Source organism: Thalassophryne amazonica, chromosome 9 (genome assembly GCF_902500255.1).
Source record: "Thalassophryne amazonica chromosome 9, fThaAma1.1, whole genome shotgun sequence".
Taxonomy (NCBI): Eukaryota; Metazoa; Chordata; class Actinopteri; order Batrachoidiformes; family Batrachoididae; genus Thalassophryne; species Thalassophryne amazonica.
Genome location: NC_047111.1, coordinates 107213400 through 107357578, shown reverse-complemented (window position 1 = coordinate 107357578; position 144179 = coordinate 107213400). Strand labels below are relative to the sequence as shown.

Here is a 144179-nt window from a genome sequence, read left to right as displayed (position 1 = left end):
ACTACAGGTTGTGCATTTTTTATCAGTCCTACGTCTGAAGGACCTGTTGTCCACAATCCTGATGGTACCGAAGAGAGAAGATCATCTTCTTCAGGACTCAACTGAAACACTCAGGATTGTGAAGTGGACACATCAATGTGTGTTCCAGCTGTCAGCACCAATGAGACATTAACTGGCACTTTATACAATTTAGTTGATGGACTGAACTCTGTTCGTGGTCCAACTCTGCTCCAATCAGTGGCTGACAAAGCTGTTATGACTGTCAGTCCCAATTCTTGCCATTCTGTCAAATATGGCTTACAAAGTGACACATGTAATGGCATACCTGTGAATCTCAATTTTAAAACATCTTCAGTGGCACCTGTTACTGTTATGACAGCTGTTGAGTTGCCATCATGAATCAAATCGGTCATTGTCAGCTTCACAGGTGAAATATTTTTCAATTTGTTTTCATACACTGGTGTTCCTGGCAATATGCCACTATGGACTCTAAATACACTCTCAAATCTGCATCTAAACTCTGTCCATGGCTCTCCTTCTTTCTGAGTTGTCCTGGTAATTTCAGTATAATTTATCTTTGGTCCTAACACACCTTTTGCACGTGTAATCATAGCTTCCACTCTTGTTTTCAAGACTGGATCATCATGTGGCAATGGTACGCCATCCTGGTCTGCAGGATTCCAGTCTCCGCGTATCTGACTCCATTTAGGGCCACATGCTTTCATCCACACCTGTTGGACTTCAGGTCCACTAAGGTGGTAAGAACTTCTAATGTTTTCTATATCCTGCATAAATCCCTCAATGTCGACATGTGGCGATGGTATCATGTCGACTGCTGCTTTGATATCATCAGCATTCCATGTTCGATATACGAGCATGGTTGATCGCTGTCCTGCTGTTCCTGCACGAGGATTTGGTACTTCTATCATAGGATAGGCACCTCCCTGGTCACTGTGTTCCACCATGGGAGGGGCTGTAGGCACTTTCGCTTGACTGCTTCTGTATACTGATCAGGTTCAGTCGTCCGTCAAAGTCATGTTTATTTATCCAGGTCTCCAATTTCTTTGTTGCTTTTGGATTTTTTTTTGCTTCCATAAATTTCCAGTCGTCAGTTGATAAATTTTCCTTATTTTTAGACGTCTTACCCCCCATTTTTATTATCCCTTGTCATAATTTGGACTTCAGACGGGGGCACACCTAGGGTGTTCTAAATCTGAAGTTTTCACACTTTCTTTGGACGTGACAATTAATTTGCCGTCCTGTGGTTGATTCCTTTCACCTCCCCGTAGGAAGCGGAATCACTTGCCTCTGCTTCCACACGCACGGTTGTCACTAACGTTGTCCAAAGTATTACACTTTCACACAGTTATTTACACTTACACAAAACACTATTTACACATAGAAACACTTTTAATAATCGTACGCGTATTCTTAGCCCAGGGGAGCTCGCCCTCCCGTGAAATTTAACTAATGTCCTGCATTAGGGGACTCCGCCGTCCCTGCCAAATTTAACTGCTTTTTTACAGTGCACGTATTTCTACCCGGGATTTCCTTTACGTATTAAAACAGAGGAGTCCGTATCCTCCTTCCGGAATTTAACTACGTGCGTCCCTCGCAACCGTAGAGGAGTCCGCCCTCCTTACAGAGTTTAACTGTGTTTCATTAACAGACGATTCTGTATCATCGCTTACGGAGTTTAACTGTTTTATGTGATCACTTTTATCCCCTACCGGTACGCGTATATAAACAGAGGAGTCCGCACCCTCCTTACAGAGTTTAACTGCTTTGCATTAACAGACGATTCTGTATCATCGCTTGCGGAATTTAACTGTTTTTGTGATCTGATCACCACTCACTCAGTACTGTTTACAAAGAAATTTTACTCACTGACTCGACTTCCTGTCTGTCTTCTTCGGGAAAATCTCGTCAACCAGACGATGCCAACGGTGGTCGACAATTGCAGACACGATCAATCGATCGGACCTTGGCCAAGGATTTACGTCTGGACTTGACGACCTCCGCTGGACACCTCCGGTATTGTTGAAATCCCGGACGAGCCCCCAGTCAATGTTGGGTATTTTCTCCTCCAAACATTCTTAAAACCTTTGATAAGACAAACAGAGTCAAGAAACACCAGTGAGACAGAAAGTCAAATTAATCACGCGCGGAGTGCGGCCAGGCTGTACACCAAGGCTACACTCAAGTCTGGCCTGTTCGCCCGCTCTTTTTATTAGAGAAGCCCTCATTACATCATGAAACTTGTCCTAAGGGGGGGGGGGGACAACGCGAGACAAGTTTCTTCCCGTAACATAAACACATACGTCAATAAGTGCAGCTGTAAGGAAAAACAGTTTCTTTCTTTTACTCTTATCGTCGAAGGTCAGCACATCCCGTTCGTCTGTTGCAGTTATCAGCTGTTGTGCATCTGCCTGGAGTGTCCTGGTCTTCACCCTAAGCATCACATCACAACAGTCAAATCAACCTTCAGTTCTTTTACTCCCAGTTTAGCCTGACCCCGTCATGCTTCACTCCCAGTCGTTAGCGGCTACGAAAACAAGTTGTATAATAATAATAATAAGTACATCCAGCTCTTCATTCCCAGTTCAGATTGACCCCAGCATGCTAAAACAAGGTTGAATAACACATACATTCTCGGGGTTAGGTGCAAACAGCACAACACCGTTTTCATAAGAAAGAAGACGAAGGTACAAATGTTTAACAGTGATAACATATATATATATATATATAAAATCCTTAACAGAAAGAACCAGGAAAAAGAGATCGATCACTAATGATTAAATGCAGAGTGATGCATACGGAGCAAAAAGAGAAAGAAACAGTGCATCATGGGAACCCCCCCCACAGTCTACGTCTAAAGCAACATAACCAAGGGATGGTCCAGGGTCACCCGATCCAGCCCTAACTATAAGCCTTAGCGAAAAGGAAAGTTTTAAGCCTAATCTTAAAAGTAGAGAGGGTATCTGTCTCCCTGATCTGAATTGGGAGCTGGTTCCACAGGAGAGGAGCCTGAAAGCTGAAGGCTCTGCCTCCCATTCTACTCTTACAAACCCTAGGAACTACAAGTAAGCCCGCAGTCTGAGAGCGAAGCGCTCTAATGGGGTAATATGGTACTACGAGGTCCCTAAGATAAGATGGGACCTGATTATTCAAAACCTTATAAGTAAGAAGAAGAATTTTAAATTCTATTCTAGCATTAACAGGAAGCCAATGAAGGGAGGCCAACACGGGTGAGATATGCTCTCTCCTGCTAGTCCCCGTCAGTACTCTAGCTGCAGCATTCTGAACCAACTGAAGGCTTTTTAGGGAACTTTTAGGACAACCTGATAATAATGAATTACAATAGTCCAGCCTAGAGGAAATAAATGCATGAATTAGTTTTTCAGCATCACTCTGAGACAAGACCTTTCTGATTTTAGAGATATTGCGTAAATGCAAAAAGGCAGTCCTACATATTTGTTTAATATGCGCTTTGAATGACATATCCTGATCAAAAATAACTCCAAGATTTCTCACAGTATTACTAGAGATCAGGGAAATGCCATCCAGAGTAACGATCTGGTTAGACACCATGCTTCTAAGATTTGTGGGGCCAAGTACAATAACTTCAGTTTTATCTGAGTTTAAAAGCAGGAAATTAGAGGTCATCCATGTCTTTATGTCTGTAAGACAATCCTGCAGTTTAGCTAATTGGTGTGTATCCTCTGGCTTCATGGATAGATAAAGCTGGGTATCATCTGCGTAACAATGAAAATTTAAGCAATACCGTCTAATAATACTGCCCAAGGGAAGCATGTATAAAGTGAATAAAATTGGTCCTAGCACAGAACCTTGTGGAACTCCATAATTAACTTTAGTCTGTGAAGAAGATTCCCCATTTACATGAACAAACTGTAATCTATTAGACAAATATGATTCAAACCACCGCAGCGCAATGCCTTTAATACCTATGACATGCTCTAATCTCTGTAATAAAATTTTATGGTCAACAGTATCAAAAGCAGCACTGAGGTCCAACAGAACAAGCACAGAGATAAGTCCACTGTCCGAAGCCATAAGAAGATCATTTGTAACCTTCACTAATGCTGTTTCTGTACTATGATGAATTCTAAAACCTGACTGAAACTCTTCAAATAGACCATTCCTCTGCAGGTGATCAGTTAGCTGTTTTACAACTACCCTCTCAAGAATCTTTGAGAGAAAAGGAAGGTTGGAGATTGGCCTATAATTAGCTAAGATAGCTGGGTCAAGTGATGGCTTTTTAAGTAATGGTTTAATTACTGCCACCTTAAAGGCCTGTGGTACATAACCAACTAACAAAGATAGATTGATCATATTTAAGATTGAAGCATTAAATAATGGTAGGACTTCCTTGAGCAGCCTGGCAGGAATGGGGTCTAATAAGCATGTTGATGGTTTGGATGAAGTAACTAATGAAAATAACTCAGACAGAACAATCGGAGAGAAAGAGTCTAACCAAATACCGGCATCACTGAAAGCAGCCAAAGATAACGATACATCTTTGGGATGGTTATGAGTAATTTTTTCTCTAATAGTCAAAATTTTGTTAGCAAAGAAAGTCATGAAGTCATTACTAGTTAAAGTTAATGGAATACTCAGCTCAATAGAGCTCTGACTCTTTGTCAGCCTGGCTACAGTGCTGAAAAGAAACCTGGGGTTGTTCTTATTTTCTTCAATTAGTGATGAGTAGAAAGATGTCCTAGCTTCACGAAGGGCTTTCTTATAGAGCAACAAACTCTTTTTCCAGGCTAAGTGAAGATCTTCTAAATTAGTGAGACGCCATTTCCTCTCCAACTTACGGGTTATCTGCTTTAAGCTGCGAGTTTGTGAGTTATACCACGGAGTCAGACACTTCTGATTTAAAGCTCTCTTTTTCAGAGGAGCTACAGCATCCAAAGTTGTCTTCAATGAGGATGTAAAACTATTGACAAGATACTCTAACTCCCTTACAGAGTTTAGGTAGCTACTCTGCTCTGTGTTGGTATATGACATTAGAGAACATAAAGAAGGAATCATATCCTTAAACCTAGTTACAGCGCTTTCTGAAAGACTTCTAGTGTAATGAAACTTATTCCCCACTGCAGGGTAGTCCATCAGGGTAAATGTAAATGTTATTAAAAAATGATCAGACAAAAGGGAGTTTTCAGGGAATACTGTTAAGTTTTCTATTTCCATACCATAAGTCAGAACAAGATCTAAAATATGATTAAAGTGGTGGGTGGACTCATTTACTTTTTGAGCAAAGCCGATAGAGTCTAATAATAGATTAAATGCAGTGTTGAGGCTGTCATTCTCAGCATCTGTGTGGATGTTAAAATCGCCCACTATAATTATCTTATCTGAGCTAAGCACTAAGTCAGACAAAAGGTCTGAAAATTCACAGAGAAACTCACAGTAACGACCAGGTGGACGATAGATAATAACAAATAAAACTGGTTTTTGGGACTTCCAATTTGGATGGACAAGACTAAGAGACAAGCTTTCAAATGAATTAAAGCTCTGTCTAGGTTTTTGATTAATTAATAAGCTGGAATGGAAGATTGCTGCTAATCCTCCGCCCCGGCCCGTGCTACGAGCATTCTGACAGTTAGTGTGACTCGGGGGTGTTGACTCATTTAAACTAACATATTCATCCTGCTGTAACCAAGTTTCTGTTAGGCAGAATAAATCAATACATTGATCAATTATTATATCATTTACCAACAGGGACTTAGAAGAAAGAGACCTAATGTTTAATAGACCACATTTAACTGTTTTAGTCTGTGGTGCAATTGAAGGTGCTATATTATTTTTTCTTTTTGAATTTTTATGCTTAAATAGATTTTTGCTAGTTATTGGTGGTCTGGGAGCAGGCACCGTCTCTACGGGGATGGGGTAATAAGGGGATGGCAGGGGGAGAGAAGCTGCAGAGAGGTGTATAAGACCACAGCTCTGCCTCCTGGTCCCAACGCTAGACAGTCACAGGAAAACAGTCACAAACAGGAAAATAAAATAATTGCAAAGTGTTGCCTGGTAATAAGTTAAATAAAATGTTCTCAAATAAACAATAAATGTATGAAATATTATTTAAAAAATACATTCCTAGTAAACAGCTTTTAAGAAAACCTTTCCACAAGTAAAGCAGAGCACAGCGGTTCCACCATGAAGCCCTGTTCAGTTTTATTCAACTTTCATATTCTTTGCCAGAACTGTCAGACTCTATAAGGGATTTTTTAAAAAGAGAATTAATGTTAAAGAATACCTTTACTTTTGTACAATTTATTTTATTTTCTATCTCTTTCTATTAACTGTTCCTTTAATGTTTGTTAATATGTCTTTTTAAATAAAGTTTTGAAAACAAAAACATTGTGGGAGAGGCAAAAAGTGAATAAAACCATCTTAAAAATATTTAGAACCACAAATAAACTTGATTCTTGGTTTGTTTTTTGCCATTAAAATTGGCCATCACTTATTAAAATAAAATAACTTCTCAAGGCCAGGGCTTCTCAAAGTCTGGGGACTATTTAATCACAGCGCAGTAAACGAGGTCAGTAGGCTGAGCGAGTCCGAGTGAGGAGGGTTGTAGATATCCCTCTGCTCAGCGCTTTCAGGCTGCTGCAGGCAGCGGAGGAGGAGGGAGAGACCCGCTGCCACTTGGTGAAAACAGAGACGTTCAGTCGCAAAACATTAGAAAAGTCTCTGGTAAGACCAGGAAAAGCAGCTAGATTTGTCACGAGTTGCTTTTGAGAAAATAAGTCGTCAAGAGGGTTTGTAAAGTCGCCAGATTTAGCGAGAAAGTCGCTAAGTTAGCAACACTAAATGTAAACACACACAACACGAACTCACCTGTGCACAGCCCTGTGCCGAACCGCATGTCCCGTACCGAAACGGTTCAATACAAATACATGTACCATTACATCCTTAACATGTACTCAGTTTTATTCCTACTGAGTTTCATTCCCCTTCTCTCCAGAGCATATCACCACTTCTCCAGGCCACTACCAAGCTGTTCCATACTCTCACTACAGAACATAATGAAATCTGCAAATATCTCTCACACACACACATACATACATACATACAGAGAGAGAGAGAGAGAGAGAGAGAGCACATAGTTTGGGTCACTAACAATGTTGCACTCTTTAATTTAGTCATGAACAGAACATCATTCAGCACTTGTCTTAGTGATTTATACCTTGTAGTAAACCATGCAAATCTGTCAGCACTGATGTCAGAACATGTCTAACAGTTTGTTCCACACAGAAATGTCCGCACACTTCCTCCGCTGGCCTGCATACTTGAATCATTATGTGAATTACTCATCTGTACAGGATAATGTTGGATCATGCAAACAGCACCAAAGGCATTGCTCCAAACCCCTGCACAGGGCAAAGAGCTGGTGGAAAGATGTGCACTTTACCCATATATCACTCTCTGCCATTAATGCTCTGAAGTTTGTACACACAAAAAGAAATGCCGTGTAAAATCTAAAAAGGCAAAGCTAAATGCTCATAGTGCATTCCTTGTGAAGAGAAGTCAGTCATTACTGTGGGTTATCATTACAAAGTCTTTTTGGAGCTTTGGAACATGTGGTCAAGGTTAACTGTCTGGAGGTGAGTTCCCACACAACCACAGAAAGAAAACACACAACTGCAGTGTGTAAAATTAATGCTGTCGAATACATTTCTAAAAGGAGATACATAAATAAACAATTCACATTGTCTTAAAGAACCATAAGAGAATGAAGTCTGTTCTCTGTTTCTCAGCAGCACAACAACCCCAAAAAATCATTAGGTGGAATTTCTTGGAGGCATATAACAAATTTGAGGGGGGTGGCAAGGGGGGGGGGGGGAGTCCCCACACTCATTACTGAGTGTCATGGTGTCAAAATCCAACCCCTGGTCCACATTGTGACACCTGGGTAACGGATCAAGTAGGGGATTGCCTGTTAGGGTGAAATACGGTGGTGACCTTGTGTGTCCCATGGCCACTACGGTAACCATGAAGGCCCAACAGTAACTTTGAAAACTAACGAGGCTCTGGTCAAATAAGAAAACCTCAATGACGGCTCAGGCGGAGGAGGTGATGGCTTGTCACCCAACGGCTATGAAGGCAGATGAAGGCTGCAGTAAATCCTCAGAACCTGATCATCTGGGATTTCCCAGCCACCGGACCAGACTAAGGATCTGTCAGACTTTTGTCAGGTATTTTGGCAGGAGGGGGCAACAACCCAGTCACATGCCAAGTTCATGATGGCATCACAAAAAGTTATGTAATGTATGAGTTTGTGATACATCATATAGTAGGTTTTCTTGATGGTATCATGAAATTTGGGGTGACAGTGGGGGGGGGGAGCATTTGTACTGAATGAAAGGAAAGCATGCGCACGTTTTATTAATTCCAGGGCTCAATTAAAGGAAAATGTGCGCACTAATTATCACAGCCAGGAAAATGTGCGCATGTTTTATTAATTTACGAGCACATTTTATTAATTCGTGGGCTCAATTAAAGCAAAACGCGTGCACAAATTATCATGGCCAGAAAAATTAGCACTTTAAGTGACCTCTCCCGGGTTCCATAACCCACTGCCCCCCAGCCCAGTCACACATTTTAATTAATTTTTTTTTTTTGTCATTATACAGACACAAAATGTATTACATTTTGTGGGTGCCAGTCCCACCTGGAACTCGTACCAGCAACCCTCTGCTTCAACCACTGACCCAGCATGCCCCAGGAGGCAAAATGACTTACACATTGGACTAAAACCCATTTATTGTGTGTCCGAGCGCACTTTACTGTTTAAACAATACAAAAGGTAACCGGAGAACTTGGATCACTGGTATTTCGGTTTAATATAATTTTGTACTTTTCTTGTAGTATCTGAAATTAGGATCACTTGTAAAATTTTGTATTTTGAAATTCTGATAGAAAACTGATAACAATCATTGACACTTTAAGGCTTGTTTAGCCTCCTTAAAAAAATAGAATTTAGTGAATTTGTGTTTAATAACAACCCTACATAGCAGTGCACTGACTATATTGACTCTTATTTTACTCATGTAAAGTTATTATCAGTAATAATCAGTAATAAGAACACATTTTAACTTTAATCACTGTGATTTTTAATTGTGTATGCACATCAGAAGAGGAATTTGTATAGTGTGTGCTGTTTTCCAATAGTGGGGGAGGTGATGGTCTAGTGGTTAAGGTGTTGGGCTTGAGACCAGAAGATCCTCAGTTCAAATCCCTGCCTGACTGGAAAATCACTAAGGGCCCTTGAGCATGGTCTTTAATCCCCTATTGCTCCCGGTGTATAGTGAGCGCCTTGTATGGCAGCACCCTGACATTGGGGTGAATGTGAGGCATAATTGTAAAGCGCTTTGAGCAGTCCATTTACCATTTGGATAAAATGTGTTTAATAACACCAACTTCACACGCTTCTCAAAAGTAAATGTAGTTAATCAAACCACCAAAAATATGATGGTATTTGGTCAAATATGACGGTATTTCCAGTAGGCCCAGTTCTCAGAGGAGCCGAGTTCTCTTGTACTTGTGGGAAATAATGGTGCAAAGCCATCCGCTGTGTTTACGTAAGGTGTGTTGACTTTACGACGTTCATTACTGATGGATGTTCTTTAGTCTGAACATGGAGCAGCTTGGTGGCCAAGCGGTTCAAAGCCAAGAACATCTTCTTGTAAATCACTTCAGAGGTGTCATCTGGTTAAAAACAGCATTTTTAGATTTAGAAGTGTTTATTTCTCTATAACCTTTACAAAATATAGGAGAAACATATTACATTTATAAAGAAATACGCTGTTTCTGAGCGTTTGGGATGATTTTGTTTGACCAAACATCCAGCTGATGTTACGCTGCCTGTTGTCTCGGCTTGGCGGTCGCCATGTCGTGTTGCTCTGCATTTGTATAAAATATACGTCTGGTGTATTTTGGACCTGCTGAGCTGGCCGCTCTCTTACCAATACAAAAGACTCACTCTGATTGAAAATGAATGGCAAGTTGTCACTTTGCCTCTGTTTCTTGGTGCCACTTGTAGTTAACATGACCGTAGGGTTACTGTAGTCTGAACATGAGCTCAGGCAATCAGAGTGAGGGGGTGTGTCTTACATAATGAGCCCCTCACCATTAGTCGATTTGTAATGACTCAAGCTACATCTAAATATACGTACTAGTTTTGTAGTCTTAAAAGGTTTTATACAGACTTCCGGTATCCACCCTTTTCAGGTTTCAAATTCCGCAAAACCTCGGAGAGGTTGTTTTAGCAAGTTTTCAGGGTATCATGCATGCGGTTTCTTTTTAACATGATGAAAAGCATAAAAAATGACATTTTGTAGTATAATATTAATTTACAATTGTCATCATGTGGATTCTCTATGTTGTTTTGACTGCAGCGACTCTCTGGCGTGCAAGGGATTATGGGATACGTGAAAACCCTGGATGGCATTTGGTGTTGTGTTTCAGCTGTGTGCCTCACTCCCCCTCCCCTCCTGTGTCTCTGGGCTGCGTCAAGGAGCTAATTGAACACACCTGCCAGCAATCATCCTCACCTGCATTCAAACCTCGGCTCTTCTCCCACTCAGACGCTGGGAACTCAATTATGGGGTATCTGGCCTCAGTTCTGCGTCCTCTAGTCTCTTGTTGCCTACGTTTGGTTCTTTACTAACTTTGGTCTCCATGTTCACAGCAATTTCAATTATTACCATTTATATAGTGCCAAATTGCAACAAAGTTGCCTCAAGACGCTTCACACAAGTAAGGTCTAACCTTACCAACCCCTAGAGCAAGCACACAGGTGACAGTGATAAGGAACAACGCCCTCTGATGATTTCAGGAAGAAACCTCAAGCAGACCAGACTCAAAGGGGCCTCTGGATTCATTCAGCTCTGTCGCAGTCACTTTGTCCTGCTCTGGTTCTAAACTCCATGCTGCTGCTACCTGCTCTGGTAATCCGCTTTTCACACCAACCACTCTGGCGAGTCTCTCCCTCCTCCAGTGCTTGGTTCTGTTATATTTTTTGGAACATAAGGTTTATTTACTCCATTTGAGTGAGTCCTGATCTTTGCTTTTGGGTGTTTTTGCACCATAACAGCAGTTTCTGGCACAATATGGACTCGGCGGGAACAGACCAGATCTGTAAGGCCCTCAGCTCGTAAGGGGCCTTACTTGGTCAACAACAGCTCACAGCTCTATCAGACCAACAGCTTGCCCTCGCTACACAGGTATCCAAACTATGCACTCAGCTATCCACACTTACAGACCGTTTGCCTGTTAGCACCACACCCCCTACAGCAGCAGCCGCTCAAGTAGCTCCCTCGCTAGCCTCTGCATCCCCAGTAGCCTTAGGTAAGGAGCGGGTTTGTTAATGGTCTGTACGAGACGCTTAAGGATGAACTGGTGTACCGGCATCAACCCACTTCCCTTGACAAGCTCATTTCCTTAGCTATTAAAATAGATAACAGATTAAGGGAAAGACAGCGGGAAAGAAGCCAAAGGGCCGAACGTGCGTCTTCTCCTGGCTTCCCCCTGAGTGCTGATTCCAATTCTTCTTACTCACGCTCCACCGGGAGTACACTCCCTGTGCCTTCAGCGCCCCCTGCCGAGGAACCAGTGCAGCTCGGCAGGGTTTGATTGACTCCTAAGGAGCACAGTATCTGTCATCCGGGGAGGGTTTATACTACAGTACCTGGGGGCACATCATTCGCGAACGCCGGTTCGGCCAAAAAAGAACACTTGCCGATAGACCCTGGGCTATTGATGAGCCGTACTCAATTCATGGGTAACTGATACTCCGGGCGAAGCTTAGCTCTTAAACCGGCTCCCAGAGGAAAACCCTGACCAGTTATCTTGCACTTTCATCATTAGCAAATGAAAGATCTGGTGATTTGTGAGGCACGTAAGAGGGGTGACCTGACCTACAATGGACAAAAAATTCAGCTCTACAAAGACTGTAGCCCCGAAGTGGCGCGACAGTGTGCGGAGTTCAAGAGCACTATGTCAGAACTCTACAAATGGGGACTCAGGCCTGCGCTCCTGTACCCAGCCAAAGTGTGTCACTGACAAATTTGTGCAGGACATGCGCAAAGACTAGAGGTGTTTGTCTTCTTTTCATTCTTCATATCAATAACTATTTGCACTGTTACACGTAAAATTGACTGGGCGTCCATTTTCATGGCCGTTGCTGTTTCTGCCTTTTCGTTGGTCAGAGACACTTTGTTTTGTGTTCAGTCCCTTCTCATAATAACTTCTAATATCATTCAGTGTTAACTTTGTTGATTGAGCACAATGACTACCTCTGCCAAAAATGTTCCTGTGATTGTTGAGGAATGGGGGAGGGCACTTTATCTCAGCTGGAACAGTGCTAAAGGACCCCAATTTATACTGTGTACCTATACAATGCCTGTCTTCACATGCTTGGACAATACCACCCTCTTGTGGGTACTCAGTGAAACTACAACTATTGTAAATTTGTGCAAAGGTTTAATATAATTTCTTGTATATTTTGTTCCAACTCAATCTCACGTCATTTTGTGATGCTATTGTGCTATTATTATGAGCATTTTTAGATGCCTACGGTGACTATCTCAACCACTGACAACATATTACAGCAAGAGTCCACAAAAGTATTTTAAAGGCCTGACTAAAGTGTAAATTGTGATCGTTAATAAGATATTTTCATGAAAAAAGACACAAATGTGCAGTTTACTGCATTTTTTTGTGTGTGTGTGTGTGTGTGTGTAAAAACAAAGCTTAGATAAATGGTGTGTCTTTGTAGTCCCAGGAACCGGGGGACAGATAGAAGATGACTATACAAACTATATAATATTACAGAGAATTACAAAGTATACAGAAAAGGAATGGGGCTATAATGGTATGAATGTAGAGAGTATATAATATGAATTAACTGTTGTGTGGGCCGCCAGAAGAGGAGGTACTGCTGGCCCACCACCAGAGGGCGCCCTGCCTGAAGTGCGGGCTTCAGGCACGAGAGGGCGCTGCCGCCACGGACACAGCCGGTGGTGACAGCTGTCACTCATTATCTCTTGACAGCTGTCACCCATCTACACCTCATCATCCCACTCCATAAAGACCGGATGTCAACTCCACCTCGTTGCCGAGATATCGTCTACCTTAGGAGGTAATTTGTTCTCAGCCATTGTTTTGTCTACCACAGACAGTGTTTGCTTGTGTTATTTTTGCAGTAGGTTTTGTGAGTGCTTGCAGCTGGAGGCTGGGTTTGGACTGACGTCTTCACGCCAAACCTTTGATAAGTACACATACTACTGCACGTGCCAGCTTTCTGTATGAGAGGTGGAGGTGGAATTTCCACCATTGTTGTTACTGGGTGTTCACACACCCACATCTGATTGTCTCTGCTCCTCGCCAGCAGTACCAGATCCGACAGGCGGAGACGGTGGCCACCTGGGGTTTTCGGGACTTGGCGGCTCCAGTATTCTCCAGGTTAGGTGGCGGAGGAAATCGTGTGGTTCCGGTTCTTCTCAGAACAGACGTCCTCTATCCTCGAGCCTGCCCACACGTCACCTTTGTTAATTGACTATTGTACACATTCTGTAATCTGCTGTGTTTGGTTGTGCTTTTCACAACAGTAAAGTGTTCATATTTGACTCTTTCATTGTCCGTTCATTTACGCCCCCTGTTGTGGGTCCGTGTCACTACACTTTCACAACATTAACATTTTTTCTTATTTTTTAACAAACACAAATATACTGCATTGATTTATTCAGTCTAATATTGTTAAAAAATAACAGGAGTTACCTTCTTTTTTCAAATACAGGGTTATAAAATATATAATTTTTATTATGGCATTATATTACCTCATAAGACAGTACAGTACTCCCTTAACCTACAACTTGTAGGTTAAGGGAGTAATATTCTGAAAGTCTGTTTGTTATGAATATAGACTGAGTTTACTGAATGACATTGACTATAAGATGGGTAATCCGTTCTTTAATGTTTTGATTGTAGAATATTGTATTATGTTTTTTTTTTTTCTTCACAAAGAGAATTACACACTGTTAAGCAATGAATTACACTTACTTTTATTTAATTACTTATTTTGGAAAATTGTGTTAAATTAGATATTTTGCTGTGACTGTAGATCTTATATCCCAAACCCTAATTTGTAGTCAAGTTAACATTGGGGTATATGTCTGTTGAAATGCATGGGAAGGCACCAAACTGCACAATTTTTCTAGAAATGGCGCAATTTGGTCCTCAGACCCCCCAACTCAATATTGCTCCCCCAACTTTAAAAAGGGTTCTGACTCCCAGGTGTGATCTAAGGTATACAAAATTTAGACCTGGCTTGACTACGTATTAGAAATTTGATGCTCAACAAATAACAAATACACAAAACAGGAAAAAAAAATGTTGTAATGGTTACTAAATTTCAATTACATTTTAGTTAAATCATTTGCTTGTAAAGTGGCTCCATAAACTCACCTTCAATAACATCCTCATTGTTGCTTGTGTTCTTTTATGGTTTTATCTTTTTATTGCTTTTAAATTTTTAATTCAATTTTCTCTGTTTTTATTATGCTTTGTGAAGTGCCTTGAGGTGATCTCATCGCAAATTGGCGCTATATAAATTAATAAATTTGATTTGATTTGACAAGATGAAGGACCAGCACCTGGACCAGCACCTGCTGCTTTGTCTGAAACTAAAGGCCATGGGGTTCATAATGTTAATATTACATTCTGATAATACATTTTTTATTGTAAAATGTTTAACCTATTTGTGTGTGTGCATGTGTTTTTGTAGGCAGGTGTGTGTGCAACTGGACTGTGGTTATATTATTATTAGATTAATATTATATTATATCCCACAGAAGACAGGCAGGCTAATGCATGTTTTTTTCTGTCCTAGTAATGAAACAGACTTTTCCACATCTGCACATATATAATGAAAGGTACAGCACTAAATGCACGCAGTTATTTTAGCATTGGATAATCAATAATTAATTAATAATTTGCCATAAATGCGCTAACAACCACTGGCAAGTCAGGGGAGATTGGGTCAAGACTTTTGATTTTCTTGCAGCAGAAGCGAGCATTGTGATCGAACACAAAGTGTGGATTTTCCCCTAAGGTGTTCCTGGATGACGGGGCCCCGAGACTGACATGCACCCGTTGAGGTGTCGGCAGGGCTGTGGTAGGGAAAGCTGGGAGTCTGGGGGGGGCAACTTGACCTATTTGTAAACGATGACGGTGCACTGTGATCGAACACAAAGTGTGGATTATCCCCTAACGTGTTCCTGGAGGAATGCAAAACATAAGACCATGAATCATGAATAGGTGCAACCTCGCTCATGGTACAGTACCAAACAGGAACTCCCAAATTTCGAGTCCACAGTGAAACAGAAAATGTCAAATGTTGAACACTTCCTGGATTGACAATAGACGAGATCTTGTGGGATCTCGCAGAAATTCACTGGCACGTTGACACTGAAACAGGAAGTGCCAAATTTTGAAGCCACAGTGAAACAAGAAATGTCAAATGTTGAACACTTCCTGGATTGATAATAGAGGCATTCTCTTGGGATCTTGAGGGAATTCAGTGGCACGTTGCTAAGTGCTAATGCTGCCCGGAAGTATTTGTTGAAAATAAAGTGTGAAGGACCTAAATGACATGGTGAGGACTTTCCAGGCATATCAGAGGTAAATAAAGAAAAATGCTTAAAATAATGGGGGGTTGAGAGGGCCGTAGTTGGGGGTGAAAGTTTTTAGCCATGCTAATGCTCCCCAGAAGCAATTACTGAAAAAAGTCAAAAGGACCTAAATGACATGCTGAGATGCTGAAGAGCTTTGCTCGTTCATGTCTGCAACATATACATATTAATCTCCTTGAAGTGCAGAAAAAACCATTTGATAGAGTGGAATGGGAGTACCTTTTCGCAGCCCTGAAGAAATTTGCTTTTGGCGACAGATTTATTTCTTTGATTCATCTCTTGTAGAGTGCAAGAGTTAGGTCTTGAGTTCTGGAAGGTTTCTTGGATAAGGCTGTAGACAGAATTCGTATGTCATCATCTTGTGCAAGACATTCCCTAATTTAATTTAAAGTGATACACAGGCTGCATTTATCAAAGTCCAAATTATCCAAATTTATCCCAATGTTTCTGATCTGTGTGATAGATGTAACTCCTCTCCCTGTGATTTAAGTCATATGGTTGTTTTCTTTGCCCCAAATTTCAACCATATTGGATTTCATATTATGATGTTATCTCCCATGTTCTTGGAGTCGCCTTGTCCACTTATCACTACTTTTGGAGTTCCTGGAGTCCCCACTGTGTTCTTTCCTAACTCAGAGGTCACCTCATTGCTAGCATGACACAGAATATTATTATCCTAGAAAGCTTGTAAGAGCTCATGTTTGTTTGTTTGTTTTGTTTTTGTTTTACTTCATAAAATCAAGTTTAGACTCAGTGGGAGGGCTGATGGGTTTCTAAAACTGTGGTAACCTTGTATCAATTATGTTGGATCAATCAATCAATCAATCAACTTTTTTTTTATATAGCGCCAAATCACAACAAACAGTTGCCCCAAGGCGCTTTATATTGTAAGGCAAGGCCATACAATAATTATGAAAAACCCCAACGGTCAAAACGACCCCCTGTGAGCAAGCACTTGGCAACAGTGGGAAGGAAAAACTCCCTCTTAACAGGAAGAAACCTCCAGCAGAACCAGGCTCAGGGAGGGGCAGTCTTCTGCTGAGACTGGTTGGGGCTGAGGGAAAGAACCAGGAAAAAGACATGCTGTGGAGGGGGGCAGAGATCGATCACTAATGATTAAATGCGGAGTGATGCATACAGAGCAAAAAGAGAAAGAAACAGTGCATCATGGGAACCCCCCCACAGTCTACGTCTAAAGCAGCATAACCAAGGGATAGTCCAGGGTCACCCGATCCAGCCCTAACTATAAGCCTTAGCGAAAAGGAAAGTTTTAAGCCTAATCTTAAAAGTAGAGAGGGTATCTGTCTCCCTGATCTGAATTGGGAGCTGGCTCCACAGGAGAGGAGCCTGAAAGCTGAAGGCTCTGCCTCCCATTCTACTCTTACAAACCCTAGGAACTACAAGTAAGCCTGCAGTCTGAGAGCGAAGCGCTCTATTGGGGTGATATGGTACTACGAGGTCCCTAAGATAAGATGGGACCTGATTATTCAAAACCTTATAAGTAAGAAGAAGAATTTTAAATTCTATTCTAGAATTAACAGGAAGCCAATGAAGAGAGGCCAACACGGGTGAGATATGCTCTCTCCTGCTAGTCCCCGTCAGTACTCTAGCTGCAGCATTTTGAATTAACTGAAGGCTTTTTAGGGAACTTTTAGGACAACCTGATAATAAAGAATTACAATAGTCCAGCCTAGAGGAAATAAATGCATGAATTAGTTTTTCAGCATCACTCTGAGACAAGACCTTTCTGATTTTAGAGATATTGCGTAAATGCAAAAAGGCAGTCCTACATATTTGTTTAATATGCGCTTTGAATGACATATCCTGATCAAAAATGACTCCAAGATTTCTCACAGTATTACTAGAGGTCAGGGAAATGCCATCCAGAGTAAAGATCTGGTTAGACACCATGCTTCTAAGATTTGTGGGGCCAAGTACAATAACTTCAGTTTTATCTGAGTTTAAAAGCAGGAAATTAGAGGTCATCCATGTCTTTATGTCTGTAAGACAATCCTGCAGTTTAGCTAATTGGTGTGTGTCCTCTGGCTTCATGGATAGATAAAGCTGGGTATCATCTGCGTAACAATGAAAATTTAAGCAATACCGTCTAATAATACTGCCTAAGGGAAGCATGTATAAAGTGAATAAAATTGGTCCTAGCACAGAACCTTGTGGAACTCCATAATTAACTTTAGTCTGTGAAGAAGATTCCCCATTTACATGAACAAACTGTAATCTATTAGACAAATATGATTCAAACCACCGCAGCGCAGTGCCTTTAATACCTATGACATGCTCTAATCTCTGTAATAAAATTTTATGGTCAACAGTATCAAAAGCAGCACTGAGGTCCAACAGAACAAGCACAGAGATAAGTCCACTGTCCGAAGCCATAAGAAGATCATTTGTAACCTTCACTAATGCTGTTTCTGTACTATGATGAATTCTAAAACCTGACTGAACCTCTTCAAATAGACCATTCCTCTGCAGGTAATCAGTTAGCTGTTTTACAACTACCCTCTCAAGAATCTTTGAGAGAAAAGGAAGGTTGGAGATTGGCCTATAATTAGCTAAAATAGCTGGGTCAAGTGATGGCTTTTTAAGTAATGGTTTAATTACTGCCACCTTAAAAGCCTGTGGTACATAGCCAACTAACAAAGATAAGTTGATCATATTTAAGATTGAAGCATTAAATAATGGTAGGACTTCCTTGAGCAGCCTGGCAGGAATGGGGTCTAATAAACATGTTGATGGTTTGGATGAAGTAACTAATGAAAATAACTCAGAACAATCGGAGAGAAAGAGTCTAACCAAATACCGGCATCACTGAAAGCAGCCAAAGATAACGATACATCTTTGGGATGGTTATGAGTAATTTTTTCTCTAATAGTCAAAATTTTGTTAGCAAAGAAAGTCATGAAGTCATTACTAGTTAAAGTTAATGGAATACTCAGCTCAATAGAGCTCTGACTCTTTGTCAGCCTGGCTACAGTGCTGAAAAGAAACCTGGGGTTGTTCTTATTTTCTTCAATTAGTGATGAGTAGAAAGATGTCCTAGCTTTACGGAGGGCTTTTTTATAGAGCAACAAACTCTTTTTCCAGGCTAAGTGAAGATCTTCTAAATTAGTGAGACGCCATTTCCTCTCCAACTTACGGGTTATCTGCTTTAAGCTACGAGTTTGTGAGTTATACCACGGAGTCAGACACTTCTGATTTAAAGCTCTCTTTTTCAGAGGAGCTACAGCATCCAAAGTTGTCTTCAATGAGGATGTAAAACTATTGACGAGATACTCTAACTCCCTTACAGAGTTTAGGTAGCTACTCTGCTCTGTGTTGGTATATGTCAATAGAGAACATAAAGAAGGAATCATATCCTTAAACCTAGTTACAGCGCTTTCTGAAAGACTTCTAGTGTAATGAAACTTATTCCCCACTGCAGGGTAGTCCATCAGGGTAAATGTAAATGTTATTAAAAAATGATCAGACAGAAGGGAGTTTTCAGGGAATACTGTTAAGTCTTCTATTTCCATACCATAAGTCAAAACAAGATCTAAGATATGATTAAAGTGGTGGGTGGACTCATTTACTTTTTGAGCAAAGCCAATAGAGTCTAATAATAGATTAAATGCAGTGTTGAGGCTGTCATTCTCAGCATCTGTGTGGATGTTAAAATCGCCCACTATAAGTATCTTATCTGAGCTAAGCACTAAGTCAGACAGAAGGTCTGAAAATTCACAGAGAAACTCACAGTAACGACCAGGTGGACGATAGATAATAACAAATAAAACTGGTTTTTGGGACTTCCAATTTGGATGGAAAAGACTAAGAGACAAGCTTTCAAATGAATTAAAGCTCTGTCTAGGTTTTTGATTAATTAATAAGCTGGAATGGAAGATTGCTGCTAATCCTCCGCCCCGGCCCGTACTACGAGCATTCTGACAGTTAGTGTGACTCGGGGGTGTTGACTCATTTAAACTAACATATTCATCCTGCTGTAACCAGGTTTCTGTTAGGCAGAATAAATCAATACGTTGATCAATTATTATATCATTTACCAACAGGGACTTAGAAGAGAGAGACCTAATGTTTAATAGACCACATTTAACTGTTTTAGTCTGTGGTGCAGTTGAAGGTGCTATATTATTTTTTCTTTTTGAATTTTTTTGCTTAAATAGATTTTTGCTGGTTATTGGTGGTCTGGAAGCAGGCACCGTCTCTACGGGGATGGGGTAATGAGGGGATGGCAGGGGGAGAGAAGCTGCAGAGAGGTGTATAAGACCACAGCTCTGCCTCCTGGTCCCAACGCTAGACAGTCACAGTTTGGAGGATCCAAGAAAATTGGCCAGATTTCTAGAAATGAGAGCTGCTCCATCTAAAGTGGGATGGATGCCGTCTCTCCTAACAAGACCAGGTTTTCCCCAGAAGCTTTGCCAATTATCAATGAAGCCCACCTCATTTTTTGTACACCACTCAGACAGCCAGCAATTCAAGGAGAACATGCGGCTAAACATGTCACTCCCGGTCTGATTGGGGAGGGGCCCAGAGAAAACAACAGAGTCCGACATTGTTTTTGCAAAGTTACACACCGATTTAATGTTAATTTTAGTGACCTCCGATTGGCGTAACCGGGTGTCATTACTGCCGACGTGAATTACAATCTTACCAAATTTACGCTTAGCCTTAGCCAGCAATTTCAAATTTCCTTCAATGTCGCCTGCTCTGGCCCCCGGAAGACAATTGACAATGGTTGCTGGTGTCGCTAACTTCACATTTCTCAAAACAGAGTCGCCAATAACCAGAGTTTGATCCTCGGCGAGTGTATCGTCGAGTGGGGAAAAACGGTTAGAGATGTGCACGGGTTGACGGTGTACACGGGGCTTCTGTTTAGGGCTACGCTTCCTCCTCACAGTCACCCAGTCAGCCTGCTTTCCCGACTGCCCGGGATCCGCCAGGGGGGAACTAACGGTGGCTAAGCCACCTTGGTCCGCACCGACTACAGGGGCCTGGTTAGCTGTAGAATTTTCCACGGTGCGGAGCCGAGTCTCCAATTCGCCCAGCCTGGCCTCCAAAGCTACGAATAAGCTGCACTTATTACAAGTACCGTTACTGCTAAAGGAGGCCGAGGAACAACTAAACATTTCACAACCAGAGCAGAAAAGTGCGGGAGAGACAGGAGAAGCCGCCATGCTAAATCGGCTAAAAGCTAGTAGCTACGCAACCTAGTGGATTCCTAAAAACACGCAAAGTGAATAATGTGTAAATAATTTAGAGGTGATTCAGCAGAAGGAGTGCCCCAGTCAAGGCACCAGACAGGCCATGAAGCAGCACAAGCAACGCACGGCAACAGCGAACGCACGACAACGGTGCAAAAACAAAATAAAAATCCACTAGACAGGCTGTGGAGCAGCACAGGTAACGCACGACAACGGTGGTAAAAAAAATAAAATAAAAATCCACTAGACAGGCCGCGGAACAGCACAGGCAACGCACGACAACAGTGGCAAAAAATAAAACAAAAATCCACCAGACAGGCTGTGGAGCAGCACAGGCAACGCACGACAACAGTGGCAGAAAATAAAACAAAAATCCACCAGACAGGCTGCGGAGCAGCACAGGTAACGCACGACAACGGTGGTAAAAAAAATAAAATAAAAATCCACTAGACAGGCCGCGGAACAGCACAGGCAACGCACGACAACAGTGGCAAAAAATAAAATAAAAATCCACTAGACAGGCCGCGGAACAGCACAGGCAACGCACGACAACAGTGGCAAAAAATAAAATAAAAATCCACTAGACAGGCTGTGGAGCAGCACAGGTAACGCACGACAACGGCGGCAAAAAATAAAATAAAAATCCACTGGACAGGCTGTGGAGCAGCACAGGTACGACAACAGTGCTAAAAAATAAAATAAAAATCCACTGGGCAGGCTGTGGAGCAGCACAGGTAACGCACGACAACAGCGCTAAAATAAAATAAAAATCCACTGGACAGGCTGTGGAGCAGCACAGGTAACACACGACAACAGCGCTAAAATAAAATAAAAATCCACTAGACAGGCTGTGGAGCAGCACAGGTAACGCACGACAACAGTGCTAAAATAAAATAAAAATCCACTAGGCAGGCTGTGGAGCAGCACAGGTAACGCACGACAACAGCGCTAAAATAAAATAAAAATCCACTAGACAGGCTGTGGAGCAGCACGACAACAGTGCTAAAAAATAAAATAATAAAAACGAAAGCGTTAGCAAGCTAGTTAGCTTGCCAACGCTGATGAAAGTTAGCTGATAAAAGTGCTCCGTCGCGATGTTTCGACCGTTAGAGGTCTTCTTTAGGCGTTGGAGCACGGTGAAAAAGTAAAAAAAAAAAAAAAGTAAAAAAGTAAAAAAGTCTTGAAAAAGACTGTTAATTCAAAGAACTCAAACAGCTCAGTTCAAACAGCTAACAGATACAGCAGAACACCGCTGCTACAAGGCCACCCCAAAAATGTTCTGAAAAAACATTTCATGGATCATTGAAATATTTTGGTCTTGATTGAACTGATTGTTGTGTGTGTGTGTGTGTGTGTGTGTGTGTGTGTGTGTGTGTGTGTGTGTGTGTGTGTGTGTGTGTGTGTGTGTGTGTGTGTGTGTGTGTGTGTGTGTGTGTGTGTGTGTGTGTGTGTGTGTTTGTTTTTGTTTATTATTATTATTATTATCATCATCATCATTTGGTAGGATCTATGGTTAGTATGTTGGGATTAGATGTTCATGAATGTTCAGGTTGTACCACATGCTTGATTTTACTTTAATTATGCTTGTACTTTTAAAATGGTGCACTAGTGTTTTGTTTCTTGTTGGAAAAAATTTTATAAATGTTTAAAAAAAAAAGATTTAATCACATTTTTGCTTCTTCAGTGGAGATATGTTGCACCATATCACCATAGAAGGAGAGAGCATATCTCACCCATATTGGCCTCTCTTCATTGGCTTCCTGTTAATTCTAGAATAGAATTTAAAATTCTTCTTCTTACTTATAAGGTTTTGAATAATCAGGTCCCATCTTATCTTAGGGACCTCGTAGTACCATATCACCCCAATAGAGCGCTTCGCTCTCAGACTGCAGGCTTACTTGTAGTTCCTAGGGTTTGTAAGAGTAGAATGGGAGGCAGAGCCTTCAGCTTTCAGGCTCCTCTCCTGTGGAACCAGCTCCCAATTCAGATCAGGGAGACAGACACCCTCTCTACTTTTAAGATTAGGCTTAAAACTTTCCTTTTTGCTAAAGCTTATAGTTAGGGCTGGATCAGGTGACCCTGAACCATCCCTTAGTTATGCTGCTATAGACGTAGACTGCTGGGGGGTTCCCATGATGCACTGTTTCTTTCTCTTTTTGCTCTGTATGCACCACTCTGCATTTAATCATTAGTGATCGATCTCTGCTCCCCTCCACAGCATGTCTTTTTCTTGGTTCTCTCCCTCAGCCCCAACCAGTCCCAGCAGAAGACTGCCCCTCCCTGAGCCTGGTTCTGCTGGAGGTTTCTTCCTGTTAAAAGGGAGTTTTTCCTTCCCACTGTAGCCAAGTGCTTGCTCACAGGGGGTCGTTTTGACCGTTGGGGTTTTACATAATTGTTGTATGGCCTTGCCTTACAATATAAGGCGCCTTGGGGCAACTGTTTGTTGTGATTTGGCGCTATATTAAAAAATTGATTGATTGATTGATTGACCATCCAAAAACATTATACAGCCGATTAGTCCATTATGGTCTTTGCATTCTAAGTCAACTTTAAACATAAACATTCATTCATTCATTCATTCATCTTCTACCGCTTAGTCCAAATAAGGGTTGCGGGGGGCTGGAGCCTATCCCAGCAGTCATAGAGCGCGAGGCGGGGTACACCCAGGACAGGACGCCAGTCTGTCGCAGGGCCATAAACAGATAAACAAACACAGACACACCCACACACGCACCTACGGACAATTTTTTAAAGAGTCCTAACCCTAACCCACGTCTTTAGATGTGGGAGGAAACCGGAGCACCCGGAGGAAACCCACGCAAACACGGGGAGAACATGCAAACTCCACACAGAAAGGCCACGGGAATTGAACCCACGACCTTCTCGCTGTAAGGCAACAGTGCTAACCACCAAGCCACTGTGCTGCCACTGATAAACATATAACGCAAAATTTAACGCAATGCTAAAATACCCTTGGTCATAGGAGCATAAAAATAGGAAACAAAATGTGACTTTTTGACCTCTTAAAAAAGGTCAAGGTTAGCCATCTTTGAACTTGTCCAAGTTCTGTGTCCCAAGAATGTTCTCTGTGAATTTGAAGACTCTGGCAGTAACAGGACTGGACTTATGCTGATCACAGACAGATGGACGGACGCAAGGCCCTCGCAATACCTGATGGCCATATTTTGGAAAAGCCATAGTTCCTCACTACTTTTAATGTGTACAAACAAAGTTTAGCCAGCTGAGAGCAGAACGCCTCTGAACATTCTGGATAGATCCCATGAAATGCACGTGAATGTGCCACAAATGTCACTAAAAATCTACCTTCACAGTCAGCAATGTTTCAACTTTTCTCTCCTTTGTGGATCATTTGAGTTTTTATGAGTTGTAAAAAGAACCTCAGTGTAAATATCTTTGGATGAGACCATCATGGTTTTTACAGGGCACACAGAAATTTTGTCATTATTAAAGAGGTAATTTAAAATTCTAAGAGTAAAATATTGATCAGGACTCAATCGTCCAAGACTTAGCTGCAAATGTAAGCTTATATTTGTTTTATTGGGGGGGGGGGGGGGGGGGGGGGATACCAGTCAGTATCTGGTGTGATCACCATTTGCCTCATGCAGTGCAACACATCTCCTTTGCATAGAGTTGATCAGGTTGTCAATTGTGGCCTGTGGAATGTTGGTCCACTCCTCTTCAATGGCTGTGTGAAGTTGCTGGATATTGGCAGGAACTGGTACACGCTGTCGTATACGCCGGTCCAGAGCATCCCAAACATGCTCAATGGGTGACATGTCCGGTGAGTATGCCGGCCATGCAAGAACTGGGACATTTTCAGCTTCCAAGAATTGTGTACAGATCCTTGCAACATGGGGCCGTGCATTATCCTGCTGCAACATGAGGTGATGTTCTTGGATGTATGGCACAACAATGGGCCTCAGGATCTCGTCACGGTATCTCTGTGCATTCAAAATGCCATCAATAAAATGCACCTGTGTTCTTCGTCCATAACAGACGCCTGCCCATACCATAACCCCACCGCCACCATGGGCCACTCGATCCACAACATTGACATCAGAAAACCGCTCACCCACACGACGCCACACATGCTGTCTGCCATCTGCCCTGAACAGTGTGAACTGGGATTCATCTGTGAAGAGAACACCTCTCCAACGTGCCAAACGCCAGCGAATGTGAGCATTTGCCCACTCAAGTCGGTTACGATGACAAACTGGAGTCAGGTCGAGACCCCAATGAGGACGACGAGCATGCAGATGAGCTTCCCTGAGACGGTTTCTGACAGTTTGCATAATTATTGTATGGCCTTGCCTTACAATATAAAGCGCCTTGGGGCAACTGTTTGTTGTGATTTGGCGCTATATAAAAAAATTGATTGATTGATTGATTGAGTTTGTGCAGCTGCTGTCCGAGTGGCTGGTCTCAGACGATCTTGGAGGTGAACATGCTGGATGTGGAGGTCCTGGGCTGGTGTGGTTACACGTGGTCTGCGGTTGTGAGGCTGGTTGGATGTACTGCCAAATTCTCTGAAACGCCTTTGGAGACGGCTTATGGTAGAGAAATGAACATTCAATACACGAGCAACAGCTCTGGTTGACATTCCTGCTGTCAGCATGCCAATTGCACGCTCCCTCAAATCTTGCGACATCTGTGGCATTGTGCTGTGTGATAAAACTGCACCTTTCAGAGTGGCCTTTTATTGTGGTCAGTCTAAGGCACACCTGTGCACTAATCATGGTGTCTAATCAGCATCTTGATATGGCACACCTGTGAGGTGGGATGGATTATCTCAGCAAAGGAGAAGTGCTCACTATCACAGATTTAGACTGGTTTGTGAACAATATTTGAGGGAAATGGTGATATTGTGTATGTGGAAAAAGTTTTAGATCTTTGAGTTAATCTCATACAAAATGGGAGCAAAACCAAAAGTGTTGCGTTTATATTTTTGTTGAGTGGTGTTGCGTTTATATTTTTGTTGAGTATATATATATATATATATATATATATATATATATATATATATATATATATATATATATATATATATATATATATATATAAATAACTAAGTATAAAATATCTAAATATAAGTTGGGGGGGGGGATGAAATAACATAAAATAAGCATGCTGGTAAGAACAATAGAATATAACAAGCAGTGTAATAAAAATGCAATAATGTAATAAAACGAAATATACACTGTAAGAAGGGAAATAAAAAATACGCTTGTGTAATGGCCTACATGATATGTACATGATAGTGAATGTTGCACACTGATGCACTGTTTTGTGCACCATTCAGCAGTAAATGGTTTCGTGCAATTAGTGCAATTGAGCCAATGGATTCAAGTTAACAGGTATTGTAGTGCAATAGAATAAAGTGTCCGTAATATAGCAAAGTGTCCAATAGAAGATAAAGTGACCAGTGATGGGGGGGTTCAGCTGTTTAACAGTCTAATGGCTGTGGGAAAGGAGTTCTTGAACCTGGTGGTTCTGCATCTCGCAGTCCTGAACCTGCGGCCTGAGGGGAGGAGTGTGAATAGTCCATGTTGGGGGTGAGTGGGGTCTTTGATGATGGACACAGCTCTCCTGTGGACTCTGCGGTGGTAGATGCTCTGCAGAGAGGGTTGTGGGGTTCTGGTGATCTAGACGCAGTCCTTATCACTCTCAGCAGGCGTTTGCAGTCCCACACAGTAGAGCTGCCGTACCACACAGTGATGCAGGTGATCAGGACCGACAAAATGATGCAGCTGTAAAAGTTGCTGAGGATCTTGGGTGCCATCCCAAATTTCCTCAGCCTCCTCAGGAAATACAGCCGCTGCTGAGCCTTCTTCACCACCTGTGTGGTGTTGAATGTCCAGGTGAGGTCATCACTGATGTGGACCCCCAGGTACTTGAAGTTCCTCACCCTCTCCACCTCAAGACCTCGAATGAACAGTGGCTGGTGAGGCCTCCTCTCCTTCCTCATGTCCACTATCATCTCCTTGGTCTTGTCTGTGTTGAGGGTGCGGTTGTTGTCTCCACACCACGTCACCAGACTGTCCACCTCCCTCCTGTAGGCCGCCTCGTCTCTGCCAGTGATGCGTCCTATCACGGCGGTGTCGTCGGAAACTTGATGATGGTGTTGTTGGGATGGGAAGCGAGTGTAGAGGATGGGGCTCAGAACACAGCCCTGTGGGGTCCCCATGTTGGTAGTGATGGTAGCTTTATCTGCATGAAACTAGAATTAAACACACATACACAGTAGTGTTCAGAATAATAGTAGTGCTATGTGACTAAAAAGATTAATCCAGGTTTTGAGTATATTTCTTATTGTTACATGTGAAACAAGGTACCAGTAGATTCAGTAGATTCTCACAAATCCAACAAGACCAAGCATTCATGATATGCACACTCTTAAGGCTATGAAATTGGGCTATTAGTAAAAAAAAGTAGAAAAGGGGGTGTTCACAATAATAGTAGTGTGGCATTCAGTCAGTGAGTTTGTCAATTTTGGAAGGCTCTCCCAATATCTTTTCTAGGCCGAATTAATCTTATAAAAATGGTTATTCTACCTAAAATATTATATCCTATATGCATGCTGTTTGTTATTTTAAAATCTGAGGACATAAAAATCATCAATAAAGCCATGGTGGACTTTATATGGGCAGGAAGAAAACCAAAAATCAAACTGGAGACACTTCAATTGCCTAAAGAACAAGGCGGTTGGAACCTACCCAATATGGAGTATTACGTTCTTTCAGTACAAGCCAGGATTTTAAGTGCGTGGATACATGAAAACTCAGATTCACCGTGGTTTAATATTAAATTAGTGTTGTGTAATCCATCATTGCCTATCAACTTAATAGGTGCTAAATTGAACACACTATCAAGCAGAGTTAAAAATAACCCTTTACTATGTAATGTATTATGGACCTGGGATAAACTTCGAAAACTTTTTAAATGCAGCCAATCATTTCCAATTTTGTCCACACTGGTGGGTAACCCAAATCTCTGTCCGCAAATTTTAGGAGCAAATTTTGCAAATTGGCACCTGGCTGGGATCCATAGGTTTTTTTGACCTGTTCAAACAAGGAGAGTTCAAATCCTTTGAATCTCTCAAAGCTCAATATTTTCTACTGAATAAGGACTTTTACTGTATAAATATTTACAACTAAGGCATTATGTACAACAAAAGATTAAATTTCTTAAGTTTATGCCAGATACATATCACTTAGAGATTTTCCTGATTAATAATAAAGAACATAAACATTTTATTTCTAAATTTTACTCAGAAATATATTCCCTTAGTGTGGACAAACTTTCTTGGCGGAGAAAGTCATGGGGAGTCCTGTTTAAATGTGAGATAAGTTTACAGGTATGGGACAAGATTCTTACTTTGCCATCAAAAGTTTCAATTTGTAATAGGTTTAAATAATTGCAGTACAACATCTTGCACAATGTATACATTTCTCCAAATATTTTTAGTAAATATAATGTGGGTATGTCACCAAATTGTTTAAAGTGTAAAATTCATGTGGGTACAAGGTATCACTACTTATGGGAATGTATTTATATTCAGAAATTTTGGAACAAGGTCTGCTCTAATATAAGTAAAGCTATAGGACAACAGGTAATTGAAAATCCAATGATGTGTTTGCTCGGTCATGTCCCTGTTTCAAATACAAAAAATGAGAGTGTTGTTCAGTCACTATTGATGCTGGCTAAAAAAAGTATTATGATGAAGTGGGTGGGGGATGACCCTCCATCTATCTCTTAATGGAAATCCTTGATTGTAGACCTTATGACTATGCTTAAACTTGGACATTTCAAACTTGGACATGGCAAAACACAGTCATTCATAAACACATGGAGGAAACCCCTGGAAGCAATGGGACTCAGATGTCAAAGAGACCTAAATGGGCAGCCACTTTGGACTTGATCAGCCCTGAATGTCTTCGGACTCTGTATTGTCAAATACCAATACATGTCTAACCAGTCTGTACTGTTTTTGTTATTGTTAGAACTATAAAAGTTATAAATAAAATATTTTTTAAAAAAAAAGTTCATTGGAGAGGGGAAAACTTTACGCAGGTGCAAAAAAATTATAGGCTGTTCATCTACAATGATCTCCAATGCTTTAAAATGGATTAAAAAAAACAGATATGCATAGAAGAAAATGGAAAATAATCATCAAAATGGATAGAAGAATAACCAGAATGGCAAAGGCTCACCCATTGATCAGCTCCAGGATGATCAAAGACTGTCTGGAGTTACCTGTAAGTGCTGTGACAGTTAGAAGACGCCTGTGTGAAGCTAATTTATTTAAAAGAATCCCCCACAAAGTCCCTCTGTTAAATAAAAGACATGTGCAGAAGAGGTTACAATTTGCCAAAGAACACATCAACTGGCCTAAAGAGAATTGGAGGAATATTTTGTGGACTGATGAGAGTAAAATTGTTCTTTTTGGGTCCAAGGGCCACAGACAGTCTGAGAGATGACCCCCAAACTCTGAATTCAAGCCACAGTTCACAATGAAGACAGTGAAGCATGGTGGTGCAAGCATCTTGATATGGGCATGTTTCTCCTACTATGGTGTTGGGCCTATATATCGCATACCAGGTATCATGGATCAGTTTGGATATGTTAAAATACTTGAAGAGGTCATGTTACCTTATGCTGAAGAGGACATGCCCTTGAAATGGGTGTTTCAACAAGACAATGACCCCAAGCACACTAGCAAACGAGCAACTATTATTGTGAACACCCCCTTTTCTACTTTTTTTTTACTAATAGCCCAATTTCATAGCCTTAAGAGTGTGCATATCATGAATGCTTGGTCTTGTTGGATTTGTGAGAATCTACTGAATCTACTTTTACCTTGTTTCCCATGTAACAATAAGAAATATACTCAAAACCTGGATTAATCTTTTTAGTCACATAGCACTACTATTATTCTGAACACTACTGTGTGTGTATATATATATATATATATATATATAGAGAGAGAGAGAGAGAGAGAGAGAGAGAGAGAGAGAGAGAGAGAGAGAATCCTACCATCATGTATTATCTACTGTGCCTATGTATAAAGTTATGTGATTATTACAGTTTTATAGCACTTAAAATTAAACTCACTTATTCCACTTTATACCATTGAATTTTTTGACTGCCATAATTAAATTACTCAGATTGATATCCAAAATAAATTTTCTCTTCTATGAGCTTTTATATTATTATTATGAGTAGTAGTAGTAGTAGTAGTAGTAGTAGTAGTAGTAGTAGTAGTAGTAGTAGAAGCAGCAGTAGTAGTATACATACATTTTGGTGAAATTATTTTGTCTAAACAGAAAAACCTTTGATTAACCTTCCCTCTGTTAAAAATCTTTTTCTGCTTGACAGACAATTACTAGAAGTGTCATGGGAGCAAATACGTGTGTCAACACTTAAGTACATCTTTTAACTCCAGATTCATAAAGAGAAATCTGTGGAATAAGAAAAATATTGGAATCTCCTCATGCTGTACTTCCCTCAGCATTAAAAAACACAGATCTGAAAGCTGCCTTCCTCACTTATACTGGATGAGTCTACGTTATCTATTAGGGCAAACCTGTAATTACATTTTTTTTTTAACATATTCTTTAAGCATATAAACATCATTGTAAACTTTTTTAATGTTGTTTGTACAGTTTGTTACTTACACTCATCTAAATATAAATGTACCGCCTTAAAGTTCATATTTTGATCCATAAAATTCAGATCTTTATAGGGAAGTGGACCAAATTAAATATATTGTTGAAATGTCTCATACTGTGAACATCTGATTTTTATTTATTTATTCATGTATTTAATGGTGGTGTAGTATTTATTTCCAAAAACTGAACAGAAATCCGATCTTGCAATCTTAAAGATGAAAAAAAAAATAAATTCTAAATCCACCCCCTGAATCAGATCTGCTCCAAAAGTTATTAGTTTCCTCCTTGGCCCCTGCTCCGCCCTCCCACCAGGTTTGAAGAAAATCTGTTCCGTAGTTTTTGTGTAATCCTTTTCAGAGATAAAAATAGTATCTGTGGTGGAGGGGGGGAAAAAATGCTTTTGTTGCTGCAGCATCGACGCAAGCTCAAAAATAGAACTCGGCTCAAATTTCTGAAAAATTTCTAAATTTGCTCTGAGGAGACATCCATCGTCTGCAGCCCGGCTGCACTCAGTCAGCTGCACAGTGGTTCTGCATGTGCATCCTTCCCTCTCATTCACCTGGTTTAAGATGACCCCCCACCAACCACACACCTTCCCAAATCCTGCTGCTGCTGCTGCTGCTCCGAGTGCAGTCATTTCTAGTGCAGAGAAATGTCTCTGGTGACCCTGAGGCATGACGCAGGCTCTCTGTTACACTGACTCCCCCTACTGGCACCATCTTCCCCCGCTTTCACCCACTCCCCCGTTCTCTTTCGCTCCGGCTCTCCCCAAATCTCCATTTCTTGTGTGTGCGTGTGTGTGTGTCTCATCTTTCTATCCCCCTTTCCCCTCCTTCTAGCTCTCTCTCACTCTCTCTCCGTGCTCTGGCACTGCAGTGCTGCTTGTGGCGACACACACACACATACACACACACACTCACACACACACAACACACACATACAGACATGCATGCACAGAGGAGCTTGGCTGAGAAGACTGCAACTGCATGCACCAACCGCCGCTGAGCTGTTCGGGGCACGAGGGACGGAAGCTGAGCAGCGGTTGCAGACACCGGTCTGCCTGAACATCTTTGGAAAGGATGCATTTCAGGAGCGGATAGCTTATGTTATCCGGCCTCCGCATCGCTTTCTCCCTGCTCCTCCCACTCCAAGTCTACCTCCTCCTCCTCCTCCTCCTCCTCCTGCCTACAGCATCATTAGGCAGGACTACAGCCTGACAGGGACCGGCGGCTGGTGGTGGCGGATGGTCCGGTTTGCTGAGAGATTCTTCTGTGGCTGCTTCGATACCCTCCGGCTGGATTGTAATCGGCGTTCATACCGACCAGATAACCCGCAACGCGTATCTTGGATGTGTGTGTCGCTGCTCACCAGTGGTGTCACTGGCGCATTTCCTCTATTTCACCGGTTGTTTTTGCCTTCTGTGAGACTGGCTAGCAGGCACTGCAGCATCAGGACCGCAACACTCATGATGCAGTAGGGCATGAGGACCAAGAGCCGAGCCAAAGGAAGGGCCTGAGTGCTGCCACTGCTGCTGAGGTGCTTACAGTATATATATATATTTTTTCCTCCACAACAGGGTGTCTGGTGGGGATTGAGGTGGGTGGTGACAGCACAAGTACCCAGGTCCCTGCGGAAGAGAGCAGGTGGCTTCTACGTAGAGGAGGAGGAGGAGGCCAGGCAGGACATCCTGCGGGGCTGGCTCGTGTGTTGGGCTCCTGATGGTGGCTATTTTTGTCTCCCCTAGCTGAGTGATTGGGACAGCGGGTGCCAGAGAAGATGCTTATGGCCCGAGACACAGCGCGGGACGAGGCTCAGAAGCTCCACCGAAAGTGGCTGAAGCACCAGGCCTTTATGGCCGAACTGGCTCGCAATAAAGAATGGCTGGCCAAGATAGAGCAGGTGAGCAAAGGTGACCATGAGGGCGGGATGGGGAGGTCAGATAAGCAGAGCAGGTGAGAAGGCCTCACATGCTCTGGCTGGGTGTGGTGACAGACAATTCAAATATGTGAAAGTGGGTGTGATGTCATCATGTGGCGTGCACACCATCAGCTGCTTTCTCAAGGTTATGATTGTTTCCAGCCTTACAGGTGGCCCTCTTTTTCAAAGCTGGACCATCTGGATCCCAAAGTATATTTCAGAACATTGCAGAGAATTAGGGAGCGTTCACTTCTTTGTACTACTGAACAGGCTGAATGTAATTCTTATTCTATCATCACTGCATGAAAATATCCTGTTTTGGCGTGTTAGCAGCCCTCCAGTCAAATCTCAGGTGCACGGCGAGTGGGCAGAAACGTTCTGGCTCATCATAAATGTCCTGTCAAACACTTCAGTGGTGATAAGAATTGTTCACTTTCCAGAGCTGACTTTTTGGGATCCATTCACTTTGTAAAGTTATTTTCATTGTTTGCATTTGTCAGGTTATTTGTAATTTGCAGGTTTGCATGTCAACTCATTCACAAGTATTTCCTGAAAGAACGAGATGCACCTCAACTCTCATTTCGTGCACCAGGTTCATGGAGATTCAGAGAATATACTCCTGAACCAGTTCAAGGATTTCAATGAAATGTCACACAGTGGAAGCGCACCACATGAACATGTGCATGAAGGAAAACTATTCTGGTTTGACATCTTCATGGGGAGATAACTGGGCTTATTTGATGCATCGTATGATAGTGACTTTGTAAGAGAAACTCCTCCTAAACCGGTTTATGGATTTTCACGCAGTGCTAGCACACCATGTGAAGATCTGTAGAAAGGAAAATGATTCTCATCTGATGTTCTGAAGGGGAGGCAACTGAACGTTTTGTTTAAAAAATACAGTGACAAGAAAAAAAAAGTATGTGAATCTTTTAGGTATTATATATCTGAATGTTGGAATGACACCAAAGGCCTCCGTCAAAAAAAAAAAAAACTAACTAAAATAACGCCCTTTAAATTCACAGTTAAAACTAATCTCTACAACATGACATTAATGACATAGAAATAAAAATATAAAAGCCAAAGTGATGGGTTACAATCGCTGTTTTGCAGTTGTGAATCTCGCGCCGTCTCGCGGTAGTATGGACAGCAAGACAACATCGGGGCACAGCAGAAGTCCATCACAGGTGCTACACCTACTCCAGATAACCTTCTCAACTTGGGAGAACGTATCATCATCATAATTGCCAGTGAACTCGCTGAATCAACGCCGTCCACATCTTTGCTAACCATTGTTTACAAGGCTTTGAAACACCAGAACTCTGCTAGCGCCGCAGTGCATTCTGGGATGTGCAGGGGCCCACCACGGGCATTGTGGGAAACTTTAAAGCAGTGAATAGACAATTGGGAGCTAAAAATTAATTTTTTAAAAAAGGCCCGATCAGTACCGCATAATAATGCCAAATAGTACCACCAGATCAACTGAATTCTAAATAAAGTGTTGTGAAATACCATCACCAGAATGCAGCACTTTCAAATCCCACCAGCTGTCATATAAATAATAAAAATCATAACCAGTGAATATACCTGTACAGTATTTAGCACAGTGCTTTAATTTCCCCTCAAAATATTTTATTTTACAAACTACATCTCATCATTTTTGAATGGTTTATCTATTGAAGAGTAAAAACTGAATGAAATCAATTGTAAGGCCTGAAATAAGTTTTATATAGGAAGTATTTTAGCCATAAGGTCAAGTGACAGAGGGAAGGGTTGGCTTTTTAAATACTTGAAAGACACTGGACTCAAAGAGAGGATTTCGTACTGCTACAACGGACTGATGCAGAAGGTGGCAGCAATGCAACAATAAAGATGCCGTTATTTGCCATAGAAGAAGAAATGATGCACTTGAACATGGAAACCAAGTTTGATGGAAATCCATATAGAAACAGAGATTTTGCAGCACAAAGATGCCACAGAGGGCACCATCTTGGAAGTAGTAATGTTACAATGTCAAAATAAAGGTTAAACATCAAAATAAAGGTTTTGAAAAAAATTTTCATAATAAAGGATGCACATCATCATGCTATGTGCAAGCCATATCCAAAAGAGCAGAGGTCCATCTGACAAACAGTCAGAGATATGCGAGCCACATACACACAGACATTTCTTGCTTTCTAGACAGATATATTTTAGTCTATATATATGTATATATATATATATATATATATATATATATATATATATATATATATATATATATATATATATGCCTGTATATAGAGGGGGTTCAACCAACCCCCCCCCCCCCCCCCCAGAATTCTGCTGATTTTTTTTTCTGCTGATTTTTTTCTGATCTGGATATCAACGTTATGTGTTTTCTTTTCATTGATAATAAGCAACAAGCACTAACTGTTACACAGCTATTATCACACACCCTCAAGTTTGGATTTCCTCTGCCAGAGTAATCCCTTAAATGATGAAAGGGGATACTGCTAGATAAACTTTTCCCATGGGGATTGAGAATTTTTGCTCCCTGGTCCCTATCCTCCTCTGATATCAAACAGATTAGTAGGCTTGTAAATACCCATGTAGACACACAATTACACTTGTCTGGTTTGTAAAAACATGTTTGTATGTATAAGCTGAGAAATAAAGGGAGCTTCTCCTTCCTGTTGCAAATACTGTAAAGGTGCAAATATTCACATGGGATTTATTATGCGAATTTCGTGAGTTAAACAAGGTCGCCAAATTAAATACCGCTATTTTAATACATAACGTACATATACGTACATATTCATAATGTAAACGCGAATATTAATACCACTAAATACGAGGTCTGTTAGAAAACTACCCGACCTTTTTATTTTTTGCAAAAACTATATGGATTTGAATCATGTGCGCTTGCATCAGCCAAGCTTGAACCTTCATGCGCATGCGTGAGTTTTTTCACGCAACCGACAAGCAGGTATAAAGTTTGCATTAATGTTATCTTGGTTCTTCCTGGGTGGTTCTTATGGCATGTTCTCCTTGAATTGCTGGCTGTCTGAGTGGTGTCCAAAAAATGAGGTGGGCTTCATAGATAATTGGCAAAGCTTCTGGGGAAAACCTGGTCTTGTTAGGAGAGACGGCATCCATCCCACTTTGGATGGAGCAGCTCTCATTTCTAGAAATCTGGCCAATTTTCTTAAATCCTCCAAACCGTGACTATCCAGGGTTGGGACCAGGAAGCAGAGTTGTAGTCTTACACACCTCTCTGCAGCTTCTCTCCCCCTGCCATCCCCTCATTACCCCATCCCCGTAGAGACGGTGCCTGCTCCCAGACCACCAATAACCAGCAAAAATCTATTTAAGCATAAAAATTCAAAAAGAAAAAATAATATAGCACCTTCAACTGCACTACAGACTAAAACAGTTAAATGTGGTCTATTAAACATTAGGTCTCTCTCTTCTAAGTCCCTGTTGGTAAATGATATAATAATTGATCAACATATTGATTTATTCTGCCTAACAGAAACCTGGTTACAGCAGGATGAATATGTTAGTTTAAATGAGTCAACACCCCCGAGTCACACTAACTGCCAGAACGCTCGTAGCACGGGCCGAGGCGGAGGATTAGCAGCAATCTTCCATTCCAGCTTATTAATTAATCAAAAACCCAGACAGAGCTTGAATTTATTTGAAAGCTTGACTCTTAGTCTTGTCCATCCAAATTGGAAGTCCCAAAAACCAGTTTTATTTGTTATTATCTATCGTCCTCCTGGTCGTTACTGTGAGTTTCTCTGTGAATTTTCAGACCTTTTGTCTGACTTAGTGCTTAGCTCAGATAAGATAATTATAGTGGGTGATTTTAACATCCACACAGATGCTGAGAATGACAGCCTCAACACTGCATTTAATCTATTGTTAGACTCAATTGGCTTTGCTCAAAATGTAAATGAGTCCACCCACCACTTTAATCATATCTTAGATCTTGTTCTGACTTATGGTATGGAAATTGAAGACTTAACAGTATTCCCTGAAAACTCCCTTCTGTCTGATCATTTCTTAATAACATTTACATTTACTCTGATGGACTACCCAGCAGTGGGGAATAAGTTTCATTACACTAGACGTCTTTCAGAAAGCGCTGTAACTAGGTTTAAGGATATGATTCCTTCTTTATGTTCTCTAATGCCATATACCAACACGGTGCAGAGTAGCTACCTAAACTCTGTGAGTGAGATAGAGTATCTCGTCAGTAGTTTTACATCCTCATTGAAGACAACTTTGGATGCTGTAGCTCCTCTGAAAAAGAGAGCTTTAAATCAGAAGTGCCTGACTCCATGGTATAACTCACAAACTCGCAGCTTAAAGCAGATAACCCGTAAGTTGCTTTTTTGCATTTACGCAATATCTCTAAGTCTAGTTAGGGCTGGATCAGGTGACCCTGAACCATCCCTTAGCTATGCTGCTATAGACTTAGACTGCTGGGGGGTTCCCATGATGCACTGAGTGTTTCTTTCTCTTTTTGCTCTGTATGCACCACTCTGCATTTAATCATTAGTGATTGATCTCTGCTCCCCTCCACAGCATGTCTTTTTCCTGGTTCTCTCCCTCAGCCCCAACCAGTCCCAGCAGAAGACTGCCCCTCCCTGAGCCTGGTTCTGCTGGAGGTTTCTTCCTGTTAAAAGGAAGTTTTTCCTTCCCACTGTCGCCAAGTGCTTGCTCACAGGGGGTCGTTTTGACCGTTGGGGTTTTTCCATAATTATTGTATGGCCTTGCCTTACAATATAAAGCGCCTTGGGGCAACTGTTTGTTGTGATTTGGCACTATATAAATAAAATTGATTGATTGATTGAACTGATCCAATCCCAAGCAAGGACTATTTGTATATAAAAATGTATTTCCTAAAATTATACATTTTGGGTTTCAAATGAAATTTATGTAGCTTTTTACCCCTCGAAATCCTCAAAAAGCTTCTGCTTCGGGGGTCTTCGCCCCTCTGAGCCCCTCACAAGGGCGTTGCCCTTTGACCCCACCGGGGGCCCTGCGTCCCACTGGACCCCCAACTCAAGGATTTGAACCCCCCCTTTCACATTCCTATATACGGCCCTGTATATATACTATACTATACAATGCTGTACTATACTATACATTGCTATACTATACTGTATGGTAAGTCTGTGTGGAGGAGGCAATTCTGAAAAACTGAGTGACCATGCAAAAAAAAAAAATCATATAAATATATATACTCGTATATATGACAAAATAGATCAAATGAAGGTTTGCAAATTTCAAATCTTTTTAACTGCAAAATGCCAAACTTGCACGAAGCACAGTTTCTCCATCACAGCCACAGACGCCTCTCTTCACTGTTGTCTGGGTGTCCTAGTGGCTTTCCTCACTAAACTCCTCCTTGCTTGAGAACTCCCTCCTTCAGACAGATCTAAGAGTTTTGTTTTGTTTTTGCAGAGTTTGAAGGTTCAGTTAGTCACTTATAACACATTACTTGTTCACTGATACTCCACAGGCCTGGTGATTAGTTGTTTTCAACAATTCTCAAGATGATAAGTAATATATTTTTACCAGTTATTGCAAGGTCCAAAACCTTAAATGCACAAGTGACAGACAACACAACCACTACTTTATAATAACGTTGCATTTTTGAGATAATGATGCTCAATTACATTATCTGTTCATGAATGCTGTATTGACATTGTTGGGAGCATATTGGTATATCAGGTGGATCCACGTTGTTTTCTTCCATTTATTTCACGTTTTTAACCACGAGAACAATAACCTGCCTCAGCGGAACTAATTACATTTCTTGGATTGTAAACCAGCTGATCAAGCACTGAGGGTTTTTAGTACTCTGGAAAATATGATAGTGACATAAAAAATAACAAAAGCACAAGTATTTTAGTTTTTTGCATGAATAATGAAGCAAACACATGAGCCATGAAGACATGCAAAAGATTTAATTGACTGGTGAATGTTGATAAATGTGGCCAGTCTTCATTATGAAATAACTATCAGTACATATATCATAAGACAAAATACAGCCATGTAAAATAAATTTAAATGATAAAAGTATATAAATTGTAGAATAAAAAAACAGACAATGCAATGTCTGACATTTAAGACAATCTGAACAAAGTATTCCTGACTTTTTCAAGCATCTGCTTGGCTGCCAAAATAAGGCATAAAATAGGTCTAATTTTACTTAAAATCCAGGAGCTCCTACAGTGGACCCTGTCAATTAATTTGTTACTCCAATATTGGAATTATTTTAAACCACTTTGGCTAAATTTTATTGGTCTAATCTTTTGTAAAATGTAATTATTCATTCTAACATATAGAATTAAAAAAAATAACATCTGACAAATAAATGGAAAAAACAACGGAACTCATCATTTGTACAGCAAGTAAAGTGTATACAGTATGTGAATGGGAACAAACTGAATTATTTATTTATTTTGGCACTCCCAAAACTGATTGTCATTTCTGGAAGGGTGCTGCACACGCTATGAACCTGTTGTCTCAGCTGCTTAGCAAGCTTGCACGTTACTTTATCTTAAATGGTTTAGGATTGTTTTTGGGATTAGGATAAATTTTCTGAAATGCATAAAAAGTTAGGAATAATGAACAATATTCCACTTCTGGACCACAGCTTTGTGCACTTCAAGACGTCTTGTGCAATCACAGGATTCTGATGTGGTCCAGGTCCAATTCCGCAATATTTCCGATTTGCATGCTGCAGAGAATACATACAAAGATAAATATGAGGTGCATTCAAAAATATCCAACCTCTGGCAGCAAAAAATACAATTCCCTCAGGGTCTGAAATCCTAATCCCCTTCAAAGTAGTCTCCTTGCAACTGCACACACTTCTCCCTTCGGTTCTGCCATTCTTGGAAGCATTTTTGAAAGACCTCTTTAGGACTGGTGTCCAGCTGGGCCATCACATTCAGCAGGATGTCTTCTTGTAACTCAAATTGAGTTCCTTTTCAGAATCAGAATTTTAATGTTGTTTTGATCTTGGGGAACAGCCAAAAATCATAGGAAGCCATGTCAAGAGAGTAGGGAGCCTGACAGATCACAGGAGTGTTGTGTTTGGCCAGGAAGGCCTGAATCAGCTGAGGAGAATAGAATGGCTAGGTGCATTGTCATGACAGAGCTGACAACTTTACTCTGCCCACAGAGTCGGTTGTTTATGGTGCACAGCCATACTAAGGTGACGTAGGTCCTCCTGATAATACTTTTTAGTAATATTTTGGCCTTCTGGTAAGTACTCATGATGCACCACTCCATGGGAGTCAAAGAAAACGGTCAACATGACTTTGACCTTGGTGTCTGCCTGCCTTGCTGTCTTTGGCCTCGGTGATGATGGATGTTTCTATTGTGTGGACTTAAATTTTATTTCCTGGTCACACTCATAAACCTATGTCTCATCACTAGTGATGACAGTGTTCAGGAAGTCAGGATCACTGTTTGCACTTTCAAGCATGAACTGTGAGACTTCCAGATGCAGTTGCTTCTGGGCCCTTTGGCACAGCTTTTGCTGACACTGTGTACATGCCAAAATCCTCAGTCAAAATGGAATGCACCGAACCTGTGCTTGTCCACACCTTGTCTGCAAGTTCTTGGATGGTGACACGATGGTCATCCATGACCAAAGTCCGTTTTTTGTCAATCACTTGGCCATTGATTGATTGACTGAGTGATTGGTTTGTTGGTTGACTGATTATTTTCATCAAAAGAGCAACAATGATGAACAGAAGTAAAATTTGCACTTAAGTACTTTTTAAATGCACATAAAAGTTATCTTCTACAAAGAACATTTTGTATTATATAGTTTCTTAATTAAATTTGATTAAGGCTGAATAGTAGGAGGGAAAAGGAGGGAAAAGTACAGTATCCTCAATACCAACAAAGGTGTCCATTTTGATCCTCATCTTCAAAGAACTAATTTTAAAAGAATGATCTTATATTGGTATAAATTAAAACAGAAATGAGCTTTTCACTTATCTCTTTGTAGAACATCAACTAAAATACACCAGGTACTTAAGCCTCTAGACTGTTTTGGTATTTTTCAGGTAAATACATAATATTAAACATATAATATAGATACAGGACTTGATTCAGGTTAATAGCAGCTTTAAAAAAAATCTGTCTAAAATAGTAAATGCTCTTTTATGTTTGGCCTCCAGGCCAAACATAAAATTAGAAAAATGCATATTAGCAAAATGTCACATCCATTTCTGCAGTTACAGCCCTACAATTCCTCCTTTTTTATATAAGTATTGGAATCATTATTTTCTCATTAAGGCACATTAATGAGCAGATTACTTATTTACTTCCATGGATTTCAGGAGCTAAAAGCTGCACTTACAAACAATCTATTATCACGTTATGTTTATTATACAAAATAGTAAGATCAATTTTAGATTGTAGTTGCTTTTTTCAACTCTATGATGGTCATAAATGAGCATCAAATCAGCACTTACTAAAAGATGTCACTAAATGTACATATTTATACAAATATAAGAAACAACATTGGTGATTTTAAAATGAATCTATAGAATATTGTATTTATATCTTTGGAGATAGTCAAAGAGACTGTTCAGTTTTCCTTGTTTGATTTATTAATTTATTTATTAATAAATACATTAAATATTTTATTAGGCTGTGTATATCTGTAAATGTTATTTTGTATAGTATACATTATTAAACATTCATTAGACCACATGTAAGTAATAAGGACCACTGACCATGAAAAGTACAGCTATGTTGAGGTATTTTACGTGATGAGGAAGTCCTCGTTAGCCTTGGCTGTCCCTGTCATTATGTATGGTGTAGTAACCACATCATAATATACCATACCATACCAGGTAGACTAAACCAGGTCATGGCTACTTGGCCAAATCCAGCCTGGAAGCATTTGTAGCCCCAACACAAAATGTCTGCAGGAGTTCTGTTATATAACTCTGGAGTTTCTATGTTGCAGCCTCCATATTGCTATAATTAAATGCATTTATGTAGTTATCCAAACATACAGATGCAGTTCTCCAACATAGGTCAGCTCAAAGTGTTAGACAAGAGTACAGCAAAGACCTTACCTGTCCCATGAACAAGGACAGTGGTAAAGAAAAATTCCCTTTTGTTGTTGCTGCTGTTTTACAGGAAGGAACCTCAAGCAGACCACACTGTGTGAGGTGGCCATCTGGTATGAGACCAGTTTATTAAGACAGAATAAAAGGCACAAAACAAGCACTGACAGAACAAACATTAGGGATAGGGCTAGTCAGCCGAGACAACTAAATGTTCCCTTTGATAAGCAGAGTAAGTGTTGGGAAAGTGTAGTGACACGGACCCACAACAGGGGGCGCAAATGAACGGTCAATAGATGAGCCAAAAAGTAACAATTTAATGTTGTGAATGTGCACAACGAACATACAGACAATCACAGAATATCATAACAGTCAATACACAGAGGTGACGTGTGGGCAGGCTCGAGGATAGAAGACGTCTGTCCTGAGAAGAGCCGGAACCACACGATTTCCGCCGCCCCAGAACCTGGTGAATACTGGAGCCGCCAAGTCCCGAATTCCCAGGTGATCACCGTCCCCGACTGTCGGATCTGGTACTGCTGGCGAAGAACAAAGACAGTCAAGTGTGGGTGTGTGTACACCCAGTAACAACAACGGTGGGAATGCCACCTCCACCTCTCATTCAATATGTTGCAGCGGTCTCAGCTGAAAAGGAGCGCCGTCTTGCACAGCCTCCTCACAAACGACCGGTTCTCCTGCAAATTCTCACAATAACAGAGTTACAAATCTCACAAAAAGGCTGAGAGTATTACCTCCTATGAAGTATGATATCTCGGCAACGAGGTGGAGATGACGTCTGGTCTTTATGGAGTGAGATGATGTTGAGTAGATGGGTGACAGCTGTCAAGAGGTAATGAGCGACAGCTGTCACCCCCGGCTGTGTCCATGGCGGCAGCGCCCTCTCGTGCCTGAAGCCCGCACTTCAGGCAGGGCGCCCTCTGGTGGTGGGCCAGCAGTACCTCCTCTTCTGGCGGCCCACACAACAGTAAGAACAGCATTAATGAAGTTAGTCAGAAAGTCTGCAAAATTTCTGGAAGTAACCCCCTAAAAACTGCTGAATGTTTAGCTCTGAAATGTCTGGGGGCCAATGAACTTCATGTTTTGGACCATGTTGGCATTTTAAAATGCAAATTGACTGCAACATGAAACAAAGATAGGTCTATCATGTTGCTTGTGAAGGCTTCTTCCTGGTTACTTTTGGCCTCGTAAAGCTACCGTTTCTTGTAGCAATTCAATACACAACAACAAAGTGTCAGAGTCCCAGAGAGCACGGAGGCTGTGTGTATGGAAATTCAATTCATGTACACAGCGCCAAATCACAACTTAAGTCACCCACCCACTGGGCAACCACAATGGTAAAGAAAAACTCCCTCAAATGTTTTTGATTACAGGAAGAAACCTCAACTAGACCAGACCCAGTGGGGTTACATCTGCTTTGGCCATTCTGCCATTAATAAAATAACAAACCATAACAAAGAAATGTCTAAAAAGCAAAGACATAAAATTTGCATCTAAGAAACCCATGTACATATAAATTCCAGTGGTGACAACAATCTGATGACTCAAAACACATTCAAATGACAGAGAGCAGAGTCCAAGCAAGAGAATACAAATGACAAGTCAGAATTCATGCCCGAGAACATATCCATCAGAGTCATAATTAAGCCCTCTGCACATTCCAGATTTCCAAGTAACATCAGTGCTGGATCACAGTCATTCAGCTAATGAGATATCCAGAAGCTGCATTACACCAAATGGACTTCTTACTGGTCCTCAAAACATCGTACCACTCATCCACGAGACTTCCCCAGTTCTGAGGAGCATATAGTACAGACAGATGGTATCCACAAATAACTTAAATAGAGTGCAGTGTGTTGGACATCATGGATGAACAAAAATCACCAGTAATAAAAATCTTTTTCTTCAATCTTCTCATTTGGCTAGTAGTTGTTCTGGTTAGCCATTAGTTAGTACCAGTGGTGGGTACAGTTCTGCTAATCTGCTAATTATCAAAGATAATGTTTTCATTATCAGATTAGCTTTTCAAATAACTTTGAAAACCATCATCGAACCAATTATCTTCTGATAAGTTTTAGACCTCTTCTCTACAAACAGAGGAGAGGTGGTTCTAGAAGAAATCACTCTATCCTCTACAGGCAAAGGAGAACTGGTAATAGACAAAATATAACTAATTTCTTTTGACCCCATACTGATATGCTGGCAATAGCACCCAAGTCATCCAGATGCATACAGTTTTAACTTATGGTTAAAATTTTAACCAAACAAATTTCGGACAAGTTATTTAAATTAATGTCACATCTGAAGTTTTATAAAGTGAAAACATCAGATATATGTTTTAGTTTTAAAGTAATGCACTAATTCTGAAGGTTTTAGTGTGGACATGCAGCTATGCCCATTGGATTATGGGTATTCACGACAGAAGAACTGCATTTGAGATGCTCTGATCAGGCTCCACACGGACAACAGCATTAAACTCTTTGTATATTGTGCCTAAAACTCTTGTGAATATATTCTCTGGGTTTATAGACATTGTTATTGTGTTTGTTTTATGTAAAAATGCCAGAAGAAGCCCAGGTTGCTTCTCAAAACCGAAAAGTCTGTTCAATTGTGATTCAGGCCGTGTGACATAACCAGTGTCAAAATGCATAGAACACTACCATCTGCTGGCGACCGGTTATATCACAGTGTTGTCTACTGCAGGATTTTAAAATTACCTGTAGGTTTCCAAAACCTGAGAGCCCCCCACACGTGGAGATAAAAAAAATCATAGATCTGACAGGTTTAGTTGTACAGTGTGTGGTGTCAGCCACATGGTAAAAACAATACACACGAACAGATTTCACACACAAATATTCCCAGGTCAGACACCTCGCTTTCTGATTGGCTGCATGTCACATTTAGCTCCTCACGTCCTTCTTAACACACCACACACGGCAGGAATATCTGATAAGATTATATTTAGCGTCATCACGATTGTCGGGGCATCCTTAAGATTGTCGGAAGGGGAAGATCGGGTACATATCGGCCTAATTATCTTGTCATGTGAACCAGGCTTGATGTTATGACGCCTCACGGAGCGACTGATTGATGCGTTATAACACCGCACCGAACATGTTTTCACTATTATTTGATTTCTTTGTGCGACTGATAATGTTATTCAAGCATACTGTCTAATGGGATCTTGAAAATTTCTTTCTTTTTTTATACAAATGAAAAAAATGACATATTTTACAAAAGCACATCTATTTGTGAACACCAACACGTTACATTGATTCACTTGTGTTGGTTTTTACATAGAATGAATGAATCAACCAATCAGTATGACTGGAGGCTTAGTTACCCATAATCCCCTTTGGGCATCTGTGTGTTAAAGTTCAAATCTTCAGAATTGGTGCATTATTTTAAAATTAACAGAAGTGTGTTATATATCACTTTGTACATTTTAAGAGGTTACATTAATGTAGTTATTCTATCCGGAATAATTTTATTTTTTAAGCAAAACCATAATTGAAACCTGCCTTCCATTTCAAGACCTCTGCCTCATCGCTGGACCACTGTATCTTTTCAGGGTAAACAATGCTTTGATTTTGCAAGTTTTTCCACCTACAAAGAATGGGAAGGTCTGTACTTTTTTTTAATCATAGGTACACTTCAACTGTGAGAGACAGAATCTAAAAAAAAAAAAAATCCAGAAAATCACATTGTATGATTTTTAAATAATTTGCATTTTATTGCATGAAATACGTATTTGATCCACTAGAAAAACAGACCTTAACAATTGGTAGAGAAACCTTTGTTTGCAGTTACAGAGGTCAGACATTTCTTGTAGCTCTCGACCAAGTTTTCACACACTGCAACAGGGATTTTGGTCCACTCCAATATACAGATCTTCTCCAGATCTTTCAGGTTTGGAGTTCCAGCTCCCTCCAAAGATTTTCTATTGAGTTCAGATCTGGAGACTGGCTCGGCCACTCCAGGACCTTGAAATGCTTCTTATGGAGCCCCTCCTTAGTTGCCCTGGCTGGTGTGTTTGGGGTCATTGTCATGCTAAAGACCCAGCCATGACCCATCTTCAATGCTCTTACTGAGGGAAGGAGGTTGTTTGCCAAAATCTCACAATACATGACCCCATCCATCCTCCCTTCAATACGGTGCAGTCGCCCTGTCCCCTTTACAGAAGTGCACCCCCAGTGTATGATGTTTCCATCCCCTTGCTTCATGGTTGGGATGGTTTTCTTGGGGTTGTTCTCATCCTCCAAACATGGTAAGTGAAGTTTATTTCAAAAAGCTCTATTTTGGTCTCATCTGATCACGTGACCTTCTCCCATGCCTCCTCTGGATCATCCAGATGGTCACTGATGAAATTCTAATGGGCCTGGACATGTGCTGGCTTGAGCAGGGGGACTTTGCTGCCTTGCAGGATTTAAAACCATGACAGCATCATGTGTTACTAATGTAATCTTTGTGACTGTGGTCCCAGCTCTCTTCAGGTCATTGACCAGGACCTCCTGTGTAGTTCTGAGCTTTCTCAGAATCATCCCTTACTCCACGAAGTGAGATCTTGCATGGAATCCCAGACCGAGGGAGATTGACAGTCATCTTGTGTTTCTTCTGCTTTCTAATAAATAATCATAACAGTTGTTGTCTTCGACCAAGCTGCTTGCCTGTTGTCCTGTAGTCCATCCCAGCCTTGTGCAGGTCTACAGTTTTGTCCCTGGTGTCCTTAGACAGCTCTTTGGTCTTGGCTATGGTGGACAGGTTGGAGCGTGATTGATTGAGTGTGTGAACAGGTGTCTTTTATACAGGTAACAAGTTCAAACAGGTGCAATTAATACAGGTAAAGAGTGCAGAATAAGAGGGCTTCTTAAAGAAAAATTAACAGGTCTGTGAGAGCCAGAATTCTTGGTGATTGGTAGGCGATCAAATACTTTTCATGCAATAAAATGCAAATTAATTATTTAAAAATCATACAACGTGATTTTCTGGATTTTCTTTTTTTTTAGATTCTGTCTATCACAGTTGAAGTACGATAAAAATTACAGACGTCTCCATTCTTTGTAAATGGAAAAACCTGCAAAACTGACACTGGATCAAATACTTATTTTCCTCACTGTATGCACAGTGAGGAAAATAAGTATTTGAACACCCTTGCGGTTTTGCAAGTTGTCCCACTTAGAAATCATGGAGGGGTCTGAAATTTTCATCTTAGGTGCATGTCCACTGTGACAGACATAATCTAAAAAAAAATCCAGAAATCACAATGTATGATTTTTTAAATAATTTATTTGGATGTTACTGCTGCAAATAAGTATTTGAACACCTGTGAAAATTCATTCATTCATCTTCTCCCGCTTAGTCCAATTAAGGGTCGTGGGGCACCTGTGAAAATCAATGTTAATATTTGGTACACTAGCCCTTGTTTGCAATTACAGAGGTCAAAGTTTCCTGTAGTTTTTCACACACTGCAGCAGGGATTTTGGTCCACTCCTCCATAAAGATCTTCTCCATATCTTTCAGGTTTGGAGTTTCAGCTCCCTCCAAAGATTTTCTATTGAGTTCAGGTCTGGAGACTGGCCAGGCCACTCCAGGACCTTGAAATGCTTCTTACGGAGCCCCTCCTTAGTTGCCCTGGCTGTGTGTTTGGGGTCATTGTCATGCTGGAAGACCCAGCCATGACCCATCTTCAGTGCTCTTACTGTGGGAAGGAGGTTGTTTGCCAAAATCTCACAATACATGACCCCATCCATCCTCCCTTCAATACGGTGCAGTCATCCTGTCCCCTTTGCAGAAGAGCACCCCCAGAGTATGATGTTTCCACCCCCATGCTTCACGGTTGGGATGGTTTTCTTGAGGTTGTTCTCATCCTCTAAACATGGTACGTGGAGTTGATTCCAAAAAGCTCTATTCTGGTCTCATCTGACCACGTGACCTTCTCCCATGCCTCCTCTGGATCATCCAGATGGTCACTGGTGAACTTCAAACGGGCCTGGACATGTGCTGGCTTGAGCAGGGGGACCTTGCTGCCCTGCAGGATTTTAAATCATGACAACATCATGTGTTACTAATGTAATCTTTGTGACTGTGGTCCCAACTCTCTTCAGGTCATTGACCAAGTCCTCCTGTGTAGTTCTGAGCTTTCTCAGAATCATCCTTACCCCACAAAGTGAGATTTTGCATGGAATCCCAGACCGAGGGAGATTGACAGTCATCTTGTGTTTCTTCCACTTTCTAATAAATAATCATAACAGTTGTTGTTTTCTACCAAGCTGCTTGTCTGTTGTCCTGTAGTCCATCCCAGCCTTGTGCAGGTCTACAGTTTTGTCCCTGGTGTCCTTAGACAGCTCTTTGGTCTTGGCTATGGTGGACAGGTTGGAGTGTGATTGATTGAGTGTTTTGAACAGGTGTCTTTTATACAGGTAACAAGTTCAAACAGGTGCAGTTAATACAGGTAAAGAGTGCAGAATAAGAGGGCTTCTTAAAGAAAAATTAACAGGTCTGTGTGAGCCAGAATTCTTGCTGGTTGGTAGGTGTTCAAATACTTATTTGCAGCAGTAACATACAAATAAATGATTAAAAAAAACCATACATTGTGATTTCCGGATTTTTTTTTTTTTTTTTTTTTAAATTATGTCTCTCATGCACCTAAGATGAAAATTTCAGACCCCTCCATGATTTCTAAGTGGGAGAACTTGCAAAATCGCAGGGTGTTCAAATACTTATTTTCCTCACTGTACATCCAAAATGCATTTGTTACTGTTAATCCTATTTGGCCACAGTGTAATTAATGGTAGTGTTTCAGCAGCAACCCACTCTACCACGTCATAGTTATTTCTGAGTTGTTAATGCTGAAACAGTACCATTAACTACACTGTGGCCACTTTACGTCGCCAACAGAGCAGGTAGCTCAGTGGGATTTGGTGCTACTAATAAATAGACATAGTTTTGATTCCCAGTCACAATTGCTGTCTGTGTCCTTGAGAACCCAGTCTCACGGAAAGTTGTGATCCAGCAGCATCAAATATAGATTAATCTATTGGTTCGTGATATTGTGACGAAAATGCCTAATTTTCGTCACAATAATAATAGATAGAGGATAGATAAAGGAGATTTTTTTAATGAAAGACGTGCGGACGGATTGCATCGTCGGCTCGCAGCCGCCGCGACGCTCCGCCACAGGAAAAACACCTCTGTTGGAAGCCTTAAGGACAAGTTGGAACATGTCCAGCTGTTAAACAATTTCTCATATACTCACTCCACTGAAAGCCATCAAAAGCCGCCTGGATTTTACAAATGGTTATCAACACGGAGGTGTTTTTCCTGTGCCGCCGCACCGCGCCGGCTGCGTCCCGACGTGTGGACCCGTCCGCATGTCTTTCATTAAAAAAATCTCCTTTAACAGTGGAATATCCGGATAAAATGCTGAAACCGACTTCTTCTGAAACTTCTCTGTTCTCTCACAACGTCCTGGATCAATAGAGCCTGAAATGTGGAGGTTTTCAGCTTGAAACAGGCTGACGACGGCGCCTGAGAGCGCTGCGCGACGTCTCGCTCTTTGGGAAGTCCTTAAAGCGACAGTATCACCTCAAAATCTCTCATCAGCCGTTAAAATTTTCACTGAAAACCAGCTTAATTTTTCGAACCGTGTCCACTTCGATGTGTCTCACAGGTTTAGAAAAAATTTTGATCAAACAAAGGGCCAGTCTCTCAGCAACTTCTCAGACAAAGGAATTCCGACGAGGGGCTGGACGACTCCTCCCACAAGGAGTGCTCACAGGCGAATGACGTCACCGACAGGCGTGGAAAAACTCACGCATGCGCACGAGGGTTCAAGCATGTCTGACGTAAAAACATATGAATGAAATCCATATAGTTTTTGAAAAAAATAAAAAGGACCTATACTTTATTGACAGCCCTCGTAAGCATGGGCACCACTTGACTTATCCATTCATTTTCTATTCCCACTTACTCCAATTAAGGGTCATGAGGACCTGGAGCCTATCCCAGTAGTCATAGGGTATGAGGCGGGGTACACCCTGGACAGGATGCCAGTCTATCGCAGGGCCACATATAGACAAACAAACACAATCACACCCACACACACACCTACCATTTTAAAGTTTCCATTTCACCTAACATGCATGTCTTTGGATGTGGGAGGAAGGCAGACCACCTGGAGGAAACCCACACAAACACAGGGAGAACATGCAAACTCCAAACAGAAAGGCCCCAAGGTGGGAAGCGATCCCACGACCTCCTTGCTGTGAGGAAACAGTGCTCACCACTAAGCCACCGGGCTGCCACTTGACTTCTCACAAAGACTTATCTAACCTCAACAGCCACATTCATTTGATAGTCATTTGTGATTCTAATCATGTTACATCCTGTGGTAGGCATCACAAAATTAAGTACACCTGATTGGTGGCTCTCTCCTGAGTTTGTGGCTAACTGCGCTTGTCTTTACAGTGCATCCAGAAAATATTTACAGCGCTTCACTTTTTCCACATTTTGTTGTTTACAGCCTTATTCAAAAATGGAGTAAATTCATTTTTTTCCCCAAAATTCTACTCACAACACCCCATAATGACAACATGAAAGTAATTGTACCCTCAAGTCTTCTTGAATATGATGCCACAAGCTTGGTGCACCTATATTTGGGTAGTTTTGCCCATTCTTCTTTGCACCACTTCTCAAGCTCCATCAGGTTGGATGGGGAGCGTCGGTGCACAACCATTTCAGATCTGTCCAGAGATGTTCAATCTCTGCCACTTCTTTGGTATCTTGACTGTGTGCTTAGGATCACTGTCCTGCTGAAAGATGAACCATCTGAGTTCAAGAGCACTCTGGAGCAGGTTTTCATCAAGGGTGTCTCTGTACATTTCATCTTTGTACTCAATCCTGAATAGTCTCCCAGTTCCTACTGCTGAAAAACAGACCAGAGAATTTTGTGTCTCATGGTCTGAGAGTCCTTCAGGTGCCTTTTAGCAAACTCCAGGTGGGCTGCCATGTGCCTTTTACTAAGGAGTGGCTTCCATCTGGCCACTCTACCATACAGGCCTGATTGGTGGATTGCTGCAGAAATAGTTGTCCTTCTGGAAGGTTCTCCTCTCTCCACAGAGGAATGCAGGAGCTTTGACACATGGTTCTTGGTCACCTCCCTGACTAAGGCCCTTCTCCCCCAATCACTCAGTTAAGACGGACAGCCAACTCTAGGAAGAGTCCTGGTGGATCCAAACATGTTTCACTTACAGATGAAGGAGGCCACTGTGCTCATTGGGACCTTCAAAGAAGCAGAAATGTTTCTGTATCCTTCCCCAGATTTGTGCCTCGACACAATCCTGTTTCTGAGGTCTACAGTCAATTCCTTTGAGTTCATGCTTGGTTTGTGCTCTGACATGCACTGTCAACTGTGAGACCTTATACATAGACAGGTGTGTGCCTTTCCAAATCATGGCCAGTCAACTGAATTTACCCCAGGTGGACTCCAATTAAGCTGCAGAAATATCTCAGGGTTGATTTGTGGAAACAGGATGCACCAGAACTAAATTTTAAGCTTCATGGCAAAGGCCGTATTAATGAAACAAATTTAACTCCATACTCCAAAAATTTAGGTTTCCTAAGTATTTATTACAGCCACTCTTAAAACTTCACTTATTTTTATTTATACCTATGTGCAAGTTTACATAGTTGCATAGTTTGTTTATTTGAATATGTGTATAGTACACAACACAAGACAAAACAGAATCATTACTACATAAAGAAAGTACATATTCAAAAAGGAATGGGAAGAAGTATAAACTTATTAGTCCCATCCCTTTACTCTGAACTTACAATGCAACTATATCATCATTCGGTTCCTTGGTTACAGTGTTGGTCCCACTTCTGCAATTTATATATTTCAAAAGTTCCAAGCTACAGTTTATACTCATTTATTCGTGAACATTTCTTGTGCTTTCACAGTTCCAGTCAACTTTTTTTATAATTTACACAAAGAAACTCCAACATTTATTTGCATCATTTAATAAGACAAGTGCAACAGGGTTTCTTCTGTTGCTCAACTCTCGAAGATGTATTAGTTCTAAATTGCTTCACTGTATCGTGACAGAATCACCTCTTTAAACTTCTTTTTAAACCTTCTCATGTCTGGACACCCTCTCAGCTCTTCACTAATTGAGTTCCAGAGCTTCACACCACAGACTGAGACACAAAAACTCTTTCTGGTAGTGAGAGCTCTGGCATGTTTGAATTTTAGTGCACCTCTCAGATTGTATCCCCCTTCTCTCTCCAAAAACTGTTTTTGAACATTATTAGGCAAGATATTATTTTTTGCTTTATAAATTATAATTACAGTTAAGTATTCTACCAGATCCAAAAATTTCAGTATTTTAGATTCAAGAAACAGGTGATTTGTGTGGCTCCTGAAGCGGACATGATGCATAATCCTAATGGCTCTTTTTTGAAGACATACCAAGGGCTGTAAAGCCGTTTTATAGTTGTTCCCCCACACTTCAGCACAGTAACTTAAATAGGGTAAAACCAATGAACAATACAATAGATGTAATGATTTTTTGTCAATCACACATCTTGCTTTAGCTAACACTCCGATGCTTCTTGCAAGTTTAGATTGCACATATTTGATGTGTGTTTTCCAAGAAAGCCTCTCATCGACCAATACTCCTAAGAACTTTGTTTCTTTAACCCGCTCTATATTGCAGCCATCTAACACAACCTTTATTTCAACATTTATCTTCTTATTACCAAATATCATCATAGTTGTTTTGCTTAAATTTAGAGATAATTTGTTCCTCTTAAACCAAGTTTGTAATTTTTTCATTTCTGATGCAACATTCTTCAATAAATTTTGTAAATTAGCATCTGATAAAAATATAGTTATGTCGTCTGCAAACAACACTAGCTTCAATAATTTAGATACACTACACAAATCATTGATGTACAAGATGAAAAATTGTGGTCCCAGTACTGACCCCTGTGGGACACCGCAGGGAATGTCCAGACATGAGGAGCAATTCTCACCCAGCTTCACAAACTCTTGCCTGTTACCTCTAATGCCATACCTCTGCAATTTATATATTAGAATTTGATGATCAATAGTGTCAAATGCTTTTTTTTTAAATCGATAAATATCCCAACTGCATATTTTTTATTATCTAGATAATTTGTTATATTCTCTATTGTGTCAATTAAAGCAAGTAAGGTTGATCTTTTGGCTCTGAAGCCATATTGACTCTCTGAGAGTATATTATTTTTTTCAATGAAAGATTCCAGCCTAATGCAAAATAATTTTTCTAAAATTTTTCAAAATTGAGGCAGAATAGAAATGGGCCGATAGTTTGTGAACTTATGTTTGTTATTGCTTTTATAAAGAGGGATAACCTTTGCTATTTTCATTCTTGAAGGGAATATGCCAGTTTGAAATGACAGATTGTAAATATATGTTAATGGTTTTGTGATCTCACAATCATCATGTCTACTCCATCACAATCAGTTGACTTTTTGTTTTTACATTTACTCACAACATTAACCACTTCTGCTTCAACAGCCCTCAAAAATATAGAGTGTAAATTAGTTTTTATAATTGGATTTTCATTATTTCGAATTTCATTTGTAACAGGAATTTTACTGGCCAGTTCGGGTCCAATATTAACAAAAATAATTTATTGAATCCATGAGCCACAGCATCCATATTATATTCCTCTTAATCATTTTCTAGAAAATAATTTGGATAATTATTTTTTTGTCTTTTTCCCTTTTTTATAATATAATTTAATATATTCCATATTCCATTAGTATCATTTCTGTTTTTTTTTTTAGCAATTCATGATAATAATCTTTTTTGGCAGTCCTCATTATATTGGTTAATTTGTTTTTATAAGTTTTATATTTATTTTCTGCTTCTTCTGTTCTTTTAACCAGAAATTATTTGTATAACTTATTCTTCTTTTTACAGGCTTTGGCTAGCCCTCTGGTTATCCATGGACAATTTTTACCTTTTCCTCTATTTATGTACATCTTCATAGGACAATTTTTATCATATGAAGACAGAAAATGCTTCAAGAATTCATTATACGCACTATCTGCATCTGATTTACAATGCACATCTTCCCAATCCTGATTTAGTAAATCATTCTTGAAGGCTAGTAAGGCTTCCTCAGATTTTACACGACTATATGTACATATATTTACCTTTTTATCAATTTGTTTATCATTATAGTACCCTTTGGACACTGTGAATACAGGTAGATGATCTGTGATATCACATACAAGTATACCACTTACAGAAGTGTTGTCCACATCACTGCTGTAGATATTATCAATCAGGGTCACGCTATGGGAAGTAATTGTAGTTGGTCTGGTGATTCGGGGATATAAACCCATACTGTACATAGTGTTGATGAAATCTTCAGCTGTTTTATGGTTTTCTGAATTTAATAGGTCAATATTGAAATCACCACAAATTAACATATGTTTATGACTCATCTTTGCAATCTCCAAATATTTCAATATTTGATCCTGGTGTTCTGTAAATACAGCTAATTATATATTTTTGATCCTTATTACAGATTGCAATTGTTCTACACTCTAATACATCATCCATGACCATTGTCATATTGTCAATAATTTTATATTTAAATGATTTAGCAATAAATATTCCCACGCGTCCTCCACCTTTGTTTTGTCTGTTTACATAAATAAATTCATAGCCATCTAACTCAAAATTCATTTCTTTGCCATTATTCATCCAAGTTTCCGTTAATGCAGTAACATCAAAAGGTTCACTGAAATGCTGTAAATATTCCTTAATGTGATCAAAATTGGAATACAAACTTCTGCAATTAAAGTGAATGATTGAAAGTGATCCTTTTAAATGTATTTTTTGATTAAAGTCTTCACCAGAGTAATAACCACAATTATTTTTAATTGAAATAAAAAAATTACTGTCCGGGTCTAATTCACAGTCCACATCAAAGGGATTATGCTCAGTATGTTCATAAGGTATCAGTTCTTGTTGATAATGTTCTCTTATGTTCATATTTCTGTTATAGTCTCATCTACATGTTGATTTTCCACAGTCAGTGATATATTGATGAACTGTCCGCAGTAGTGTAAATTTTTACCTTGTTGCCCTTAACAGTATTCCTCCAAATCCTCCATTTTCCTGATCAGTAATACTTTGGCCTCCTCAGGCGTTTCTCCATTCAACTTAATGAAGATTTTACAGTTACTTGTCCAAGTACTTTGAATTTTCCTTTGCTTCCTTAAATCTCGAGCTCTTCTGGCCACATCAGCGTTCTTCTTGGTGAGATGCTCATTCATAAACACATTGGATCCCCTCAGCTTGCGCCCTTGCTTAAGGAGTGCAGCCTTGTCTTTTCTGTTAATGAACCTGATGATGATGGCCGGGTTGTTGACCGTGTTCTTACCGGTGTTCCTCCTGGATAGAGGGTGGCATGCCTCGATTTTACTGCAGTCCATCTCAATCCCTTTGGACCACAGGAAGACAGTCACCTGCTGCTCCGTTGAACTGGAGATAGCATCCTGGTCCCTAGTGTCCGTGTCGCCGCTAACAGCATTAGCATACGACCTGGGTTGTATTTTGAGACCGGGGACAATGACATCGGTCATCCTAGTGTGCTGTTCAATATCTTCAAGTCTATTTTCCAAGTGTGCAATTCGTTTATCCTTTTCGTTCACTAAGATTCTCAACGTTTTCACTTCCTTTAAAAGTTTGTGTATAGATTTCTGCTGGGTTCTGATCGTCGTAACTTCATCCGACAAAAAGTTGAGTGAAGATTTGATATCCTTGAGATCCATAGCTTCTTCCATGTGTGGAGCTCCTTGTGGAACACCAGAGCAAGAATTTTTCAAAGGATTGTTAATGTTTTGATTAACAGCTGCAATCAGCTGTTAGCTTCCAGCTCGCGTTAGCCAGTTGGCTCGGCAGCTAGTAAACAGACTGCTAGTTGGATCTGCTAAGCAAATCCACAGCCGACCACTCCAGTTTTCACCCGTTTCAGCGGGTACAATAACATCCACACTCCAGTAACTGTAGTGCAATCAGGACAGCAAAAGTCCATAATATTGGGAACTTTTTTCAATAGCTTTTCCGAAAGCCGGCAACACTGTCACCCGGAAGTGACTTCCTCACCCGGAAGTGACTTCTCCCAGCAGTTCCGTACTCCAACAAGTTCCTAGTGGTTAGACTGTGTTTAACTGTAATTAGTGTGTAATTAGTGTAATTAGTTACTGAACTTGCAATCATTGTAAGTGATGTGTGTGAGCATTGATACCACATTTTAGAGGAGCACGGGTGATTAAAACACATACCTTGGTATTTATAAAGCAATTTACTATGCACTCTAAGAAATAAAACGTTGAATTTAATTGATAAAGTTAAGGTAACTTTTTCTACATAACATTGTCATTTAAGTGCAAAACAATATTGTAGTTGAAATTAATTAAATCAGATGAAACATTATTACTTAAATCCCTAAAATTAACTGTTGCAATTATATTGAAAATAATAGTATTAATTAGATTTAAAACCCCTGTGTTTCATTTCTTAGAGTGTGTATCGTTCATTTCAATGACATTTTGTGGAAACCCTCCAACTTTTCCCCCCCCCAACAAAAATTTCCTGGCGCCGCCACTGAGACTTAGACTTTTTTTGATGTAATATATATTTTACAGGTGATTTAAAAAAGCAAAATAATATTGGATTTAATTCCTGTTTAATATGGTGAATTACATCAAATGGGGAAAGTGCTGCTTCTTCAGTTTCCCTCGTTGTGTCTCTTTGATTCCCTGTGAATTCAGGTGTCCCAGGCTCGATGTGGACCCCTTTCTCATGCAGCTGAGTTGCACTGAGTAACTGTGATGCATAGGTGATGTTTGTGCAAATATCACAAAACAAGCCATTTTAAAAAAAATAAAACTCGCTTACTGTTTCATGATGCAGCATCAGCATGACAAGAAAACCTGCAGAATTTGGCAGCCCAGTGCTGCCAAAATAGCATGTGTGTGGTACATGTTAAAATATCGCATGATGTCAACTGTGAGCACTGGAGAATGTTTACTTCACAGATGCCCTTTGGATCCAGCTGATCTTGGGTTCTGGCACAGCCCGGCACACCCGCAGCCTGTTCCCTAAACCCTTGATTCTCTCTCTCTCTCTTTTTTTGTTTCCTCCCCCTTCTCTGATGTCTTTTGCCTCTCTCTCGCTCCCTCTTTGTGTCACTAAAGCCAAAAGAGATGGGAGAGAGAGAGAGAGAGAGAGAGAGAGAGAGAGAGAGAGAGAGACCTGGTTTCTGCTGGCTCTGCAATATGGGAGGCAGAGAGGCTGAAGAAGGATGTGAGTGAGAGTGTGAGCGCGAGCAGCAGTTAAGCAGAGAGTCTGTGCCAAGAGGAGAAATGCAGCACTGCATTATGAAAGCCACAGGATGGAGGTCCAGCTCTGTGTGAAACAGGAGGAGGAGACGCATGAGCTACGAGACAGAATCCATCATCCGCACTCATAGTTTTCCAGTGCATGTTATAGTAAATGACCATCAGTTATGTTGTGCATATACACCTTTTTTTGACAAACATAATCATAACTCTAACATATATGCTGAAAATCTATTAAACCTTGAAGAGAAGAAACAAAACATATTCCCTTGAATTGGTGAGAACACCTGGAAGATTCTGTTTCAGGGATTTGGGATCAATGTTTCAATAAAAGAAGGTGACGCAAGTTTTAATGTGTCTGCACCTTCGCCACTACTTCTTCAATAAAGCCCAAGACTTCCTGGAGGGAGGAAGAGGACATGCAAAAGGAAAATATTGCTCTCTGAGACTCACCATGCATGAATTTTGGGTCAGCCCAAGGCCAAATTTTGCACCATACACCTGCTTCTTTGCACCCAGCGAGCTCCAGCCTGCACAAACTGCTGTTGGGACAAAATCTAATTTCCCTGCTCACTTTCTATTAGTTACTGTATGTTACTTTCATATTAGAAGACATTCAGACACGCAAACCTCCATCAACTAACCAAGCAGAAGTGCCGGAGGTGGCGCCGTTTCCCCAAAATAATCAGCCATTAATTTTATTTTCTGAAGCAGCTCATTCCAGTTAAGGGTCATGGGGGAGATGGAGCCTATCCAAACAGTCATTGAGTGAGAGACAGGCTACACAGTCTGTCACAGGGTCGGCACATATACGAGGGGCAATTGAAAAGTTTTGAGTCTGAGCCCCGAAAAAGTAGGACATGGTTCTCCATCTTTTTCATTCAGAGAAACCAAGATTTCTCAGCATTGCAGCCAGGAAGTCAAAACTTCACTCATTCTCCAGAAATGCTGGTTTCTCAGAATGTAAAAGATGGAGAATCACACCCTACTTTTTCTGGGTCAGGCTCAAAACCTTTCAATCGCCCCTCGTAGGGGCAGTTTGAAAAGATAGAGTCACCACACTGAACCTGCAAGTCTTTGGAAGTGGGAGGGACCCTCGGCACCTGGAGGGAACCTACACAAATACGGGGAGAACATGCTGTTAGTCTCACCCGGTTCTTATTGTAATACCGTCCCTTACAAAGTCAAACCATTTCTCAATTTTAATTTATTCAAAGTCACAGCGAAAAACAGGCCTGGGTTCTGAAGAACTTCTCTCTTGCAGGAGATCCATCCATTCAGAACCACAAACAGTGGACTAAAACAGTTCTTATAATACACAATATGGGTGTGACAAAGGCGGACCTTATTTCGCAAAATCCTTCCCTTATTGGTTGCCATGGGCATTCAAGGGAGGTCCAGCCCCCTGCCCATAACCCGCGCGGTAACGGGACATATTATAATTTATATTGTAACTTGAATCTCCTATTCTAAGTGGTAAAACTGGTTCAACCCAGTTCGAGATGCACATTTAGACAAATAACAGACTAAAAGTATGTCATACTAAGAATATAACCATTTTAGTAAAGTAATTACTTAATGCCAAAACAAATAAAGAAAACAAAATAACAAAATAATATATAAACCCACAAATACGAGGTCTATTAGAAAAGTATCCGACCTTATTATTTTTTTCAAAAACTATATGGATTTGAATCACGTGTGATTACATCAGACATGCTTGAACCCTCGTGGGCATGCGAGAGTTTTTTCATGCCTGTCGGTTACGTCATTCGCCTGTGGGCAGTCTTTGAGTGAGGAGTCGCCCACCCTCTCGTCGATTTTTTCATTGTTTAGGAATGGCTCAGAGACTGCTGCTTTGTTTGATCAAAATTTTTTCAAAACTGTAAGGCACAACTGAGTGGACACCATTCGATAAATTCAGCTGGTTTTCGGGAAAAATTTTAACGGCTGATGAGAGATTTTGGTCTGGTAGTGTCGCCGTAAGGACGGCCCACGGCGCCTGACGGCGATCTGCGCTTCGAGGCGGCAGCATCTCGCCGTTTCAAGTTGAAAACTTTCACATTTCAGGCTCTGTTGACCCAGTAAGTCGTCAGAGAACAGAGAACATTCAGAAGAAGTCGGCATGAGGAGTTCATTCGGACATTCCATTGTTAACGGACATTTTGTAATGAAAGAACGTGCAGGCAGAGTCGCATGTCGGGCCGGACCCAACCGTGGGGGGTCGCGACAGGAAAAACACCTCCGTTGGAAACCTTAACGGACAAGTTGGCACATGCCCAAGCTGTTAAACAATTTCTCAGTTACTCACTTAATGAAAGTCATCAAAAGCCTCCTGAATTTTACAAATGGTTTTCAACACGGAGGTGTTTTTCCTGTCGCGGCGCACACAGATTCGCCGAGTTGTCACGGAAACGACTCGGCGAATTTGCGCGCACGTCTTTCATTAAAAAATGTCCTTAAACAGTGGAATGTCCGCATAAAGTCCTCATGCCGGCCGATTCTGAATCTTCTCTGTTCTCTCACGACGTCCTGGGTGAATTAAGCCTTAAATTAGGATGTTTTCAGCTCGAAACAGGCCGACGACGGCGCCTGGAAGCACTGCGCGACGTCCCGCTCCGTGGGAAGTCCTTACACTGACAGAAACACCCCATAATCTCTCATCAGCCGTTAAACTTTTCACCGAAAACCAGCTTAATTTCTCGAATAGTGTCCACTCGGATATTCCTCACAGGTCCAGAAAAAATTTTGATAAAGCAACGCGCGCCATCTCGAGCAGCGTGTGAAACAAAGGAATTCAGCAGAGAGGGCTGGACCACATCTCACTCAAGGCCTGCCCACAGGGAAATGACGTCACGACACGCGTGAAAAAACTCACGCATGCGCACGAGGGTTCAAGCATGATTGGTGTAATCGCACGTCATTCAAATCCATATAGTTAAAAAAAAATAAAAGTGTCGGTTTCTTATCTAATAGACCTCGTATATCTAACAATGCAAACTCCACTCAGAAAGGACCGGGTTGGAAGCGAACCCGGGACCTTCTGACCATAAAGCCACATTTTGAAACCACCAAGCCACCGTGCCGCCCCAAAAATCATTAATTTTCCAAAATTTGCTCATTCAAAGCCTACCTCGCAAAAAAAAAAAAGATTTAAAGCTTGATTTTTTTTTTTTTACTTAAATCATTTTTTATATATACGAGGTCTGTTAGAAAGCTATCCGACCTTTTTATTTTTTGCAAAAACTATATGGATTTGAATCATGTGCGCTTGCATCAGCCAAGCTTGAACCTTTGTGCACATGCGTGAGTTTTTTCACACGTGTCGGTTGTGTCATTCGCCTGTGAGCACGCTTTGAGTGAGCAGTGGTCCAGCCCCCTTGTCAGATTTTCATTGCAAGGAAAATGTCTGAACGATTTGGAGCTTTGCTGCATCAAATTTTTCCAGAAACTGTGAGAGACCTCCAGGTGGAAACCATTCGGAAGATTCAGACGGCTTTCAGGGACGATTCTATGGGGATCACACAGATTACGGAGTGTTACAACCGGTTTAAAGACGGCGCACAATGGCGGAGGGCGCGCCGTGCTCCGAGCGGTGATTAACAGGCTGAAACGACCAGATCATTTCCAAACTGAACGCTGTGTTGATCCGGGACGTCACCTGACTACTACAGAAATGGCAGAAGAGGTGGACATAGCACTTTTTCGGTACATTCCACTGTTACAGGAGTTTTTGTCATGGAAAGAGGAGCGGAGGAATGCGCCACGGAGCCGCTAATGGCGCGGGACAAAAGCACCTCCGTGTTGGTCTCACAGGACATGTTGTAACATGTCCAGCTTTTGCACCATTCGGAAGATTCAAACGGCTTTCGGTGGCTTTTCAGTCGTGTGACTATCCGAGAAATTGTGGACGAGCTGGACATGCCAGAACATGTCCTGTGAGGCTTCATCACGGCGTTGCTTTTGTCCTGTGCCATTAGCGGCTCCGTCCCGACGCACGAATTCCCCCACACGTCTTTTCATGACAAAAACTCCTGTAACAATGGAATGTGGCGAAAAAGTGGTATGTCCACATCTTCTGCTATTTCTCTGGTAGTCAGACGACGTCCCGGATCAACACAGCATTCAGTTTGGAAATGATCTGGTCGTTTCAGCCTGTCGATCGCCGCTCGAAGCGCGGCGCACCCTCCGCCATTGTGCGCCGTCTTTAAACTGGTTGTAACACTCCTTAATCTGTGTGATCCCCATAGAATCGTCCCTGAAAGCCGTCTGAATCTTCTGAATGGTTTCCACCTGGCTGTGTCTCACAGTTTCTGAAAAAATTTGATGCGGCAAAGCTCCAAATCGTTCAGACGTTTTCCTCACAATAAAAATCCGACGAGGGGGGTGGACCACTGCTCACTCAAAGCATGCTCACAGGCGAATGACACAACCGACAGGCGTGAAAAAACTCACGCATGCGCACAAAGGTTCAAGCTTGGCTGATGCAAGCGCACATGATTCAAATCCATATAGTTTTTGCAAAAAATAAAAAGGTCGGATAGTATCCTGCAAACAGACATAACTGCTGAATTTGTATCATTTTCTACATCTCCTCTGGGGGTCTAACTTGGCTCATGTCACACCTTTCCACTGCGTTTCATAAAAACCGGTGCAAAGGTTTGTGAGTAATCCTTCTAAAACACAAAAAGTGGAAAACAATTCCTGAATCAGCAAAATTAACCAGATCTCCTCCAAAATGTGATGGAGCCTTCATTGGACCATGAACCGTTCCCCCAATAAATTCCCAGAAAGTTACTTCAGTTGTTTCTGAGTAATGTTTATAAGGATCAGGCAGACACACAAACAGGGCTGTAAACCTTACCTTGTTGATGAAGATAATGACATTTTTTTTTCTCTAAGTGAAGAGAAATTTTTCATTTTTGCACTCATTTTGTTTGTATCTTTCTAATCTGAGATTATTGATTTACAGTCATCTATCAGTGTAAACACTTTGGGGTCTGAAACTCACCGTCGCGATCAGTACATTAAACCACATGAGATAGAGGAGAGTTTTATTTGTGTGTGTGTGTGTGTGTGTGTGTGTGTGTGTGTGTGTGTGTGTGTGTGTGTGTGTGTGTGTGTGTGTGTGTGTGTGTGTGTGTGTGTGTGTGTGTGTGTGTGTGTGTGTGTATTGCGCTGATGTGTAGTTGTGACCAAGGCATAATCTAAACCCAGAAGAAGCATCCCTTGAAGGAAATGTTAACATTCAAGCAAAGTTAATGTAAAAACTGTAAAATCACTGTGAGCTAAATGTGGGATAATTTAAATAGAGCGGGATTTAAATTACGCTCTTGATATGAATCAGTCTGCTGTGAACTGTGCAGTGCTTTAACAATGAGTGCAGTCTGAAACCATCACCTCCTGTCTACAGGAGGGTCAGGAGCTGATCCAGGAGAAGCCTGAGCTACGATCGGTTGTGCAGCAGAAGCTGGAGGAGATCAGGGAGTGTTGGTCTGATCTGGAGACCACAACCAAGGCCAAGGCCCGCCAGCTCTTTGAAAACAACAAGCCCGAGCCGGCAGTGAAGAGCTACTCAGACCTCGACAACCAGCTCTCCAATTTGGAGCAGCAGCCCCCCCAGCTGGAGCATGCGCACCATCTGCCTACGTTCAATGAGCAGCTTCATAAATTCCAGGTCAGTTTCAGGAATGGAGGTGGAAAAGGTGCTGCTTACACCATATGTTCTCATACAACCAGAGATTCTATGAAAAAATCTGTGAACAATCAGTCGTGACCTGAGTGTCCATCAGGACGCTGTGATCAGCAAAAAGGGCTTCACCAGCAACTTGATAGGTCTGTCTTTATTTAATGTTATGGTCATTTTGCATGTTTAAAGCTGCCAACGTCGCTCAAATTAGGAGCTTTACTGTTCCTCACGTGTATTTGTCAGAAACTAAAATTTTAGAATCAAATATGCAGTTGCTTTTACAGTTATTTATGGAAATTTTGTGTTAACAAGAGTACCTAAAAGAATCACACACTTGTGTAACATATGTTATGGAAGTCTAATACATGTTCTTATATTTCAGGCCTAAATATACTTTATAACCAGAGTTTCTACATGTACTTACGGGCAGCCTGCATCCTTACCAACAAAGAATTGTAAGACTTGAAGCCCTAACTGTATTTAAGTGCAAGAGTTACTAAATTTTGCACAGTATGACCCATAGGGTTCTCGCCAGTGTAGTTGGCCCCTATGCTGTGATTTGGACCCCCTATGCTGTGATTTTGGATCCCTATGCTGTGATTTGGACCCCCTGTGCTGTGATTTGGATCCCCTATTCTGTGATTTCAATCCCTATCCTGTGATTTGGATCCCTATGCTTTCATTTGGACCTCATATGCTGTGATTTTGGACCCCCTATGCTGTGATTTTGGACCCCTATGATGTGATTTTGGACACCTATGCTATAATTTGGACCCCCTATGCTGTGACGTTGGACCCTTATGCAGTGATTTGGACCCCTATGCTGTGATTTTGGACCTCTATGCTGTGATTTGGACCTCTATGCTGTGATTTGGATCCCTATGCTGTGATTTGGACCTCTATACTGTGATTTGGACCCCCTATGCGGTGATTTGGACCTCTATGCTGTGATTTGGATCCCAATGCTGTGATTTGGACCCCCTATGCTGGTTAAATCACACCATAGGGGGTCCAAATCACAGCATAGGGGGCTTTTCTGTTTCTTTTCCCCCTTTTTTAAAGGACATGTCTCACATTATTTAATGTCCCAGTTAGCAACACAAAGTGGCCCTCAAAATGCAAGGAATCATGTTTTAAAGTGTTATAAATTTCAAAGTTGTATGAGGGGAGATGCATTTGGGCCCTCCTGCAATACTTGCGCCTGCAACGCAAACTTCGCGGCTGGGCCCGCTAAGTTCCCTCTTATGCTGTGAAAAATCCTGGTGAGAACCCTGATAGATGGTAAAAACTTAAATTGAATGACTTCAACCTCTGAGGCTTGATAATTTCACCAGGTTTTGTGGCGATATCACAAATCAAATGGAATGAATTTCATCCAATTTTGCTGGGTAATGAAAAAAAAAACCCTGAAAAAAATTATGTTGTTGACATTCAATTGCCATCAGCACTAAACTCTAACAGGATGTTCTTGTTGATTTTCTTCTTGCTCTTTCAGCTGCTCCTGTTAGGGGTCACCACAGCAGATCATCTATTTCCATCTCACCCTGTCCTCTGCATCTTCCTCTGCCATACCAATCACCTGCATGTCCTCTCTCACCACCTCCTCTTTGACCTCCCTCTTCTCCTCCTCCCTGATAGCTCCATCCTCAGCATCCTTCTCCCTATATACCTTTGGTCCCTCCTCTGCACATGTCCAAACCACCTCTCAGACTTTCTCTCCAAACCGTCGTGTGCTGTCCCTCTAATATGTTCATTCCTGATCCTGTCCATCATCATCACTCTCAAAGAAAATTGGCACATCTTCAGCTTTGCCACCTCCAGTTCTGCCATTCCTGTCATTTTGATAATACCACTGCCTCTAACCCATATAGCATAGCTGGTCTTATAAACATTCCCTTTTACTCTTGCAGATACCCTTTTGTCACAAATCGTTCCTGCTGCCTTTCCCCACCATTGCAAACAAGAAAGGGCTCAGAGCCGTTCCTTGATGTAATTCCATTACCACCTTGAATGCATCTATCATTCCTACTGCACATCTCATCAGTCTCACTGTCCTTGTACATATCCTGTATCACCCTCACATACTTGTCTGTCACTCCAGACTTCCTCATACGGCAACTCTTCTCTTGGCACCCTGTCATGAGGTTTCGCTACATCCACATACACAATGAAACACCTTCTGGCCTTCTCTATACTTCTTCTCTCTCAGCTCAAACACTGCATTTGTACTGCTATACAGTAAATTCACCAGTGTAAAACTAACACTGACAGTGTACATATGGTCCCACTCTGGTGAGAGTGGGACCATATGTACACTGTCAGTGTTAATTTAACGCTGGTGATTTTAGTGTGTACTTTTCAGTATAAAACCATATTGCTACTTGTAGAGTTTCACATATTTTCTCAGCCTAACTTCCACTACTTTTTCCTATAACTTCAAGCTGTGGCCTGTCAATTTTATGCCCACTGTAGTTGCTGCAGCTCTGCATATCACCCTTTTTCTTAAAAACTGGAACAGCACACTTCTTCCCCACTCTACAGGCATCCTCTTACTTCTGGTGAAGAACTCCACTGCTGTGTCTCAATTATTTCGTTCCATGCCTCCACTGCTATGAACCAACTGCCTTTCCACTCTTCCATATCTTCATGACTGTATTTACTTCCTTACTGACCTCTTGTACTTCCTGATTTACTAGCTCCACATCATCCAGCCTTTCCTCACTCTACTCTCGTTCTTCTTCATTCATCAGCTACTCAAAATACTCCCTCCACCTTTTCTACATACTCTCTTCACTTGTCAGCACATTTCCATCTGCATCCTTTATCACCCTAACCAGCTCCACATCCTTTCCAGCTCAATCTCTCTGTCTGGCCAGCCGGTCCAAGTTCTTTTCTCTTTCCTTCATGTTCAACTTCATGTACAACTCACTATATGCCTTTGCCACCTCTTCAACTTATGCCGCATCTCTGTGTACTCCTGTCTACTTTCATCATCTCTCCAGCTATCCCAGTTCTTTTTCACCAGCTGCTTTCACCTTATAATTTCCTGAACATCTTCATTCTACCATCATGTCTCCTTGTCTAACGTCTTCTGTCCAGATGTTTCACCTAATATCTTCGGAGCTGTCTTCCTCACCACATCTGAAGTAGTTTTCCAGTTGTCCAAAATCACTTCATCTCCATCCAGTGCTTGTCTCACCAGTCTTCCACCATCCGATGCTTGGTTCAGCTTTCACTGTCTTCCACTTCTTAACCTCCATAGTCATCCTTCAAACCATCATTCAATGCTGTCTAGTGGCTCTACCCACTGGCCCCACTTTACAGTGCCCAGTTTCTTATAGGCTGCATCTCCCACATAAAATGTAGTCTGCCTGTGTACACCTTCCTCCACTCTTACACGTCAACCTGTGCCCCTTCTTCTTCTTAAAATAAGTATTCCCAACAACCATTACCATCTTTTTTGCAAAATCTGCCATTGTCTACTCTTCCACATTTCTCTGATACCATATCTGGTATCAGAGAAATGGTATGGTATCAGTTGATACCATATCTGTTCGCTTCCATATCACCTCTGTTCCCCTCAACAACATGTCTATTGATGTCTGCTCCAATCACCACTTAAATGCTTGGGTACACTCTCGACAACCTCATCTAACTCACTCCAGAAATCTTTTTCTTCATTGACCTTCATCACCCCAAGAACTTGTACTGATTGGCCAGACCTATGGGGCATATGCACCAATGACATTCCTCATTATCCCTTCAATTTAGAACTTCATGCTCACTTTGTCAGACACTTGCTTAACCTCCAACACCCTCTGACTATAATCTTTCTTCAGAATGACCCCAACACCACCACCCCCCACCACCTTTCTCCTCTCCATCATATGAGCTAACTTACTCCCTTTTTTAGTCATAATGCCAACATTCAAAGTCCAGACTTTCACTACCACACTTCTAACAGTCTTCTGCTTCAGCTGCCTCTGAACACATTCTCCACCTCTTCTTCACCCAACAGTAGCCCAGTTTCTGAAGTACACCTTGTTGGACAGTAGGACCATTAGTGGTTGTTGTTAACCCGGGCCTCAACCAATCCAGTACTGAAATTCCTTTTGCAGTCTGCATGTTTGATTTGGCGACATTTATGCCGGGTGCCCTTCCTGATACAGCCCTACTCATATATCTGTGCTCGGGACCAACACTCCAAATGCACTGGCTTGTGCACACAATGTGGGTGTGATTTGACCAAATTTATGGTGTACATCCTTTCTACTTCTTCTCTCTTCAGTTGTTCCTCTTGTTAAGATTGATGATTTCACCAAGTTGAATGCAAATCAGATGAAAACATTTGGAATAATTTTGCTAACAGGAAAAATAACCACCTTCAAAAAAATCTAATATTAAGAATATAGAAATAGTATCTGTCATTAAACAGAATTAAATGTACAGTAGTGTTCAGAATAATAGTAGTGCCATGTGACTAAAATGATTAATCCAGGTTTTGAATATATTTCTTATTGTTACATGGGAAACAAGGTACCAGTAGATTCAGTAGATTCTCACAAATCTAACAAGACCAAGCATTCATGATATGCACATTCTTAAGGCTATGAAATTGGGCTATTAGTAAAAAAAAGTAGAAAAGGGAGTCAATCAACTTCAATCAACTTTTTTCTTGTATAGCGCCAAATCACAACAAACAGTTGCCCCAAGGCGCTCCACATTGCAAGGCAAGGTCATACAATAATTATGAAACACAGTCTACGTCTAAAGCAACATAACCAAGGGATGGTCCAGGGTCACCCGATCCAGCCCTAACTATAAGCCTTAGCGAAAAGGAAAGTTTTAAGCCTAATCTTAAAAGTAGAGAGGGTATCTGTCTCCCTGATCTGAATTGGGAGCTGGTTCCACAGGAGAGGAGCCTGAAAGCTGAAGGCTCTGCCTCCCATTCTACTCTTACAAACCCTAGGAACTACAAGTAAGCCCGCAGTCTGAGAGCGAAGCGCTCTAATGGGGTAATATGGTACTATGAGGTCCCTAAGATAAGATGGGACCTGATTATTCAAAACCTTATAAGTAAGAAGAAGAATTTTAAATTCTATTCTAGCATTAACAGGAAGCCAATGAAGGGAGGCCAACACGGGTGAGATATGCTCTCTCCTGCTAGTCCCCGTCAGTACTCTAGCTGCAGCATTCTGAACCAACTGAAGGCTTTTTAGGGAACTTTTAGGACAACCTGATAATAATGAATTACAATAGTCCAGCCTAGAGGAAACAAATGCATGAATTAGTTTTTCAGCATCACTCTGAGACAAGACCTTTCTGATTTTAGAGATATTGCGTAAATGCAAAAAGGCAGTCCTACATATTTGTTTAATATGCGCTTTGAATGACATATCCTGATCAAAAATAACTCCAAGATTTCTCACAGTATTACTAGAGATCAGGGAAATGCCATCCAGAGTAACGATCTGGTTAGACACCATGCTTCTAAGATTTGTGGGGCCAAGTACAATAACTTCAGATTTATCTGAGTTTAAAAGCAGGAAATTAGAGGTCATCCATGTCTTTATGTCTGTAAGACAATCCTGCAGTTTAGCTAATTGGTGTGTGTCCTCTGGCTTCATGGATAGATAAAGCTGGGTATCATCTGCGTAACAATGAAAATTTAAGCAATACCGTCTAATAATACTGCCCAAGGGAAGCATGTATAAAGTGAATAAAATTGGTCCTAGCACAGAACCTTGTGGAACTCCATAATTAACTTTAGTCTGTGAAGAAGATTCCCCATTTACATGAACAAACTGTAATCTATTAGACAAATATGATTCAAACCACCGCAGCGCAATGCCTTTAATACCTATGACATGCTCTAATCTCTGTAATAAAATTTTATGGTCAACAGTATCAAAAGCAGCACTGAGGTCCAACAGAACAAGCACAGAGATAAGTCCACTGTCCGAAGCCATAAGAAGATCATTTGTAACCTTCACTAATGCTGTTTCTGTACTATGATGAATTCTAAAACCTGACTGAAACTCTTCAAATAGACCATTCCTCTGCAGGTGATCAGTTAGCTGTTTTACAACTACCCTCTCAAGAATCGTTGAGAGAAAAGGAAGGTTGGAGATTGGCCTATAATTAGCTAAGATAGCTGGGTCAAGTGATGGCTTTTTAAGTAATGGTTTAATTACTGCCACCTTAAAGGCCTGTGGTACATAACCAACTAACAAAGATAGATTGATCATATTTAAGATTGAAGCATTAAATAATGGTAGGACTTCCTTGAGCAGCCTGGCAGGAATGGGGTCTAATAAGCATGTTGATGGTTTGGATGAAGTAACTAATGAAAATAACTCAGACAGAACAATCGGAGAGAAAGAGTCTAACCAAATACCGGCATCACTGAAAGCAGCCAAAGATAACGATACATCTTTGGGATGGTTATGAGTAATTTTTTCTCTAATAGTTTAAATTTTGTTAGCAAAGAAAGTCATGAAGTCATTACTAGTTAAAGTTAATGGAATACTCAGCTCAATAGAGCTCTGACTCTTTGTCAGCCTGGCTACAGTGCTGAAAAGAAACCTGGGGTTGTTCTTATTTTCTTCAATTAGTGATGAGTAGAAAGATGTCCTAGCTTCACGAAGGGCTTTCTTATAGAGCAACAAACTCTTTTTCCAGGCTAAGTGAAGATCTTCTAAATTAGTGAGACGCCATTTCCTCTCCAACTTACGGGTTATCTGCTTTAAGCTACGAGTTTGTGAGTTATACCACGGAGTCAGACACTTCTGATTTAAAGCTCTCTTTTTCAGAGGAGCTACAGCATCCAAAGTTGTCTTCAATGAGGATGTAAAACTATTGACAAGATACTCTAACTCCCTTCCCCACTGCAGGGTAGTCCATCAGGGTAAATGTAAATGTTATTAAAAAATGATCAGACAAAAGGGAGTTTTCAGGGAATACTGTTAAGTCTTCTATTTCCATACCATAAGTCAGAACAAGATCTAAAATATGATTAAAGTGGTGGGTGGACTCATTTACTTTTTGAGCAAAGCCGATAGAGTCTAATAATAGATTAAATGCAGTGTTGAGGCTGTCATTCTCAGCATCTGTGTGGATGTTAAAATCGCCCACTATAATTATCTTATCTGAGCTAAGCACTAAGTCAGACAAAAGGTCTGAAAATTCACAGAGAAACTCACAGTAACGACCAGGTGGACGATAGATAATAACAAATAAAACTGGTTTTTGGGACTTCCGATTTGGATGGACAAGACTAAGATACAAGCTTTCAAATGAATTAAAGCTCTGTCTAGGTTTTTGATTAATTAATAAGCTGGAATGGAAGATTGCTGCTAATCCTCCGCCCCGGCCCGTGCTACGAGCATTCTGACAGTTAGTGTGACTCGGGGGTGTTGACTCATTTAAACTAACATATTCATCCTGCTGTAACCAAGTTTCTGTTAGGCAGAATAAATCAATACGTTGATCAATTATTATATCATTTACCAACAGGGACTTAGAAGAAAGAGACCTAATGTTTAATAGACCACATTTAACTGTTTTAGTCTGTGGTGCAATTGAAGGTGCTATATTATTTTTTCTTTTTGAATTTTTATGCTTAAATAGATTTTTGCTAGTTATTGGTGGTCTAGGAGCAGGCACCGTCTCTACGGGGATGGGGTAATAGGGGGATGGCAGGGGGAGAGAAGCTGCAGAGAGGTGTATAAGACCACAGCTCTGCCTCCTGGTCCCAACGCTAGACAGTCACAGTTTGGAGGATCCCAAAAAATTGGCCAGATTTCTAGAAATGAGAGCTGCTCCCTCTAAAGTGGGATGGATGCCGTCTCTCCTAACAAGACCAGGTTTTCCCCAGAAGCTTTGCCAATTATCAATGAAGCCCACCTCATTTTTTGGACACCACTCAGACAGCCAGCAATTCAAGGAGAACATGCGGCTAAACATGTCACTCCCGGTCTGATTGGGGAGGGGCCCAGAGAAAACAACAGAGTCCGACATTGTTTTTGCAAAGTTACACACCGATTCAATGTTAATTTTAGTGACCTCCGATTGGCGTAACCGAGTGTCATTACTGCCGACGTGAATTACAATCTTACCAAATTTACGCTTAGCCTTAGCCAGCAATTTCAAATGTCCTTCGATGTCGCCTGCTCTGGCCCCCGGAAGACAATTGACAATGGTTGCTGGTGTCGCTAACTTCACATTTCTCAAAACAGAGTCGCCAATAACCAGAGTTTGATCCTCGGCGAGTGTATCGTCGAGTGGGGAAAAACGGTTAGAGATGTGAACGGGTTGACGGTGTACACGGGGCTTCTGTTTAGGGCTACGCTTCCTCCTCACAGTCACCCAGTCAGCCTGCCTTCCCGACTGCACGGGGTCTGCCAGGGGGGAACTAACGGCGGCTAAGCTACCTTGGTCCGCACCGACTACAGGGGCCTGGCTAGCTGTAGAATTTTCCACGGTGCGGAGCCGAGCCTCCAATTCGCCCAGCCTGGCCTCCAAAGCTACGAATAAGCTGCACTTATTACATGTACCGTTACTGCTAAAAGAGGCCGAGGAATAACTAAACATTTCACACCCAGAGCAGAAAAGTACGGGAGAGACAGGAGAAGCCGCCATGCTAAAACGGCTAAGAGCTAGTAGCTACGCTAAGCAAGTGTTCACAATAATAGTAGTGTGGCATTCAGTCAGTGAATTCATCAATTTTGTGGAACAAACAGGTGTGAATCAGGTGTCCCCTATTTAAGGATGAAGCCAGCACCTGTTGAACATGCTTTTCTCTTTGAAAGCCTGAGGAAAATGGGACATTCAAGACATTGTTCAGAAAAACAGCATAGTTTGATTAAAAAGTTGATTGGAGAGGGGAAAACTTATACGGAGGTGCAAAAAATTATAGGCTGTTCATCTACAATGATCTCCAATGCTTTAAAATGGACAAAAAAAAATGGAAAACAACCATCAAAATGGATAGAAGAATAACCAGAATGGCAAACGTTCACCCATTGATCAGCTCCAGGATGATCAAAGACAGTCTGGAGTTACCTGTAAGTGCTGTGACAGTTAGAAGACGCCTGTGTGAAGCTAATTTATTTGCAAGAATCCCCCACAAAGTCCCTCTGTTAAATAAAAGACATGTGCAGAAGAGGTTACAATTTGCCAAAGAACACATCAACTGGCCTAAAGAGAAATGGAGGAATATTTTGTGAACTGATGAGAATAAAATTGTTCTTTTTGGGTCCAAGGGACAGTTTGTGAGACGACCCCCAAACTCTGAATTCAAGCCACAGTTCACAGTGAAGACAGTGAAGCATGGTGGTGCAAGCATCATGATATGGGCATGTTTCTCCTACTATGGTGTTGGGCCTATATATCGCATACCAGGTATTATGGATCAGTTTGGATATGTCAAAATACTTGAAGAGGTCATCTTGCCTTATGCTGAAGAGGACATGCTCTTGAAATGGGTGTTTCAACAAGACAATGACCCCAAGCACACTAGTAAACAAGCAAAATCTTGGTTCCAAACCAACAAAATTAATGCCTCGCAGATGTGAAGAAATCATGAAAACTGTGGTTATACAATCAATCAATCAATCAATCAATTTTTTTATATAGCGCCAAATCACAACAAACAGTTACCCCAAGGCGCTTTATATTGTAAGGCAAGGCCATACAATAATTATGTAAAACCCCAACGGTCAAAACGACCCCCTGTGAGCAAGCACTTGGCTACAGTGGGAAGGAAAAACTCCCTTTTAACAGGAAGAAACCTCCAGCAGAACCAGGCTCAGGGAGGGGCAGTCTTCTGCTGGGACTGGTTGGGGCTGAGGGAGAGAACCAGGAAAAAGACATGCTGTGGAGGGGAGCAGAGATCGATCACTAATGATTAAATGCAGAGTGGTGCATACAGAGCAAAAAGAGAAATAAACAGTGCATCATGGGAACCCCCCAGCAGTCTACGTCTATAGCAGCATAACTAAGGGATGGTTCATACAACTAAATACTAGTTTAGTGATTCACAGGATTGCTAAAAAAATAGTTTGAACATAATAGTTTTGAGTTTGTAGCATCAACAGCAGATGCTACTATTATTGTGAACACCCCCTTTTCTACTTTTTTTTTTGCTAATAGCCCAATTTCATAGCCTTAACAGTGTGCATATCATGAATGCTTGGTCTTGTTGGATTTGTGAGAATCTAGTGAATCTACTGAATCTTGTTTCCAGGGTCGGACTGGGAACAAATTTCGGCCCTGGCATTTTTCCTCTGGACCAGCCCACTATTGGCCCGATGAATCCACCCCCAAACACATGCACACCCACCCGTCCATACCGAACCCCCAATGAACAAATACTATACACCTAAACACCATGAACACACACCTAAACACACACTTTCACTGTCATTTCACCTTGATCATAGTACAAAACGCGGACCATGCGCCACGAGGGGGCGTCCTGATAGCATTAAAGGCAATTACATATTTTGACGAAATTACAAGTTTAAATGACTATATATATATATATATATATATATATAAACATCATGAGGTTTATGTCACAGAAATCCTACTTTACAATCACACTGCAGTCATTGTTAAATTATTTCCTTTTGCATTTATAATAAATATTTGTATTTATTTAGTGTTTGTTTTTCTGGTTGAAATAAGATATAATTAATCTACCAGACTTCAAAAAATATACAAGTTTCCATGTTATTTTAGTTGTCTAAAAGTTTTAATACAGATGAAAGGTTTCTAAAGAACCATTTATTAATTTGTTTACCTGTTATAATTACAAGTGTTCTAAACTTTTTTTAACAGTAATCAGAAATTTTGAGGTAACAACAACAAAAAACATTTCCAATGATTTTTCTTCAGAAAACTGCTCTCTAAATGAGCAGTCCTGTCACACGTTAATGTTTTGTACAGATCAGTGGTTTCTGCACCAATCGGATTGGTCCAATCCATTTTGTACAGATCAGTGGTTTCTGCCACGAGTCTTCCGTGTTTTGGCCCAACGCGTCGTTCCTATTGGACAATGCAAAGGTACGTCACAGCTCAGAGTGTCGAAAGTTGGTGCACCTCATCTCGACAGAACACCGGCTCTGTGTGGAATGCAGGAGATCACTTGACCGAGCATCTATACGTTCAAATAATAATAAAAAAAAATACTGTCATCACTCTTCACTCTTAGTCAGTCTCTTACAACAGTGCAGCGTAAATATCAATCAATCAATCAATCAATTTTATTTATATAGCGCCAAATCACAACAAACAGTTGCCCCAAGGCGCTTTATATTGTAAGGCAAGGCCATACAATAATTACGTAAAAACCCCAGCGGTCAAAACGACCCCCTGTGAGCAAGCACTTGGCGACAGTGGGAAGGAAAAACTCCCTTTTAACAGGAAGAAACCTCCAGCAGAACCAGGCTCAGGGAGGGGCAGTCTTCTGCTGGGACTGATTGGGGCTGAGGGAGAGAACCAGGACAAAGACATGCTGTGGAGGGGAGCAGAGATCAATCACTAATGATTAAATGCAGAGTGGTGCATACAGAGCAAAAAGAGAAAGAAACACTCAGTGCATCATGGGAACCCCCCAGCAGTCTAAGTCTATAGCAGCATAACTAAGGGATGGTTCAGGGTCACCTGATCCAGCCCTAACTATAAGCTTTAGCAAAAAGGAAAGTTTTAAGCCTAATCTTAAAAGTAGAGAGGGTGTCTATCTCCCTGATCTGAATTGGGAGCTGGTTTCACAGGAGAGGAGCCTGAAAGCTGAAGGCTCTGCCTCCCATTCTACTCTTACAAACCCTACGAACTACAAGTAAGCCTGCAGTCTGAGGGCGAAGCACTCTATTGGGGTGATATGGTACTATGAGGTCCCTAAGATAAGATGGGACCTGATTATTCAAAACCTTATAAGTAAGAAGAAGAAAAAGCAGTCCTACATATTTGTTTAATATGCGCTTTTAATGACATATCAAGATCAAAAATGACTCCAAGATTTCTCACAGTATTACTAGAGGTCAGGGTAATGCCATCCAGAGTAAGGATCTAGTTAGACACCATGTTTCTAAGATTTGTGGGGCCAAGTACAATAACTTCAGTTTTATCTGAGTTTAAAAGCAGGAAATTAGAGGTCATCCATGTCTTTATGTCTGTAAGACAATCCTGCAGTTTAGCTAAGTGGTGTGTGTCCTCTGGCTTCATGGATAGATAAAGCTGGGTATCATCTGCGTAACAATGAAAATTTAAGCAATGCCGTCTAATAATACTGCCTAAGGGAAGCATGTATAAAGTGAATAAATTGGTCCTAGCACAGAACCTTGTGGAACTCCATAATTAACCTTAGTATGTGAAGAAGATTCCCCATTTACATGAACAAATTGTAATCTATTAGATAAATATGATTCAAACCACCGCAGCGCAGTGCCTTTAATACCTATGGCATGCTCTGATCTCTGTAATAAAATTTTATGGTCAACAGTATCAAAAGCAGCACTGAGGTCCAACAGAACAAGCACAGAGATGAGTCCACTGTCTGAGGCCATAAGAAGATCATTTGTAACCTTCACTAATGCTGTTTCTGTACTATGATGAATTCTAAAACCTGACTGAAACTCTTCAAATAGACAATTTACAACTACCCTTTCAAGATTTTTTGAGAGAAAAGGAAGGTTGGAGATTGGCCTATAATTAGCTAAGATAGCTGGGTCAAGTGATGGCTTTTTAAGTAATGGTTTAATTACTGCCACCTTAAAAGCCTGTGGTACATAGCCAACTAATAAAGATAGATTGATCATATTTAAGATCGAAGCAATAAATAATGGTAGGGCTTCCTTGAGCAGCCTGGTAGGAATGGGGTCTAATAGACATGTTGGTGGTGTGGATGAAGTAACTAATGAAAATAACTCAGACAGAACAATCTGAGAGAAAGAGTCTAACCAAATACCGGCATCACTGAAAGCAGCCAAAGATAACGATATGTCTTTGGGATGGTTATGAGTAATTTTTTCTCTAATAGTTAAAATTTTATTAGTTCAAGTTAAAGGAATACTCGGCTCAATAGAGCTCTGACTCTTTGTCAGCCTGGCTACAGTGCTGAAAAGAAACCTGGGGTTGTTCTTATTTTCTTCAATTAGTGATGAGTAGTAAGATGTCCTAGCTTTACGGAGGGCTTTTTTATAGAGCAACAGACTCTTTTTCCAGACTAAGTGAAGATCTTCTAAATTAGTGAGACGCCATTTCCTCTCCAACTTATGGGTTATCTGCTTTAAGCTGCGAGTTTGTGAGTTATACCACGGAGTCAAGCACTTCTGATTTAAAGCTCTCTTTTTCAGAGGAGCTACAGCATCCAAAGTTGTCTTCAATGAGGATGTAAAACTATTGACGAGATACTCTATCTCACTTACAGAGTTTAGGTAGCTACTCTGCACTGTGTTGGTATATGGCATTAGAGAACATAAAGAAGGAATCATATCCTTAAACCTAGTTACAGCGCTTTCTGAAAGACTTCTAGTGTAATGAAACTTATTCCCCACTGCTAGGATTCACACAGCAGCAAATTAAGGAGCTGAAGTCCGTAGCTGTTGCATTTAAAGATTAACAAAAGTAAAGCACAGTTAATTAAGATAAAAGAAACGACTCCAACCTTGTATCAGTAGAAGAGCGGAGAGAAGTCCAGGCGCCGAGGACTCAATCCATTCACAGGGGAGGGAGCGGCCGCCTGCTCTTCCTGCAGTCTGATTGGCCACCCTGTATGCTTCTCCATTGTCATTGGCTGTTGGTCATGTCAATCATTGTGCTCGATGTAAGTCTCTGTTGTGTGATCAAACGGAAACAAAACTGAAACCTAGAATAAGACTGCGCCGTGTATGAAACACTACAGAACTTTTATTTTGACACAAATTCAGGAAGCGGCTCTGCAGCTGCGCCGATTAAATGCTGTAGCTTCACCGATCACGGACTTTCCTCGTGTTGACAGCAGCGCGCGGTTCGAGAACACTGTATATTTCCATAATCTGTATAAATATGGGAGGGCCGGCCCACGCACGTCTAAAAGTGCAGTGGCCCACCGGGCAAATGCCCGAAATCACAGATTACCAGTCCGAGCCTGCTTGTTTCCCATGTAACAATAAGAAATATACTCAAAACCTGAATTAATCTTTTTAGTCACATAGCACTACTATTATTCTGAACACTACTGTAACTCATCCCACTGCTGCTTCATTGTTTATTTTTTTACCTTCACAGCTGCACAGCCTGTGACAACCTAGAAGTCTCTGATCTTCCTTGATATAACAAATGTTGTTTGACATGCTGTATGCTTCAGCTTACCGTGGTTTAGGTAATTTTCTGCAGCTCTGATATTTTGTCCACACAGGTCATTGTTAGGCAGTGTTCTCACACACAAGGCTCAGTAGGGTTTTAAAAAATGCACAATGCACTTTTTTGTGCAGGGGTGTAGCTTATTGCATAACTCTGAAATGTTCTGATAAAGAAACAGCTGATGCACTGCATTTGGCCGTCTTCAGTAACATGACCTCCTCCTCCCTCTGTCTCCGGTGCAGGCGATGGAGTCTCAGATAGGAGACTTTTACAAGGATGTTGGACAACTGGGAAGCTTACATGGGGTCTGCCTACCCCAGCAAGAGTTGATGGGAGGCGACAATGAAGGTGGCGAGCAGTCAAGTGGAGTTGAGACACGCATTGTCCGCCTCATCGAGCCCCTGAAGGAGAGACGTCGCATCCTGCTGGCTTCCAAAGAGATGCATCAAGTCGCCCAAGACTTGGAGGATGAAATAGTGAGTGAAACATTTTCAATTTCACCAGTTTGTATTTTTACAAACATATCGATTTGATTACCTTTTTACTCTTCTCTAGTTGGGGAGGTGATGATCTACTGGGGAGGTGATGATCTAGTGATTAAGCGTTGGGCTTCAGATGGCATTAGGGCTCTCCAATTGGTTCAAAGTGCTGCTGCCAGACTTTTGACACGAAGCAGAAAGTTTGACCACATTAAACCCATTTTGGCATCTCTTCACTGGCTTCCTGTTCCTGTGAGATCAGATTTTAAGGTTCTGCTACTAGACTACAAAATTGTTCACAGACTGGAACCTCCCTACTTCGCTGACCTAGTTAAACCTTACGTACCGGCCCGGGCTCTGTGTTCTCAGGGCACAGGACTACTTTGTGCCCTTAGGGTGAATAAAAGGTCTGCGGGTCACAGAGCTTTCTCTTATCGTGCCCCTGTTCTGTGGAATGATGCGTCAATAAAACAGTCAGATTCTGTGGAGACTTTCAAGTTCAGACTGAAGATGCACTTATTTTCCCTTTCGTATGGCTAGCATATTGGCATAGTGTGTTACTACGCTTTTTACTCCTTTAATTCATTTTATGGAAACAGAGCACACTGCGGCCTCAACGTTATCTAAATTCTGGGTCTTTTAGTGAAGCTTAGGTATTTCTTCTGTTTTTTTTTATTGTTGTTGTTGTTGCTTAATGCTGACAAATTATACTGTATTTGTTGTCTTTCTGATGCTGGATTCTGTTTTTTTCTCTCTATTTGAGGTGTGGCTCCATCCAGAGATGGGTGTGGTGTCTGTTTCTGTAACCCTCCTGTCCTGTGCACCAGCAACATTTCCTGTATATTCGTTTTGTGAATTGTTTTGTAATTTATGCCTGGAGCATGGCCCAAGCACAGGGTTACCCCTTTGAGTCTGGTCTGCTTGAGGTTTCTCCCTCAGAGGGAATTTTTCCTTACCACTGTCACCTGTGTGCTTACTCTGGGGGTTGGTAAGGTTAGACCTTACTTGTGTGAAACGCCTAGAGGCAACATTGTTGTGATTTGGTGATATATAAATGAAAATAAATTGAAAATTGAAATTGAGACCAGAGGATCCTTGGTTCAAGCCCCAGCCTGAACAGAAAATCACAAAGGGCCCTTGGGCAAGGTCCTTAATCCCGTAGTTCCTCCCAGTGTGTAGTGAGCACCTTGTATGGCAGCACCCAGACATCGGTGTGTGTTTGTGTGAATGGGTGGATGTGAGGCATCACTGTAAATCCATTTATTATGTTATGTATGTAGATAGATAGATAGATAGATAGATAGATAGATAGATAGATAGATAGATACGACGTCTGTCAACAAAGTATAGGTCCTTTTTATTTTTTTCAAAAACTATATGGATTTCATTCATATGTTTTTACGTTAGACATGCTTGAACCCTCGTGCGCATGCGTGAGTTTTTCCACGCCTGTCGGTGACGTCATTCGCCTGTGAGCACTCCTTGTGGGAGGAGTCGTCCAGCCCCTCGTCGGAATTCCTTTGTCTGAGAAGTTGCTGAGAGACTGGCGCTTTGTTTGATCAAAATTTTTTCTAAACCTGTGAGACACATCGAAGTGGACACGTTTCGAAAAATTAAGCTGGTTTTCAGTGAAAATTTTAACGGCTGAGAGATTTTGAGGTGATACTGTCGCTTTAAGGACTTCCCACGGTGCGAGATGTCGCGCAGCGCTCTCAGGCGCCGTCGTATCACTTCAAAATCTCTCATCAGCCGTTAAAATTTTCACCGAAAACCAGCTTAATTTTTCGAACCGTGTCCACTTCGATGTGTCTCACAGGTTTAGAAAAAATTTTGATCAAACAAAGCGCCAGTCTCTCAGCAACTTCTCAGACAAAGGAATTCCGACGAGGGGCTGGACGACTCCTCCCACAAGGAGTGCTCACAGGCGAATGACGTCACCGACAGGCGTGGAAAAACTCACGCATACGCATGAGGGTTCAAGCATGTCTGACGTAAAAACATATGAATGAAATCCATATAGTTTTTGAAAAAAATAAAAAGGACCTATACTTTATTGACAGCCCTCGTAGATAGATAGAGGGTAAATCACAGTCATGAATCTGTGTATTTTATATTGAGTTAAACAACAATATAAAATTATAATGATGGTATTTATGGAGAGCTGCAAATAATATTTTGATTATCTGTTCATTTTTTAAGCATGTCACCAGTTCTCTCAAGAGAAACAGCCAACAATAAAGACAAGCTGAAAAGTAGGGACGTGGCTATAATGTTCAAAATAAGAAAACCAAAATTACAAAAAAAAAAAAAAAATTCAAACTCATCATTGTACCCTACCAAACAAAAACTGGGGTGAGGTAGCGAATCAAGTCCACCCATCTCTCCATGAATCTTGTAAGTGCAGCTCCTTCTAAATTGTTCATTGTATTTCAGCACATCTTCACACATTGGTTACACATCAAGTCAAGATGTGCTTGATGGATGAATAAATCTGGTCCAGTGTCTTCAGTGGGAAACTCAGCCACATGGGGTGTGCAGCCAGTACATTCTGAGTGCCGGTCCCAAGCCTGGATAAATGAGGAGGGTTGCATCAGGAAGGGCATCCGGCGTAAAACAAGCCAACCCAACTATGCAGACTCAGAATCGAATTCCCATACCGGATCGGTCGCGGCCCAGGTTAACAACGTCCGCCACTGGTGCTATTGCCCAACAGGGTGCAGGTGGAAATTGGGCTACTGCTGGGCGAAGATGACGACGAAGAAGAGGAGGAAAACGTTGCCACGAACAGCGGGAGAAGAAGAAAACTAGAAGGGTGGAAATGAGAGTGGGGACTTTGAATGTTGGTAATATGACTCGTAAAGGGAGAGAGCTGGCTGATATGATGGAGAGGAGAAAGGTAGACATATTGTGTGTGCAAGAGACCAAGTGGAAGGGAAGTAAGAGCAGGAGCATCGGCGGTGGGTACAAGTTGTTGTACCATGGTGAGGACAGGAAGAGAAATGGTGTTGGGGTCATTTTAAAGGAAGAGTATGTTAAAAGTGTGTTGGAGGTTAAGCGAGTGTCTGACAGGGTGATGAGTGTGAATTTGGAAATTGAAGGGGTGATGATGAATATCATCAGTGCATATGCCCCACAGGTAGGTTGTGAGATGAAGGAGAAAGAAGATTTCTGGAGTGTGTTAGATGAGGTGGTGGAGAGTATGCCCAAGCATGAAAGAGTGGTGATAGGAGCAGACTTCAATGGGCATGTTGGTGAAGGGAACAGAGGTGATGAGGAAGTAATGGGTAGATATGGTATCAAGGATAGGAATGGGGAAGGACAGATGGTAGTTGATTTTGCAAAAAGGATGTAAATGGCTGTGGTGAATACCTACTTTAAGAAAAGGGAGGAGCACAGGGTAACATATAAAAGTGGAGGAAGGTGCACACAGGTGGACTACATTCTTTATAGGAGATGCAAGCTAAAAGAAATCACAGACTGTAAGATGGTAGCAGGAGAGAGTGTCACTAGACAGCATATGATGGTTGTTTGTAGGATGACTTTAGAGGTAAAGAAGAAGAAGAGAGTGAGAGCTCAACAAAGGATCAGATGGTGGAAGCTGAAGGAGGAAGACTGTTGTGTGAAATTTAGCGAGCAGGTGAGAGAAGCACTAGTTGGAGGGGAAGCAATTTTGGACAATTGGAAGAGTACTGCAGATGTGGTGAGGGAGACAGCTAGGGCAGTACTGGGTATGACATCTGGACAGTGGAAGGAAGACAAGGAGACTTGGTGGTGGAATGAAGAGGTCCAGGAAAGCATAAGGAGAAAGAGGTTGGCAAAAAGGTTTTGGGATAGTCGGAGAGATGAAGAAAGTAGACAGGAGTACAAGGAGATGCGGCGTAAGGCGAGAAGAGAAGTGGCAAAAGCAAAGGAAAAGGCATATTGCGAGCTGTACAAGAAGTTTAATAGTAAGGAAGGAGAAAAGGACTTGTACCGATTGGCCAGACAAAGGGACAGAGCTGGAAAGGATGTGCAGCAGGTTATGGTGGTAAAAGATGCACATGGTAATGTGCTGACAAGTGAGGAGTTTGTGCTGAGAAGGTGAAGGGAATATTTCAAAGAGTTGATGAATAAAAAAAATGAGCGAGAGAAAAGGCTGGATGATGTGGTGAGAGTAAATCAATCAATCAATCAATCAATTTTTTTATATAGCGCCAAATCACAACAAACAGTTGCCCCAAGGCGCTTTATATTGTAAGGCAAGGCCATACAATAATTATGTAAAACCCCAACGGTCAAAACGACCCCCTGTGAGCAAGCACTTGGCTACAGTGGGAAGGAAAAACTCCCTTTTAACAGGAAGAAACCTCCAGCAGAACCAGGCTCAGGGAGGGGCAGTCTTCTGCTGGGACTGGTTGGGGCTGAGGGAGAGAACCAGGAAAAAGACATGCTGTGGAGGGGAGCAGAGATCGATCACTAATGATTAAATGCAGAGTGGTGCATACAGAGCAAAAAGAGAAAGAAACAGTGCATCATGGGAACCCCCCAGCAGTCTACGTCTATAGCAGCATAACTAAGGGATGGTTCAGGGTCACCTGATCCAGCCCTAACTATAAGCTTTAGCAAAAAGGAAAGTTTTAAGCCTAATCTTAAAAGTAGAGAGGGTGTCTGTCTCCCTGATCTGAATTGGGAGCTGGTTCCACAGGAGAGGAGCCTGAAAGCTGAAGGCTCTGCCTCCCATTCTACTCTTACAAACCCTAGGAACTACAAGTAAGCCTGCAGTCTGAGAGCAAAGCGCTCTATTGGGGTGATATGGTACTACGAGGTCCCTAAGATAAGATGGGACCTGATTATTCAAAACCTTATAAGTAAGAAGAAGAATTTTAAATTCTATTCTAGAATTAACAGGAAGCCAATGAAGAGAGGCCAATATGGGTGAGATATGCTCTCTCCTTCTAGTCCCCGTCAGTACTCTAGCTGCAGCATTTTGAATTAACTGAAGGCTTTTTAGGGAACTTTTAGGACAACCTGATAATAATGAATTACAATAGTCCAGCCTAGAGGAAATAAATGCATGAATTAGTTTTTCAGCATCACTCTGAGACAAGACCTTTCTGATTTTAGAGATATTGCGTAAATGCAAAAAAGCAGTCCTACATATTTGTTTAATATGCGCTTTGAATGCCATATCCTGATCAAAAATGACTCCAAGATTTCTCACAGTATTACTAGAGGTCAGGGTAATGCCATCCACAGTAAGGATCTGGTTAGACACCATGTTTCTAAGATTTGTGGGGCCAAGTACAATAACTTCAGTTTTATCTGAGTTTAAAAGCAGGAAATTAGAGGTCATCCATGTCTTTATGTCTGTAAGACAATCCTGCAGTTTAGCTAATTAGTGTGTGTCCTCTGGCTTCATGGATAGATAAAGCTGGGTATCATCTGCGTAACAATGAAAATTTAAGCAATACCGTCTAATAATACTGCCTAAGGGAAGCATGTATAAAGTGAATAAAACTGGTCCTAGCACAGAACCTTGTGGAACTCCATAATTAACTTTAGTCTGTGAAGAAGATTCCCCATTTACATGAACAAATTGTAATCTATTAGACAAATATGATTCAAACCACCGCAGCGCAGTGCCTTTAATACCTATGGCATGCTCTAATCTCTGTAATAAAATTTTATGGTCAACAGTATCAAAAGCAGCACTGAGGTCTAACAGAACAAGCACAGAGATGAGTCCACTGTCCGAGGCCATAAGAAGATCATTTGTAACCTTCACTAATGCTGTTTCTGTACTATGATGAATTCTAAAACCTGACTGAAACTCTTCAAATAGACCATTCCTCTGCAGATGATCAGTTAGCTGTATTACAACTACCCTTTCAAGAATTTTTGAGAGAAAAGGAAGGTTGGAGATTGGCCTATAATTAGCTAAGATAGCTGGGTCAAGTGATGGCTTTTTAAGTAATGGTTTAATTACTGCCACCTTAAAAGCCTGTGGTACATAGCCAACTAACAAAGATAGATTGATCATATTTAAGATTGAAGCATTAAATAATGGTAGGGCTTCCTTGAGCAGCCTGGTAGGAATGGGGTCTAATAAACATGTTGATGGTTTGGATGACGTAACTAATGAAAATAACTCAGACAGAACAATCGGAGAGAAAGAGTCTAACCAAATACCGGCATCACTGAAAGCAGCCAAAGATAACGATACGTCTTTGGGATGGTTATGAGTAATTTTTTCTCTAATAGTTTAAATTTTGTTAGCAAAGAAAGTCATGAAGTCATTACTAGTTAAAGTTAATGGAATACTCAGCTCAATAGAGCTCTGACTCTTTGTCAGCCTGGCTACAGTGCTGAAAAGAAACCTGGGGTTGTTCTTATTTTCTTCAATTAGTGATGAGTAGAAAGATGTCCTAGCTTTACGGAGGGCTTTTTTATAGAGCAACAGACTCTTTTTCCAGGCTAAGTGAAGATCTTCTAAATTAGTGAGACGCCATTTCCTCTCCAACTTACGGGTTATCTGCTTTAAGCTACGAGTTTGTGAGTTATACCACGGAGTCAGGCACTTCTGATTTAAAGCTCTCTTTTTTAGAGGAGCTACAGCATCCAAAGTTGTCTTCAATGAGGATGTAAAACTATTGACGAGATACTCTATCTCACTTACAGAGTTTAGGTAGCTACTCTGCACTGTGTTGGTATATGGCATTAGAGAACATAAAGAAGGAATCATATCCTTAAACCTAGTTACAGCGCTTTCTGAAAGACTTCTAGTGTAATGAAACTTATTCCCCACTGCTGGGTAGTCCATCAGAGTAAATGTAAATGTTATTAAGAAATGATCAGACAGAAGGGAGTTTTCAGGGAATACTGTTAAGTCTTCTATTTCCATACCATAAGTCAGAACAAGATCTAAGATATGATTAAAGTGGTGGGTGGACTCATTTACTTTTTGAGCAAAGCCAATAGAGTCTAATAATAGATTAAATGCAGTGTTGAGGCTGTCATTCTCAGCATCTGTGTGGATGTTAAAATCGCCCACTATAAGTATCTTATCTGAGCTAAGCACTAAGTCAGACAGAAGGTCTGAAAATTCACAGAGAAACTCACAGTAAGGACCAGGTGGACGATAGATAATAACAAATAAAACTGGTTTTTGGGACTTCCAATTTGGATGGACAAGACTAAGAGTCAAGCTTTCAAATGAATTAAAGCTCTGTCTGGGTTTTTGATTAATTAATAAGCTGGAATGGAAGATTGCTGCTAATCCTCCGCCCCGGCCCGTGCTACGAGCATTCTGACAGTTAGTGTGACTCGGGGGTGTTGACTCATTTAAACTAACATATTCATCCTGCTGTAACCAGGTTTCTGTAAGGCAGAATAAATCAATATGTTGATCAATTATTATATCATTTACCAACAGGGACTTAGAAGAGAGAGACCTAATGTTTAATAGACCACATTCAACTGTTTTAGTCTGTGGTGCAGTTGAAGGTGCTATATTATTTTTTCTTTTTGAATTTTTATGCTTAAATAGATTTTTGCTGGTTATTGGTAGTCTGGGAGCAGGCACCGTCTCTACGGGGATGGGGTAATGAGGGGATGGCAGGGGGAGAGAAGCTGCAGAGAGGTGTATAAGACCACAGCTCTGCTTCCTGGTCCCAACCCTGGATAGTCACGGTTTGGAGGATTTAAGAAAATTGGCCAGATTTCTAGAAATGAGAGCTGCTCCATCCAAAGTGGGATGGATGCCGTCTCTCCTAACAAGACCAGGTTTTCCCCAGAAGCTTTGCCAATCATCTATGAAGCCCACCTCATTTTTTGGACACCACTCAGACAGCCAGCAATTCAAGGAGAACATGCGGCTAAACATGTCACTCCCGGTCTGATTTACTTCCGAAATCAGGAAGTAAAAGAGATTAGCAAGGAAGAAGTGAGGGCTGCTATGAAGAGGATGAAGAGTGGAAAGGCAGTTGGTCCAGATGACATTCCAATGGAGGCATGGAAATGTCTAGGAGAGATGGCAGTAGAGTTTCTAACCAGATTGTTTAATAAAATCTTGGAAAGTGAGAGGATGCCTGAGGAGTGGAGACGAAGTGTGCTGGTTCCTATTTTCAAGAACAAGGGTGATGTGCAGAGCTGCAGTAACTACAGAGGCATAAAGCTAATCAGCCACAGCATGAAGTTATGGGAAAGAGTAGTAGAAGCTAGGCTTAGAAAACAGGTGAAGATCTGTGAGCAGCAATATGGTTTCATGCCGAGAAAGAGCACTACAGATGCAATGTTTGCTCTGAGAATACTGTTGGAAAAGTACAGAGAAGGACAGAAAGAGTTACATTGTGTGTTTGTGGACTTAGAAAAAGCTTATGATAGGGTGCCAAGAGAACAGTTGTGGCATTGTATGAGGAAGTCTGGAGTGGCAGAGAAGTATGTTAGGGTAGTACAGGACATGTACAAGAATAGTGTGACAGCGGTGAGATGCGCAGTCGGAATGACAGACTCATTCAAGGTGGAGGTGGGATTACACCAAGGATCAGTTCTGAGTCCTTTCTTGTTTGCAGTGGTGATGGACAGGTTGACAGATGAGATCAGACAAGAGTCCCCATGGACTATGATGTTTGCAGATGACATTGTGATCTGTAGTGACAGTAGAGAGCAAGTTGAGTCTAGTCTGGAGAAGTGGAGATATGCTTTGGAGAGAAGGGGAATGAAAGTCAGTAGAAGCAAGACTGAGTACATGTGTGTGAATGAAAGGGAGCCCAGTGGAATAGTGCAGTTACAAGGAGTAGAAGTGGTGAAAGTAGATGAGTTTAAATATTTTGGGTCAACTGTTCAAAGTAATGGAGAGTGTGGTAGAGAGGTGAAGAAGAGAGTGCAGGCAGGGTGGAGTGGGTGGAGAAAGGTGGCAGGAGTGATTTGTGACTGAAGAATATCAGCAAGAGTGAAGGGGAAAGTTTACAAAACAGTAGTGAGACCAGCTATGTTGTATGGTTTAGAGACAGTGACACTAACAAAAAGACAGGAGGCAGAGCTGGAGGTGGCAGAGCTGAAGATGTTGAGATTCTCTTTGGGAGTGACAAGAATGGACAAGATTAGGAATGAACATATCAGAGGGACAGCTCAGGTAGGACGGTTTGGAGACAAAGTCAGAGAGGCGAGATTGAGATGGTTTGGACATGTGCAGAGGAGGGACCCAGGGTATATAGGGAGAAGGATGCTGAGGATGGAGCCACCAGGCAGGAGGAGAAGAGGGAGACCAAAGAGGAGGCTCATGGATGTGCTGAGAGAGGACATGCAGGTGGTTGGTGTGACAGAGGAAGATACAGAGGACAGGGTGAGATGGAAACGATTGATCTGCTGTGGCGACCCCTAATGGGAACAGCTGAAAGACGAAGAAGAAGAGTGTCTTCAGTGGGAAGTAATATCTGTGAGTTGCATTGCAATAGTTTGAGCAGTGTCTTACATCAGGTGTTTCATAATCTTTTGACTACCAGTGATATATAATACTACGTACAGTACATGCAAGCTCCTACAGTGTCAGAGGGGGGCAGAGGTTTGTGAGCTTGATCACAAAACTTGAGTTGTATTATTAATTTTTCCAATCTTATTCCTGCATCCTTTGAATTAAGTCTTCTACAAACACTGAGGACTAATTGTGCTCATACCCATCCGCAGTTTTGATAGAGTGAAGCGGATGAGTCTACAACTCCCTCTGGGATGACCGGGGGGAGGGTTGGAAACCAGTTCATTGCAGTTTACTTCCCCAGCTAAGGCTAGTACCCTGTTACAGCTGGGTGAACTTAGGCAACACAGAAGAAGTGATGTGTCCAAAGATACAGACACAATGTAGTCCAGCGTCTTATCCCATTGGGTGATCTGCTCTGCATTGTTATACACAAAGCCAAAACAAAGGACACTTTAAAAACTAAAACAGTTAATCATTGCAAATCTCCACTAACAGTAATGTTAAAGGTCATAGTGTGTTATATTAGCAGACCGACGTGGTTTTACACCTGGCCCCACGTCGATGTGGGAAAAGTGAAAGATGTATTCTGCATAATAACCATGACATATTTAGATATACCTTAGTATACTAGCATAGTTCCACCTAGAATTGGAATATAATATATAAGATATACCTTACTGAATTTTCATGTGGTCATGGGAATAATGTATGTACTGTGTAAATACATTATGAGCCATAATCATTTGACTGGGCTTCCTTGACAGCTTTGGATTCAAGAGAGGCTTCCTTTGGCATCCTCTAAGGATTATGGGAATAACCTCCAAAGTGTGCAGCAACATCTTAAAAAGAACCAGGTACGTGTCACTGATGACACTTGAACACTGTCAACTGAAATGTCATCTGATTCCCCTCAATCCTGAACTTGACCCCTGATTTTTTTTTCTATAGACTCTCCAGAGGGACCTGACAGGACGGCGGGCACGTGTGGAGGAGGTTCTGGACCGGGCAGGCATAATTGCTTCACTGCGGACTCCCGAAGTGGAGTTTGTGCGTGAAGGAGCAGGCCATGTACGCCAGTTATGGGAGGTCTTACAGCTGGAGGCTGACAGAAGGTCAGTGATGTTGGACGCCTCACTGCAGGCTCAACAGTACTACGGTGAGGCGGCTAAAGTGGAATCCTGGCTGTCAGGTCAGAAGTTACATCTGGTGAATGAAGAAAAAGGCACGGTACGGGTCACGCTGGCAGACACACATCCATTTGGTGACATCAATCATCTGTGGTGTACACGTATCATTATTATGATGTTTTTCAGGATGAGCCCAGCACCCTGCAGCTGCTGAAAGCTCACTTGGCCCTGGAACAAACCGTGGAAACATATGCAGAGACAGTAGGCATGCTATCCCAGCAGTGCCAACATCTACTGGAACTGGGACACCCAGAAAGGTGCGTCTCAATGTGAGACATTACATATGAGTCTTCAAAGAAGGGAGATGTTATTGTGTCCACTGTGGTGGAGGCTGTGCAATCCCTCCCTGTGCCTGCACTCCGCTCTGGACAGGCTACTTAACAAACTGAATTTGATGTATTATGTAATGCTGAATTTTCATTAACTTTGTGAAATTAAAATTGATACATACATACATCTTGAAGCTCTAATGATAACCTCCATAGCCATGGAGAAGGTTAACGACAAGATTATGCAGTCAGCCACAATTTCTGACTCTAGATGTTCCCATGTTGTAGTGTCATCGACTGTTGCCCTGAAATAGGCCTTGATGAGGTCCATAAGGGCCACTGGGACCGTAAGAGTCATAGGCACTCTTTCATGAAAGTCATCAGAACCATTTACCATAATTCTGCAATAATCAAAACAACCAACTAATATGGCTGAAAACATAATTTGTTGGAATTTATGAACTAAATCTTTTATTTCTCTGTTCGAAACAGTGAGCAGATCACCAAGCAACAATCCCACATAGATCGGCTGTATGTGTCTCTGAAGGACATGGTGGAGCACCGCAAGACCACGTTAGAGCAGCAGTACTGGCTCTATCAGCTCAATAAAGAGGTGGAGGAACTGGAGAAGTGGATCACTGATCGTGAAGCAGTGGCCAGCTCAACTGAGCTGGGCCAAGACCTGGAGCACGTCACGGTCAGTGTTCAAAGGAAGTTTTAAGTCTCACTTTCCAACCACATAGTAGCTAACAATCAAAGTTTAGATGCACTTATATTTGGACAAAAAAAATACATGTGCTCTTAAGCAAATATATGTTATTTTCTTCTGGAATCAAAATGTTTATTTCTGAATCCTTGTTTTGGGACCAGCAACGCAAATCTGGTTCTATCCATAAAAAGAGGGTTTTGATTTATGTCAGAGGCCACTGTTGACATCTGCATTAACAAATGTAATGGAGCGTCTTTGAATGCTAATAATTTGGAAAAAAAAGTTTTGAATGAACTTTTGTTATCTAGATTAGTAACCTGAACAAATTTCACTCTTCATCAAACTTTACATTGCTGACAGAAATAATGGATTATGTCTGTTGGAAAATGGCTGATGCGTTTGTCAAAAATAAGAATGTCAAATTCTGTCGCAATGGATTTCAGTATGTGATGACACTGGAGGAGCGTCTGTGTTTTTCACTGATACAAATTTCCCAGTCATATTTGTCGTCACATAAGTGGGTGTGATCAAACATTAAAACAGAAAATGATAGTTGATGAGAGAAGAAACAGAATTTTAACATCGCCAAGTGGCCTGTGTGTGCGTGTATGCGTGTGTATGGCTTCAATCACGGAGAAACTGGGGAGAGATGACATTTGCTGTTTGGTATGCTTATGTATTTTGGGTCAAGGATGAATGCAGCAGAAACAGAAAGTTGATAGGACTAATATTTTTGGAGAAATTAGGAATATTAGCTAAAAAACAATGAACAATGGACATTGTGCTGCAATGCACCATGGGAGTTCAGGGTTTTGGGTTTTAAAATGTTGTTATTGTTGTTGATGTTAGTTTAACAGTGTCATTAGTGTTATTGATTCATTGTGTTTTTGTAGTTCAATTGGTTTAGTCAGCTTAGTTAAGTGTCATGTTGCCATTATCTTAAGTGGGCTGTTTCATACTGCCACTACCATGAGTGACAAGTGTAATGCGTTTGATGTCTTCTGCCACTGTCTCTGTATGTGGGTGTGTAAAAATAAAAGCACCTGCTTGGGGCAGAATGCAAAAAAAGCTAAAAGCTCTGGCTCAGTTATTGTTCTTCTGTGCAGCTCGTCACAATATATTAAAAGCAAAGTGGTGTCTGTGTACATGTATACGTGCGCGTGTGTAACTTCGATAATGGACAAACTGGGGAGAGCTGACATTTGCCGTTTGGTATGCTTATGTATTTTGGGTCAAGGATGAACACTGGCAAAATGGAGCATTGATAGGACTAATATTTTTGGAGAAACTGGATATTTGCTAACAACACTGAACAACAGACGTTGATAATTATATTATGGACTCACATGCCATTCCAGCAGGGGGAGGCAAATCATCTATATATTAAAAGAGAAGAGGTGTCTGTGAATATGTATGCGTGCGTGCGTGCGTGCATGTGTGTGTGTGTGTGTGTGTGTGTGTTTGTGTGTGTGAGAGAGACTTTATTTATGTACTTACATTAAACTTACTAATGTAATTGTAACTACATTAAAAATACATGGATGAGACAAGAAAGTAAAAACATGTATTTCCATTGTGGTTCATTTAAAAATCAAAAGACAAAAATCAAAGTAATAATAAAAAATAATAATAATAACAATTGTTATGGTTAGCTGTCCGGACATTACAGGTGTTACAGGTGATGGACTTAAATGCTGGGAGCAAGGAACAGAACTGGTTGTGAAGAAAAAGAGATTTATTTATAATAAACAAGTGAACAACTGTGCGAAGACAGGGCCTGCTTGTAGCGGTGGAACATCTGGGAGCTGCAGTGCACACATGGACAGACTTGAGAGTCTGAAAACAAGCAGGAATCCTGGAGTGTAAGGTTTTGGAACTGGGGCCAGGTGGGATGCAGAGAGCCAAGAACAGGAACTAGGTGAACAGAGGAGAGGAGAGGTGAGTGACTGCACTCGTAACACTGAAGCCTTGAACAACAGGTAGTTCACAGAAGGCTCAAAACAGGAATGTTCACAGTTCTGGAAATAATGTTCACAGTCTAAGAAATAAGGTTTGCTGTTCAGGAATCATTCACAGTTCATGCATTATCTTAAGAGACGCAATTCCAATTAAGCAGGACATGACTTCAGAAACAACTTGGAAAGTTCTTAGAATCAGAGTTCATACAGTTCTAGGAAAACAGTACTTCTTGGTACTAGTTCTTGGAAACAGTTCTTGGAAATAGTTCTTGGTACTAGTTCTTGGAAACAGTTCTTATTCATGCACAGTCGCGGACAAGAGCTGCGTAAGAGCGGAATCTCACAGAATGTAAAGGAACTTAACTGAAGCGTGGCAGAGCTACGGGGTCTGTAGCTGAGAGCCGTGGTGCAGATAGTCATGGAGCCAGGAGCATTTGCATCATGGAAGCCCTGCAGGAGAGAGTCTGGAAACACCAGAGAAAACAGTGATCTCTAATACAGGAATTAGAGTTGGCCAGGTTACGTTGAAATGAGCTGCAGAAAACTCCAACGTCAGAGTGCATGGAAGTGGCAGGAAAGATGAGGTCAAGGTCATGGATGGAATCTCAGTGAAGCTCTGGGAAGCTCCTGGAAGAATCTGGCCTCAGGAAAAATGAACTGGCTTCATTGCACAGAAAATGGAGAATCCGGCAAAGACTGAGCTTAAAACCCGGGTTTAAGTAGCCTGCTGCTGATGAGCCGCTCATAAGCAATAGCTGCAAGGAGATGATGAGTTACAAGTGTTCCTCGGCTTTGCAGTGCATCACCAAGGGGAAAAACAGACAAATTACACACAAGGTTAAAAAAAAGGGCAAAGGACCAGGGCAGACAATGACAGCACCCCCCTCAAAGAGCGCTTCCTGGCGACTAAACGGGGCAGGGCGGAACCAACCAGAGCCCACGGCGGAAAACACTGAGGACGAGCGAATATCCAGGGCCCACGGGGGAGCAGGGTCAGAGGCATGAGACTCTTCTAAGCCCACAGTGAAGAACACAGAGGCCGTGTGACAAAAAGAAGTCTGAAAAAAGTCCTGTTAGGAGGATAGGTCTGTGGTGGTAATAAGATCCAGGACATCAATCCAACACTCCCAGAAAACACTCTGAACCATCCAGGGAAGCAACCCCACAACCGTGGAAAAGGGGGTCCAAGGCCACCTGTGTGGAGGCCCTCCAACACCTCCCAGAGGACATTCTCAATCAACTCAAAAAAGCGCCACCACGACCGTGGAAAAATGAGGTCCAAGGTCACCTGTGGAATGATGGATAGGATTTACATGAGGTCACTGTGGAGTCCAGGAAAAACTGTCCTGTTAGGGGAATGGATAATTTGAGGAATGGAGGACAGGCCCCCTAAGAAAATACACTGCAGCACCCACCAGCCAATGTCTCAACTCAGCAGGACCCCCTAACAAAACATAACCTGGTCTGGGAACCAGGGGAACAAAAAATCTAGGACTGGTCTGGGAACCAGGGGACAAAAAAAACTTAGGACTGGTCTGAGAACAAGAAAATAAAAACCTGGGACTAGTCTACGAACCAGAAAACAAAAAAACCTGGGAACTAAAGACAGACAGAAACATGCGAACCTGGAACTAATGCCATGTGAATACTGCAAGGGTCTCTGGGGAAAAAAACAAGAGGCCACTGCACCAAAAAAAAACAAAAAACTGCACGTTTGTACACAACCGGCATAAGTTTCTGAATTACAGATATTTGGCTCGGGAGCCGGATTAACAGGCGTGGACGAGGGAACTACTTGCCTGGCAGATTGAGACAAAGAAGCCGGTGTGGTGGAGGAATCAGAAAGTAGTGCGGCTAGCTGAGTGATGCGAGTGTCTGACTGAGCGACCCGAGCATCGAGCTGAGAAATGAGTGTGTCGGAATGTGCAACCTGAGCTGAGAGGTTCGGAACCTGGGCTCCCACGGAATCTATGGATTGCTATATTTTTCCCAGGAATTTACCTTTGAAGGCTGAGAGCCTGCTGGACTGGATGTGCTCCAGTTGAGTCCATTTTTATGGCCAGAGTCTTCTGTTGTGGTTTGGGGGTCCAGATGAGACCGGACCGTTACAGATAATAGACTTAAATGCTGGGAGCAAGGAAGGTCAGGTCAGAGGTCAGGTGCGTCTTGTGACGCAGTTCCAATTAAGCAGGACTTGACTTTAGAAACGACTTGGAAAGTTCTTACTGGTTCAATATCAGAGTTCATACAGTTCAAGGAAAACAGTAGTTGCTGGCACTAGTTCATGGAATAGTTCTCGGAGACAGTTCTTGGAAACAGTTCTTGGAAATAGTTCTTGGTACTAGTTCTTGGAACAGTTCTTGGAAACAGTTCTTACTCGTGCACAGCCATGGAAAGGAGCTGTGTGAGACCGAAATCTCACAGAACATAAAGGAACTTAACTGAAGCATGGCGGAGCTATACGCTCTGTAGCTGAGAGCCATGGTGCAGATAATCGTGGAGCCAGGAGCATTTGCGACATGGAAGCAGCGCAGGAGGGTGTCTGGAAACACAAGAGAAAACAATGATCTCTAATACAGGAATTAGAGTTGGCCAGGTTACATTGAAACGAGCTGCGGAAAGCTCCAACGTCAGAGCACATGGAAACGGCAGGAAACACGAGGTAAAGGTCATGGAATCTCAGTGAAGCTCCTGGAAGAATCTATCCTCAGGAAAAACAAACTGGCATCATGGCATGGAAAACGAAGAATCCAGGCAAAGACTGAGCTTAAACCGGGGTTTAAGTAGCCCTCTCCTGATGAGCCACTCATATGCTTCAGGTGCGAGGAGAGGATGAGTTACAGGTGTTCCTCAGCTCTGCAGCGTGCCACCTAGGGGAAAAACAGACAAAATACACACAAGGTTAAAAAAGGGCAAAGGACCAGGGCAGACCATGACAAATAATAATAATAATAATAATAGTGTGTATATGATAACAAGAACCTAAACAATTTATAAATACACTAAGACAGTAAATTAACATTTAAAAAATTATACAATTAACAGGAAATAAAAGGGTTGACATCTTTCTTTAAATACGGTTGAGGTCTAAGGTTCTAAAAACATTCTGGACTCATACACAATTCCAACTCATTATACAAACTATTACCACCCCTGAAAAATGTCAGCTACCTATTTTTTAAACACTACCCAATCTAGAGCCCATGGATCCCCACAGGCAATGCATTAGTTTTTATTATTACTTTCAGTGAAAGCATCACTGACTCCTGAACTGACGGTTTCTTGCCACTGCAAACGTTTCCTGCAGTAGACAGTATGGAGACTCCTCCATGATATTCACAGTCAGATTTGTCGCCTTTCTGCTTGTCGATGGTGACAGTCATTGAGTCTTTCAGGTCTGCGGGTATTTCTTCTTGAGTCCAGATTATGATGCTGAGTTGATGCAGTTGGCGTTGGAGAAATGGACGTCCTTCTTTAAGGACGTCAGTGGGAATGTTGTCTTCCCCAGGTGCTTTGTTGTTTTTCATGCCTTTAAGGACAATGGGCCTCATGTATCAACGTTTCGTATGGCGATATTTGAGCGTATATGGGGTGTACGCCAAAACGGCTGCGCTACTTGGCATTTATCAATGTGGTCGTTGGCGTACGCTGCGCTGAAAATATACACCAGGTCGAGAGGTGGCGTAAATTATACACCAAAATGAACCAGCGCTGGAATCCACATAAAAATGAAGATGATCAACATGATAAACAGTGCCATTATACAAATCAATGCATATGTTACATAAATAACACTTTCCTGATTATACTACATAATAATCAATACAAACACAAATTTAATGTTACAAAACCATTATTTATGTTGGGGACTTCTGCATTCCCATGCAATATTTTGTATGTTTGTGGTATTCTGTCTCTAACCCCAGAAATATATGGGTTGGATATGTTCCAGGTCCTACAAGAGAAGTTCACAAAATTTGCCACAGAAACCAACAACATTGGCCAGCAAAGGATGGAGCAGGTGAATAAAATGGTGAATGAGATGATTGACTGTGGTCACGCGGACGCTGCTACCATCGCTGAGTGGAAAGACGGCCTGAACGAGTCCTGGGCTGACCTGCTGGAGCTGATGGAGACTCGCAGACAGATGTTAGCGGCATCACAGCAGCTGCACAGATTCTTCACTGACTGCAAAGAGGTCCAGTAAAGCAAATATGAGTGTGTGATTTAGTGTGCAACCGTATCACAGGTCGACAGACTGGCCGTGACACGCGGCGGTTATTTTTAAATGATGACAGCACTGTCCTGGATTGTAGGTCTTGGCTCAGATCGCAGGGAAGACGAAGCAGCTACCAGAGGTGAGAGCGTGCCAAGCCAACATCACCAATCCAGCCACCCTGCAGAGACTCATGCAGTCCTTTGAGCATGCCCTTCAACTGCTCGTTGCACAGGTGAGTGCTTCTCTAGAAATCCAACAGTGACATCATACTCACCAATCATCATCATGTAAATAAGTGAACATGTTCATTTCATGGACGTTATTCCTCAGACATGAACTATGTCACTGCCTGCAAACATTAGGTATTATATATATCAGCTGAGGACACTTTGAAGGCATATTTTGCACCTTTGACGTATTTGAAAAAGTATATATATGAAATATTAGGAAATTGGTTGTGAATTTGAAGGGCTCTTGTGCAAAAGCAGTGCAGGTTTGAATTAAAAAAAGAAGAAACATTATCATAATTGTCAAAGACTGGCTATGACAGAACAGGGATCATGTTTTACAAATATTTTGGTTTGGTTTCTTCATTGGGATCTGCACCATAATTGCCGGTTCTGGTCCAACACGACAGAATAGTAAAACCAAAACAGCAAGTTCTCTTACCAAATTACCACACTTTACTAGAAAAATATTGAATGGAAAAACTATTCAACCCTTTAGTTGAATAGTTTATATGCAAACAAGAGCAATCGGAGATTTCTGACGTCTGCCAATCCGGATCACCTCCAAAATTCAGTACAATCTTCCATGGCTGAATATCTATCTTGTGAAATTTGGTGTGAATCCGTGTAGTAGTTTTCATATCATCCTTCAAAGCCTAAAATGTGAAATCTTGATCCAGAATCTGGATCACTGCGCATGCATCCTCAGCCACGGTTCAAACTGCACTCCAGTTATCATCTATCTCAGCGACAGATATCTGAAGCTTTTGTAAAACAATCATTTCAACATAAATTCAGCATTATTTCATCATAAAAGACGGAGGAAGCGATCAGAGCGCTGCACCTACACGGGCTGCTAGCTGTTGCATTTACTGACCATCCGTCATGTCAAAGCGTCACTGAATATCGCCTCGTGTCTGCTTAAAACAACCTTGTTTCTACTTGAAACTGACTTTAAAATTATTTAAGAGGTTTTACCTTGTCAACTGATGATTAATAATCCCATTAATCCATTTGATTGCTTTGGGTGAAGAGAGTCTGTCTCAGACGAGCTGCTGACGCTCCCAAATGATGCATGCACAGTGGAGGCAGGGTGGACCATGTTTTAGGGGGATCTGCGACCCCGGATGACCTCCAAAATTCAATGCAGTCTTCAATGCCCTTATATCTATGTGTGGTAAAAAGTTTGTCAAAATCAGTGCAGTAGATTTTTTTGACGTAGTCCTTCAAAGCCTAGAAGAAATCTTGATCCAGAATCTGGATCCAGATCCAGATCACCTCCAAAATGTAACGGATTCTTCCATGCCCTAATATCTATCTGTGGTGAACTTTTTGTCAAATTCCGTGCAGTAGTTTTGACGTAATCCTGCTAATAGACAGACAAGTTAATAAAGACCAGTGATTGTATTACATCCTTGTCGGATGTAAAAACACTTAATACAGACTAGGAAATACCTTTTGGCTGCTCCCATTTGTTCAGGGTCACCACAGCAGATCTAGCACAGATCTGCATTGGGTTTTGGCACAGGTTTTACAGTGGATGTCCTTCCTGACTCAACTCCAGTTTCAGATGGAGAAACAGGCACAGCCCATGGTCTTCCTAAAAGGTCCCTCATCGAAGTACTAACCCGAACCTCCTCTGCTTCACTTGTGAGACCTGCTGGGATCAGGCTAACACAGAGCAGACCACCTACCAATATATCATGCAAGAAGATTAACTTAAAATTTACATAACACAGAACCAAAGATACAACTACGCAAAGTTGGCAGGGAAATGTGAGGGATTTTAGTAGGGATTTTAAACTGCTTTTTCATTTATTTAAAATTTTTGGAGTCAGTCTTACTGTAGGTTATACTGGTAATTAATGTTAATATAACATTTCAATGTGGGGTTAAATTATGGCTTTAATTAACATTTGAAAATACTGGAACAAGCGTTAAAATAACATCACAACAAATTTACTGGTTTCTGTTCACGACCAGACCAAACCAGTTTTTCAAATATTTGTTTATTTGTAAAAATGCCTTGTGTTACAGTGTTAAACTGGAGGAAAATTGTATTTGAAGTGCAGGTTACGAAACTGTTTAATCCACTTGGAAATCAGTGGGAGATATTGAAAATGGGGGGATTTTCTGCTAAATTTCATGGTATATACTCCAAGCCAGATCCAAGCTTTTAACAAACATAGCAATAATAATAGTAATATAACAATAATAATAATAATAATAATAATAATAATAATAGTTTGTTCATTTGATTTTTGTATTTTTGTTGTTTTTTGTTTGTTTGTTTGTTTGTTTTTTGGTTGTTTTTTTTTTTTGTAATAGACGAAGCAACCAATAAACCAACAAATACCCCAAGCAGGGCCGCCACCAGGAATTTTGGGCCCCATGAAAAGAAATCTTACTGGGCCACCCCTATATTATTTTGTCAGTATTATAATTGTATTAAGGGCCTCTCTGGGCCCCTGTCAATCATGGGCCCCTAGAATCCTTCTCCTTATTCTCCCCTTTTCGCAACCCCTGACCCCAAGTAAAAACATGACTACCGTTGGTAAAGGTAATGGATATATGGATGAGCCTTCCTTCTCTGAGTCCCATCATCCTCTCTGTGTGCAGGTGAGGCAGCTGCAGGAGAACGCTGCCCAGCTGAGGACCATCTATGCTGGGGAGAAGGCTGATATCATCATGGCCAAAGAGCAGGAAGTGATGGACGCGTGGAAGGAGCTGCTGAGCTCCTGTGAGGCCAGTCGTGTCCAGGTCACATCAGTAACCGACAAGGTGCAGTTCTTCTCAGCAGTGCGTGAAAACCTGATGTGGATGGAAGGCGTGATGGGTCAGATAAGATGGGACGAACCCAGGTAAAACATCCTGGATCTTAGTGTGTGTGTGGAGGTGTGCAAAAGAAAAGCTTGGTGTGAACAGTATGTGATCTGTTTGTGCATCAGTGTTCTGTTTAAATCACAGTCCTGGTCTTGTGCAGTCTCTGCAGACAGAATTTCATTACTGTGCAATTTCATTTTAGGCCACTGTTCCACCTTGACCTCATTTCACATGCCATATGTTACTCCATATGAAATAGGGAGTAATTGTGGGTTTTCTCTTTTATCTCCACCATGATGTTTTTTTTCCCCATAACTGTTTGTTGGTTAGTTTTGGTAGGACAATCAAAACTAAAGTGCAGGTAGAAATTAATTATTTGACAATGCCAAGTTGGGTGTTCATGACTGGGGTCAATACCAAGCAGAAATGATACAATTCCAGTTGGATGTGACCTTGCACAGTTTGGAAATCACACAAAGGTAACTGTACATATCTTGTCTGGAGAAATGATTGATGAAATGCTTAGTTCCATTAGTTCATTATATTTTAGCAAGCAGTGGGCACAGCTTATCATGGTGAAGGAGTCTGTGGGCTCCAGTGTTCCTGGGAGCTGTTTTGTCTTGGTATGGTCTCTTTGCATATTGGTCCCACATTAGGAGACAAAGTGCAGTTAAAAAAAAAACCCTTTATGACTGACACAGAAATTGAAAGAGTTGCCTCTCCTGGATTATGGAATCTGGGTCCTCCTACTGGAACGAGGACTGGTGGAGGAACTCACAAGTGAGCATCTCATGGCCAGGTCTACAACCATGGGGCTCAGTTGGACTCATCCTGAATAAATAGCATGGTGTAATCTCCATGTGTGTTCAGCACCCACAAGGACAGAATAAAGGGTCTTGTGCACGCGGTGGACAGAGGGATAAGTCCACCCAAGTTACACTTGGCCAAGGACAGAGAAGTATGGATGGAGCTGCTTTGTCTCATGCCGCTTTGACTTGGACAAGCAGTAGAAAATTCAAATTTAAATTTTAGCGCCAAATCGCAACGAGGCGCTTCACAGAACATCATTTAAAAAAGCAGAACAAAATGAATTAGAAGATTAAAACCACAATAAATGAATAAAAACATAATAAGTAAAAAGAATAAAAGAAGATATGCAGTAAAATAAAATACTAGTGATAAAACAGGGAAAAAATGTGTCTTCAGTTTAGATTTTAAATTCTTCACAGAGTCTGATTGACAGATCTGCATAGGCAGATCGTTCCACAGAGCTGGTGCCCAGTAAGTAAATGCTCTGTAACCCACCAATTTTTTTATTCACCCTAGGGCAGGGGTGGCCAAGTTCGGTCCTCGAGAGCCACATTCCTGACACTCTTAGTTGTCTCCCTGCTCCAACACACCTGAATCCAATGAAAGGCTCATTAAAATGAACTTGGCCACCCCTGCCCTAGGGACACACAGCAGACCTGCACCCTGTGAACGCAGGGCCCGAGCCGGTACATAGGGCTCAACCAGGTCGGACAGGAAGGGAAGTGCCAATCCATGAACAGTTGTGTAGACCAGTAACAACACCTTAAAGTCCGATATCAGAGACAACAGAAGCCAATGAAGGGAAGGCAAAACCGGTGTAATGTGGTCAAACCTTCTGTTTCGTGTCAGAAGACTGGGAGCAGCATTTTGAAGCAGTTGAAGACCCCTATTGCTAGACTGAGGTAAATCAGAAAACAGAGCATTGCAATAGTCCAATCTGGAAGAGATAAAAGCATGAATCAGAGTCTCAGCATCAGCCATAGACAGGATGGGACAATTCTTCGCTATATTCCGCAGATGGAAGAAAGCAGTCCTCGTAATGTCTCTAATGTGGAGGTCAAAGGATAACGTAGGATCAAAAATTACCCCAAGGTCCCTCACTTTGTCAGTGTGATGTATGACACACGAGCCTAGGCTAGGCGCTAGCTGGTCAAATTGATGGTGATGTCTTGCTGGACCAAGAACCATCATTTCAGTCTTATCAGAGTTTAAAAGTAGAAAGTTACTAGACATCCAACTCTCACTGCTGCAAAGCAGTCTTCTAAAGATTTTATGTGGATGAGATTACCAGCAGTTATCAGCATGAACAATTGAGTATCATCAGCACAGCAATGAAAGGCAATCCCAAAACGCCAAAGTATATTCCCAAGGGGTGCGACATAAAGAGAAAAAAGCTGGGGGCCTTAAACGTATCCCTGCAGAACCCCAAACTTCATGCCTCTAAGATCAGAGGTAGTGCCATTGCACAAAACACAGTGAGAACAACCGACAGGTATGGCGTCAACCCACGCAAGGGCATTTCTAGTAATCCCGAAACAATTCTCCAACCTGTCAAGTAAAATATGATGATCAACGGTATCAAACGCAGCACTAAGATCCAACAGCATCAAGACTGTAGTGGTATGCGAGTCCATTGCTCGCAGAAGATCATTCACTACTTCAATAAGTAATAAGTGCTGTTTCTGTGGAGTGATATCTTCTAAAAGCAGACTGCAGTGGCTCAAAAAGATCATTCTCAGTAAGGTGGTCCAAAAGCTGCTGTGAAACCACCTTTTCCAGAATTTTAGAGCAGAATGATAGATTTGATATCAGCCTATAATTTTTTAATTCACCAGGGTCAAGATTGGATTTCTTAAGTAATGGTTTAACCACTGCAGATTTAAAACATCTGCGAACAGATTCAGAAGTGAAAGGTTAACAATTTCCAGCACAGTCGACCCAAGAATGCGCCATGGATCCTTGAACCGTTTTGTTGGTATGGGATCAAATAAACATGTTGTGCTTTTTGTAGCACAACCTGTAGCACGCTTAGTGAAATACTATTAAATTCCCTAAATCTAGGCAACACCTCAATGGCAGCCCCCACCTCAATAGCTGGATGCAGTGACTGGACCAAGATATGCTGAGATATGCTTGACCTAATATCTTCTGTTTTCTTGGCCACACATTTTCTAAGTGCCATGTGAGCGGTGTTAGATGTTCGTGCGTGTCATCTGGAATTTGGCCAGCACCTGCCGCGAGAGGGTGCGATGGGTTTGCACAGCAGCGCACACTGTCTTTTAGGCGCTTGTGTGCGCAAATAGTTGTAGCAACAGGTGTACGAGGCGTTGGCGACAGGGACGACATTACACAGTTTGTACACGATTCCTGCGTCATGCGCACTAAGTGTTCGTCCAAACTTAGCACTATGTGTGAAGGGGCCCTAACTGAACCTTTTTGGTTTCTCTGTGGCATAGTGTTTGAGTTTAATGTCAACCCTGGATACATTTGAAAGCACACATTCTGATGACATTCAGCAGGGCTTTAGAGATAATGTATCTTTCCAGACATCTGTTTTAACACATATTAAAATCATTCAACTTTAAGCTCTGACAAAGCAACAGCTGCCGCATGTTTAACTGTCTGTTGTTTCATTCATTTTATTTCTTAGAGATGTGACATCTCTGGAGTTGATGATGAAACACCACCAAGAAATGAAAGCTAAAATTGACAGCCGTAGCAAGACCATACAACAGTGTGCAGATCTCGGCAAGATCCTGATAGCGGCAGGCAATCCTGCAGCCGAGGAGGTCAGTACACCCAATAAATGTTACAGTCACCTGTGCCAAAAGAGAATACGATCCTCCTGAACATGTTTGGCACCCCTGATTACACAGAAGAAATCAAAATATGCTTAGAAATAAATGAAAATTTGGGATAACCAGAATATTTAATCCAAAATCCAAAGTTATTGAACAATGTCAAGAAAAGTATGCTTTCTTATTAAAAAAAAAAAAATGCTTTCCTGCAGGGAAACTTAAACAAAAATACACACACTTGGTTTTTGGTTGGAGCCCAGCATATGTTTGTCTGTACATTCACGAGTTATACGGTAATTTCATATTTTATTCTGTAGGAATGTTTAGTGTAACTTTTAGGCATATTTTCATATAATATATTTATGTGATATTTCTTTAAGATCTTTCTTGTCTTTTATTTTTACTATTTTGTTTTAATATTCAATTGTGTTTTTGTTTTTTATTTTAATTTTACCATCAATTAAATCAAATCCAAATGTGCATGTGGCAGTTATTGGCCCTCTTTTCTTTAGACAAGTTGGGATGGATCCATGAACACTTTCAAGTCACTCAATATGTCTTGGACTTTATTTACATCAGTCATTAAGAATACAACTGTAAATCTGTGTCAGGTTGGAAATTCTCAAAAACTGAGTGACCATGCTGGAAAGAGATGAGTGAGGGAAGCCACCAGGACACCCAGACAACTCTGATGGAGTTATAGGCTTCTGTAGGTGTGACTGGAGAAACTGGACAGAGTGGAATATATGTCTGTTCCATCACAAGTTTTTCAACTTCACAGTACAATGGAAAAAGGTCCATTTCAGCTATGGTTTCCCAGAAGGCATCTGTGTACCTGTATGAAACCTCTACTCTTTTCCACCCACCATAAAGCTGTATAAAATATGGCGCATCAGGCGTCATAAGAGGTGCACTATGCCCAGTTTGTCCAGTAACATCCACAGTAGCCTTTGACTTCTGCAGAGTTCTCATGAGTCTCTTGGAGGCTTCCCTCACTAGTTTCCTTCTTACACCGTTGCAGTTTTGGAGAACTGCCTATTTTAGACAGCGTTAAGTACCATACAGTAGCATACTGTTTGTATTTCTTGTTAAGTGATGTAAAACAAATCCTATTCATTGACTTAGAAATATTTATGTATCCATCCCCTAAACGTTCGAAAGAAAACTGACTGTGAAAGTGATGATTTATTGTAAAATCATCAAAAGGTGGCAACAACTGTCACACTTAATATCTGTATTTTTTTTATTTCATTATATCAAAGCATTTTTGTTGCTGTTATTTTTGGCATATTCTGAATTCTGCATTAAATATTAAGTAACACTGAGCAGGACTTTATGTCAAAAAAGTACTGTACTTCACAACATATAGTAATATATGTTTGTTTTCCTTGGCTTTAATTTGTCTATCACTACAGATACAAGAGAAGCTGGATAATCTTCTGGCAAAGCAGAATGACCTGATAGAAAAATGGGACAAACACCAGGAGAAGTTACAGCGCAGTGAGTAGCTCACTAGACCGCGACATCAGCGCAAAAATAGCTCTTAACAAATAGTTTTTCACTTTCTGCTGTTCGGTTATGTGCTGTAAATGCATCATGAATCATGTATGAGTTAAATGGTTCTTGTTTGAGCGAACACCACACATTCATTCTGGCCCTGATGTGTGAAACCGTGAAACATGGCTTTAATGTACAAGCAGTTCAATTTTGAACAACACCACTTCTCCACCATCCAATAGAATGTGGTCTGCTGTCCCTCCAGAGCATGAAAAGTTCCATTTTGTCCAAGAGACGGTAAAAGCTGAAGCCTGGCTGAAGGCCAAGGAACCACTGATCACCTCCAAGGAAGCGGGGGGAGGACAGGCCCAGGCCCAGACAGACGAGGTCGAGCAGCTTATCCTTCGCCACGAGGCCTTTCGCAAGGCTGCTGTAACCTGGAAAGAACGCTTCAGCTCCCTTCGTAAGCTTTCCATGGTAAGCGTGACAGTAGATACTGTAATCATTTAATCGTATTGATGAAGTCAGTGATTTTGGATCATTCCTCCAATTTATTGTTTTAGGCTGAGAAGAAAAAAGAGGAGGAGAAAAAGACAACCCCACTGTCCAGCCGAAGGATGTTCCCGTTATCTTGTCTGACTCCCAGCATTCCCTCAACTAGTAATACCTCATCTTTCTTGAGGCAGACTGTACAGGCACATATAGAACCAAAACCCTTGCAGACCCCTCTGGATCTGGGTTCCACTCCTGCATCCCAGAGATTGTCTTCAACCATAGCTGGCTTCAGTCCCATTCTAAATGGCTCGGGCTACCATGGACTGGAACAACAGTGCAGTGGGAAGCTGTTGAGCTCCCTGTATCTTGGGATGAACCACCAGGCAGCTGCAGCTGGAAGTGACTCTGGCTTCTCAGCACTGACCTCACAGAGTGGCGGTGCGGACACTTCGACTTACCTTGGGATGAACAATCAAACTGGTGGGAGTGCAGAGAGCTCTGGTTACTTCGGACTGACGACTGGATCTTCTGGCCACTCAGTGCAAAACCATCTGGGCAGTGGCAGGCTAGGAAGTTTAAATAATCTCACTCAGCAGCAAAGCAGTGTGGGCATGGGAAGCCCAAATTTTCTGCCACAACAGCAGAATATGGGGAGTTCTGGATATTTGGCACATTTGCAAAATGTGGGAAGTTCTGGGTATTTGGGACAGCAACCTAATTTAGGGAGTTCAGGATATTTGGCCCAGCAGCCTAATATGGGTAGTTCTGGGTATTTGGCACAACAGCCCAATTTGGGAAGTTCTGGATATTTGGCACAACAGCCTAATTTGGGAAGTTCTGGATACCTTGCACAGAACTATCAGAGCAGTGGAGGTTTGGGTAGTTCAGGCTTTCTTGCACAAAATCATTACAGCAGTGGGAGTCTGGGTAGTTCTGGATACCTGGCTCAGATTGGTGGTATCATGGACCCTAAAATGGCTTATGCATGGCAACACCTGAAAGCTGACTTCATGCAGCCTAGGATCAATCACATCCACAAGGCTATAAATCCTCTCCTCGAAGCCAGCAGAATGCAAAGAGAACAATTTGGGGACATCCCAATGGCTGACATGATAGGCCCGGAGTCGGGGTTAGAGCTCCTCCATGGCCGTCTCCAGAGAGATCCCCGTGGCAGTCGCTCTGACCCTCAAATGGACCATCTGAGACGAGAGAGAGAATACAAGTTGGGTAGACAAACCTCCAGCGAGCAGGAGATCCAAGCCAGGCTGAACGAGCTGCCGCTGATTGTCCGTCAGGAGCGCTACCGGCGGCATCTGGAAAGGCAGTCTTCTAGTGAACAAGAAGGAAGTGGCAAGCAGAGGCTGCAGAGACAAGACTCAAGTGACTTGGAGGGTTCTGCTAAAGAAGGCTCTGACAAACGCTCAGGGTATGTGAGCTTAAGGATTTTATGCCAGTCCATGGTAGAGTGTGTAACATGAACAGAAATCACACCATGCTACCAAGTTCAGGAACAATGCAGAGTGACTGGTGAAAATACCTGACATTTTACTGAAGGCAGGAGTCAACAGTGGACAGGTTTTATTAAGTAATGCAAAAAAATAAAAAGAGAAAGAGAAGGTAACAGAGCATTTGTTCAAACAAGGCTTCACCAACAAGGGGTATACATACTCCTGGGGGTAATTTGCAGTTACTATGATTATGCTATGATTAAAGTATGTATTATCAACTAGATTTAAATAAACTTGGAAAACTATTTCTGGATTGTTAAAGAACAACATAGTATCCATGATATATATACTCAACAAAAATATAAACGCAACACTTTTGGTTTTGCTCCCATTTTGTATGAGATGAACTCAAAGATCTAAAACTTTTTCCACATACACAATATCACCATTTCCCTCAAATATTGTTCACAAACCAGTCTAAATCTGTGATAGTGAGCACTTGTCCTTTGCTGAGATAATCCATCCCACCTCACAGGTGTGCCATACCAAGATGCTGATTAGACACCATGATTAGTGCACAGGTGTGCCTTAGACTGCCCACAATAAAAGGCCACTCTGAAAGGTGCAGTTTTGTTTTATTGGGGGGGGGATACCAGTCAGTATCTGTCAGTGACCACCATTTGCCTCATGCAGTGCAACACATCTCCTTCGCATCATCCGTGAACACCTCTCCAACGTGCCAAACGCCAGCGAATGTGAGCATTTGCCCACTCAAGTCGGTTACGACGACGAACTGGAGTCAGGTCGAGACCCCGATGAGGACGACGAGCATGCAGATGAACTTCCCTGAGACGGTTTCTGACAGTTTGTGCAGAAATTCTTTGGTTATGCAAACCGATTGTTCCAGCAGCTGTCCGAGTGGCTGGTCTCAGATGATCTTGGAGGTGAACATGCTGGATGTGGAGGTCCTGGGCTGGTGTGGTTACACGTGGTCTGCAGTTGTGAGGCTGGTTGGATGTACTGCCAAATTCTCTGAAACGCCTTTGGAGACGGCTTATGGTAGAGAAATGAACATTCAATACACGAGCAACAGCTCTGGTTGACATTCTTGCTGTCAGCATGCCAATTGCACACTCCCTCAAATCTTGCGACATCTGTGGCATTGTGCTGTATGATAAAACTGCACCTTTCAGAGTGGCCCTTTATTGTGGGCAGTCTAAGGCACACCTGTGCACTAATCATGGTGTCTAATCAGCATCTTGGTATGGCACACCTGTGAGGTGGGATGGATTATCTCAGCAAAGGAGAAGTGCTCACTATCACAGATTTAGACTGGTTTGTGAACAATATTTGAGGGAAATGGTGATATTGGGTATGTGGAAAAAGTTTTAGATCTTTGAGTTCATCTCATACAAAATGGGAGCAAAACCAAAAGTGTTGCGTTTATAGTTTTGTTGAGTGGTAATCCGCAAAGTGAAGCGGGAGAGTCTAGGAGTCCTCTTGAACAAGAGACCAGCCCGACTCAGGTTATTTCCTTAGCCAAGGCAGTACCCATTTACAGCTGAGTGGACTGGGACAATGCAGAGGAATTGTCTTGTCCAAGGACTCAAATAGCTAGTGTGACCAAGAATCAAACCAAGGTCTACATATGGGTACTGTGTAGGCTAATGGGCTACCGGGTAGCCCATAAGTAGACCACATGGGCTACCTGGTAGCCTAACTACATTAAGGTAGGGACCGAGCCGATCCAGTATCATTACTGGCTTCCAATACCAACGTAATTCAAGTACTGGAAAATACAGATACAACCTGCAACGATTTCCAATACCGGAGAGGAGCTACTGTGAAACCTTTCAACTGCTGCATGGTCTCTGCTGTTTGCTGCTGAGCATGAGGAGGAGATGGGGGAGGGGGAAGTTTCTGAACTGAGGTCTCTTCTACAGTTGAAGAGCAGTGTTCTAAGCCAAGGGTAGCAGCAAATTTCCGCCCGGCTCTCAGGTTCAAATTGTCTGTGCCACAGAGTACAGATTTTCTGAAAAATAAACTGAATTGTTGCTGAAAATGTGTGCTGAAAAATCTTCCACTTCAGCGTCCCAAGGCTGTGAAACACTATGAAACGGCAGCTGCTCAGAGCGCAGTTAAGGAGCACAGCCAAACAGAGTTTCTATCCACTGAAAATATACATCAAAATCTTTCCGTATTAATCCAGAGTTCCTCGTGTGAGTGTAGCTGATGATACATTTAGAAATTTACGGTTTATTTTACAGTTGAAAGGCTTCGTGTTTTGAAAAAGTTCCAGCTTTGCTCAGCAGGAAAACAGAGAGAGAGAGAGAGAGAGAGAGCAACAGAGAGAGAGATAGTGAGAGAGAGAGGACTTAATTTTTACTCTAACACTTGCTTTGACAATGTAAACAGATGTTTCCCATGTCAATAAAGCGCCACTGAAATTGAAAATTGAGGGGAGACTGAGAGAGAGAGAGAGACAGACACAGAAACAGGCAAAGAGAGAGAGTGCTGTCTTTTCTCTTTATTTCTATAAAAATAAGTCTATAAAAGCCTATAAAATAAAAGTACTTAATTCTTTCACCAAAACATCAAATCTAGGCTTGCATCTTAGATGTACCTTCTGGCAAAGTGTAGCTGAACTTCCAGGTCTTCTTTTTAAGAAAATCCTTCTCTAAACACTTCATCATGAAGGTGTATAACTGGGAATACAAGATATCCTCATATAAAATCAACACTAATGATAATAATAATAATACAAACAGAGCAAACAGAGCTCAGGTATCAGAATAGTATTGGTATCAGCAGATATCCAAATTCAGGTATCGGGATCGGATCTGAAGTGATAAATTGAGGATCGGTGGAGCCCTAAACTACATATCTCATCTACATATCTGAGCTGACCGCTGTACATGTTTTGGGTGTAGGCAGATCAAAAAATGCTTGGAAACACTGTGCTAATAACTGACATATGCAGACAAGCAACGTGTGTGAGACTGCACTAGCAAACCCTGCACTAACTGGAGCCTTGAATGTTTCAAAACAGTTGAGCTAATGAGACCCCTTTAGCAAAGCATGTTGTGTGTTTCTTAAGGCATGGAATCCAGGATGATATTCCAAACAAAAGTATTGTTCCAGAACAGTTTTTTTGACTTTGCCATCACTAATTTGAAGTACAGACAAAAAGTTTTATTATTATTCGTATGTCCCTTATTTAATTATGTTTCATTTTTTCATTCTGTTGTATATTTCAGTACACATTTGCTTCTATATATCATTATGATTTTCATGTTCAGTGTTCAGCTTGTCACAGACAAACTACATGTAAACTCAACCACTGCAGTTTACAGTTGTCCATAATCTATCCTGCATGCAATAATCATCCAGCAAGCAGCAGACAGGTGCAAAACAAAGGTGATTTTTTAGTTGATCGGGTGCTTCAAAGTTAACCACAATCTAATTGCCTCATTTGCATTATGTGCTATTTTAATTGCACATAATTATTTTAAAATTAATTGCACTCTTCCAATTACCTACATTCTTGCTGTACCAGTTCATGGAATTTCTACGGCAGCATTTGGCAAATTTTCATCCATGATGAATGTTCATGTTTTGGTCAAATTAATGCTAACAGGCAAACAACATATTGCTACAAAAGCAGTGAAATGACAGTATTGTCAGGATTACTCAGGAAACATCTCTCTGAGTAATATGCTCATGTTGTTAGCGTCAAGCTGAATTTTGGGGAATTTGTGTTGATAACCAGTCACAGGCCATTCTGCTACTGCTGGAAGTGGAACATATGCTCGAAATGTGAATGAATACGATATTAGCTGGCTGTGCCACAACACAGTTTTATTAAAGTGCATATCTCACTCCAGTCAATGTTAGCTTTAAAAAAAATTATATACCAGATTATAAATCATTTCGTCAGTCTTTCTATTGTGTGGGCACTGCTATAGCTGATATAAGTAACCTTAGCCAGAGTGTGTCAGAAAAATGCACGACAGATTAATAGTCATTTTATCTATAGTCATTAGGTAACATTTGCCAAATACGTCAAAATAAGGTTAAAAAGGACAAAGCAGTAATAAATACAAACCCTGATAAATGCATCCAGCTGCGTTCTCCTCCTGTGTTCGCACACAGCTGCCATGTAGAACATGCAGAATATCGCTGCTGCTTCGATTCCAAAGTTGATATCTCATTTCAAAACATCTAAATTATACAAAGACATGACAGTCGGTAAATATCCAATCGCCAATTATCCTGTTTGTGTTGCTTCCATCATTTGTCCTTCCACAGTCATTGATGCAGTATCACAGACCGAACAGTCCCCCTAAAAATCGGTCCCCACTGATGACGTGGTTCACTGACGCGTATCACCTCGTTTCTGCTTCAAGCTGCACTCCAGTCATCATGTATCATGATGTAAGCATCAAATTTGCCATGAATGTTCTTCATAAATCAGTGTTTGAGAAAAAAGTGCTGGCCACTTGAAAATCCAATATGGCGGCCAGGTAGGGGTCAGTGAAGAATTGAGGGGTCAAAATCTAAAAATGCTCCAATCATATTGAAAACTATACCACATTATGTGTCTGGTCACAAAGATTGCAAAAAGGTATAGTTTGGATGATCTATGACTGAATGTTCTGGAGTTATGGGATAAAAACATCAAGAATGGTGACAAAGGTCAATTTCAGTTTGTACAGGAGTCAAAAGTCAAAGTTGTCCCAATTTTGGTAAAACGTGGTGCAAATTATTGGTTGAACTAATAGGATTGATAAATGGAATAGTTTTGACTGTGCTGAGTGCTTGGTTTGCAAAGTAAATGTCAAACAATGTCGACATCCACTGGATTCTATGGCATGTGGCAGATGTTACCCTGTAACGTGACAACTGAGCATGACACATGGTGCAAACTATTCCTTTTTAAAACCCTATTAACTCAACCAATAATTTGCATCACATTTTACAAAAATTTATGCAACTTTATTTTTTGACCCCTATATAAACTGAAACTGACCTTTGTCACCATTCTTGATGTTTTTACCCCATAACTCCATAATATTCAGTCATAGATAGTGCAAACTATACCTTTTTGGAATATTTATGATCAGACAAATAATGTGTTATACTTTTCAATATGATTGGAGCATTTTTAGATTTTGACCCCTGTGTAATTCTTCATTGACCCCTACCTAGCCGCCATATTGGATTTTCAAGTAGCCAGCACTTTTTTCTCAAACACTGATTTATGAAGAACATTCATGCCAAATTTGATGCTTGCATCACCAAGTGAACAATTCTGGCCAGAAATCATACTTATCTGCTTCACTATCACATGATCTTACCAAAGTCAACCTTTACTTAATTTCTCAGGTCATATGGCACCAAACATAAAACATAATACATCAACATTTTCATAATTCTTTATTTATTTAGAGTAGTGAGCTGATTTGGCATTTCATTCACCAGAGATATGCACTTTAAGTGCAGAACCTCCATGACCAGTAGAAAATCAAGGACCGAGACGTCACCCGGTATGGCGGAGCCGTGGCCCCACCCTGCAGCCAGGCCTGGGGTTGGGGCTCGCGTGCGAGCGCCTGGTGGTCGGGCCTTAGCCCATGGGGCCCGGCCGGGCTCAGCCGAAAGAGCGACATGGGCCCGCCCTCCTGTGGGTTCACCACCTGCAGAGGGGGCCATGGGGGTCGGGTGCAGAGAGGATTGGGTGGCGGTCGAGGGCGGGTGGCCCGGCGGGCCGGTCCATGCTCACAGCCCCTGGCTGTTGGGATGTGGAATGTCACCTCGCTGGGGGGGAAGGAGCCTGAGCTTGTGCGTGAGGTTGAGAGATACTGACTAGAGATAGTTGGGCTCACCTCCAATCACAGCTTAGGCTCTGGTACCCAACTCCTGGAGAGGGGCTGGATGCTTCATTTTTCTGGCGTTGCCCACGGGGACAGGCGGAGAGCTGGGGTCGCATTGCTTATTGCTCCCCAGCTCAGTCGCCATGTGTTGGAGTTTACTCCAGTGAACGAAAGGGTCGCGTCCCTATGCCTTCGGGTCAGGGACAGGTCTCTCACCGTTGTCTCGGCCTACGGGCCGAGTGGCAGTGCAGAGTACCTGACCTTCTTGGAGTCCCTGGGAGGGGTACTAGACAGCGCTCTGACTGGGGACTCCATTGTTCTCATGGGGATTTCAACACCCACGTGGGTGGCGACAGTGAGACCTGGAGGGGGGTGATCGGGAAGCACGGCCTCCCCGATCTGAATCCGAGTGGTGTTCAGTTGTTGGACTTCTGTGCTAGTCACAGTTTGTCCATCACGAACACCATGTTCAAGCACAAGGGTGTCCATAAGTGCACGTGGCACCAGAACACCCTGAGCCGGAGGTCGATGATCGACTCTGTAGTCGTATCATCTGACCTTCGGCCACGTGTCTCGGACACTCGAGTGAAGAGAGGGGCAGAGTTGTCGACCGATCACCACCTGGTGGTGAGTTGGATCCGCTGGGAGTGGAGGAAGCCGGTCAGACCTGGCAGGCCCAAACGTATCGTGAGGGTCTGCTGGGAACGACTGGCGGAACCCTCTGTCAGCGAGGTCTTCAATTCCCACCTCCAGGAGAGTTTCTCCCAGATCCCGGGGGAGGTTGGAGACATGGAGTCCAGGTGGACCATGTTCTCCACCTCCATTGTTGATGCGGCCGCTCGTAGCTGTGGTCACAAGGTCTCTGGTGCCTGTCGCGGTGGCAATCCCCGAACCCGGTGGAAACTCGGGTCTGGGAGGAGTTCGGGGAGGCCATGGAGGAGGACTACCGGTCGGCCTTGAAGAGATTCTGGCAAACCGTCCGGTGCCTCAGGAGGCGGAAGCAGCTCTCCACCAGCACTGTTTACGGTGTGGGTGGGGAGCTGTTGACCCTGACTGGGGATGTTGTCAGGCGGTGGAAGGAATACTTCAAGGATCTCCTCAATCCCATCGTCACGTCTTCTGGGCAGGAAGCAGAGACTGGGGACTCAGAGGCGGACTCATCCATTACCCAGGCCGAAGTCGCTGAGGTGGTTGGAAAGCTCCTTGGTGGCATGGCTCCTGGGGTGGATGAAATCCGTCTTGAGTACCTTAAGTCTCTGGATGTTGTGGGACTGTCTTGGCTGACACGCCTCTGCAACATCGCATGGCGATCGGGGACAGTGCCTCTGAATTGGCAGACCGGGGTGGTGGTCCCTCTGTTTAAGAAGGGGGACCGGAGGGTGTGTTCCAACTATAGGGGGATCACACTCCTCAGCCTCCCCGGTAAGGTCTATTCCAGAGTACTGGAGAGGAGAATTTGACCGATGGTCGAAACTCGGATTCAGGAGGAGCAGTGTGGTTTTCGTCCTGGTCATGGCACACTGGACCAGCTCTACACGCTCATGGAAGTTCGCCCAACCAGTCCACATGTGTTTTGTGGATCTGGAGAAGGCGTTCGACTGTGTCCCTCGGGGCACCCTGTGGGGGGTGCTCTGGGAGTACAGGGTCCGGGGTCCTTTGCTAAGGGCTATCCGGTCCCTGTATGACCGCAGCAGGAGCTTAGTTTGCATTGCCGGTAGTAAGTCAAACCTGTTTCCAGTGCACGTTGTCCGCCGCCAGCGCTGCCCTTTGTCACCGGTTCTGTTCATTATTTTTATGGACAGAATTTCTAGGCGCAGCTAGGGTGTAGAGGGGGTCTGGTTTGGGAACCACAGAATCTGGTCTCTGCTGTTTGCGGACGATGTGGTTCTGTTGGCTTCGTCAAATCAGGACCTTCAGCGTGCACTGGGGCGGTTTGCAGCCGAGTGTGAAGCGTCCGGGATGAAAATCAGCACCTCCAAATCCGAGGCCATGGTTCTCGACCAGAAAAAGGTGCTTTGCCCTCTTCAGGTTGGTGGAGTGTCCTTGCCTCAAGTGGAGGAGTTAAAGTATCTCGGGGTCTTGTTCACGAGTGAGGGACGGATGGAGCGTGAGATCGATAGACGGATCGGTGCAGCATCTGCAGTGATGCGGTCACTGTATCGGACCGTCGTGGTGAAGAGAGAGCTGAGTAGGGGGGCAAAGCTCTCGATTTACCGATCGATCTATGTTCCGATCCTCACCTATGGTCATGAGATTTGGCTCATGACCGAAAGAACGAGATCGTGAGTACAAGCAACCGAGATGAGTTTCCTCCGCAGGGTGGCTGGGCGCTCCCTTAGAGATAGGGTGAGGAGCTCGGTCACTCGGGAGGAGCTCGGCGTCGAGCCACTGCTCCTCCACATCGAAAGGAGTCAGTTGAGGTGGCTCAGGCATCTTTTCCGGATGCCCCCTGGACGCCTCGCTGGAGAGGTGTTCCGGGTACGTGCCATTGGGAGGAGGCCCCGGGGAAGACCCAGGACACGCTGGAGGGACTACATCTCTCGACTGGCTTGGGAACGCCTTGGGGTTCCCACGGAGGAGCTGGGGGATGTGTGTGTGGATTGGGAGGTCTGGGTGGCTTTGCTTGAGCTGCTGCCCCCGCGACCCGACTCCGGATAAAGCAGAAGAAAATGGATGGATGGATGGATGGATGCACTTTAAGTTATACCCAAGTACAGTATAAACGGTTACAAAAGTACATTGTTAGTTTTTAGTTGGTTGTAAGACAAGCCTGAAAAGTATCATACAACAAATTTTCCAAACAAAATTGTTGGCTTCATATCTGGGTAGGAACCATGCTAGTTAGCTTAGCCAACTACAACAACTACTGCTAATACAGTGGCTTTTCATTCTAGCTAGGCTACCTAGCGTGGTTTGAAAATCACATGCTTGTCATGTGAATCATGTATTCACTTCATTTATGTTAATCCTATCAAGTTAGACTACTGGAGTTACTGATTTCAGGAAACATTTTAACCTCACATTTGCAACATAAACATCTCTTATATCACAGTAACCATAGTAGGTCCTTCCTATTTCATACGATCATTCAGAAAAAAACAATCTTGTACACAACTCTACCCAAAACCCACATTCTGAAAGATCTGTTTTCTTTTGATGTATACTGGAAACTTTAATTTATATTATCATGTCATATGTTAGCAACTTGTGTACCTTGTGTTTGATGGTCAATGCAGGGAAAGAAGAACTACCATGGCAGAGATTGTGGAACAGGTCCAGGACAGAGAGGCAGCACATGTGAGTGAGCTGACACAGAGCTCATCCTAACGGTGTAGTTTCATCCTTTTGTTGCGTTTTAATGTTACCTTCTCTTTTTTCCTGTTTTCTCAGGCACGCGGAGAGCCTTATCGACCTCCGAGCAGCCTCTCAGCACCTGTAACTCGTTTTGATGGACGCCCTCGTGCCCGTGACCGCCCCAAACCGAGAAGGAGGCCCCGTCCAAAAGAGCCAGAGGAGTCACGGCGTTCACGGTCGGCCCCCGCAACTGGCGCCCCGACAACACCACAGCCACCATCGCACACTGCCCATAATGAAGGCTTCCTCTACTGCAAAAAGGCAACCACCTCGGACCTTGATGCCCAGCAAAGGAGCCCCAACAGGTGCAACCACCCCCCCAACCACAGTATACAGGAGGAACCAAGTTTAATTTTTCTGAATTGCCACATTCTTTAAAAACAAAATGGTTGCACAAACCTTTTCTTTTGTCATTGGTGCCAAAACACAGTTGTGCTCATTTTGGGTTTTATTTTCCCCTTTTCTAGCAAATCCTGGGTGAATGTTTATTGTGTGTTGAAAGACGGAAAGCTGACCTTCTACAAAGATGCACGGAACCACAACGCAACATACAACGGAGAGCCTCCAGTTGATATGAGCCTCTGCTCCTTTGATCCTTCTTTAGGATACAAGAAAAAGAAAAATGTCTTTATTGTCCAGTAAGCATTCATTATACACTCAACAAAAATATAAATGCAACACTTTTGGTTTTGCTCCCATTTTGTATGAGATGAACTCAAAGATCTAAAACTTTTTCCACATACACAATATCACCATTTCCCTCAAATATTGTTCACAAACCAGTCTAAATCTGTGATAGTGAGCACTTCTCCTTTGCTGAGATAATCCATCCCACCTCACAGGTGTGCCATACCAAGATGCTGATTAGACACCATGATTAGTGCACAGGTGTGCCTTAGACTGCCCACAATAAAAGGCCACTCTGAAAGGTGCAGTTTTATCACACAGCACAATGCCACAGATGTCGCAAGATTTGAGGGAGCGTGCAATTGGCATGCTGACAGCAGGAATGTCAACCAGAGCTGTTGCTCGTGTATTGAATGTTCATTTCTCTACCATAAGCCGTCTCCAAAGGCATTTCAGAGAATTTGGCAGTACATCCAACCAGCCTCACAACTGCAGACCACGTGTAACCACACCAGCCCAGGACCTTCACATCCAGCATGTTCACCTCCAAGATCGTCTGAGACCAGCCACTCAGACAGCTGCTGAAACAATCGGTTTGCATAACCAAAGAATTTCTGCACAAACTGTTAGAAACCGTCTCAGGGAAGTTCATCTGCATGCTCGTCGTCCTCATCGGGGTCTCGACCTGACTCCAGTTCGTGGGCAAATGCTCATATTCGCTGGCGTTTGGCACGTTGGAGAGGTGTTCTCTTCACGGATGAATCCCGGTTCACTCTGTTCAGGGCAGATGGCAGACAGCGTGCGTGGCGTCGTGTGGGTGAGCGGTTTTCTGATGTCAATGTTGTGGATCGAGTGGCCCATGGTGGCGGTGGGGTTATGGTATGGGCAGGCGTCTGTTATGGACGAAGAACACAGGTGCATTTTATTGATGGCATTTTGAATGCCCAGAGATACCGTGACGAGATCCTGAGGCCCATTGTTGTGCCATACATCCAAGAACATCACCTCATGTTGCAGCAGGATAATGCACGGCCCCATGTTGCAAGGATCTGTACACAATTCTTGGAAGCTGAAAATGTCCCAGTTCTTGCATGGCCGGCATACTCACCGGACATGTCACCCATTGAGCATGTTTGGGATCAATCAATCAATCAATTTTTTTATATAGCGCCAAATCACAACAAACAGTTGCCCCAAGGCACTGCTCTGGACCGGCGTATACGACAGCGTGTACCAGTTCCTGCCAATATCCAGCAACTTCGCACAGCCATTGAAGAGGAGTGGACCAACATTCCACAGGCCACAATTGACAACCTGATCAACTCTATGTGAAGGAGATGTGTTGCACTGCATGAGGCAAATGGTGGTCACACCAGATACTGACTGGTATCCCCCCCCCCCAATAAAACAAAACTGCACCTTTCAGAGTGGCCTTTTATTGTGGGCAGTCTAAGGCACACCTGTGCACTAATCATGGTGTCTAATCAGCATCTTGATATGGCACACCTGTGAGGAGGGATGGAAAATCTCAGCAAAGGAGAAGTGCTCACTATCACAGATTTAGACTGGTTTGTGAACAATATTTGAGGGAAATGGTGATATTGTGTATGTGGAAAAAGTTTTAGATCTTTGAGTTCATCTCATACAAAATGGGAGCAAAACCAAAAGTGTTGCGTTTATATTTTTGTTGAGTGTATGTACTTTAAACTTTCATGCTTCTTTTTATTATATTGTTGCATATTTCTTGTGCAGCATTTGAGCATTCGGGACAATTATTTTTTTAAAGAATCTTGACTTTGGAGCAAGCAACACCTTGATAGGTTTTCTCTGTTACAGAGTAAACGATGGAAACAACTTCGTATTCCATGCAAAAGATGAGGTAAGAATATTTATTGCCATTTATTGCCGATGGGCATAAATTAAAGCTGCATGACAGAATTTTTGATGGCATCTAGTGGTAAAGTTTCAGATTACAAGCCATCCAATATCCTGAATTTAGACGCAGGTCAGGTCACGGCGATAATTCCTGATGTTTACATAGCCCACACATGTATGCATACTTTGTGCTTTTCCGTGTAGAGTGGAAGCATTGAGGTTTGTGTAGCTGAAGCACGGACTTGTTACTCTTCTATCTCACTTTCTTGCATTGTTTATAGTTGACGGGAGATAAGGATTAGTGGAGTGTACTTCACTAACCGCGTGCTTTATCATTCAACAGCTGCATCTTCACAGACATGAACCCTGTGAATTCTAGACAGTGATTGCAAATCTGGCTATCTTGTTAAACCAGGCATTTCGTAATCCTACAAACTTCATAATCAGTGTAACAGTACAATTGTGTAACTTCAGTTACCTCGTCTATAGTCACGATGCCGGTCAGTGCTCCAGTCCCCAGTGTCTCAGTTTCTGTTTGACCTCTGTCGTATGTGCAACCTGGTTTCACGGCAAGTCGTGATTCAGCAGCACGAAATATACATTAATCTATTGGTTTGTGATATTGTGACAAAAAGTGCCTCATTTTCATCACGACAGCATAAATTCATTCTAATTCATTCTGTGATGGCTGCATGAAATTAAAAGTGAAGCGGGGGAGTCTGGGTGGAAGGAATAGAGTTAATAATAGTGAGTTAAAAAAACAACCCCGTCATGAAAATTTGACTGATTTTGTGACAGGAGCACAAAAAAAACCATTATTCTGGGCTGCACATGTGCATGAATGCACACTTGGAAAGGGAGGGGCAGTGTTTGATTATTGTTTGATTGTAGTTTGTAATCTCAACACTAGATGGCACCAGAAATTGTCATCCCACTTTAAGGGATTAAAAAATGCTTTTGCTTGACTTGATGCTGAAATAGGCCTTAGGTGCACATGCAAAAAAAGAAAAAAAAGAAAAAAATGATAGACTAAGAACACGGCAGGTACCTCAGCTGTAAACTGTATTTGGCCTCCTCAGTTTTCATCATTGTAAAACTTAAAAATGGCAACAGCACACACACTTTGTCAAAGTGGATGAAATTCATTTTTCCCCAACATTCTACACACAACACCCCATAATGACAATGTGAAACAGTTTCTTGAGAATTTTGTAAATGTATTAAAAATTTAAAAACAACTAAGACATGTAACATGTACATAAGTATTCACAGCCTTTGCCATGAAGCTCAAAATTGAGCTCAGGTGCATCCTGTTTCCACTGATCATCCTTGAGATGTTTCTACAGCTTAATTGGAGTCCACCTGGGGTAAATTCAGTTGATTGGACATGATTTTGAAAAAAGACGAAAAACGTAGACACACCTGTCTACATTTAAGGTCCCACAGTTGACAGTTCATGTCAGAGTACAAACCAAACAAGAAGTCAAAGGAATTGTCTGTAGACCACAGAGACAGGATTGTCTTGATGCACAAATCTGGGGAAGGGTACAGAAACATTTCTGCTGCTTTGAAGGTCCCAATGAGCCCAGTGGTCTCCATCGTCTGTAAATGGAAGAAATTCAGATCTACCAGGACTCTTCCCAGAGCTGGACACTCATCTAAACTGAGCAATCAGGGGAGAAGGGCCTTAGTCAGGGAGGTGACCAAGAACCCGATGGTCACTCTGTCAGAGCTCCAGCATTCCTCTGTGGAGAGAGGAGAACCTTCCAGAAGGACAACCATCTCTGCAGCAATCCACCAATCAAGACTGTATGGTAGAGTGGCCAGACGGAAGCCACTCACACAAGGCACATGGTAGCCCACCTGGAGTTTGACAAAAGGTGCCTGAAGGACTCTCAGACCATGAGAAACAAATTTCTCTGGTCTGATGAGACAAAGATTGAACTCTTTAGTGTGAATGCCAGGCGTCAGGTTTGTGGAAAACCAGGCACCATCCCTACAGTGAAGCATGGTGGTGGCAGCATCATGCTGTGGGGATGTTTTTCAGCAGCAGGAACTGGGAGACTAGTCAGGATTGAGGGAAAGATGAATGCAGCAATGTACAGAGACATCCTGGATGAAAACCTGCTCCAGAGTGCTCTTGACCTCAGATTGGGCGAGGCTCATCTTTCAGCAGGACAATGACCCTCAGCACACAGCCAAGATATCAAAGGAGTGGCTTCAGGACAACTCTGAGAATGTCCTTGAGTGGCCCAGCCAGAGTCCAGACCTGAATCCGATTGATCATCTCTGGAGAGATCTGAAAATAGCTGTGCACTGACACCCCCCCCCCCCCCCCCCCCCCTTCCAACCTGATGGAGCCTGAGAGGTGCTGTAAAGAGGAACGGACAAAACTGCCCAAAGATAGGTGCACCAAGCTTGTGACATCATATTCAAGAAGACTTGAGGCTGTAATTGCTGCCAAAGGTGCATCAACAAAGTATTGAGCAAAGGGTGTAAATACTTATGTACAGGTGATTTCTTAGTTTTTTTTATTTTTATTAAATTTGCAAAAAAAAATAAAAATAAAAAAAAATTATTCATGTTGTCAGTATGGGGTGTTGTGAGCAGAATTTTGTGGGGAATTATTTTGGAATAACGCTGTAACAAAACAAAATGTGGAAAAAGTGAAGCGCTGTGAATACTTTCCGGGTGCACTGCAAATACATATATATATATATATAAATCAAGGCAAAAAAAAACTGATGCAAAAACCTTTGCCTAAATTTCATTGTAGCGACTTAAAATGGTACTGAGTTGGTTGTATGACCCCTGCGTGCTTGTATGCCTGACAATGTTGGGGCATGATCCTAATGAGACAACGGATGGCGTCCTGAGGATCTCCTTCCAGATGTGGACCAGGGCATCGCTTGGTTCCTGCACAGTCTGAGGTGCAACCTGGCGGCATTGGACGGACCAAAACAAGATGTCCCAGAGGTGTTCTATTGGGTTTAGGTCCAGCCAGCGTGGGGGCCAGTCAATGGTATCAATTCCTTCATCCTCCAGGAACTGCCTGCATACTCTCGCCACATGAGACCGGACATTGTCGTGCACCAGGAGGAACCCAGGACCCACTGTACCAGTGTAGGGTCTGACAGTGGGTCCAAGGATTTCATCCCAATTGTAGTCAGAGTGCCGTTATCTTGCCTGTAGAGGTCTGTGCGTCCTTCTAGGAATTTGCCTCTCCAGACCAGAGGCAGATCTGGTGGGGGGGTGGGGGGGGTGGTGGGTATGCTTTCCTTCATGGACAAAAAAATAAAAATCCCTGCTCTATGCTGTTTCTGAACCCTCTGTTCATCAACAAGTGACTCAACTAGATACATGGATTCAGCAAGGTGTAGCAAAGGTGTCAAATGTCCTCTGTTACTTATCATCATAACGTCATAGCATCACATTCAAGATTGTAAAATACAAGATTAAATAAAAAAAAAACAGGCTATAAAGTTTTTCTCTGTGGTGCATTTTGTGATGAAATATGCACTAAAATTTAAAAATTCCCCAGACAGCAACGTATCGTTCTCCATGGTGTCTCCAGACCACTGTTGCCACAGTAACTTACAGTAAAATTTACTTTATTATTTACTTTTTTCAATTACTTTATACAGTTACTTCATCTACAGCTGCAGACAACATGTCGCTGCTGAATATAACTAATAAAGTGACATAGTAATATAACTTTGCTATTTTCAAGATTGAGAACCTAGAAAAATAACTATTAGTTACTTTGCTGATTAGTCAGTCTTAACCTGTTTATGCCCAGATTTTATAAGTGGAAAAAGTTGCATTAGTACTACCTTTGAGATTTGTTATTGTGAGTAAAATGACAGTGATACACATCGGCAACAACTGTAGTCAGTGGAGCAAAACAGGTTAAGAGTAACCAAGTTAGATTACTAGTTACCTCATCAGTTACATTACTTATTAGTTACAAGCTGTCAGCAGCTGCTAATGAAGTAACTGTACGAGGTCTATTAGAAAAGTATCCGACCTTATTATTTTTTTCAAAAACCATATGGATTTGAATCACGTGTGATTACATCAGACATGCTTGAACCCTCGTGGGCATGCGAGAGTTTTTTCACGCCTGTCGGTTACGTCATTCACCTGTGGGCAGTCTTTGAGTGAGGAGTCGTCCACCCTCTCGTCATTTTTTCATTGTTTAGGAATGGCTCAGACTGCTGCTTTGTTTGATCAAAATTTTTTCAAAACTGTAAGGCACAACTGAGTGGACACCATTCGATAAATTCAGCTGGTTTTCGGGAAAAATTTTAATGGCTGATGAGAGATTTTGGTCTGGTAGTGTCTCTTTAAGGACGGCCCACGGTGCCTGACGGCAATCTGCGCTTCGAGGCGGCAGCGTCTCGCCGTTTCAAGTTGAAAACTTCCACATTTCAGGCTCTGTTGACCCAGTAAGTCGTCAGAGAACAGAGAACTTTCAGAAGAAGTCGGCATGAGGAGTTTATTCGGACATTCCATTGTTAACGGACATTTTGTAATGAAAGAACGTACGGGCAGAGTCGCATGTCGGGCCGGACCCGACCGCGGGGGTCGCGATAGCAAAAACACCTCTGTTGGAAACCTTAACGGGCAAGTTGGAACATGCCCAAGCTGTTAAACAATTTCTCAGTTACTCACTTGTTGAATGCCATCAAAAGCCGCCTGAATTTTACAAATGGTTTTCAACACGGAGGTGTTTTTCCTGTCACGGCGCACACAGATTCGCCGAGTCATCATGGAAACGACTCGACAAATTTGCGCGCACATCTTTCATTAAAAAATGTCCTTAAACAGTGGAATGTCCGCATAAAGTCCTCATGCCGGCCTCTTCTGAATCTTCTCTGTTCTGTCACGACGTCCTGGGTGAATTAAGCCTTAAATTAGGATGTTTTCAGCTCGAAACAGGCCGACGACGGCGCCTGGAAGCGCTGCGCGATGTCGCGCTCCGTGGGAAGTCCTTACACCGACAGAAACACCCCATAATCTCTCATCAGCCGTTAAACTTTTCACCGAAAACCAGCTTAATTTCTCGAATAGTGTCCACTCAGATATTCCTCACAGGTCCAGAAAAAATTTTGATAAAGCAACGCGCGCCGTCTCGAGCAGCGTGTGAAACAAAGGAATTCAGCCGAGAGGGCGGGACCACATCTCACTCAAGGCCTGCCCACAGGGAAATGATGTCACCGACACGCGTGAAAAAACTCACGCATGCGCACGAGGTTCAAGTATGATTGGTGTAATCGCACGTCATTCAAATCCATATAGTTTTAAAAAAAAATAAAAAGGTAGGATACTTTTCTGATAGACCTCATATAAAGTAACTGTGGCAACACTGCTCCAGATCCTTTCACATCTGACACATGTGCTCAGGTTGAACCTGTGAAAGCACAGGGCGCCTGTGGTGGACCTGCCAATTCTGGTGTTCAATTCCAAATGCCAGTCGAGCTCCACGGTGCCGACCAGTGAGCACAGGACCCACTGCAGGATGTCAGGCCCTCAGGCCACCATCATGAAGTCTGTTTCTGATCATTTGATCAGAGACACCAGTAGTGTGCTGGAGGTCATTTTGTAGAGCTCTGGTAGTGCTCATCCTGTTCCTCTGTGCACAAAGGAGCAGATGCCGGTCCTACTGATAGATTAAGGACCTTCTACCTTTCTCCTAGAGAAACTGTCTCCTGGAATCTCCTCCGTGCTCTTGAGACTGTGCTGGGAGACACAGCAAACCTTCTGACAATGACATGTATTGATGTGCTATCCTGGAGTAGACAGACTACCTGTCCAACATCTGTAGGGTCCAGGTATTGCATCATGCTACCAGTAGCGACACTGACCTTAGCCAAATTCAAAACTAGTGAAAACTCAGTCAGAGAAGATGAGGAGGACCTCCACCTGTAAAACCCTTCCTGTTTTGGGTGTTGTCAGGTTTGACCTCGCCTGGACATACAAGAAATGACACTTGACAAGAACTCAGACAGAGAGTTGAGATGTCTTTAGTGAGCTTTGCAAAGGGGAGACGCAGCAGAGCTTGCGATGTGCAGTTCTCTAACTGTGACATCCTCCACGAGGCTCTTTTATTGTGTGTAAAAAACAAAGATAAGGGTGGGGGCTACAAGAGTCCACAGGCGTGTGGTTACAACATGTGCTATTAGTCATGTGCAGATACGTATGCAATCAACTGAAACATTCTGATCTTAGGTACAGAGTGAGTGGTTTTGCTGAAGCTTGCTAAATGTCAAACCGCAAACAGGCTGACCTGCAAGTGCTATCTATCTGGGAATATCTGAGAGAAACAGTTTGCAGAATTTAAGATACAAAAGGAACAATATAAACGAGCAGATGTAATAAAAGATCATAAATGATAACATGTTTGTACAGTACATTTTATCTAACAGGTCGTCTCAGTGTTGGTCCTCTAGTGCACCTGATGTTAATTCCATTAACACCAAAGCAGCTGAACCTGTTGAACAACCCCTTCTGCTACTTAAATGACCAGATCAATATCCCAAAGTTGAAATGACTTGATGCTGTACTCTGACTGTCCCAGCAGTCACAGGGCGTGAGGTGGGATACACCCTGGACAGGACGCCAGTCTGACGCAGGTCCACATATAGACAGACAAACACGTTCACAACCGCAGACACACCTAAAAATAGGAAACAAAATGTGACCTTTTGATCTCTTCAAATAGGTCAAGGTCAGCCATCTTTGAACTTGTCCAAGGTGTTCCCTGTGAATTTGAAGACCCTGGCAGTAATAGGATTGGAGTTATGCTGAGCACAGACATACGGACGCAAGGCCTTCGCAACTGGCTCTTAAGTGAATGAATCGAATGTGTGGGTGTTACTTCAAGAAACTTTCACTAAGTGTCACGTCTCATAGCTTCCAGCGCCGCAACCTGACAATCAGTTAACATCCTGTCAACGTACTAGTGGATGTGTACATGCAAACGTCTGGCCGATACCATATCTATAAATTAAAGCCTAGGCGTGGTGCGGTGTATACACTGTCGCTATCAGTACTAAGCGAAAGCTTTGTTATTTGATCCATCCTTGCAGAAGAAGAACTGATACCGTGTAGGGGTCGGTGAGTGAAAGAGAATTATGTAAGTGATTATATAAGATCTTCTCTGTTGCTCGTCTCTGCAGGACGACCTGAAGGCTTGGACGTCAAACATCACCACCTGTATAGAGGAACATAAGGCGATAGTCGAGTGGGACAAACCAGGCACCTCATGCTTGGACGCCGACCGCTCAGAGAGGAAGGAGAAGTCTGAGGGCGACGCAGATGCCAGGTCAGAGAGATCCGAGCTCGCCGAGGGGGAGGAGAGGTCAGAGAAAGGGGATGGATCTGAGAAGTTAGACACGTCAGAAATCGCCGACAAAATGGAAGGCGGGGCGGGGGGCTCGAGCACATCTGGAAAGAGCAAATGAGGAGCGGCTCCGCGTCTTTAACGTTACTCAATGTCAAAAGACACAGGAGGCGGCGGGAGGGAGGGATGGATGGAGAGCATGTGCAGCTAGGTTTGCTGATCCTCAGTCAGCTGGGACACACTGAAGCCACGCCCTCCGACTGACTACTGTAACTGTGACAGACTAATCTCTCAGCCCCTCCCCTTCACCCAGGCAATACATCAGTGCTTGCATTGTGCCACCTGCTGGTAGACAGCGGGATGGTCGAGACACACAGACAGACTCCAACAAACTGCTCCCAGGAATTAGCCAGTGTCACGTCCCATCGTTGATCGTTTTAATCCCTCGGATTCACAGCATCTTTCTGTATGTATCTTTGACTGATAATGTAATGCTCTGTCTGTCTAGACAACTTGAGAAGTGGCGAATGAAACGTTTCACAATATTTAAAAAAAAAGAAAAGAAAATGTTTTTTGAAGCAATATAATTTTTTAATTTCTTCTCTTTGTTCGAGAGAGAGAAAAAGGGAAAAGAGAACAAGAATTGTTTCAAAAGTAAACTATGATTTTCGTCACGTCCATGTAAGCTTTCTCCAGGCACTTTAAACACGTGACACGTGTGTATACTAACAATGACATTTAATCCCATCCCATGAGTAGCTTTGAACCATGTTAATATTAATGGAATGTTCAATGGTGTCAATGAAAACACATTTCTACAGTTTATCTTAAGTTTTTTTTATTTTTAGTGTTATATTATTATTATTATTCTATTATTGATTTATTTGCCCATGATGATCCATGTCAAAGAAGAGCTGTCCATCAATCGCTAAGTCAATTTACCCAAGGTGGTGTGTTTAATGTGGTAATGGTCAAAATAACACAAAGCCAATGAGGCGCATTGTAACATTACAAACTCAGAACATTGCATGAAAGTAGTCTATATAGTGCACACGATAAATCTGTCTTTATTTTGAGGTTTTGTTTTGTTATGTTTTGAATAAATTAGGCACTATTGGAATTGCAATAAGTGGTTAAAATGTCATTTTCTATCAACGTCCACAGCTGAGAAATCCAGAAGTAAGTTTTACAAAAGAGTGTTCTTCACTCCACAATAAGCATGAAAAGAAGAGACAAGTTTGGAGACAGAACGGACAAGTGGGTTAATACGTAGGCAACACATGGAAGAAAAATTATCAAAATGATCTGAATGTGAATCAACTCTGAATTTAAGGCCACATATGCATAATAAAAAAATTAATAAAAATAAAAGTAAAGCTGCATATAACCAAAGCACAATATTCAGGTTTTGGAGTAGGTGATGGTCTCATCTGGGTTACAGAGGTGGGTTTGTGACCAGAGGATCACTGAGGTCCCTTGGGAAAGTAAGACAAATCTTCTTATAGATAAAAAAATTCTGCCAAAAAAAAAAAAAAAAAATGAGTTTGAAACTTCTGATTAAAACATTTTAGCTACTAAGAGCAAACAAATATGGATGTTTGAGGACCAACCCACCTGCTCTTCCTGGAGTAGATTAGGTGACATTTGTTGTGAAACCACATATATGTAACTACTCTTGAATTATTCCAAAAATCTCTGAATTTTATAAACCAGTTGTGGTTGTATGTTTTCATCTGACCAAATTTCCAGCTAGATGAAGAAGAAGAAGAAGAAGTCCATTTCTATGATGCTTGATGCTCAAAGCGCTTTACAAAGATGCCTCACATTTATTTTTCCAGCTAAGACCAGTCCCCATTTTTACACCTGGGAGGACTGAGACAAAGCAGATAAAATTTTTTCTTGTCCAGTGATTCCCAGCTAGCATTTCGTTTCTTGAGCACACATCCCAAATAGTTGGTGGTCCTGTTTGTTTCAACCAATTGTGAAATGTACACATGAAACACACTCATGATCACCTTTTCAAGTGTATCCATGGACCGTTTATTGATCCTTGCTTGAATATGATAGACAGAGTGCACCCTACTGGACTTTTGGGTAATGGGTACTCTGATCCAACCCCAGGTTCCTGGTGTGAAAGCTGCCTAATGTTGGCCTGTGATTTTCCATTCTGCTGTAATTTCCCAAGAAGAAAAAGATGAAGAAAAAAGTCTTAAATGTCACTGTGCATACATTCAATGACATTCGTCCTCTGGATTTAACCCATCCTAGTTATAGTATAGTTAGACTAAATCCATCATCTGGGGAGGAACTCCAGATCAGGAAAGAAGTTTGACTCTAATGCGCATGTTTTGAGGGTGGGAGGAAACACACACAGACACAGGAAGAACATGAGAACTCCACACTGAAACTAACTGGGCATGGGTGGTATCGAACCCCAGACCTTGTTGCTGTGAGACAGAGTGCTAACCACTGATCTCTGACCCCACCCCCCACCACCAAAAATAAAAGAGGATCTTAATGATGAGATAACAATGAGTGCACGCTGACAGACCAAAACCAGATTAGTCATTTGGTGGTGATCAGCTGAATTTTTACTGAATCAAAAAAATAATAATAATAATTATAATAATCCAACAGAATTATTTCAAACTGTATTTTTTTTTCAGTCTTATTTTTGTATTTTATTTGTTGTTTTCAAACTGAATTATGTTATCCGAGGAGGACGTATTTTAAGTTAGAATTTGGTTTTAACTGAATTATTGTCAGATTTTATCCTTTTGATCATCCTAAATATTTTATTTCTAACATATCCAAACATAATGTTTAAATCAGAATTTGTGGCTTTAGATTCAGACTTGAAACAACAATTCGATTAATCTGGCACTGTATTTTTTTTATTTTTCAGTCTTATTTTTGTATTTTATTTGTTGTTTTCAAACTAAATTATGTTATTGGAGGAGGATGTATTTTAAGTTAGAATTTGGTTTTAACTGAATTATTGTCAGATTTTATCCTTTTAATCATCCTAAATATTTTATTTCTAACATATCCAAACATAATGTTTAAATCAGAATTTGTGGCTTTAGATTCAGACTTGAAACAACAATTCGGATAATCTGGCACTGTATTTTTTTTTCTACCACAGAAGCCTGGTGGCTCCTCTGTTGTTTGTACTGTATCAGTGCAATTTATTTTCTGCAGAATGTTGTGTTTTCAGCTGTGAGTTCTTCAATCACCAAAAACCAAGACCCCGATTCGTCTCACTGAAGCGCTCTGTATGCTGTGTCTGTCATTTAAACCTCATTGGATTCTCTACATTGCAGGCAAGTTTAGTGTGTCACGAGTTGTACATAAGTATCTTTGTATGTATACCAATGAATCCTGTGCTCAAATAAAACAATACTCTCAACTGAAATGGGTAAAATTAAAACATCTGTATTAATCCACAGACGTTAAATAAAAGCAGCCATCACACAACTATGTTATTACATATAAATGGAGAAAATATGCAACTTAGGAGTCACTATTAAATATAATAGTGTATATAAGTACACCCGTATGTAGTTGTATTAAACACCTTTTACCAGGGAAGAGCAGCAGGACATACGCTCAGTATGCTTGTTGTATTTTTATATGCTTATATATTTATGCACATCAGGTGATTTTGAAATCCAGGTGTTGCCCTGCAGCCACATTAAGACGTGTGTCTGTGAGTGCTATGATAACCTTCTGCGCATCTTTGGGCTGTCAGTGATGGCAACATCAGACATGAGGGTGATTTTCTTTTTTTTTTAATCCATGTACAGTTTAATGTTCCATAAATTGGGGCTGGAGCCAGAACACTTCCAAATTAAGACAACTCAGACAAATGCAGAAAACATTTACAAATGCAAAAACACCTGAATCAATTCATCAATGGGTAGTTGCATAAAAAAACACCTTGTGAATTAGGGGAAAAAAAAACCCACTTGTAAACAAAAAGCACGAACTTAACCTGATAATTTAAACTGATAACATGTCTGCTGCAAATTCAGACAACAAATATAGAAACACTTTTGAAAAGCTTCATGACACAACAGAAGTACACAGACGTTTCTGCCAGGAAGACTGTTTGCAAGCATTATTATTTATTTATTTATTTATTTTAATTTCCAAGCTGTTTTCTGATGCCACTACCTGTTGTTGAATTGATGCAGATGTTTATTTGCATTTGTTGTCTTAATTTGGAGGTGTTGTGGCCCCTATCAGCCACTTTACAGCATGCAATGGAAGCACAATCTGCAGCTGTAATGGTGTTTTCCATTCCACATCTAATCATGTGACTCCAAAAAGATATTTTCAAATGACTTCTTCACAGTCTTCCATTCCAGAAAAACACCCAAAATATATTTGAGACTTGAAATGCAGCATTTAAGGTCACTGACTTTAGGATTGTAGTGATAGTAAGTGCCGCCAAATTAATTCAGCAAGAAGCGAAATGTAATGGTATGAAGTAAATGAGGTTTTTTTTATTATTATTATTGTCATTTCTGATTTGTTTTTAGCCGTTATCATAAGTGCCATGTCGTGCAGGTTCCTGACAGAGAGGTTTTGCAGCAAATGTTTTATTTGACACTTGCTGCAATACATATTTTTTTCCAGTGGGATCAGATATATAGTATTTTCATGTGGCTGTAATTGTTCTGGATCATTGCTCCTGGCAGATATTTAACCCGTATCATGTTTCATTCCCATCACTTTTATGAAACACAAAGAGGACTTCGCTACAATGAGTCCAAATTAAATAGGCAGCATAAACTGTGACTGAAGAAAATCTATTGTGTGCAAACTTTGTTTCCTTTCTTGATGGTCTTACAGTGTGTATGTCTTTGTTACTTTACATTACAACTTGCTGCTATGACATTAAATAAAACTCCCAACTTGCTGATGCAAACTTGACGTGGAATTGCTGTGGAAGCATACGTTGATTGCAGATGCTGAATGGAAACAGTTTGTTTCTCTTTGTCAGTTCAGTGTTACTATTCACATATACATTGTATTGAATACATACCTGTATTGGACTTGCCAATATTTCTTGACCCGTGACATCTGTAAAAATCCTCTGTAGGTCATCTGGTGTTTTAAAAGTGTGTCTTGAAGACTGGGCATTGGCTCACTGGGCATATCTCACAAAACAAACAGAAGGGCATGTGTGGAAATCCATGACATACCTATGTCACAGAAGTGTAAAACAAGCTGTTTCAGGCAGAAATTCTGCAAATGACATTGTTGCTTCTGCATGAAGTCATAGAGATGTGTGACTTTCAGCATACAGCAAACATATTTATCTGTAAAAGGCAGGGATAACAAACAAAAAATAATGCGGAATTTGCACATTGTGATCTCTTGCATATGATTTAAGGAAATTCTGCAAAGTCAAAACTACAAGATTAAAAAAAATAATACAATTCAAGTATTAATCAGTTTATGGAACTCTAGCTTCAAATGTTAATTGAACAACTTTAATTATAAGGTTCTGAGAAAAAAAAAAAAAACAAGTCAAATGCTTTGTTATACTTCCCAAGGGTGCTCATCTGGTGTAAACATTTCGACAAATGCCAACACAAACCGATGAAACTTCAACAGAAACCACTGAAATGCCATATAACATCAGATCTGTGTGCAAGTGTAAATTTAAATAAAATAATCCTGCAGCATCTACAGTGTATCCGGGAAGTATTCACAGCGCTTCACTTTTTACACATTTTGTTATGTTACAGCCTTATTCCAAAATGGAGTAAATCATTTTTTTCCCCTCAAAATTTTTCTCACAGCACCCCATAATGACAATATGAAAAAAGTTTTTTTTACTTTTGTTTTTAGGTTTTTTGTTGTTGTTGTTGTTTTGCAAATGTATTAAAAATAAAAAACTAAGAAATCACACCCTTTGCTCAATACTTTGTTGTTACACCTTTGGCAGGAAATACAGCCTCAAGTCTTCTCGAGTATGATGCCACAATCTTTGTCTCATCAGACAGACAGATTTATTTTTTAATAAATTTGAAAAATCCAATTTGAGAAAAAAAATCTATTTTGGAATAAGGCTGTAACATAACAAAATGTGGAAAAAGTGATGTGCCGTGAATACTTTCCTGATGCGCCGTAACTGCAGTCATGTCATATGCACAATTTTAGACAGCAGTGCTGCACAACTGTACAATAAAAAAACAACATATACACACACACACAGCATCACAGATTCTGCACAAATGGGTGGCAGGTGTTTAAATTGTGCATTTTTATTCTGATTTGTTTGAGTTTAATCATATGTATAAATATCACTTGACAGCATTTTTTTCTTGTCTTTGACACAATAATGATCTGTAAGTTTACATTTATTGAAAGGAACAGATTTCATAAACTTATGAATGAGCTGATTTAACTTAGCTGTTCACTAATTACAAAATATATCAGACTAGCTGATTCTGATTATTTGAACTGTTAATGACTTTAACCAGTGTGTGGTGGCATTCTTTATAAATCTGGTACACACCACCTTCCAGAGGAATCTTCTAAAGCTGCAGACGTGTCCTAACAAGAAAATCTGGGTAAGATGTAAGATGACAAAGTTCTGCCGCTGGAACTGATAACACTTTTTCTCCTAGTTTAAGACATTTACTACAAATGAGAAGCCGACCTGCATCATCCTGACTGTTTTTGATTTCCACCTCTGACACACAGAGGTCCCAGGATGGAGAGCAGCGATGTCATTTGTTCTCCGCTGGATTCTGTAAATATCTGACAGGTCTGAACAAGATGTTTCAGCTCTGGTATGGTGAACCTCCATCAACTCTCATCATCATGTTGTCTTCAAGGAAGTACAGCACTCAGCCAAACCACTTTCCAAAATGTAGCATTTTCTCCCCCTTCATCTTTAATTATAACCGACAACAAAGTTGGCGGAGGTTATGTTTATCGCCCTTGTTTGTTTGTTTTTCTCTGTTGGTTTCTTTGATTACCAACATTCCGGAGCCCACAATTTTTCATATATCATTATTAATTTTTTACTGAAGATTCATATCCTGATAAGCAAGAACTGATTCAATTTTCAAGGTCAAAGGGCAAAGTCAGGAAAAATCTTGGAAAATTGTAAAAATCCCAATCTTTAACATTGAACAAATTTTTCACAAATCCATAACTCTGTCAAAAAAGATAAAAATTTCTTTCACATTTGAGAGTGTTGTGTAGGATGGTATCCTTTATCAACTGACAATGTTTGATCCAAATCAGATCCAGCTGACAGATTTTGTGGCCATTTAAATTTAACATTGAAAACCCCATTTAATGTATATTTTACATTATATCTTCATCAAACGTGCCCCAATCACTCTCATATTTGAAAGTGAACTGCAGGCTGCCACTCGCTATCACCTAAGAAAGTTTGATCTGGATCTGATCCAGATTGTGGATTTTGTGGACATTTGAATTTAATATTGAAAAGCCTATTTGGTGTACATTTTGCATTATATCTCAATCAAAAGTGTCTCAATCATTCTTATTTGTGACAATGAGGTGCAAACTGGCACTCTCAAGGAATAGAGTCTGTTTGATCCGCATCTGGGCAGTATGGTGGATTAGTGGTTAGCACTGTTGCCTCACAGCGAGAAGGCCATGGGTTCGATTCCCAACTGTAGCCTTTCTGTGTGGAGTTTGCTTGTTCTTCCCGTGTTTGCGTGGGTTCTCTAGCGGATATTGAATAATTTTTAACACTGTAAAGACCTTTTGATCTATATTTTGTATTATGAGCTTGTGAAAAGCCATTTCTAACAGGACTTTGGCCTTGAAAATTTTTTCCAAGGTAAAAATTTGTGGAATTAGAAGTGGTGCTCTAGTTTCCTCTTTTTTCTATTTTTTAAAATGTACACACTGTACTGTCTGCATCTCTGCAGCTGAAGGCACCAAGGTGGGACCTAAATAAAAAAGGAAAGATAAACCATTTACAGCAACACTATTTTTATTGCTGTTTATATTTTTATTTATTTATTTATTTTATTTATTTATTTATTTTTTTTATATATATATATATAGCGCCAAATCACAACAAACAGTTGCCCCAAGGCGCTTTATATTGTAAGGCAAGGCCATACAATAATGATGTAAAACCCCAACGGTCAAAACGACCCCCTGTGAGCAAGCACTTGGCTACAGTGGGAAGGAAAAACTCCCTTTTAACAGGAAGAAACCTCCAGCAGAACCAGGCTCAGGGAGGGGCAGTCTTCTGCTGGGACTGGTTGGGGCTGAGGGAGAGAACCACGAAAAAGACATGCTGTGGAGGGGAGCAGAGATCGATCACTAATGATTAAATGCAGAGTGGTGCATACAGAGCAAAAAGAGAAAGAAACAGTGCATCATGGGAACCCCCCAGCAGTCTACGTCTATAGCAGCATAACTAAGGGATGGTTCAGGGTCACCCGATCCAGCCCTAACTATAAGCTTTAGCAAAAAGGAAAGTTTTAAGCCTAATCTTAAAAGTAGAGAGGGTGTCTGTCTCCCTGATCTGAATTGGGAGCTGGTTCCACAGGAGAGGAGCCTGAAAGCTGAAGGCTCTGCCTCCCATTCTACTCTTACAAACCCTAGGAACTACAAGTAAGCCTGCAGTCTGAGAGCGAAGCGCTCTATTGGGGTGATATGGTACTACAAGGTCCCTAAGGTAAGATGGGACCTGATTATTCAAAACCTTATAAGTAAGAAGAAGAATTTTAAATTCTATTCTAGAATTAACAGGAAGCCAATGAAGAGAGGCCAATATGGGTGAGATATGCTCTCTCCTTTTAGTCCCCGTCAGTACTCTAGCTGCAGCATTTTGAATTAACTGAAGGCTTTTTAGGGAACTTTTAGGACAACCTGATAATAATGAATTACAATAGTCCAGCCTAGAGGAAATAAATGCATGAATTAGTTTTTCAGCATCACTCTGAGACAAGACCTTTCTGATTTTAGAGATATTGCGTAAATGCAAAAAAGCAGTCCTACATATTTGTTTAATATGCGCTTTGAATGACATATCCTGATCAAAAATGACTCCAAGATTTCTCACAGTATTACTAGAGGTCAGGGTAATGCCATCCACAGTAAGGATCTGGTTAGACACCATGTTTCTAAGATTTGTGGGGCCAAGTACAATAACTTCAGTTTTATCTGAGTTTAAAAGCAGGAAATTAGAGGTCATCCATGTCTTTATGTCTGTAAGACAATCCTGCAGTTTAGCTAATTGGTGTGTGTCCTCTGGCTTCATGGATAGATAAAGCTGGGTATCATCTGCGTAACAATGAAAATTTAAGCAATACCGTCTAATAATACTGCCTAAGGGAAGCATGTATAAAGTGAATAAAATTGGTCCTAGCACAGAACCTTGTGGAACTCCATAATTAACTTTAGTCTGTGAAGAAGATTCCCCATTTACATGAACAAATTGTAATCTATTAGACAAATATGATTCAAACCACCGCAGCGCAGTGCCTTTAATACCTATGGCATGCTCTAATCTCTGTAATAAAATTTTATGGTCAACAGCATCAAAAGCAGCACTGAGGTCTAACAGAACAAGCACAGAGATGAGTCCACTGTCCGAGGCCATAAGAAGATCATTTGTAACCTTCACTAATGCTGTTTCTGTACTATGATGAATTCTAAAACCTGACTGAAATTCTTCACATAGACCATTCCTCTGCAGATGATCAGTTAGCTGTTTTACAACTACCCTTTCAAGAATTTTTGCGAGAAAAGGAAGGTTGGAGATTGGCCTATAATTAGCTAAGATAGCTGGGTCAAGTGATGGCTTTTTAAGCAATGGTTTAATTACTGCCACCTTAAAAGCCTGTGGTACATAGCCAACTAACAAAGATAGATTGATCATATTTAAGATCGAAGCATTAAATAATGGTAGGGCTTCCTTGAGCAGCCTGGTAGGAATGGGGTCTAATAAACATGTTGATGGTTTGGATGAAGTAACTAATGAAAATAACTCAGACAGAACAATCGGAGAGAAAGAGTCTAACCAAATACCGGCATCACTGAAAGCAGCCAAAGATAACGATACGTCTTTGGGATGGTTATGAGTAATTTTTTCTCTAATAGTTAAAATTTTGTTAGCAAAGAAAGTCATGAAGTCATTACTAGTTAAAGTTAATGGAATACTCAGCTCAAAAGAGCTCTGACTCTTTGTCAGCGTGGCTACAGTGCTGAAAAGAAACCTGGGGTTGTTCTTATTTTCTTCAATTAGTGATCAATTCAATCAATCAATTTTTTTTTTATATAGCGCCAAATCACAACAAACAGTTGCCCTAAGGCACTTTATATTGTAAGGCAAGGCCATACAATAATGATGTAAAACCCCAACGGTCAAAACGACCCCCTGTGAGCAAGCACTTGGCTACAGTGGGAAGGAAAAACTCCCTTTTAACAGGAAGAAACCTCCAGCAGAACCAGGCTCAGGGAGGGGCAGTCTTCTGCTGGGACTGGTTGGGGCTGAGGGAGAGAACCAGGAAAAAGACATGCTGTGGAGGGGAGCAGAGATCGATCACTAATGATTAAATGCAGAGTGGTGCATACAGAGCAAAAAGAGAAAGAAACAGTGCATCATGGGAACCCCCCAGCAGTCTACGTCTATAGCAGCATAACTAAGGGATGGTTCAGGGTCACCTGATCCAGCCCTAACTATAAGCTTTAGCAAAAAGGAAAGTTTTAAGCCTAATCTTAAAAGTAGAGAGGGTGTCTGTCTCCCTGATCTGAATTGGGAGCTGGTTCCACAGGAGAGGAGCCTGAAAGCTGAAGGCTCTGCCTCCCATTCTACTCTTACAAACCCTAGGAACTACAAGTAAGCCTGCAGTCTGAGAGCGAAGCGCTCTATTGGGGTGATATGGTACTACGAGGTCCCTAAGATAAGATGGGACCTGATTATTCAAAACCTTATAAGTAAGAAGAAGAATTTTAAATTCTATTCTAGAATTAACAGGAAGCCAATGAAGAGAGGCCAATATGGGTGAGATATGCTCTCTCCTTCTAGTCCCCGTCAGCACTCTAGCTGCAGCATTTTGAATTAACTGAAGGCTTTTTAGGGAACTTTTAGGACAACCTGATAATAATGAATTACAATAGTCCAGCCTAGAGGAAATAAATGCATGAATTAGTTTTTCAGCATCACTCTGAGACAAGACCTTTCTGATTTTAGAGATATTGCGTAAATGCAAAAAAGCAGTCCTACATATTTGTTTAATATGCGCTTTGAATGACATATCCTGATCAAAAATGACTCCAAGATTTCTCACAGTATTACTAGAGGTCAGGGTAATGCCATCCAGAGTAAGGATCTGGTTAGACACCATGTTTCTAAGATTTGTGGGGCCAAGAACAATAACTTCAGTTTTATCTGAGTTTAAAAGCAGGAAATTAGAGGTCATCCATGTCTTTATGTCTGTAAGACAATCCTGCAGTTTAGCTAATTGGTGTGTGTCCTCTGGCTTCATGGATAGATAAAGCTGGGTATCATCTGCGTAACAATGAAAATTTAAGCAATACCATCTAATAATACTGCCTAAGGGAAGCATATATAAAGTGAATAAAATTGGTCCTAGCACAGAACCTTGTGGAACTCCATAATTAACTTTAGTCTGTGAAGAAGATTCCCCATTTACATGAACAAATTGTAATCTATTAGACAAATATGATTCAAACCACCGCAGCGCAGTGCCTTTAATACCTATGGCATGCTCTAATCTCTGTAATAAAATTTTATGGTCAACAGTATCAAAAGCAGCACTGAGGTCTAACAGAACAAGCACAGAGATGAGTCCACTGTCCGAGGCCATAAGAAGATCATTTGTAACCTTCACTAATGCTGTTTCTGTACTATGATGAATTCTAAAACCTGACTGAAACTCTTCAAATAGACCATTCCTCTGCAGATGATCAGTTAGCTGTTTTACAACTACCCTTTCAAGAATTTTTGAGAGAAAAGGAAGGTTGGAGATTGGCCTATAATTAGCTAAGATAGCTGGGTCAAGTGATGGCTTTTTAAGTAATGGTTTAATTACTGCCACCTTAAAAGCCTGTGGTACATAGCCAACTAACAAAGATAGATTGATCATATTTAAGATCGAAGCATTAAATAATGGTAGGGCTTCCTTGAGCAGCCTGGTAGGAATGGGGTCTAATAAACATGTTGATGGTTTGGATGAAGTAACTAATGAAAATAACTCAGACAGAACAATCGGAGAGAAAGAGTCTAACCAAATACCGGCATCACTGAAAGCAGCCAAAGATAACGATACGTCTTTGGGATGGTTATGAGTAATTTTTTCTCTAATAGTTAAAATTTTGTTAGCAAAGAAAGTCATGAACTCATTACTAGTTAAAGATAATGGAATACTCAGCTCAATAGAGCTCTGACTCTTTGTCAGCCTGGCTACAGTGCTGAAAAGAAACCTGGGGTTGTTCTTATTTTCTTCAATTAGTGATGAGTAGAAAGATGTCCTAGCTTTACGGAGGGCTTTTTTATAGAGCAACAGAATCTTTTTCCAGGCTAAGTGAAGATCTTCTAAATTAGTGAGACGCCATTTCCTCTCCAACTTACGGGTTATCTGCTTTAAGCTACGAGTTTGTGAGTTATACCACGGAGTCAGGCACTTCTGATTTAAAGCTCTCTTTTTTAGAGGAGCTACAGCATCCAAAGTTGTCTTCAATGAGGATGTAAAACTATTGACGAGATACTCTATCTCACTTACAGAGTTTAGGTAGCTACTCTGCACTGTGTTGGTATATGGCATTAGAGAACATAAAGAAGGAATCATATCCTTAAACCTAGTTACAGTGCTTTCTGAAAGACCTCTAGTGTAATGAAACTTATTCCCCACTGCTGGGTAGTCCATCAGAGTAAATGTAAATGTTATTAAGAAATGATCAGACAGAAGGGAGTTTTCAGGGAATACTGTTAAGTCTTCTATTTCCATACCATAAGTCAGAACAAGATCTAAGATATGATTAAAGTGGTGGGTGGACTCATTTACTTTTTGAGCAAAGCCAATAGAGTCTAATAATAGATTAAATGCAGTGTTGAGACTGTCATTCTCAGCATCTGTGTGGATGTTAAAATCGCCCACTATAATTAGCTTATCTGAGCTAAGCACTAAGTCAGACAAACGGTCTGAAAATTCACAGAGAAACTCACAGTAACGACCAGGTGGACGATAGATAATAACAAATAAAACTGGTTTTTGGGACTTCCAATTTGGATGGACAAGACTAAGAGTCAAGCTTTCAAATGAATTAAAGCTCTGTCTGGGTTTTTGATTAATTAATAAGCTGGAATGGAAGATTGCTGCTAATCCTCCGCCTCGGCCCGTGCTATGAGCATTCTGACAGTTAGTGTGACTCGGGGGTGTTGACTCATTTAAACTAACATATTCATCCTGCTGTAACCAGGCTTCTGTAAGGCAGAATAAATCAATATGTTGATCAATTATTATATCATTTACCAACAGGGACTTAGAAGAGAGAGACCTAATGTTTAATAGACCACATTTAACTGTTTTAGTCTGTGGTGCAGTTGAAGGTGCTATATTATTTTTTCTTTTTGAATTTTTATGCTTAAATAGATTTTTGCTGGTTATTGGTAGTCTGGGAGCAGGCACCGTCTCTACGGGGATGGGGTAATGAGGGGATGGCAGGGGGAGAGAAGCTGCAGAGAGGTGTGTAAGACTACAACTCTGCTTCCTGGTCCCAACCCTGGATAGTCACGGTTTGGAGGATTTAAGAAAATTGGCCAGATTTCTAGAAATGAGAGCTGCTCCATCCAAAGTGGGATGGATGCCGTCTCTCCTAACAAGACCAGGTTTTCCCCAGAAGCTTTGCCAATTATCTATGAAGCCCACCTCATTTTTTGGACACCACTCAGACAGCCAGCAATTCAAGGAGAACATGCGGCTAAACATGTCACTCCCGGTCTGATTGGGGAGGGGCCCAGAGAAAACTACAGAGTCCGACATTGTTTTTGCAAAGTTACACACCGATTTAATGTTAATTTTAGTGACCTCCGATTGGCGTAACCGGGTGTCATTACTGCCGACGTGAATTACAATCTTACCAAATTTACGCTTAGCCTTAGCCAGCAGTTTCAAATTTCCTTCAATGTCGCCTGCTCTGGCCCCCGGAAGACAATTGACTATGGTTGCTGGTGTCGCTAACTTCACATTTCGCAAAACAGAGTCGCCAATAACCAGAGTTTGATCCTCGGCGGGTGTGTCGTCGAGTGGGGAAAAACAGTTAGAGATGTGAACGGGTTGGCGGTGTACACAGGGCTTCTGTTTAGGGCTACGCTTCCTCCTCACAGTCACCCAGTCAGCCTGCTTTCCCGGCTGCTCGGGATCTGCCAGGGGGTAACTAACGGCGGCTAAGCTACCTTGGTCCGCACCGACTACAGGGGCCTGGCTAGCTGTAGAATTTTCCACGGTGCGGAGCCGAGTCTCCAATTCGCCCAGCCTGGCCTCCAAAGCTACGAATAAGCTACACTTATTACAAGTACCGTTACTGCTAAAGGAGGCCGAGGAATAACTAAACATTTCACACCCAGAGCAGAAAAGTGCGGGAGAGACAGGAGAAGCTGCCATGCTAAATCGGCTAAGAGCTATTAGCTACGCTAAGCTAGCGGATTCCTAAAAACACGCAAAGTGAATAATGTGTAAATAATTTAGAGGTGATTCAGCAGAAGGAGTGCTTTAGTTAAGGCACGTAAAGATTACACTGGGAAACAAATCGTAATCTAGATAACTAGATCAATCTAACTGCGCAGATTAAACAGCTAACAGATACAGAAAAACACCGCTGTGCTCCGGAACAGGAAGTGATACAATACCGCAGTGAGAGCCAACCACCAGTAGAGGCAAGCAAGTAGTAATAAGGAGCAAGTATAATTTTTTTAAAAATGTACTTTTAAAAAAAATTCCATTTATCATGTTTCTGTGAAGGCTCTCAGTTGTCCAGGTGGTTTCCATATGTGACCGTAGGACCTTTGTGGCCGGGACCCCAGATGGCTCACACTAAAGACCATTCCTCTACCAGGTCAGCCAAAGGGGAATTCCCCGTTAGCCAAGCTAGTGGGAACGTCTTTTCAATCAGGACCCGGGATCTTCATCCCGCTACATATCTCCTTACCATTTTTGACTTCGCCCCGAAGTCACAGGTGCATTTAAGCATGTTCTACAACCCCTGGCAAAAATTATGGAATCACCGGCCTCGGAGGATGTTCATTCAGTTGTTTAATTTTGTGGAAAAAAAAGCAGATCACAGACATGACACAAAACTAAAGTCATTTCAAATGGCAACTTTCTGGCTTTAAGAAACACTATAAGAAATCAAGAAAAAAAGATTGTGGTAGTCAGTAACGGTTACTTTTTTAGACCAAGCAGAGGAAAAAAATATGGACTCACTCAATTCTGAGGAATAAATTATGGAATCACCCTGTAAATTTTCATCCCCAAAACTAACACCTGCATCAAATCACATCTGCTTGTTAGTCTGCATCTAAAAAGGAGTGATCACACCTTGGAGAGCTGTTGCACCAAGTGGACTGACATGAATCATGGCTCCAACACGAGAGATGTCAGTTGAAACAAAGGAGACGATTATCAAACTCTTAAAAGAGGGTAAATCATCACGCAATGTTGCAAAAGATGTTGGTTGTTAAACTCTGGACCAAATACAAACAACATGGGAAGGTTGTTAAAGGCAAACATACTGGTAGACCAAAGAAGACATCAAAGCGTCAAGACAGAAAACTTAAAGCAATATGTCTCAAAAATCGAAAATGCACAACAAAACAAATGAGGAACGAATGGGAGGAAACTGGAGTCAACGTCTGTGACCGAACTGTAAGAAACCGCCTAAAGGAAATGGGATTTACATACAGAAAAGCTAAACGAAAGCCATCATTAACACCTAAACAGAAAAAAACAAGGTTACAATGGGCTAAAGAAAAGCAATCGTGGACTGTGGATGACTGGATGAAAGTCATATTCAGTGATGAATCTCGAATCTGCATTGGGCAAGGTGATGATGCTGGAACTTTTGTTTGGTGCCGTTCCAATGAGATTTATAAAGATGACTGCCTGAAGAGAACATGTAAATTTCCACAGTCATTGATGATATGGGGCTGCATGTCAGGTAAAGGCACTGGGGAGATGGCTGTCATTACATCATCAATAAATGCACAAGTTTACGTTGATATTTTGGACACTTTTCTGATGTTTAAGGATGATGAAATCATTTTTCAAGAAGATAATGCATCTTGCCATAGAGCAAAAACTGTGAAAACATTCCTTGCAAAAAGACACATAGGGTCAATTTCATGACATAGGGTTAATGTCAACGAGTTTATGTTGATATTTTGGACAATTGAAAGGATGTTTGGGGATGATGAAATCATTTTTCAAGATGATAATGCATCTTGCCATAGAGCAAAAACTGCAAAAACATTCCTTGCAAAAAGACACATAGGGTCAATGTCAATGAGCAGATCTGATTTGATGCAGGTGTTAGTTTTGGGGATGGAAATTTACAGGGTGATTCCATAATTTATTCCTCAGAATTGAGTGAGTCCATATTTTTTTCCTGTGCTTGGTCTAAAAAAGTAACCGTTACTGACTGCCATAATCTTTTTTTCTTGATTTCTTATTGTGTTTCTTAAAGCCAGAAAGTTGCCATTTGAAATGACTTTAGTTTTGTGTCATGTCTGTGATCTGCTTTTTTTTTCTACAAAATTAAACAACTGAATGAACATCCTCTGAGGCCAGTGATTCCATAATTATTGCCAGGGGTTGTATAACTACCCACATCCTGTTTGTGACGCCAGATTGTGACCATAGGACCTTTGTGGCCAGGAAGGCGGTGGGATCGAACCCCAGACAGCTCGCACTAAGGCCGTTCCTCTACCAGGTCAGCCAATGGGGAATTCCCCGTTAGCCAAGCTAACGGGAACATCTTTCAATCAGGACCCGGGACCTTCATCCCGCTATACATAGTAGAAAAGCTTGAATCTTTGACTGGACTGGGTTGCTTGACGCGAGGACATTTCGCTTCAAATCACGAAATCACAAATTACATTATACGAGGGCTGTCAATAAAGTATAGGTCCTTCTTATTTTTTTCAAAAACTATATGGATTTCATTCATATGTTTTTACGTCAGACATGCTTGAACCCTCGTGCGCATGCGTGAGTTTTTCCACGCCTGTCGGTGACGTCATTCGCCTGTGAGCACTCCTTGTGGGAGGAGTCGTCCAGCCCCTCGTCAGAATTCCTTTGTCTGAGAAGTTGCTGAGAGACTGGCGCTTTGTTTGATCAAAATTTTTTCTAAACCTGTGAGACACATCGAAGTGGACACGGTTCGAAAAATTAAGCTGGTTTTCGGTGAAAATTTTAACGGCTGATGAGAGATTTTGAGGTGATACTGTCGCTTTAAGGACTTCCCACGGTGCGAGACGTCGCGCAGCGGTCCCAGGCGCTGTCGTCAGCCTGTTTCAAGCTGAAAACTTCCACATTTCAGGCTCTATTGATCCAGGACGTCGTGAGAGAACAGAGAAGTTTCAGAAGAAGTCGGTTTCAGCATTTTATCCGGATATTTCACTGTTAAAGGAGATTTTTTTAATGAAAGACATGCGGACGGGTCCGCGCGTCGGGATGCAGCTGGCACGGTGCGGCGGCACAGGAAAAACACCTCCGTGTTGATAACCATTTGTAAAATCCAGGTGGCTTTTGATGGCTTTCAGTGGAGTGAGTATATGAGAAATTGTTTAACAGCTGGACATGTTCCAACTTGTCCTTAAGGCTTCGGAGGTGTTTTTCCTGTGGCGGAGCGTCGCAGCGGCTGCGAGCCGACGCTGCAATCCGTCCGCACGTCTTTCATTAAAAAAAATCTCCTTTAACAGTGGAATATCCGGATAAAATGCTGAAACCGACTTCTTCTGAAACGTCTCTGTTCTCTCACGACGTCCTGGATCAATAGAGCCTGAAATGTGGAGGTTTTCAGCTTGAAACAGGCTGACGACAGCGCCTGGGACCGCTGCGCGACGTCTCGCACCGTGGGAAGTCCTTAAAGCGACAGTATCACCTCAAAATCTCTCATCAGCCGTTAAAATTTTCACCGAAAACCAGCTTAATTTTTCGAACCGTGTCCACTTCGATGTGTCTCACAGGTTTAGAAAAAATTTTGATCAAACAAAGCGCCAGTCTCTCAGCAACTTCTCAGACAAAGGAATTCTGACGAGGGGCTGGACGACTCCTCCCACAAGGAGTGCTCACAGGCGAATGACGTCACCGACAGGCGTGGAAAAACTCACGCATGCGCACGAGGGTTCAAGCATGTCTGACGTAAAAACATATGAATGAAATCCATATAGTTTTTGAAAAAAATAAGAAGGACCTATACTTTATTGACAGCCCTCGTATAATGTAATTTGTAAACAGTAGTCATCAAATCAAGTAGCTTAGAGCAAATAAAAAAACTAAAACTTGTAAATTACCAAACATTATAAAACGTCAAAGGTGTGCAGTGTATATATAATTATATGAAGTTAATCAGCAAACACATTTAACTTTAACTCAGTCTTTTCATTTTGACAAACTCAAATTTGTAAATACTACAAAAGGTGGGTTAACTTATAATAAATAAACATTTAATCATGCATGAATAAATTAGTTAAAATATTTAAACTTTCCCATTAAGTGGTCAAATAATAAATATTCTTCATAAACAAAATTAATACGTTTTCAACTTTATTTTCATTATTTTTTCAAACATTGTTCCATAAAACGAAAATATGTACATTTTATGATTTAAAACAATAAATAAGGAACGGTAAGCTAGATTAGGTTGGTAGCATGGGAAATTTTGGTGTTTTATTTTGTTTATCGTAATATTTTTATGATTTTTTAAGCTAGGACATCTTTCTACTCATCACTAATTGAAGAAAATAAGAACAACCCCAGGTTTCTTTTCAGCACTGTAGCCAGGCTGACAAAGAGTCAGAGCTCTATTGAGCTGAGTATTCCATTAACTTTAACTAGTAATGACTTCATGACTTTCTTTGCTAACAAAATTTTAACTATTAGAGAAAAAATTACTCATAACCATCCCAAAGACGTATCGTTATCTTTGGCTGCTTTCAGTGATGCCGGTATTTGGTTAGACTCTTTCTCTCCGATTGTTCTGTCTGAGTTATTTTCATTAGTTACTTCATCCAAACCATCAACATGTTTATTAGACCCCATTCCTACCAGGCTGCTCAAGGAAGCCCTACCATTATTTAATGCTTCGATCTTAAATATGATCAATCTATCTTTGTTAGTTGGCTATGTACCACAGGCTTTTAAGGTGGCAGTAATTAAACCATTACTTAAAAAGCCATCACTTGACCCAGCTATCTTAGCTAATTATAGGCCAATCTCCAACCTTCCTTTTCTCTCAAAAATTCTTGAAAGGGTAGTTGTAAAACAGCTAACTGATCATCTGCAGAGGAATGGTCTATTTGAAGAGTTTCAGTCAGGTTTTAGAATTCATCATAGTACAGAAACAGCATTAGTGAAGGTTACAAATGATCTTCTTATGGCCTCGGACAGT

General features: G+C 41.6%; 1 protein-coding gene across 2 annotated transcripts; it reads left to right on the top strand.

Annotated features, from left to right (window-relative positions):
• The first annotated feature begins 32010 nt into the window (after positions 1 to 32010).
• Positions 32011 to 125655, top strand: sptbn4a (spectrin, beta, non-erythrocytic 4a). Of its 2 annotated transcripts, XM_034178933.1 has the most exons (20): positions 32011 to 32157; positions 32366 to 32520; positions 62467 to 62730; positions 77331 to 77564; positions 87786 to 87875; positions 87970 to 88248; positions 88335 to 88465; positions 88970 to 89174; positions 95097 to 95342; positions 95461 to 95595; positions 98210 to 98451; positions 101874 to 102012; positions 103437 to 103521; positions 103784 to 103995; positions 104082 to 105439; positions 114568 to 114628; positions 114722 to 114990; positions 115153 to 115323; positions 117149 to 117191; positions 124369 to 125655. In XM_034178933.1, exons 2-20 carry the CDS (start codon positions 32398 to 32400, stop codon positions 124651 to 124653), a joined length of 4572 nt encoding a protein of 1523 aa, XP_034034824.1. In that variant the 5' UTR covers positions 32011 to 32157; positions 32366 to 32397; the 3' UTR covers positions 124654 to 125655. The 2 variants fall into 2 exon arrangements, with proteins under 2 accessions (XP_034034824.1, XP_034034825.1); XM_034178934.1 differs by lacking the exon at positions 32011 to 32157 and having other exon boundaries at positions 32196 to 32520.
• Positions 125656 to 144179: the final 18524 nt, after the last annotated feature.

Bases quoted from the DNA above. Each gene is read 5' to 3' on its own strand.
- sptbn4a (XM_034178933.1), top strand. From the start codon at position 32,398: ATGCTTATGGCCCGAGACACAGCGCGGGACGAGGCTCAGAAGCTCCAC. The intron at 87,876-87,969 runs GTACGTGTCACT...TTTTTTCTATAG, and splicing joins AACATCTTAAAAAGAACCAG to ACTCTCCAGAGGGACCTGAC. The intron at 115,324-117,148 runs GTAAGCATTCAT...TCTCTGTTACAG, and splicing joins AAAAATGTCTTTATTGTCCA to AGTAAACGATGGAAACAACT.